Genomic DNA, 144,179 nt, shown 5'->3' with positions numbered 1-144,179 from the left:
GGTATGGGCCCTGAAGGAATGCCGCTCGGCAAGCCCTAAGTGACATGCGTCACTTGGTCAATATGACCTCCTGTAGCGGTCAAATTGGTGAGACTAGAGTTATTGGAAAGACTTAGCTCGTTTTTAAATAGAGTCGCCACCACGCTTTATTGTTTCCAAAAAGGAATGGGTGAAAGAACGAATAAAACCCACAGAAGTTTTTAAAATCAAAACTAATAAACTTATCAGAGATCTGGCTACGGAGGGTTTGTTATACAAGGGGAATTTTTTAAGCACCCCTCATATCCATGGTAATCCATGGGAACCTCTTTGTTTTGTGTTATTGTTTTTGTTTTTTTACATACCTTTTTTGAAAATCCTATGTGAAAAACTTGTTTGAAATAGAGGGTGGGAATGGGAAGAGAAGTTTTTGAAAGTGAGCTCGATAAGATATCGCATCTTAGGCCTACATACCCCTTAAGTGCAATAGGGAAGTCAGAGGTTTTGTAGTTCCTCTTTTAAAAAGAAAAAAAGGGGTCCAAAGTGTCCAAAATCTTTTTGGGGTTAAGCTTTAACAATAGTTAACAAAATATTTTGAAAAAAAGGATTAGGCTTTAAAATACTTAACAATTTTAAAAAAGGAATTAGGCTTTAAAATACCTAATAAGTTTTAAAAGGTTAAGCTTTAAAATACTTAACAAATTTTAAAACTAAAAGAAAAGACCAAGCTTTAAAATACAAAGTCAATGGGTTAAGAGAAGTTTCACCGGGAATAATTCATCTCTTAACACCAAGGTTTAAAAACAAAGGATCAAGTTTTAACAAGATCAATGGATTAAAAATAGTTTCACCGGGAATAATTCTAATCTTAGTACCAAGGTTTCAAAACAAAAGGGTTTGGTTAAGCTTTAACAATACTAAACCATAAACAAGTGAAAAGCTTTAACAATACTTAACACAAAAATAAAAGAGATTGGAGAAGAATTTAAGTACCTTGACAATTTAGTCAATATCATTCCCATCCTTTTGGACAAAACAACTAACTTAAGCAATTAACAATGAATACCTCAAGTGTGTGGGTGATATCATGTGGCACAAGAACAAACAAGTGAGTATGATAATCAATAAGTTAGAGAGATGAATGTATCTAAACCCTTGGATTCAAACTCATGTATGAATGATGAATGATTGCTATAATGAATCAATATAGGGTTAGATGAACAAAACATAAGATGAATGAAGAAGATATGATCAAAATAACAATTAAGTACAATACATGGATTAAAAGAAATCAACAAGTATGTACAAATACAAATAGACATGGATAAACAAAGATCAACATGTTGCAATTTTTTTGGTTAGGATTTTAAACCTAAGGTTCTTTTTTTTAATTAGGGTTTTAAATTAGGGCTAAACATAAACACCTAAACCTAATTGATTTTGATCGCTAAATACCAATTTCTTTAAGAGAAATGGTCTAAGGGTACATAGATAAGTGAAAGACACTCTAACCTAACCATAAACAAGTATTCACAAAGTTATATAAAACTCACTTGAAGAAAATATTAAAAGAAAAATGATTTTTCAACTTGATTTTATAACATAAAAGACATGATTTTCAATTAATTTTTAAATATAAAATAAATAATATTTTTTGGATTTTTAAATTGTGATAAAAAGCTAAATAACACATTGGAAAAAGAATCACTTAAAAATAAGCATTTTTCAACTTGTTATGATTTTCTAAAGATGTGAAGAAAAATGATAAGATTAATGGTAAAAATATAAGTTTTGTCTTCCAAGGGATTTGAACCCACGCCCTAGGAATCAGTAACCAAAACATCAACTTACACTGCCACATGCGTGTGGTGAAAGAGGAAGGAAACCAATGCATAACATGTGAAGAAGCAAGGTTAACATAAAATGCAGAAAATAAACAAAAGTCTGGGGCGAGGGGGATTCGAACCCCAGACTTGATGGGCAAGAGAACTAAGTGGCGCGCTGTAACCATGTGTGCTATAACGATGTAGTCGTTAACAACAGAACTCCAATTGATTATATTTCCAAACTGCGTGCCAAACAGAATTCAAATTTCCCAGCCATGTTCATCTTCCTCACGCGAACTCAACAACAACCATCAATGGTGAATTTCGAAAATTGCCAAAACTTGATCATTTTCAACAAAATAAACATGCATTCTGATCTATTTTCAAACACGAACACAGCCAGATATCTAACAAGAATTAACACTCAAAGATTAACACGAATTTGTGAAAAATTCGTATGAATCCTAAAAAACCAATTTTAAAATTAAATGTTTAACATAAACAATAAATCTCTAATAGCTTAGGGCTATTGATCAGCACATAATAACAAGCATTTTGGTGTCCACAAATGCATCAATGGAGTCCCAATCAAGGGACTCAAGTTCAAGCTCACATACCTTTGAAAATGGCTTCGGGTAGAGCAATTCAGTGGACCTGGGAATGCCTCAATGATCCAAACAGCTTCTTTGAACCCTCAGGAAGCTTTTGCAATGCTAAAAAAGTCTTGAAAGTGCCTGCAACTAAAAAAACGATTTCACCTTGAACCTGGAAAATTTATGGTGAGTGCACTATGAAAATGGTGTTATAGATCCACAAACAATGTTTGGTTAGCTTCAATATGATGTTTAGAAGCTAACAAACATAAAAGGCCAAAAAATGCACGAGCAAATTTGGTTTTGGCAAGTTAGGTTCAAAGGTTCACTTTAAGGAAAATTTGAATGGTGATTTTGGATTGTGTGTGTTTGGTAAATGTTTGGAGGTATTATACAGCTTCTATATGATGATTGGAAGTTGTTTGAAAGGTTAATTTGGTTTAGAAGTGTTTGGTTTGAAAAATGGCAAGTTAAAACCTTAAAAAGACCTTTAATGGAGGTTGAAAAGTGATTCTTAGTTTTGGAAGCTTTGAAAGGCTAAGGAAGGTATATACACATTCTAAATGATGTTTAGAAGTTGTCTAAACCATTGGTTGACACCCAGAACTCTTAGAACAAGAATTCACTATAAAAGTGAAAAGATCAAGAAATGGAGAATTTCAAGTGAAGGTGGACTTGGAGAATTCTGGTGTAATTGATCAAGAGAGTGATGCCCTCTATTTATAGGCAATATTTAGGGTTTGTGGAGGGAAAAAACTCAGAAGTTTGAAGCTCACATGTGATCTTGTACCATCTTGCTTGTTTGTGAAGAAATGAGAAAGTTATGGTTTCAATGGATGGTACAAACTTTAAGAATGCTTGCTATGACTTTGATATGAACTTAGAGGCTTGTTTGTGGGATTTGAATTACTTTTGGTGCAGAAGAAACAAGTTGGGAGCTCAATGCAAGAGTTGTTGGTGATTAAATTCACTTTACTAGAATGGAAGTGTAACCTTTATGCTTGAAATGGAATGATTCAATGGTTAATGGCTTAAGCACTTGGATCATAGCCCTAAAGAGTGTGTAATCTTCTATTTATGACCTCTTAAACAAGTTAGAGGGGCTTTACTTTGAAGATTCTTTCAGATTTTGGTCAAATTCAAACTTGTTCTTCATGTTCTTCATCATTTTTCAAGTGTTCATGGTGGCATGTTGACAAAATCGTATCTCCTTGTTCAAGCCATGAAATTTCATGCTACTTATCTCTTTGGAAAGCCCTTGCTACATACTTCAAATGAGTAGTTGAAAGTTTCCTCAAACTCTTTTTGGATCATTGAGAAAAATGGTCATAAAGTTAGGAAAAAAATCCAAGTAAAACATTTGAAAACTTTTCTAAGTCTTTGAAAATTATCTTCTTAATTCCATATCTCTCAAAATAATCACTTTTTGAAAAAATTTCCAATGTGATAAGTTGTTTTTATGCCAAGATCTACAACTTTCATGTTGGGAGATTTTTTAGTGTGTGGGAAAAATTTGGAGATCCATGAATTAGGTCAAAATACACTTAAAAACCCTAATTTGACTTTTTGTTGACTTTTTTATTCTTAATGAATTCTTTGAATTTTCTTTGATCAAATGTATTCAATATCCATATGATGATGATTTGGATCCTTAAAAGTCCATAGTTGACTATTTTTTGTCAAAAGTCAAAGGTTGACTTGCATAGTTGACTTTTTCCAAATGAATTGTTGTTTTGTGATTTCCCAATGAATCAAGCTCTCCTTTTCAAATGAATGATATGGATGGACTATCATGTTGATTTGGATGCCCTTGAATCATATATTGAGTCTTGGAACCATCTTCTGATTAAAAGTCAACCCTCTAGTGAAATTAGGTCAAAAACCCTAATTGGAGCTTCTAATGAACTTGAAGGTGATTGATCTTGCATTGACCCATTCATGGACCTTGGTATTGATTAGAGAATCCCTTGAATCATAGAGGAATGTTGGTTTTCTTTGTGGGTCTCAAAACCCTAATTTTCCCAATCTCTTCTTGATCAATCCCCTATTTAGGATCACAAGCAACAAACAACAATTTTTTTGTATTTTTGGGTTAATAAATGATAAATACATGATGATTATAGTGACAATGATGATACTAATATTTAAGATATGATTGGATCTCAGTGGTCAAAAATTGGGGTGCAACACCTCATGCCGTTCGTCAAGCCTTTGTGACGGTCGTCACAGGCTCTTTGTGTTAGTGGGCCACGTGCTCACTTCATTGTTGGGCTGGGCTGCTTTTGTTTGTTCTTTTCTTTTGGCCTTTTTGCTACTTTTATACCCCCATTTCTTCATTTCCTCACAAAGTATTAGATTAATTAAATATCTGCAAAATAAACAGATACCAGCGTAATACCAACATAAAATAATTCAATTAAAATAAAATAGCGAAATGATTGATGTAAATCAAGCTAAAAATTCAATACATTTAAGTGTTATCATTTCCAAGATATTGATTTCTTAAGTTGTTTTTGAAAAATCCAAAGGAATTTGAATGGTATTGACTAAAATTGTCAAGTTACTCAATCTATTTTCCAATCTCTTTTATTTTTGTACTTAGTATTGTTAAAACTCAACACCCAAAAAGATTTTGGCCGCTTTGGCCCTTTTATTTTCCTTTTAAGAGGAACTACAAAAGCTCTGACTTCCCTATTGTTAAAGGGTTATATAGGCCTAATATGCGATGTCTTATCGAGCTCACTTTTAAAAACTTCTTTTCCCATCCCCACACTCTTTTTCAACAAATTCACATATGTTTTTTTCAAAAGATGTACACAAAAACAATAACATTTTCAAAGAGGTTCCTATGGAGTACCATGGATATGAGGGGTGCTTAAAACCTTCCCCTTGTATAACAAACCCCCTTACCCAAATCTCTGATAATTTTATTAGTTTTGATTTTAAAAACTTTTGTGGGTTTTATTCGCTCTTTCTCTCATTCCTTTTGGAAACAATAAAGCACAGTGGTGACTCTGTTTGAAATAAAATGAGCTAAGTCTTTCCCATGTCTTTAGTCTCACCAATTTCACCGCTACACAAGGTAAAAACAAGACTTCCTTGGTGAACTTACAAAACTAACCTTCTAGAGTTTCAACTTACTCACAAAATGACGTTCACGGAAATCACTATGACTAAAATTTTAGTGAGAGAAAGTATACAAAAGAATTTTTTTAGTGGGAGGGAGTGAGAAGTGAGAAATAAAATTACATTTCTATATGTGAAAATATGTGGGAAGAGACCTCTATTTGTAGGCTAGAGGTTGGCACAAAAAAGGAAAAAGTTTTAGGGCCAATTATGCCTTGCCAATTGATTGACAACATGCACCAATCAATTGGTAAGCCTAAACTAATTGATTAGCAAGCTCAAAAAGGAAAGGAAATATATTTAGCAGTTTTCCATCATTAAGGCTCTGTCCTAATCGCTTAGGGAACATTTTTTTAATTGTTCCAATTGATTTGAAGAAATGCCAATTGATTAGTAAAAGCAAAAATGTGCTCATGGATTTTCCAACAGCTCCCATATCATTTTCCATGACTTTAATTTCATTTTGAAAAAAATAAAAATAAGTTTGAAAACTTGTTTATGTATATGTATGATTAGTCGTAAACTTTTACGAGAAATCCCTTATGCTTTTACAATATGTTCACTTTAATGTGTCGGGGTAAGCTTTCAAATACTTCAAGTCTTGTCAAATTTTTTGTCTTGTTGACACTTTCTTAAGTTCACTTGAGATGAGGCTTGAACTAGGTTCCACTTGGTTGCCTTCATCAGAGAGTCAAGCCTATCAAACCCTAATACTTTGGTTTGTATGTCTAACCTCTTTATGCTTGACTTTAGTTGTTGTAATTAAAGACTAGTTGTCATCATAAAATATTGTTGTCCTCATTAAAGGCATATCACCTAGAATTAACTTGCAAAACAAGGTTCCACAGGTTGAACTCTCGAGCCCCTTTATACAAGGAAAATGTAGTTTGTGGCTAACTTCCAACCAAACCGTAAACAAGGAGAGAATTAGCGAGTCTTCCTTACAAGTGATGGATCTAAACAATTAGTCCTCTTTCCGCAATAAACTTTGAGTGGTTTATCTTTAAGCTTGATATCATGATTTTACACAGACTGATCTTGAATCCTAGAGAGCTTTTAACATTGGGCTGAGCTCAAGAGCCGAATCGTGGTTTTATATCGAGATAACTAAGAACCAAGGAGATTTTATCCTAGGATTATCGCTAACCTTAATAGGCTTTTAACATCAGGCCTAGCTTGAATCGAATGAAGACTTTTACACGGGTTGAGACTTCGAACTGAATCGTTGACTTAATGACTAAATCCCCAAACCTAAGCTTTTAAGGGGTTTAGCTTAGAACCCAAATAAACAATCCCTAAATGGATGCATTATTAAAGCAAGATAAAAACAAACTCCCTTGGTGAATTTATAAAACTACTTTTCCAAAGTTACAACTGCCTCACTTGTGAAACGACTTTCTCGAAAGCTCTATAGCTAAAATTTACTGAGAGAATGTAAAAAAACAATATTTTTAGAGAGAGAGAGTGAGGACTGAGGAATGAAAACTCACTTTTTGAATGTTAAAATATGTGGGAAGGGACCTCTATTTGTAGGCTAGAGGTTGGCACTAAAAAAGGAAATATTTTGGGGCCATAATTGATAAGCCAATTGATTGGCATAATGCTCCAATCAATTCGTTGGCCTAAAAATAATCGATAGCAAGTTTAAAATGGAAATAAAATATATATAGTCATTTCCTATCATTAAGATGTTTTCCTAATCACTTAGGGTGCATTTGGGTAGGCTTTCAAATATTTCAAGACTTTGTCACATACTTCCATCTTGTAGACACTTGCTTGAACTTTATTTTAAGATGAGGCTTTAGTTATGTTACTTTTAGGTGCCATCATCAGAGAATCCAACTTATCAAGCTTTATTGACTTGGTTGTATCTTAAACCGCTTTATACTTGACTTTAGTTGGTTTTCATCATCAAAACAAGGTTCCAAAAAAATGTCTTCATAAATTTGAGAAGCCTAAATGGACAAGCCATAAGGAATATATCTATTGATGTCCTTGATAATGAAATCAACCTTAGAAGTTTTCATAAATTGAATATCCATCGGAAGTATTAGGTGTAAACCTTTAATTTGTATTCTAACTAATTGTCAGTCCATAAATCGGCGTTCTTGCCATTACCAACCCGACATCAACAATATTCCTCTAGAAAAAAAAGAATACTTAATGTCAAGTGACTCTAAAGAAGAAATATGATGTATACTTTGTTTTTTATGCATGGAGTATCTACTGTTAAGCATAGAAGACCATTGATTTGTTGGTAGTCAACAAATTCCAAGAAGAAATATGATGTATGCTTTGTTTTTTATTGTATTAATATCAATTAGACCAAGACCTCCTTTGGACAAAGGTGAACAAATAACCTTCCAGTATGTAGTAATCAACTTTCTACTATTAATGCTACCCATCCACACAAATTTTCTGATGCAAGAATCTAGCCTGTTGAGACGATTAATTGGCCATTCATAAATCGTATGACTATATAGCAGCCTGCCTTGTATGAGTGACTGAAAAACCTCAACCCTACCTATCATAGAAATAAAGCGGCTCTTCCAAGAAGCAATGGAGACATAAGAATAATAGAGACAAATGGTCTCCTTGCCTTACCACTATAGATCAAGAAAAAATATCTCATCTTACCCATTTATCATTTTTTAGAGTTTAGCTGAGTGGTGAGTGATAAAATTCAAACACAAAACTTTTGATCAAATCCAATTAGAAAAATAATTTTAATAAGATATTGAAACTCTGAAGTATCAAAGACTTGTCTAATGTATTTTTTTCAAACCATACTACCTCCAAAGGATTTCTTGTCCAACAAATATCTTAAGATATATTATTTCACAAAAAATATATATTTTTATGGGTATGAAAAATAATTAAATGGTTAATTAGAACGTTTATACTTTGGATATTATTTTTTACAAAACTTTCTAAAAAATTCTTTGAATCATTTAATTGGTAATATTATATCATTACATTAATTTTAAATCATTTGTAAACCATTAATATATTAATTTGTAAATATTATATTAAACTAGAGGTATTTAGGGTTAAATTGTGTGTACATTGATATGATTCCTTTCTTAGAGATTCATAGTAGTGATTTAAGTTTTTAAGAAACTAGGACCATCTACTTTAGACATTTTTAAAAAAAGGAAGGTTTCAGAAAATGGTTCCCAACATGATTTGACAACTTTGCTCCTCTTGACTACATCGATCTAATGTTTTTCTAAGGCATGTCGGTCTTAGGTTATGTGGTGCTAGAACTTTCTTGTGGGTAAGGTGGTTCTATGTGATGTGCAAGTAGTATTGTCAAATGTTTTTAATGATAATAACTTTCAAAAGGTTGTGTTGTTGACATCTATCAAATGGATTTATTATTATTGACAACTGTCAAAAGGTCTTGATCACGACAATTCTCCCAAAGGTTCCTAATGATGACATCTAAATAAGAAAGAGATATCTCAAGCCATATCAATCAAATGTATCAAGTTTCATTTGAAAGTGCCAAACAATGTTGAATGAAGCAGTGGAACTTGAAGTCTTGAAGTTGTGATCTTGAAGTTAAAGTTATGAACTTAAAGGTGTGAAGGATGGAAGCTCGCCTGGTGATGTGCTTATCGTTTTAGTTTTAATTAATTTATTGTAAACAACCAAGAGTAAAGCTTGAGGTATTAAAGAAATGTGCATACATACACATATTGTTATTGAGTTAAGCCTTTGTAAAAGATCTGGTTGTTGTTGTTGTTCTAACGTTTATGGGGTTGATCCTATGTAAAAGCTCAATACTTTATGAAAGTTTGATTGGGATGATCTTGTAAAAAGCTCAAGGTTGATTAGAAAAATAAAAGAATGACATAGACATAATTTTGACTTACGGAAAAGAGAAATTTGTGTCTCTTTATGTCTCATAAACTACTTATAGAAAAGTTCATAACAATTTATGAAGAGGAACAAATCTTTAGAATATTAATTATATGATGCAATATATACTTTCAGTGCTTGGTATTACAAATTTTGCAATGGATCAATGACATCTACTTATTACCAGGCACCTCTTTTATTCAAAGGTCACGAGTTCAAAAACACAAATAGCGAGGTATCTTCTAGAAACACATCACCAAAGGCAAGACTCTCCGTGTCGTTTTATGACAGGAAACTAGTTAATGGAATGTCAAATCATCACATACCTATTTTGATTATGATGGTGATGTTGAGCCTGTTAGAAGTTGTAATTCATTGTTTTGTAGAAAAGACTGTATTCGACATAGGTGTGTTCGACCTAGTCAAAGTAGTAAAAGTCATTTGTATTCAACAGAGTTGGATACATCATATAGTTGTTAAGTCGAAATGTAATTTGTATCTTTTGGGCAGGGTTGTATGTTTAGGGCTTGAGACTTGGTTGCCTATAAATAGGCGTGCTGTTGTAATTTCAATATACAATTTTCATAGTTAACAATTTTAACACAATTTCATATAATATTTTCCCTTTACAGTTTATACTCTTTTATCTCATCTTCTTCTTATTCAATCTTCTTAGAACCCTAATTGTTCTATATATTCAAACAAATTAGTATCAGTGAGCCCGAGTTGCGAATCCGAGAGATTATGAAAAGGAAAACAGAAACACAAAATCAACATAATTACCAACGGATCTATCGATTTTCAAAGGTGAGAATTACGAGAGATGGATTGTGCAAATGCATGTCATATTCAGATTTCAAGATGTGTTTGGAATCGTGAATGATGAAGTACTGGAATTGGAAGCGAATGCAAATGATGTTCTAAAAGCTGTGCACAAGGATCAAAGGAAGAAAGATAGAGAAGCTATATTCTTGATTCACCAGTGTGTGGATCCTAACGTGTTTGAGAAGATTATTGAAGAAGAAATGTCAAAAGGAAGGGAAAGTTAAATAACTTATACGGAGGAGATGAAAAGGTGAAGAGGGTGAAGTTGCATACATTGAGAAAGCAATTTGAGATGACTCAGACGAAGGAAGATGAATCAGCCTCAAAATTCTTGTCATGTGTGGTGCTGTTAACAAACGAGATAAAGGTGTGTGGTGAATTAATCAATGATTTACATAAGATTGAGAAAGTATTGAGATCTCTAACTACAATTTTTAATTACATTGTAGTGCCAATTGAAGATTCCAAGAACCTATATGAGATGTAGTTGGAAGAACTTCAAGCTTCACTGGAAGCTCATGAGATGAGGCTGAAGTAAAGGAACTCAAAAAGGGACAAGGTGGTTGAACAGGAACTGAAAGCAAGATTCATTAAGAAGTCTGAAAAAGAGAAGGCGAAACAGAGAAAGAATCTTGCTAATGATGAGAAGTCAAGTAAGAATTCAAAGAATCACTTTGATTTAACCAAGAAAGACATGGGTAACAAGTACTCCGGGAAGAAAGTTCACATTAAGAAGGTGCAGTGTTACAACTTTCAAGGATTTGGTCATTATGCTCGATACTTTTGAAGTAAGTTCGAATGGAGGTAATTGCTATTTCCTAATTTTCATAGATGAATTCACCAAATATATGTGGATTTATAGGATTGAAAATAAAAATGAGGTATTCACACTGTTGGAGAAGTTTAAATTGCATGTCAAGAAGAAAAGTGAATGCAAATTAAAGAAACTGATGGTGGAGGTGAATACACCTCTAGGGAATTTGTTAAATTTTGTAATGAGGAAGGTATAAAACATGATTTTATTGAACCTTATACACATCAACATAATGGTATAGCTGAGAGAAAGAATCGAAGTATTCTAAACAAGGAGAGGAGTATGTTGAAAGCTAAAGAAATGCCAAAGAGATTTTGGAGAGAAGCAATTTTGACAGCAGTGTACATACTTAACAGATGTCCAACCAAGAAGATAGTCGACAAGACACTTTATGAGGCTTGGATAGGACATAGGCTAAATATCAGTCATCTTGAGCAATGTGTTTTTAGATCAATATGTTTCAGACATGTACTTGAGCAATTGAGGAAGAAGCTAAATGATAAAAGTCTGGCACTGGTGCTTATAGGTTATCATTCGTCTGGTGCTTACAAGTTGTATTCGCCAAATGATCATAAACTAGTGATCAATAGAGATGTTCTGGTGGACAAAATCAAAGAGCGGAACTAGATTCAAGAGTCACTTCAACATGACATGAGCAAGAAATAGTTCTAATTGTGCTTGAAGAAGACCAACAAATGGAATCCACAACCACTCAAAATGAAGAACTACTTAAGCAGAATGTTAGAAGACTTATTTGAACTAGAGTTGCGTCGACAAAGCAAGCTCGATATGAGAGATTTCTAGATCAAGAAATTGATGTAGAAGGTGTTCTCATAGAAGAAACAATGATAATGGATAAATCAGAACCAATTATATAACTTCCTGATCAAATAAGGTTTCACAAAGTGTTTTTCTCTGGACATGGATTTATTATGAATGATGCAGACAAGGCCAGTCCAATCATTTTATGTCTGTATGTAGAAGATTTGTTTATTACAGGTGCAAATGAAGTAGAGATAATAAAAGTCTAGTTGAAGATGATGCTGAAGTTTGAAATGTCTGGCCTAGGTAAATTGTCATATTTCTTAGGGATGGAGTTCAAAGGCACATGTTAATGAGTGTTCTCACACCAAAAGAAGTATGCTGAAGATATCTTAAAAACATTCAAGATGAGCAATTGTAATGCAACTCCACGTCATTAGAGACAAGAGCAAAGTTAAGGAAGGATACACATGATGAGTTTGTAAGTGCAACACTGTACAACAAAATTATTGGATCCGTGAGGTACCAATGCAATACAAGGCCATACATTTATCAAAGTGTCAGATTGTTGAGCAGATTCAAGGAGAAATCCCAAGAATTTCATCTCATCACAGTTAAGAGGGTGTTGAGATAGATAAAAGGTGCGATTGATCATGATATGATAATGCGAAGAACGAAGAAGACCAATACATATGCAAAGGTATATGACTACACTGACTCAGATTTTAGTGGAGATCAAGACAAGAAGAATAGTACTACATAATACATATTCATGATAAGAGGCACTCCAATCTCTTAGAGCTCAAGGAAACAAAGCATTGTGGCTTTGACATCATGTGAAACTGAGTATGTTGTTGCATTGTATGCAGCATATCAAGCAACATGGATAGAGATGATGCTAGAGGATCTTAAGATCATGGAACTTAAGAAAATGAAATTGTTTGTGGATAAAAAGTCAGCTATTGGCGACGACCTAGGCAATCATCCTATGTGTCATGGTCGAAGTTAACACATAGAAAAGAGGTATCATTTTCTTAGGGATCAAGTAAATAAAGGAAAGGTTGAACTTGAGCATTGCAAGACAAAATGACAACTAGCTGATATACTCACCAAACCCCTGAAGAAAGTCAGGTTCGATGAGTTGAAGAAAATCATTGAGATGAGAAGTCTTGAAAACATGAATTAGGTGGTGTATTAGAAGTTGTAGTTCATTGTTTTGTAGAAAAGACTGTATTCAACATATGTGTGTTCGACCTAGTCGTAGTAGTAAAAGTCAATTGTATTCGACAGAGTCAAATACAACATATAGTTGTTAAGCCAAAATATAATTTGTATGTTTTGATCTTAGGTCTTGGTTGCTTATAAATAGACATGTTGTTGTAATTTCAATATATTGTTTTTATAGCTAACAATTTTAATGCAGTTTTATATAATATTTCTCCTTTACAATTTATACTCTTTTTTTTCCTCTTCTTCAATTTTTTTAAACCCTAATTGTTCCATCTGTCCCAACAGATCCACAACGTTTCTCGTGTGTTGGTGTACAAAGGGAGCTCTTGCGATATCATGTATGAAAAAAATATAGTAAGCTAAGCTTGAAATCAATATTACAACCATAAATTTCCAAAGTTTTGATGGCACAACACAAATTTGAGGGTATGTGGAACTCACAATGGCATTCTAGTTAATTAAATGCAATGTGACAATTTGAGCTTAAAAAATATAACACAAACAACTAAAATAGGTTTTCCTATTATAGATGTTCTAAGGAGAGCACCAAGGTGAAATTCCTTGTGACTGTTGCAGCCATGTGTACAGTATCTTCAATAATACATCTTAAAATAAAATTCCATGCTAGTTCCGACAAGGCCGCATACTTAGAACGGTCTTAGAAGCATCACACGTGAGTTTTCTGGCTATGTAAATCCATCAAAACCACGTTCCCACTTTGCATAAAATGTAGTACATGTACAATTTACGACAACAAAAAAAATGTGTACTTGTAGTTTTGTTGATAAAGTAGAAGTATTGAATGCATCATATAACAACACTATTTGGCACCGTTGCTAACGACACATATAACACACCATTATCCTTTTAGAGTGGATGCATGACCAACTATTTTAGGAAGTTAATAAGCATGGTAACTATTTGAGACAAAAAGTACGGTATAAATTGTTTTCAAGGGTACCAACTTGTTGCCAAGTGTGGCAACTTGTTTACTTACATTTTTTAATTATTTTGAAGTTTATGACGTTACCCACCATAAATTTTTTTCTTTCTATATTAAAACATTGTGAAATATAAGAAAATAATACGAGGGTGTCACGCCGACATAATATTCAATTTTTTACTTCGAAATAAAAATTGATTTTTAAAACATAATAATAAGGTACGATCATTCAGTTTATGATAAAGTAGAAAACATGTCAAATTAATCTCAACTCCGATATTACAATTTTATAACTATTATTCCAAACTAAACTAATAGCCGATTTAAGGTCCGAAGAAATATAGAAGCAAAGCAAGTAGTGGAAGTGGTCATATACACCATCTTCCATAAACAACAACAACAAACACTCATCAGTCACAACCCGTGAATAATCTGCATAGAGATTCACATAGATGAACATAGAAACAAAAGGAGTGAGAATACATTCTATAAAACTATGTGGTATAATAGCAGTAAGGATAGCATTTAACATACAAACATATCATTCATAATCAATCTCAATCACGAAACATATATAGAATATGCATTACAACAAATAACGCTTTTAACCTCGGACGCGAAATGCATTTTACCTCGGTTAAAGTAGCGAGGTCACGAAGGACGTCATGAAAAGTTTCCACTTAACACCTCAGTGATTAAAAAACCGAGGGGTATAATTATATGCACATGAGTTCGAACCCCAGCAGTTGTACTTTTATTATATTCACAACTAGCGTATCTTTTATCTCGGTTTATTCAAAAAAATGAGGGGTGTGATTATTATTATTATTATTAAGTTGTTACAATGTTTAAACAGAATATTAAAATTAAAATAAAAGTAAAATTCTCTAGAGTTCAAGATTAAAATCAAATTCTCTAGGGATCTAGATAAAAATCAAATTCGCTCAAGATTTAGATTTTAGATCTTCGAATGATTGAATCTTTGAAAAGATTTTCTGTTGGATCTTACATGCAATTGTTTCGGATGAAAAAAAAGGTAAGATAATAAATATAAAAAATCAAATCATTTTTTCCCTCTCTCTTTGAACTTGCCTTTGTGGAGATCATCAAACATCATTTTTGTGTTCTTTCTTCTATTTTGTATATTCTTTATAACTTTAATCAAAATACAAAAATATGCTTTGTTTCTCTCATTTGTTTTGCAAGGTAAAGGATTGGATCAAGAACATCAAGCATGGTTTCATCAACTAGGGTTTGGTTGTTCAGGTCATCATCTTTGACCACTATTTGGACAAGGTAGTTAGAGACTCAATTTTTTGCTCAAATGAGATACCACAATGTTGCTTGATGTTTAATGATGATTTCCCCTAACTTTTTTTGGTTTATCACCACCGGTTTAGTCGGGTTCGGGGGCTAATTCTGGCATCAAGTAGTTTCAGCCCCCTCCCGATCGCAGTTGCGGAGGATCGGACCGTGGTTCTCCCTACCAAGTCTAGCGCCAATCACCACTAGACCAACTAACGATTGGTGATTTCCCCTAACTTACCTTGCATTGATAATTCCTTTTCATCATTTAATTTTGTTTTTTGTTCTTGCGTTTTCATTGAGTTTTCTCCAAAATTCTCTTTGTTGAGATTAAATAAATTTATATGGAGGTATTGGTTGGATTCGCATTGATGAAAAGAGTCTAATGGCATTGGTTTCATGATTCGAAACTACCAAATGCCAAACTTCGATGAGAAACTCACCGGAGAAGATGAACAGAAGTGCTTTGAGTTGCCTGAGTTTGTTTTAGATGATTCAGTCAATCATCATGCGCCAATTGTTTTATTTTTATTAGTTGATTTAAGTTGGATCTGATGTGATGTTCTGAACTAATTTCCGTGGTGTGCTCTCATCTTAGATCCATTGGATCTGCCACGTCAATTAATGAGGTCCTTATCCAACCCACCTAGTTTTTTCTGATTTATTTTCTTTTTATTTGTTTTGTTTTTATTTTATTTTATTTTAGAAAATTGATTTAAATTCAGTTTTAACTCCGAAAATTATGAAAAAAAATCACAAAAATATTTTATCTCATTTTACACTTTGTGTAATTTTGTGATATTTTTATTTTCATTTTTTCTATTTTATTTTCATTTTATATTGTTTTCTGTGTTTCAATTAATTTTAAAATAGTTTTATGATTTAAAAAATATTCTAAAAATTTCTAAAAAAATTTGAACCATTTTTTATTTTTCTATTATTCTACTTGTCATTTATTTTATGTTTTAAATATACTTTAGCATTTTCCCTTTTATTTTCAATTTAAAAATCCTTTTCTTGCACTTTTATTACTTATTAATGCATTTTGGATGTTGGTTGCCTTGGATCATGATCTCTTTGATCATAGGTCTCTTCAATATCAATGGATTTTAGATGTTGATTTGGTTTATAACCTTAATCCACCAAGAAAGGTGATTGATCTTGATGATGATTTGATCAATATTGTGATCCAATTTGGCTTTCTCTCCTCATCTTCATCTCTTTCTTCTTCTTTTTTCTTTTTTAATCACATGGATGATTAGAAGTCCATCTTGTTCATGATGTTTGGATTGATGATTGATGAACTTTCATCATTTCAAATATACATTTCAATTGACCATTGGATCATTTTAGGTACATTGAGTTGATGATAAGTTTGTCCTAAGTTATCATGAAGAATGATTGAAATAATGGACCTATCTCCCTGCCTATGTGCTTGATCCCCATTTGATTTTTACTTGTGCTATTTTATTTTAGAAGAATGATCTCTATCATTTCTCTAACAAGTATGGTACATAAATTATTATTGACCAACCTCATAGATGCTACTTCTATATAAGTACATCTACGATTGCATAACATAGCGCTAACTTTGTCTCGAATCGAATCATTAATACTAGTACTAACATCAATAATTGTACTAATTTTACTTTAATGCCGTTTAATTTCTTTCTATTTAATTTATGCCATATACTTTTAGAATTTTATCATTCATGTCATTTTATATTTATGTCATTTATCTTTTTTCCATCTATTTTATTGTCTTTTTCCTTTGGCCCCTTGGGCATTTTCTTTTTCTTTCCATCAAGATATTAATAAAGGCAAAACCCTAAAAATTTTCTTAATTGGACTATGGTTACTATCCTTTGCTATGGAGATTTGGACTTTTAGATTTAGATTAAATTCTTTTCTTTGGACTTTCATGTGAGACCTAATATTCATCTGGACCATCCATCTGAGCCTGAGACTTTTAGTTGAGACCATGTGAAATTCATTTGATACATTGGGTTTTATCTTCCTGTTTTGTGTTTTTATCTAATGTAGTGATTGTTAACTATGACTTTGAGCTTTCATCTGATGTTTGGAATTTCAATTGTGTCCTGAGAATTATTTGATACTTTGATTTCATCTGAGACCTTGTGCTTTCATCTGATGTCTCAAATTTCATCTATGCTATGAGAATCATCTGATGCCTTGGTTTTCATCTAGAGTTCATGCTATTCATCTGCTTATTTTACTTGTGGCTAAAATCAAAAGGAAATGAATGCTCACTTTGACTTAATGACAGATGTTTGCTTCTTATTGGTTAGATGTTTTTTATTTCTTAGCTTTTACTTTATGATTTAGGGTAGTCCCTTCATCTCTTGCCCATCTTCTTCATTTTTCAAAATCTTGTCCCTTTTTCAAAACCTTCTTGATTTCAAACTTTAAACCTTTCATAATAAACATTGACTTTGTTGAGTGATCGTCAAATATTTTTCTTAATAAATGATTCAAAACACTTAAGAATATCAAAACCCCTTTCAAAAATCATTAAAAAAACGAAACCTCATTCAAATCTTTTGCCACTTGTCTTTTCATTTTAAAAGTCTTTTCTCAAAAGATTAGATATTAGTCTAGTTTTAGAAGTTCTTACAAACCATCTTACTTCTACAAACATGACAAAATGCATACATTTTCCAATGATATGTTGAGATATGCTGTGTTGATCTAGTCCAAGCTGTAAATTCTCCAAACACAAGATGATGCAAATGCCCATTTTCCCATAATTGTAGAAGAGTACGTTGTGTTTTCCACTCAAAGAAGACAACATATCTCTTCATTAAAATCAATCAACAAATTTTTGTTATTTATTTTTAAGAGGAACTACAAATGTTCTGACTTTCCTATTGCAAAGAAGGGGTATGTAGGCACAAGACGGGACGTCTTGTTGAGAACAATAAAAATTGTTCTTTTCTCATCCCATAAATCTTTTTGCTCCTTTAATTTTAAACACAAATTTTCAAAAGGTTCTCATGGAGTACCATGGATGTGAGGGGTGCTAATATCTTTCTCTTGCATAACCAAACCATGTACTCTTTTTTCTTTGTTTTATTAGTTTTATTTTAAACCTTTTGTGGGTTTTATTCGCTCTTTTCCCATTCCTTTGGAAACAATAAATTTTGGTGGCGGCTCTTGCTTTTCTGAGTTAAGTTAATCAAAAGCTTAATCATAATTTTTCCACCGTGACAAGGTGTTCAAAGTGTTCAAGATTATTCTAGCTTTGTTCAGCTGTATGGAGGTGCGGAAGGGACACATGCTAGACACAATGTCCCAGCATGTTGGTATGATATTCAAGCCTTGCGTAACTGGTCAATGCTGCTATGTTTTGTTAGAACAAGATTTGTTTCTACACCTTATCTCTAATTTTTGATGATAATAACACATATATTTCATATGTAAACAATTATGTTTCTAATGTTTTCTTGAGTGTGCAGATCGGAAAGCTCTATATGATTCAGGACTGTTGTCTAAAGAATCATCAGAAATGTTATCGCTAGAAAGACTACTCTCTTTTATCCTTGTAGGTACATCACTAATTCAATGGAATGCGAAATGTCATTTAGAAAGAGGATCTCCACAACACTTTTCAACAAGCTGCTGCTTCAGAAGTCTCAAGCGTCTCCAGAAGAAACAAAGTCTATCAAGATGTTGCTGCTCCATATCAGAATCAAAGTCTACATCATATACAAGCTGTCACGTCAAGATCAGATGTCAAATATATGTTCATCTGAAGAGTTGTTTCTCATAAATTTGAAGACATAGTCAAAGATCAGATGATAAGGATTCAATCTGAAATATAGTGTAGTCGATGACTCTTGTTCAGATATCTAGACATGTTCCTCATATATGTTGTTGCACTATTATCTGAAGACATTATTCTATTTTGAAAGGACTCAAACACTATAGCTTGTATTTCTCATGTTGTCCCACTATCAAATCAGTTATCCCTTTAGATACGGATTTGATCTAGGAAGTTCTACGTCGCTCTTCAAAAAGGTTGTTGTCATTATTTTTGAAAGACAAAGGTCTGCTCCTATTTTGTTCAGGTGTTCTTATGCTATCCCAACAAAGTAGTTTCTGAACTAGTCATCAAATATATCATCAGAAAAACAAAGAAAAGAAAGTGATATCTTCCAAGCCTCTACTTCAGAATCAAAAGTACATCAAATGAAGATAAGACCAAGAAACTTTCTCATGAAGATTCAGTACAACGGTCTGCTCAACAAATCTCAAATATCAAGATGCTCGTACTATTTAAAATTTGTCTTTCATGTCATCATATCAAAACTGCAAGCTATAAGACTAAGGAAGTAACGTGTTACTACATCCAACATATGCACTTATATCCGTTGGAAAGTAACCGTTGGCTTTGAAGAAAAGACTCTCATATCCTATCAACGTCTCTTTTCCTGAAGATTATAAATAAAGGTCAAGACTTCAGGAGAAAAGTTGTTGGAAAGTGCATAGCCAAAAATATGCTAGAAGGTGACCAAGCCAAAGTTGCGGATTGCAACTACTCAAGCCAAAGATGATGTTAGTGAAAAATCCAAAAGCTGGAGAGGATGTCCATCGAAAATGTCAAAGTTGCAATGCTACAACATGCGAAGAAGCTGAAGCTCAATCAAATAAGATCAAGAAGCTGAAGCTGAAGGAAAAAGAAATAAGATAATGTTACTACAAGGTGCAACTCAATAAATTGTCATAAACATCTCTGTAGAATCTTGTGAAAATCAAGGAGTTGTTGCTCATATCTTGCTCAACATTTTTTGTGTTGTTTGTACTTAAACTTTTCAATCTTGTAAACACAATTTCTTGTGATTGTTCCTTGAGTGACTAGTCTTAGTCTGTATACTCAAGAATATGGTGACTGGCTGTCATCATGGAAAATCTTCTTTAAGGTACTAGTTGGGTCCAAATTCTTAAAGGAGTATGTGATCATTATATCTCTTAAGGGACCAAATGGGTCGGAATTCTTAAGGGATCAGTAACAGGATGATCAACGAGCTTAGGGAAAATCTTCTTTACAGGGCAAGTTGGGTCAGAATTCTTAAAGAAGTCGTTAATTGTTATATATCTTAGGGGACTAGTTGGGTCAGAATTCTTAAGAGATCACTAACAGGGTTGATCAATATTTTGTTGTTAGTCACCGGCAGTTGGCCCGTGCTGTTGTGATCATTTCTATGATTAGTGGATTGAGTCCTTTTCTAAGGGGGAACTTGGATAACTGAATGTGTCATCTTTTTTTATTTCTTGCATGCGTTAATGTTTATCTAAACAAATATTTTTCTAAGAAGGGCAAAGTTTTGAAAACCCAATTCAACCCCTCCCCTTTCTTGTGTTTTTATCTACCTTCCCGTTTTGGAAGATTCTCTGGTCAAACCTTAGATCAAATTTTATTGCTATTGGTTTCCATATATAATTAGGTGATTTATTTCACAGTTGGAAGAAGATTAATTCAAATTTAAATGGATATTTAAATTTATATTTAAATTGAAACAAATCATATCAAATATTATGAAACAAATATTATCCAATAGATTCTGCATTATTTTTAGAAGAAATCAAATCAAATATCCATGAGGAAAAGGTCATAATCATTATGCTAAATAAGGAGCTCAAACATGCATTGAAATTCAGGCATTCATATTGAATATTTTAGAGTCTTAGATTTACAAGAGTCCTTGTTATTTTATGTACACCACACTATGTTTCACTAACTTGGCATAGTTATAGGTTTGTCTAGATTCAACATCACTCATAGTTTGATTGAAGGTGACCACTAGGTGTAGCGGGAAAAAACTAAGATCAAAGCCATTGATTGACTTGACTCATTATTTTAGTGAAAGTCACCACCGCGCTTTATTGTTTCCAAAGGAAAAGAGAAAAGATCAAAATAAACCCAAAGAAGTTTTTAAATCAAAACTAATAAAAGCATAGATATTAGGTACTGGGTTTGATTATACAAAGGGAATGTGTTAGCACCCCTCGCATCTGTAGTACTCCACATGAACCTTTTTGTAAATCTGTGTGTGTTAAAATAAAAAGAATTGTGTGCAAAAGAGAGTTTGTGTTTGGTTTTAAAAAAATTATGATTCGCAAGATGTTACATCTTGTGCCTACATACCTCCTCAGTGCAATGGATAAGTTAAAGCAAATGTAGTTCCACTAAAAAGGGAAACAAAAAATTTTGGTTTAAAATAGGATAGGCACTTGATTATCATAGGGGAGAAAACTCATCCAATCATTCTTGAACATGAGAACAGATGGACCCTTTGCATCACAAATGAAAGAAGGGCTCTAACTTGGATAAATCAACAAGTATGTCACTAGCTCTTTCAAGTGGAAAAGAATCCATCATATCAATCAATATCAAGTCATTTTGGGGGATTACATCTCCACTAAAACAATCATTCATGTCTAAACTTTGAAAAGAGGTTTTTAAAGAAAGGCAACAAAAGGGAAAAAAGATATTTTTTAAAAGAGTTTTACAAACATAAGAAGATTTTTTAAAAAGGGAGAAGATTTTGAAAATCTAAAAAGATGGTAGGATATGAGAGGGCTATCCTAAAGCATAAAGTAAAAGCTACGGATAAGAACAATCTAACTAAATAAGAATCCAATACTTGACATAAAGAATTCAATGTAGATTTCCCATTCTTTGGATTTACAAACCAAGCAAGCTCAATACCAAGTACCATATGAAATAAGCCTCAAATGAATATAACATCCCCATATTTATAACTTGTACAAGGTTTTGGTAAAATTGAGTAGAGTAACAATTGTATACATAATGCCTTGGAATTAACCCTCAAGAACTTTATACAGAATATGGAACTCAAATAACCTGCACACAAATAAAATAACATAATGTCTTGAAGTAAACTCCAATGACTTCCAGAATACAAACAGAATACAATCAAAGTGTCAAGGTCTTATTCTAACAGTTCATCCTCCAAGTTCAAGGTATAGTAACCAAAGTCCAAGTCTACATTAAGTTTTTTATGATTCAAGTTGATTATTAATGTTTTAAGCACGAAATAAGAGGTCCAAATGGACAAAGAAAAAGTGCATAAGTATAAACATGATGATGAATAAGAAATGGTAAAATAAAGCATAAAATAGTAAAAGGAGCATAAAGTAAAGTTAGAAGTTAGTAATTAGTGGTACCATGACATGCTTTGCTTTGTCTTCTTTGCTGCCAAGGATATCTGCAACAAAAATTATCTTCTCCTTAGGTACCCACAACTTCTTGGGTCCTTTCTTGTTAGTTTTCCTCAAGTTCTGATTGAACTTGGGTTTAGCATAATAAACAACAGGAGGTACAGCATGATATTTCTTAGGTTTAGCAGCATGATATTTTCTAGGTTGTGTCACATGCTTCTTAGTGTGTGTAACATGAAAGCTTTTGGCATGTGAAGTGAGCATAATATCATGTGAATGGCCATACTTGAATTGATCATACAATGGCTTGTATGTGATTTTCATATCATCTACAGGTTCAAGTTTGTGTGGAGTATCACCCTCATAGCCAATGCCAACTCTCTTGTTTCCAGAAACACCATATATCATAGAAGCAAGATGACTTCTGCCAATACTTCTAGATAAGAACTTTCTAAAGCTCAAGTCATATTCTTTCAGAATATGGTTCAGACTAGGAATGGACTTTTCTGAGTCAGAAGGAGATCCAATATCTTTGGATAATTTTAAAACTTTTTCCTTCAGTTTAGAATTTCCCACTTCCAGCTTCTTAGTTTCAGAATCAAATAGCTTTTTCAGCTTTTTGTATTTGATACTAAGATGAGCCTTGAGTTCCATAAGTTCTGTTAAATTGGAAACTAACTCTTCTCTAGATAGTTCAGAAAATACCTCTTTAGAATCTGATTCTGATGTAGATTCTGATCCATCATCAACTGTGGCCATCAGTGCAATGTTTGCCTGCTCGCCTTCAGAGTCTGATTCTGATTCTGATGAATCTGAATCATCCCATGTTGCCATAAGACCTTTCTTCTTATGAAACTTCTTCTTGGGCTTCTCCTTCTGAAGTTTTGGACACTCATTCTTGTAGTGACCAGGCTCATTGCATTCATAGCATGTGACCTTCTTCTTGTCAGATCTTCTGCTTCTAGAAGATTCTCCTTTCTCAAACTTCTTAGAACTTTTGAAGTTCTTGAACTTCCTATGCTTGCTCTTCCAGAGTTAGTTTACCCTTCTGGAGTTCATGGACAGTTCATCTTCTTCTTCTGATTCTGATTCTTCAAAATCTTCTTCTTTAGCCTGAAAAGCGTTAGTGCATTTTTTATAATTAGATTTTAATGCAATAGACTTACCTTTCTTCTGAGGTTCATTTGCATCCAGCTCTATTTCGTGGCTTCTTAAAGCGCCGATCAGCTCTTCCAAAGAGACTTCATTCAGATCCTTTGCTATCTTGAATGCAGTCACCATTGGGCCCCATCTTCTGGGCAAGCTTCTGATGATCTTCTTGACATGATCAGCCTTAGTATATCCCTTGTCAAGAACTCTTAATCCAGCAGTTAGCGTTTGAAATCTTGAGAACATCTTCTCAATGTTTTCATCATCCTCCATCTTGAAGGCTTCATATTTTTGGATCAAGGCAAGAGCTTTTGTCTCCTTGACTTGGGCATTTCCTTCATGAGTCATTTTCAATGATTCATATATGTCATAGGCAGTTTCCCTGTTAGATATCTTCTCATATTCAGCATGAGAGATAGCATTCAGCAAAACAGTCTTACACTTGTGATGATTTTTGAATTCTTTCTTTTGATCATCACTCATTTCTTGTCTTGTCAGCTTTACTCCTCTAGCTTTCACTGGATGTTTGTAACCATCCATGAGAAGATCCCATAAGTCACCATCTAAACCAAGAAAGTAACTTTCAAGTTTATCTTTCCAATATTCAAAGTTTTCACCATCGAATACTGGTGGTCTAGTATAACCATTGTTACCATTTCCATTGTGTTGCTCAGCAGAGCCAGATGTAGATGTAGGTGGTGGAGTTTCAACCATCTTGACTTAGCGTTTTTCTCTTCCTGAATCTTTTCTAAACACGGTTAGGTGCTTGCACCTTAGAACCGGCGCTCTGATGCCAATTGAAGGATAGAAAAACACTTAGAAAGGGGGGGTTTGAATAAGTGTGACTTTAAAAACTCTTAAGATAAAAACAATTGCACAATGATTTTATCCTGGTTCGTTGTTAACGAAACTACTCCAGTCCACCCCCTTAGAGTGATTTACCTCAACTGAGGATTTAATCCACTAATCAGTCTTGATTACAATGGTTTTCCATTTAGATACCTTCTAAGTCTTCTAGAGTATTCTGATCACAACTTGATCACTCTAGGAACACAATGCTTAGATACCCTCTAAGACTTCTAGAGAATCCGATCACAACTTGATCTCCTCTAGTTCTTTACAAATGAATGTAATCAAATTCTTACAAGAGTTACAATGCTTATTAATAAGCTATAATCACAACTGTGATTTTTCTCTTAAGTTTAAGCTTAATCTCACTAAGATATTACAACAGTAATGAAGTGAGGTTGAAGATGAAGTTTTGAGAGCTTTTCACTTTGGCAGCGTTTCTGTATGTTTGCGTAGAGTGTTGTATGCAGCTTCTCATCAGAACTTCTATTTATAGGCGTTTTGAGAAGATGATCGTTGGGAGCATTTAATGCGTTGCATGATCCGTACAGCATTGCATTTAATGTTTCACTCTTTTGAGAAGATGACCGTTGTAACATCCCAAAATTTCTAATTTAATTAGTTTAATTTAATTTTAAATTAATTAATTTGAGTTAGCATTTTATTGGAGTTATGTGGAAAGAAAAATAAAATGTTAAGTTGTTGGGCCTTATGGCGGAATAAGTAATATGGGGGTGTAAGTGTGAGGGAGCCCATTTCTAATTTTATGTTTTCATAAAATAAGGAAAAACCAGAGGAGAAAGAGTTAGAACGTGAAAAACAAGAAGTTGTGAGAAGAGGAGCTGAAGAACGTGAAAAAGGACCAAAGAGGAAGAAGACCCATCCAAGGATTTGGCTAAGGTAAGGGGGACTTGTCTAATTATCATCTATTATCGGGTTAGGGGTTGATAATACTGAATAGATGTAGAATTCGGGTCGATTGAGTCATATGATAGGTTTAGGGATTGAGTCCAATTGTGTGATGTTTGATCCTATAATTGAATCCATGATATCTATGTTGTTATGATCTAAATTGATGTGTAATTGATGTATTATGAGGTGTTTTTCGTGTTGTTTGTGCATTCTATTTCCCTAGGTTCGTACTGGTATGAATTGGATGAGTTTGGAATGTATAGAATGCTGTTTTCTGCAGGTTGGGGTTTCTGAAATCGCCGGTTCGCGCCGCGTGCACAGGGTTGGCGCCGCGAACAGGTGGGCAGAATGCCAGGAATTTGTGATACGCATAGGTCGCGCCGCGTACCCGTGTTGGCGCCGCGAAGGCGTAACTTTTTCTCGCCTCGCGCCGCGTGTAGATGTTTGCGCGCGAATAGCTTGGCAGAGAGCCAAGGATTTTTGGAACGCTCAGTTCGCGCCGCGAACTGAGATGGCGCCGCGTACTGTTGATGTTTGTGATATTTCAAAAGTTCAAAGATGCATAACTTTTTAACTGATGGTCCGTTTGATGTGTCGTTTCGAGCGGAACGAAACTTATAGAATAATCTATATGATGATGATTAATTGGTTTTAGAATGATGAAAATACATGTATGCTATTTCTTATTAAGGGTGATGATTGGTGTAAATACGTGTATGTTTTCTATATGATGATGATGGAATTGTGATTGAATGATGTTAATATATATGAACATACTTGATAATAATGATGATGCTAATGATGATGATGATGATGGTATAAGTATGTTGTATATGTTGCATTCATTCATGTTCATTGACGATACTGTATCCATAAGGGTGTGTTGGGTCAGTGAAGGGCATGATTCCCATTGTGTGGAATCTGTGCTGCCAGGGCCGTATTCTTGATGATGTTGGATCGGTCATGGGTTATTCCCATTTGATGATGTTGGTACCACATGCATAGTGTCAGTTCATACATATGCATAATTTATAACATGAATGGAAGTATTCCAGTGTTGTAGATGTTGATGATGTGTTGATTGCTGTTTGATTCGTTTGAATGTCTGTTTATGAAACAATTGGGTGAATGATGCAACTGTGATGTGTTATTGCCTTATAACCTTATAACATTTGTTAATTATGATGAGACTCACCCTTACATGTTGTCATTTTCAGATTGAGGATAGCGGCTGTTCGACTCGGTGAGGATTAGCTCATGAGTCAGCGTTTTAGTTAGCGTCAGGTGTCATGCTCTGATAGTTGTAACACTGGGGACGCGATGTTTAGAGTTTATGTTTTATGACTCTATTTACGTTTGATGTTGAAGGATTAGTTTGAAAGATGTTAAACTTAATCTGTTTGATTTAAATCCGTTGTGTTTACATGAATTGTTTTAATCAACGAGAGTTGCCTCAGTGAATGCATGACATGACTGAATGATGAATATTTTTCTATGAATCGTGACACTCTTATTTCATGTACTCTGAATATCTATTTAAAATTGCCGCGGGGTTAGTAAGGGGTGTTACAACCGTTGGGAGCATTTAATGCGTTGGGAGCATTTTTGATTGGATGATAGTACCTACCATTATCAAGATCCAAGCAGTAACCTGCCTCAGCAACACATCTCTTCTGGATGTTCATAGCATCAAGCTGAAAATCCCTTCTAAAAATATTCCATAAGCCCCTAATAGCAACATGATCCAACTTGGAGTCATGAGCAGCTCTCAAAGTTTCCATCCGTTTTCTGAACTTAAGATTGAACAAGGCAAAAGATGTATCAATGGAGGGTTCAGGAGGGCCAAAGGTGAAACGGTAGTCAGGGTACAGAAGGCAATAGGGATTGGATTTTCTGAAAGGTAAAGAATGGGTTAAAGAAGGTGGAGATTCTGTGGTGAAGGTAGATGAAGATGGATTATCAGAAGGTGTTGGGGGAATTGCATTTAGTGGTTTAGGGTTAATAATATGAGTAGAAGGAGGTGGTTGAAAACTGTTTGGGATGGTGAGGGAATTTTGGGGTTCAGAAGGAGGAGGCTTTTTCTGAGAGGAACGAGCAGCATTCAAGGCACGGAAAGATTCCCTGATGCGCTTCTCTTGATATTCTTTGGAATTTACTTTGAGAGGATCATAAGTAATCTTCTGCTTCTTAGCTAGCTTAGCTTCTTCTTCTGAAGCTTTTCTCTTTAAACTCTTTTCTTTCTTCTTGTGTTCTTTCTTCTTCAACTCAGCCAGAGATGGAAGAACTCTTCCTTGAATCCACGCAGGATCAACATAAGATTGAGCAATGACACAGTTCTTCAAATAACGCTTAACAGATTTGTCAAGCTCTTCTTTGAACAATTGAGCAAAACCCTCAACAGGAGTTCTTCTGGTCAGAATATCTGGGAATATTCTTGGAACAGAAGTTACCTTCTCAATCAGAAGCATCCTTTGAAGATCAAAAGCATTCAGAATGTGTCCTTGAATGGTAGTGAAGAACTTGGGCGTACCAACAGATCTCAGAACATCCATCAAGTCACTCTCTATCCGAATGTCTAAGATCATTCTGGCAAGAGGAATGGTGTTCTTCTTGAAATCTGGAAATTTCTTGCGTTCTTCATCTCGAGATTCTTCAATATTTGAGTTTAAATGTTGAAATAGAATGCTTGAGAGATTAACCTCAGTACCTTTTCCAATGCAAAACAGAACATACTTCTGATCCTAATTTACATACGTAGAGGTAAGGGATCACTTTCTATGATAAAGAGATCCTAGAATAATCTTAGCCCAAACTCTGTAGAACGGTTTCAACGAAGTAGTTTGATGAGATGCACAAGCAGAAGCAGTAGACACTTCTTTATCAACTGTTTCCCAATCAACTCTACCAGGAAGAGCACATGTGACTCCTTCAGAATCATCAAGACTGTACAACTTCCTAATCATCTTCTCAGTTACCACAACTTCATGCCCTAATACGAAGGAGATGATAGCAGTTGGAGTAACCGTTGCATGAACCCAGAAATCCTTAACCAAAAGAGGATACACTGGTCCAATCAGTCTTTCAAAGTAGTTCGACCAACCTTGTGCCATCATTGCTTCTTTTGCTTTGAAATCATGTTCCCACAGATTTTCAAAGTCAACCATTGTTTCGCATATAACTTCCAATTCATTTGATGGAATAGAACAAGTCTTCAATGGAGTATAACCAAATTTGCGTTGAACAAGATGTGCCGAAGACATTTTAGGTGGTGAACTTGAAGATGAAAGCATGAAGAGATTCTGAGATTCGGTTTAGAACTAGGGTTTATGCAATCAAAGAGAAAGAGAGAGATAAACGAAGGAGACAATGAATGAGGAGAGAGAATGTAAAGAGATAAATGGATATGAAGATGAGTTTAAATAGGAATGTTCAAATGAAATGCAATGTGTGTTTGAATGAATATGATTACAGAAAAACATAAAATCAATTGCATTTAATGAGAAATGACGTTAGGAGAGATAATGTAACATTTGAAATGATTTGCACAGTTACCTAGGGCGGCGTCTCCTCAACTGCACGCGTGCTAATCTAAATAGAGTGAACACGTGTTCAACATCTGGAAAGCTGGTGACAGCTGTTTTGCTATAAAAGAACTTCTGAATCAACTTAGATAATGAAACATTGGTAATAACAGAATCAGAACTTCTAATTGATCAAAGTCAGAACTTCTTATAAGAAGATAAAACAAAGTCATTTCAGAACTAATCCATACATAAGAACTTCTCATCTTCTCATTCTGGGCGTAAATCCATACTGATATTCTTCAGAATGAACTTAAACCTATCTTCAGCAAGGGGTTTTGTAAAGATATCAGCCCATTAATGGTCTGTATCAACAAAGTTCAAAGATAGAACACCTTTCTGAACATAGTCCCTAATGAAATGATGTTTGATCTCAATATGTTTAGCTTTGGAATGTAAGATAGGATTCTTAGATAAACATATAGCAGAAGTATTATCACAAAAGATAGGAATGTTACTCTCATAAATCTGATAATCTTCTAGCTGACTCTTCATCCAGAGCATCTGTGTACTACAACCAGCAGCAGCAACATATTCTGCTTCTGTTGTTGAGAGGGCAATGGTAGCTTGCTTCTTGCTGTACCAGGAGATCAGATGACTTCCAAGAAATTGACAACTTCCAGAAGTACTCTTTCTTTCAATTCTATCTCCAGCGTAATCAGCATCACAATATCCTACTAAGTTGCACTCTTTAGATCTTCTGTAGACTAAACCAACATTAGTAGTACCTTTCAAATACCTCAGAATTCTCTTAATAGCTGTTAAGTGAGATTCTCTAGGATCTGATTGGAATCTTGCACACAGACAAACACTAAATAAAATATCAGGTCTAGAAGCAGTGAGATATAGAAGAGATCCAATCATACCTCTGTACAACTTCTGATCAACATTCTTACTTACCTCATCCTTACCTAGAACACACGTTGGATGCATAGGAGTTTTGGCTTCTTTGCTTTCAGAAAGATTAAACTTCTTTAAAAGTTATTTCACATACTTCGTTTGATGAACATATGTTCCATCAGAAGTTCTTTCACATACTTCATTTGATGAACATATGTTCCATCAGAAGTTTGATTGATTTGAATCCCAAGGAAGTACTTGAGTTCTCCCATCATGCTCATCTCGAACTCATCCTGCATAGACTTAGCAAACTCCTTTCCAAGTGTAGCATTAGATGTTCCAAAGATAATATCATCAACATAAATTTGACAAATTAAAATATCTTTCTTAAAGGTTTTACAGAAGAGAGTAGTATCCACTTGTCCTCTGGGGAAACCATTGTTCAGAAGGAAAGAACTTAATATTTCATTCCAAGCTCTAGGAGCTTGCTTCAATCCATACAATGATTTCTTTAATTTGAAAACATGTTCTGGAGACTTAGAGTCTTCAAAACCAGGAGGTTGGTGGACATAGACTTCCTCATCAATATAGCCATTTAAGAAGGCACTCTTAACATCCATCTGATATAAAGTGATGTTATGTTGAGTGGCAAAAGAAATCAATAAGCGAATAGATTCTAACCTGGCCACTGGTGCAAAGGTTTCTGTATAGTCAATCCCTTCTTGCTGACAATAGCCCTGAGCAACCAATCTGGCTTTGTTTCTTACAACATCTCCTTTTTCGCTCAGCTTGTTTCTGAAGACCCACTTGGTTCCAATGATGTTGAATCCTTTTGGTCTAGGAACAAGATCCCACACATCATTCTTTGTAAACTGATTTAGTTCTTATTTCATGGCAATTATCCAGTCTGCATCTTTTAGAGCTTGATCAACAGAAGTTGGCTCGATCAAAGAAACAAGACCTAATTGACATTCTGCATTGTTCTTAAGGAATGCTCTTGTTCTGATAGGATCATCCTTCTTTCCAAGAATGACATCTTCTGAGTGAGCAGATGTGAGTTTGGAAGATCTTCTGACTGTTGGCTCTTCAGAAATTCTGAGATTCTCTAAAGATGCAGCAACTTGATTTTCTAATCCTTTGCTTCTGAGATCTTCAGCTTCTGAAACTTTGCTTCTTGGTTCTTCAGCTTTTGAGATTGAGATATCTATATCTGCAAAATTCTCAAACTGCTTTGGCTTTTCAAGACCAAGCTTATCATCAAATCTGATATTGATTGATTCTTCTACAACCAATGTTTCAGTATTGTATACTCTTTAGCCTTTAGAGCGTTCATAACATCCAAGAAGGAAACACTTCTGTGCCTTAGAATCAAACTTGCCAAGATGATCTTTAGTATTCAAAATGAAACAAACACATCCAAAAGGATGAAAATATGAAATGTTGGGCTCTCTGTTCTTCCACAATTCATAAGGAGTCTTATTTAGAATAGGTCTTATAGAGATTCTATTCTGAATATAACATGCAGTAAATATTGCTTCTGCCTAGAAATGCTTAGCCATATTGGTTTCATTGATCATGGTTCTGGCCATTTCTTGTAGAGTCCTATTCTTTCGCTCTACAACTCCATTTTGTTATGGAGTTCTAGGGTGAGAGAAATCATGGGCAATACCATTTTCTTTGAAGAACTCCTCAAAGAATCTGTTCTCAAATTCGCCACCATGATCACTTCTGACCTTTATGATTTTGCACACCTTCTCAGATTGAATCTGAGTGCAGAATTCAAAGGACACTGAATGAGACTCATCCTTGTGTTTTAAGAACTTTAGCCATGTCCAGCAGCTATAATCATCTACGATGACTAATCCATATTTCTTCCCTCTGACAGATGCTGTTTTGACTGGGCCAAAGAGATCAATGTGCAGAAGTTCTAGCGGCCTAGAGGAAGAAACAACATTCTTAGATCTGAATGCAGGTTTGGAGAACTTGCCTTTCTGACATGCTTCGTAAAGAGCATCTGATTTATATTTTAGATTTGGGAGCCCTCTGACCAGATTTAGTTTGTTAATTTGAGAAATCTTTCTCAAACTAGCATGGCCTAATCTTCTGTGCCAGACCCGTTGCTCTTCGCTAACAGACATAAGACAAGTCACCTTCTGCTTCTTAAGATCAGAAAGATCAATCTTATAAATGTTGTTCTTTCTCTTGCCTGTAAATAGGATTGATCCATCCTTCTGACTTACAGCCTTGCAAGACTTTTGATTGAAGATTATGTCATAACCATTGTCACTTAATTGACTTATGGACAATAAGTTATGCGCTAATCCTTCTACAAGAAGTACATTAGATATGGAAGGAGAGTTTCCAGTACTTATGGTTCCAGAGCCAATAATCTTGCCCTTTTGATCTCCTCCAAACTTTACTTCTCCAGCGGACTTAAGTACCAGGTCTTGGAACATAGACCTTCTTCCCGTAATGTGCCGCGAGCACCCAGAGTCCAGGTACCATGACATACTTTGCTTTGTCTTCTTTGCTGCCAAGGATTTCTGCAACAGAAATTATCTTCTCCTTAGGTACCCACAACTTCTTGGGTCCTTTCTTGTTAGTTTTCCTCAAGTTCTGATTGAACTTGGGTTTAGCATAATAAACAACAGGAGGTACAACATGATATTCCTTAGGTTAGCAGCATGATATTTTCTAGGTTGTGTCACATGCTTCTTAGTGTGTGTAACATGAAAGCTTTTGGCATGTGAAGTGAGCCTAATATCATGTGAATGGCCATACTTGAACTGATCATACAATGGCTTGTATGTGATTTTCATATCATCTACAGGTTCAAGTTTGTGTGGGGTATCACCCTCATAGCCAATGCCAACTCTCTTGTTTCCAGAAACACCATATATCATAGAAGCAAGATGACTTCTGCCAATACTTCTAGATAAGAACTTTCTAAAGCTCAAGTCATATTCTGTCAGAATATGGTTCAGACTAGGAATGGACTTTTCTGAGTCAGAAGGAGATCCAATATCTTTGGATAATTTTAAAACTTTTTCCTTCAGTTCAGAATTTTCCACTTCCAGCTTCTTAGTTTCAGAATCAAATAGCTTTTTCAGCTTTTTGTATTTGATACTAAGATGAGCCTTGAGTTCCAGAAGTTCTGTTAAACTGGAAACTAACTCTTCTCTAGATAGTTCAGAAAATACCTCTTCAGAAGTTGATTCTGATGTAGATTCTGATCCATCATCAACTGTGGCCATCAGTGCAATGTTTGCCTGCTCGCCTTCAGAGTCTGATTCTGATTCTGAATATGAATCATCCCACGTTGCCATAAGACCTTTCTTCTTATGAAACTTCTTCTTGGGCTTCTCCTTCTGAAGTTTTGGACACTCATTCTTGTAGTGACCAGGCTCATTGCATTCATAGCATGTGACCTTCTTCTTGTCAGATCTTCTGCTTCCAGATGATTCTCCTTTTTCAAACTTCTTAGAACTTTTGAAGTTCTTGAACTTCCTATGCTTGCTCTTCCAGAGTTGGTTTACCCTTCTGGAGTTCATGGACAGTTCATCTTCTTCTTCTGATTCTGATTCTTCAGAATCTTCTTCTTTAGCCTGAAAAGCGTTAGTGCATTTTTTATAATTAGATTTTAATGCAATAGACTTACCTTTCTTCTGAGGTTCATTTGCATCCAGCTCTATTTCGTGGCTTCTTAAAGCGCTGATCAGCTCTTCCAAAGAGACTTCATTCAGATCCTTTGCTATCTTGAATGCAGTCACCATTGGGCCCCATCTTCTGGGCAAGCTTCTGATGATCTTCTTGACATGATCAGCCTTAGTATATCCCTTGTCAAGAACTCTTAATCCAGCAGTTAGCGTTTAAAATCTTGAGAACATCTTCTCAATGTTTTCATCATCCTCCATCTTGAAGGCTTCATATTTCTGGATCAAGGCAAGAGCTTTTGTCTCCTTGACTTGGGCATTTCCTTCATGAGTCATTTTCAATGATTCATATATGTCATAGGCATTTTCCCTGTTAGATATCTTCTCATATTCAGCATGAGAGATAGCATTCAGCAAAATAGTCCTACACTTGTGATGATTTTTGAATTCTTTCTTTTGATCATCACTCATTTCTTGTCTTGTCAGCTTTACACCTCTAGCTTTCACTGGATGTTTGTAACCATCCACGAGAAGATCCCATAAGTCACCATCTAAACCAAGAAAGTAACTTTCAAGTTTATCTTTCCAATATTCAAAGTTTTCACCATCGAATAGTGGTGGTCTAGTATAACCATTGTTACCATTTCCATTGTGTTTCTCAGTTGAGCTAGATGTAGATGTAGGTGGTGGAGTTTCAACCATCTTGACTTAGCGTTTTTCTCTTCCTGAATCTTTTCTAAACACGGTTAAGTGCTTGCACCTTAGAACCGGCGCTCTGATGCCAATTGAAGAATAGAAAAACACTTAGAAAGGGGGGGTTTGAATAAGTGTTGTTAGAACAAGATTTGTTCTTATCAATTATCTTAGTTTTGATGATAACAATAATATGAATTTTGCTTAAGATAATATGGTACTCTAATCCAATGCAATTTCCCTTTCAGGAAATATATATATAAAGAGTACGCATAATTCAGCGCTCAGAAGATGTGTCTCAAATGGTTCAGCATGCAACATCAGAACATGGTCTGGCAAGACATCAGAAGATGGTCGAAGCAGAATCAGAACATGGGTCTATGGAAGCATCAGAAGAACATGAGATCAGAAGCACTGAAGATCAGAAGATGGTATCACGCTCAGAAGCACTTCAAGGTCAGAAGATCAGAAGATGCTGTGCACCAAGCTGTTTGACTCTGATGATATTCAAACGTCGTATTCACAAACATCAGATCAGAAGGAAGTACACGTGGCAGACTACGCTGACTGACAAAAGGAACGTTAAAGCTACTAAAGGCTACGTCAGTAGACACAGTGTGAACAAGGCTCGAGGTAGTTGACAAAAGCGTATAACATTAAATGCAAAGCTGTACGGAACACGCAAAGCATTAAATGCATTCAACGGTCATCTTCTCAACGCCTATAAATATGAAGTTCTGATGAGAAGCAAGGTTAACGATTTTCGCTCCAATACAATTCAAATTAACTTGCTGAAACTCTGTTCAAATCAAAACTCAGAATCTTCATCTTCATCAAAGCTCACTACATTGCTGTTGTAATATCTTAGTGAGATTAAGCTTAAATTGTAAGAGAAATATCACAGTTGTGATTATCGCTTTTAAGAAGCATTTGTAAACTCTTGAATAGATTACATTAAGTTGTAAGGAACTAGAGTGATCAGTTGATCAGTATACTCTAGGAAGTCTTAGCAGTTAGCTGAGCAGGAAGTCTTGGCAGTTGGCTGAGCAGGAAGTCTTGGCAGTTGGCTGAGCAGAAAGTCTTAGGAGTGAACTAAGCCTAGAGTGATCGTGTTGATCAGTAGACTCTAGAAAAGTCTTAGGAGTGAACTAAGCAGTTGTTCCTGGAGTGATCAGGTTGTGATCAGAAGACTCTGGAAGACTTAGTTGCGGCTAAGTGGAAAACCATTGTAATCCGTGCGATTAGTGGATTATATCCTCAGTTGAGGTAAATCATCTCTGCGGGGGTGGACTGGAGTAGCTTCGTTAACAGCGAACCAGGATAAAAATAATTGTGCATTTTATTTTTATCGCTCAAGATTTTAAGTCACACTTATTCAATCCCCCCCTTTCTAAGTGTTTTTCTATCCTTCAATTGGCATCAGAGCGCCGGTTCTAAGGTGCAAGCACTTAACCGTGTTTAGAAAAGATTCAGGAAGAGAAAAACGCTTCATTTAAAAGATGGTTGATGAAAGTGAAAGGACTATACCTACACCTGCATCTACATCTGGCTCTGCTGAGCAATACAACGGTAACAATGGTTATACTAGACCGCCGGTATTTGATGGTGAAAACTTTGAATACTGGAAAGATAAACTGGAGAGTTATTTTCTGGGTCTAGATGGTGATCTATGGGATCTTCTGATGGATGGTTACAAACATCCAGTAAATGCCAGAGGCGTGAAGCTGTCAAGGCAAGAAATGAATGATGACCAAAAGAAGCTTTTCAGGAATCATCATAAATGTAGAACTGTTTTGCTGAATGCTATCTCTCATGCTGAGTATGAGAAGATATCTAACAGGGAAACGGCCTATGACATATATGAGTCCTTGAAAATGACTCATGAAGGAAATGCTCAAGTCAAGGAGACAAAAGCTCTTGCCTTAATCCAGAAGTATGAAGCCTTCAAGATGGAGGATGATGAAGACATTGAAAAGATGTTTTCGAGATTTCAAACTCTGACTGCTGGATTGAGAGTTCTTGACAAAGGATACACCAAGGCTGATCATGTAAAAAAGATCATCAGAAGCTTACCCAGAAGATGGGGTCCGATGGTGACTGCATTCAAGATTGCGAAGAATCTGAATGAAGTTTCTCTGGAAGAGCTTATCAGTGCCTTGAGAAGCCATGAGATTGAGCTGGACGCAAATGAGCCTCAAAAGAAAGGTAAGTCTATTGCATTAAAATCTAATATCAAGAAATGCACTAACGCTTTTCAGGCTAGAGAAGAAGATCCTGAAGAATCAGAATCTGAAGAAGAAGATGAACTGTCCATGATTTCCAGAAGGCTAAATCAACTCTGGAAGACCAAGCAAAGGAAGTTCAGAGGCTTCAGAAGTTCAAGGAAATTTGAACGTGGAGAATCTTCTGATGAAAGAAGATTTGACAAGAAGAAGGTCATGTGCTATGAATGCAATGAGCCTGGACACTACAAGAATGAATGTCCAAATCTTCAGAAGGAAAGTCCCAAGAAAAAGTTTCATAAGAAGAAAGGTCTTATGGCAACCTGGGATGAGTCAGAAGATGATTCAGAAGATGAGCAGGCAAACTGTGCGCTGATGGCGACAGAAGATGACGGATCAGAATCTACATCAGAATCAGATTCTGAAGAGGTATTTTCTGAACTTACTAGAGATGAGTTAGTTTCCGGTCTAACTGAACTTCTGGAACTCAAGTCTCAAATCAGTCTCAAATACAAAAAGCTGAAAAAGCAATTTGAATTTGAAACAAAGAAGCTTGAGTTGGAGAATTCTGAATTAAAGGAAAAACTTTTAAAATTATCCAATAATGTTGGATCTCCTTCGGATTCAGAAAAATCCACTCCCAGTCTGAACCATATTCTGAAAGAATATGATTTAAGTTTCAGGAAGTTCCTATCTAGAAGTATTGGCAGAAGTCAGCTAGCTTCTATGATATATGCTGTGTCTGGAAACAAAAGAGTTGGCATTGGTTATGAGGGTGAAACCCCATACAAACTTGAACCTGTTGATGAAATGAAAATTACATACAAGCCATTGTATGATCAGTTCAAGTATGGCCACTCACATGATATTAGGCACACTTCACATGCACAAAGTTTTCACAGTGCACACACTAAGAAGCATGTGACACAACCTAGGAAATATCATGAAACTCACATTAAGAATTATCATGCTGTTCCTCCTATTGCTTACAATGTTAAACCCAAGTTCAATCAGAACTTGAGAAAATCTAACAAGAAAGGACCCAAAAAGATGTGGGTACCTAAGGATAAGATTATTCCTATTGCAGATATCCTTGGCTGCAAGAAGGACAAAGCACAACATGTCATGGTACCTGGACTCTGGATGCTCGCGACACATGACAGGAAGAAGGTCTATGTTCCAAGACCTGGTGCTTAAGTCTGGAGGAGAAGTCAAGTTCGGAGGAGATCAGAAGGGCAAGATAATTGGCTCTGGAACTATAAAATCTGGTAACTCTCCTTCCATCTCTAATGTACTTCTTGTAGAAGGATTAACACATAACCTTTTATCTATCAGTCAATTAAGTGACAATGGTTATGATATAATCTTTAATCAAGAGTCTTGCAAGGCTGTAAATCAGAAGGATGGCTCAATCCTATTTACAGGCAAGAGGAAGAACAACATTTATAAGACAGATCTGCAAGATCTTATGAGTCAGAAGGTAACTTGTCTTATGTCTGTTTCTGAAGAGCAGTGGGTCTGGCACAGGAGATTAGGTCATGCTAGTTTGAGAAAGATCTCTCAAATTAACAAACTGAATCTTGTCAGAGGACTCCCTAATCTGAAATTCCAATCAGATGCTCTTTGTGAAGCATGTCAGAAGGGCAAGTTCTCCAAACCTGCATTCAAATCTAAGAATGTTGTTTCTACCTCAAGGCCATTAGAACTCTTGCACATTGATCTGTTTGGACCAGTCAAAACAGCATCTGTCAGAGGAAAGAAATATGGATTAGTCATCGTAGATGATTATAGCCGCTGGACATGGGTAAAATTCTTAAAACACAAGGATGAGACTCATTCAGTGTTCTTTGATTTCTGCATTCAGATTCAATCTGAAAAAGAGTGTAAAATCATAAAGGTCAGAAGTGATCATGGTGGTGAATTTGAGAACAAATCCTTTGAAGAATTCTTCAAAGAAAATGGTATTGCCCATGATTTCTCTTGTCCTAGAACTCCACAGCAAAATGGGGTTGTAGAACGAAAGAATAGGACTCTTCAAGAAATGGCCAGAACCATGATCAATGAAACCAATATGGCTAAGCATTTCTGGGCAGAAGCAATAAACACTGCATGTTATATTCAGAATAGAATCTCTATCAGACCTATTCTAAATAAGACTCCCTATGAATTGTGGAAGAATAGAAAGCCCAACATTTCATATTTCCATCCTTTTGGATGTGTATGCTTTATTCTGAACACTAAAGATCATCTTGGTAAGTTTGATTCCAAAGCTCAAAAGTGTTTCCTTCTTGGATATTCTGAACGCTCAAAAGGCTACAGGGTATACAATACTGAAACATTGGTTGTAGAAGAATCAATCAATATCAGGTTTGATGATAAGCTTGGTTCTGAAAAACCAAAGCAAGTTGATAATTTTGCAGGTTGTGATATTGACATATCAGAAGTTGTTGAGCCAAGAAGCAACGCATCAGAAGCAAAGCTCCTCAGAAGCAAAGAATCTGAAGATCAAATAACAGCTTCTCTGGAGGATCTAAGTATTTCTGAAGAACCATCTGTCAGAAGATCATCCAGACTCATCTCTGGTCATTCAGAAGATGTCATTCTTGGAAAGAAGGATGATCCAATCAGAACAAGAGCATTCCTTAGGAACAATGCAGACTGTCAATTAGGTCTTGTATCTTTGATCGAGCCAACTTCTGTTGATCATGCTCTAGAAGATCCAGACTGGATAATTGCTATGCAAGAAGAACTAAATCAGTTTACAAGGAATGATGTTTGGGATCTTGTTCCTAGACCAGATGGATTCAATATAATCGGTACAAAATGGGTCTTCAGAAACAAGCTCAGAATGAGAAGATGAGAAATTCTTACGTATGATGTCTAAGTTGATTCAGAATCTCTCTTCAAAGCAAAACAGCTGTAACTGACTATCCAGATGGTAAACACGTGTTCACTATTCCTGGACAAGCGTGCGTGCAGTTGAGGGGACGTCCTCTTAGGTAACTGTGCAAATCACGTCTTTTGTCATTATTATCTCTCCTCATGTCACGTAACATTAAATGCTTTTCATCATTTACTCTCTTTTCAGTTTTCTTTTTATACTCTTCAAACGTTTCTTTTCCCTCTCATATTTCTCTCTCTCTGCATTCGGTTTCTTTTTCATCTCTCTCTTTTCATATCATAAACCCTAGCTATTTCCATTATCTGAAAGTTCATCATGAATCCATCGTCAGGCTCTGGAAATCAAGACAATGATAAGAAACAAAAGAGAAAGGCATCTGCTGAACCTGAAACCAAACCTAAAAGAGTTAGGATCTCCTATGACCCTCTCAAAATATATCAACCTCTTGACGATTCTCGTCAATCACCTCCCTCTTCAAAGACCTCCACCACCTCTTCCTCCTCATTCATCCTATCGGAACCACCTTCTTCACCATCTGATATCTCCTCTCCTTTAACCCTTCCCTCAGATATTTCTTCATCCCTCTCATACCCTTTTCCCACCAGAACACCTAATCCCTATAGTGTTGTTCTTCCCGACTCAAGGATCACTGTCAACCCTCCAACCCCTACCACTCAAACATATCTGGAGCTCTTACATGCTGATGTAAGTGGCTGGTTGGAGATTCTTGGTGCTGCTCACCTTAATCATCTGGATGAGTATGCTACAAACAACCTCTGGAATACCTTTCGTCAGGATTTTCTGGAGAAGGCTACAGACACTCAGAGAAGGATTATGTCTGAAGCTCCTGGTGTTCGTGGTCTCCGGTTGGAAGTTGGTGAGAGCAGCCATCACTGTCTCATCAGGAACAGAAGAGTTCTTGAAGAGAAGATACCTGCAGATGAGTTGGAAGAAGAAAATCTCTGCAGAGATATCGTGGTGTGGAAACCCCGGTCTTCTGTGCTCTGGTTTCCTGTGCTGACTGGAGATTTTCAGTGGCTGTTCAACTGGTTCAGAATGAACCCTTCTGAAAATGCACCTCACATGGTCTTTCCAGTAGTGGTTTATCGTGCTGAAGTTGCTGGTCCTACTCCTCCAACAAACCTTGCAGCTATTCTTCAAGCATTGGAAGATGGAACTTCTGAGCTGCCTGAACCAGAATATACTAAGGCTCTTCCTGAGTCAGACTCGGATGAGGAAATGGGAGATGCACAAGCTGAAGATCTTCCAGAAGATCACTCTGCTGAGATTGCTGTTCCTCTGGGCAGAAATACTGGTGCTTCTTCTTCGGGTGAAACCTCAGCTCTGATGGAGACCTTGGAAACTCTTCATCAGAATCAAGTTATGCTGGCTTCTCGTTTGGATGCGCAAGAAGCAGCCAATGCTGAGTTTCGTTCCTTCATGACAAGGCAAGCTGCAAGCACTGACGGGATTCATGCTGTTCTGGCGCGGATTTTGCGTAGGCTAGGATCTTAGTCCTTTAGTCTTTGTAGTCTCCTTTCCTTGTTGCATCTGTTTTTCTGCATTCCGTCCTGAAAAACTTTGATTATTCAATGAAAAAGTTTCCTTGTGTTTTACATTCCAGTAAATGTTTTCTTTTGTCGTTTTATACATCTGAATCTTTTTATATATACTTTTTGATGTTATGACAAAAAGGGGGAGAAAGATAAATGATAAATGATTTGATTAAATCTATCAGTTGCTGGGTAAAGGCTCCCACACATTCACTAACAAGAACTGCAAGTTCTATATGGTTTAAGTGTTTTGCAGGTACAAAGAAGTGAAGTGAATCTTCAAAGCAAACACTAGAAGCAAAACCATTGAAACTGAAGCAAGCTGAGTGCTGTCAAGCTTCAGAGATCAGAAGCAAGAAAGAAGAATGAATCAGAAGCACTGATAATAGAATTTGAATATCATTGTCTATCCTGTTCTGACAAAATTCTATTTGCCCTGATACACATAATGTTATGGCTCTGATACATTACTTGCTTTGATACATGTTTTTAGCCTAAAAATGCTCTGATACATTTGGCTCTGATACATATCATGTATTTGAATATACATTTTATGTTCTAACTCGTTCATGCTGACTTTTGTCGTTTAGTTTTTGTTCTGTAACATTTCAGGATGTAGAGATGCTCAGATGATGCTCTGGTACATTCAACAATGTTCTGATACAAATCTAGCATGAAGTGATGTTAGTAGAAATTCAAGTTCTGAAGCTGTCCTGAATGGAAGCAGAAGTCAGAAGCTGTGAATGTTCTGAAGATCAAAGAAATTCAAGTTCTGAAGCTGTCCAATGGAAGCAGAAGTCAGAAGCTATGGATTCTCTGAAGGCAGAAGCTCATATGATCGTCTCTACCGAAATAATCAGGGAAGTCTTTTATTAAAGTTCTTCGAGTATTTATTTCAGGGGGAGATTATTTATCTCAGGGGGAGATTGTTAATCTCAGGGGGAGACATATTCATATGCTTATGCTATAGCTGTGTAATTTGTCTTTTGCCGTCTACTCTTTCTGATCGCAAATTCATATCATTTATATATGTTTTTGTCATCATCAAAAAGGGGGAGATTGTTAGAACAAGATTTGTTCTTATCAATTATCTTAGTTTTGATGATAACAATAATATGAATTTTGCTTAAGATAATATGGTACTCTAATCCAATGCAATTTCCCTTTCAGGAAATATATATATAAAGAGTACGCATAATTCAGCGCTCAGAAGATGTGTCTCAAATGGTTCAGCATGCAACATCAGAACATGGTCTGGCAAGACATCAGAAGATGGTCGAAGCAGAATCAGAACATGGGTCTATGGAAGCATCAGAAGAACATGAGATCAGAAGCACTGAAGATCAGAAGATGGTATCACGCTCAGAAGCACTTCAAGGTCAGAAGATCAGAAGATGCTGTGCACCAAGCTGTTTGACTCTGATGATATTCAAACGTCGTATTCACAAACATCAGATCAGAAGGAAGTACACGTGGCAGACTACGCTGACTGACAAAAGGAACGTTAAAGCTACTAAAGGCTACGTCAGTAGACACAGTGTGAACAAGGCTCGAGGTAGTTGACAAAAGCGTATAACATTAAATGCAAAGCTGTACGGAACACGCAAAGCATTAAATGCATTCAACGGTCATCTTCTCAACGCCTATAAATATGAAGTTCTGATGAGAAGCAAGGTTAACGATTTTCGCTCCAATACAATTCAAATTAACTTGCTGAAACTCTGTTCAAATCAAAACTCAGAATCTTCATCTTCATCAAAGCTCACTACATTGCTGTTGTAATATCTTAGTGAGATTAAGCTTAAATTGTAAGAGAAATATCACAGTTGTGATTATCGCTTTTAAGAAGCATTTGTAAACTCTTGAATAGATTACATTAAGTTGTAAGGAACTAGAGTGATCAGTTGATCAGTATACTCTAGGAAGTCTTAGCAGTTAGCTGAGCAGGAAGTCTTGGCAGTTGGCTGAGCAGGAAGTCTTGGCAGTTGGCTGAGCAGAAAGTCTTAGGAGTGAACTAAGCCTAGAGTGATCGTGTTGATCAGTAGACTCTAGAAAAGTCTTAGGAGTGAACTAAGCAGTTGTTCCTGGAGTGATCAGGTTGTGATCAGAAGACTCTGGAAGACTTAGTTGCGGCTAAGTGGAAAACCATTGTAATCCGTGCGATTAGTGGATTAAATCCTCAGTTGAGGTAAATCATCTCTGCGGGGGTGGACTGGAGTAGCTTCGTTAACAGCGAACCAGGATAAAAATAATTGTGCATTTTATTTTTATCGCTCAAGATTTTAAGTCACACTTATTCAATCCCCCCCTTTCTAAGTGTTTTTCTATCCTTCAAGTGTGACTTTAAAAACTCTTAAGATAAAAACAATTGCACAATGATTTTATCCTGGTTTGTTGTTAACGAAACTACTCCAGTCCACCCCCTTAGAGTGATTTACCTCAACTGAGGATTTAATCCACTAATCAGTCTTGATTACAATGATTTTCCACTTAGATACCTTCTAAGTCTTCTAGAGTATTCTAATCACAACTTGATCACTATAGGAACACAATGCTTAGATACGCTCTAAGACTTCTAGAGAATCCGATCACAACTTGATCTCCTCTAGTTCTTTACAAATGAATGTAAACAAATTCTTACAAGAGTTACAATGCTTCTTAATAAGCTATAATCACAACTGTGATTTTTCTCTTAAGTTTAAGCTTAATCTCACTAAGATATTACAACAGTAATGAAGTGAGGTTGAAGATGAAGTTTTGAGCGCTTTTCACTTTGACAGCGTTTCTGTATGTTTGCGTAGAATGTTGTATGCAGCTTCTCATTAGAACTTCTCTTTATAGGCGTTTTGAGAAGATGACCCTTGGGAGCATTTAATACGTTGCGTGGTCCGTACAGCATTGCATTTAATGTTTCACTCTTTTGTCAACTACCTCGAGCCTTGCTTTTCCTACTTTAACAGACTATGCCTTTAATAGCTTCTAACGTTCCTTTTGTTAGTCAGCGTAGCCTGCCATCTTGTACTTGCTTCTAATCTGATCTTTGTAGATACAACGTTTGAATATATCAAAGTCAAACAGCTTGGTGCAGAGCATCTTCTTGTCTTCTGACCTTGAAGTGCTTCTTAGTGTGATACCATAAGAACTTCGGTGCTTCTGCTTCTGATCTCAAGTTCTTCTGATGCTTCAATAGACCATGTTCTGATTCTGCTTGACCATCTTCTGATGTCTTGCGAGAGCATGTTCTGATGTTGCATGCTGAACCTTCTGAGTTGGTGCTTCTTGCGCTGATTTTGTGCATACTCCTTATATATTTCCTGAAATGGAAATTGCATAGGATTAGAGTACCACATTGTCTTAAGCAAAATTCATATACATTGCTATCATCAAAACTAAGAATATTGATCAGAACAATTCTTGTTCTAACACTGAACACCATGAACCGTCACTAAAACAACACACCAAGTACAAAATAGATCATCAATTAAGAACATAACAATTGGCACACTATCACTGGTTGGATGATGACACCTCATCATCTTCAACCTCAAGCTCCTCAGTTTGAAAGTATTTTGAAGAAAAACGTGGGTCATTCAAAACGTAAAATCAAGTGCTTGTAGTGGTATCATTTGATTTGTCTCATCAAGACGATCTCAACCATATCCTCGCGAAATATTTATTCAAACTACATCTTACTCGATTTAAAAAACCAGAGAAATTGAAAAAGTTAAAATCAACATGAAATGCTTAAAACTCAACCAAAATCAAAACCATAAGAAGCTACGGCTTTAGGGAGAAGTAGAGAACAAGATAGGAATAAGTTTGAGAAAAAATGATCATGAATTACTACCTATTGAAACTCAAATTTGAAGCTCTAAAAGTGAAGTTAGGTAGCTCGATTCTGGGCATGATTTGGCTTGTAAATGGTATGGTTAGCTTTAATAGAGTTCAGGGATGAAGATGGAATCAAAAATTTAGAAATGGGAAGCTTGAAAAGGTGAATTCAATTTTTGATTTGGGTGAGCTTTGGGAAAAATGTAGCAGAGTGATTTTGGCTATCTAAAGCTTGGAAAATGATGAGGATAGCTCCCTTATTTATAGATGAAGATGATGGAATCATTAGGTGAAGGAAATAATCAAGTATGGATGGAATTCATGTGCACTTGCATCATGAACAAAGTGTGACCTGTAACTTATCAAAACCCCACCAAATTATGCATTTTAGCACTCTAATTGGCTCAAACAAACTTGGTAATTACTTTTAGAGGGACAACGTGGATCAATTTGGTGATTAGAGGTCACATAATCCAAAATCAAGTTGGTGAAAAATTTTCTTCAATACTTAGAAAAATTTATAAGTTTTTGACATCTATGAGTGCACAACTTTGAATCAAGGCCTCTTGCAATTGGCTCGTGCGTTTTCTATTTTTCTTTGAGCCAAATAACCATCTCATTAAGATGAACACAATGAAAAAAGATGAAAACATGGGTAAAAACATGATGTATGTCTCAAAGATGAAAACATGGGTAAAAACATGGCATTCTTGCAAGGTCATTTCATCAAACACCTTGATGTATGTCTCAAAAGTGTGCCTTAGAGCTTGAATTGATCAAAAGTCCCAACATGAAAGTTGTAGAGAATGGAAAAATAAGCTTAGGGACAAAATTTATGCAAAAGAACATGAAAATTGAATCATTTGGCTTTGGGGCCAGTCTTGCACACAAGGCATGCCTTAAACCCTAGGCATCCTACCATGACCTATAATGTTCCTTCTTCATACATGGTCGTCCACTCACATTTTTCTCTTGGTCTTCAAAGATGACTTGAATTAGACTCACTCAAGATTACTATAAAAAATGAATGGGCTCGAGATGATAAAAATTTACCAAGTTATGATCATTTGAAGTGAACACTCAATTCCTTGAAATTTCAATGGAGACCTATAATGTCTTCTCACTTTTGATGGATTTCTTCACAAAATTTCCTCTTAACTTGTGAAGAGAGGTTGTTGACGATGTCAAGGAGAATAAATTGCAAAAAGAATTACTCAAACATGTTGAAAATTGAAGGAGTTATGCCCTGGTGATCATGGGATCAAAAACTTGTCAAATTAGGCCAAACTTCTTGAATCTCTTAAACTTTTCTTTCATGATTAATCATGAGGAGACATATGAGAATTTGATATGATGTCTTCTTGAAGCACACTTGATTATGAGGCTCATGGCTTGAGGAAAATTGTTGAAGAAGACATGGAAATAAACACAAGAACCTATAAAGTTTCTTGATGAATCAAGCCACATAACCTTGAGATGAACTTGGTTAAATGAAGTTGAGAGATGCTCAAGATATGAAATTTGATGATGAGAATATCCTTCTTGAGGTTTTGACCATTTCACTTACATGAATGCTCAATTGATTGTGAGTCTATCCTCAAAACCCTAGCTTTATGAGAGATGTGGATGTACTTGATTCAATCACCTATAATGCACAAATTTTTTAAGGAAAAAAGATATCTTTTTGTATTTTGGTTAGCATAACAAGTAAATATTCACATATTTAAACAAACATGGGTACTTGGTGATCCCCCCAAATGTGAGATGGGCACAAAGCTAAAGTTTATCCTTAAGATTGAGAGCTTGATTAGTGATTGAAATACAAATGAGTAAGGAATCTTAGGGTCAAAATTTGGGGTATGACATTAGGGTTTAGTGATTGTAGTCCAAACAATCGGGGTTAGTGTTTGAGAGAAAAAGAAAGTGAGTTGGGTAGTGTTAGGAAAAGGCATTGAACAACATAGGGTTTATTATTGCTTGTAAGACTAATTTTACTAAGCTACTAATAGTGAATTTCTTTTCTTGGATTGGAAGCCAACTGTAACACCCCAATTCTACCCCACAATTATAAGCGAAAATCAGAGTGCATTTAAAAATCTTCAACAAACAATGGAATGTCACATTTCAACTTAAACCAACAAACATACTTATATTGCATTTAACAATGATACATAGCATTCGGAACATAACTTCATCCACAAATTCCAACTTAAACTTATAAATATCTTTTAATTCAACTTAAAATAAATGTCAACATAGAATACAACAATTAAACAATAACGACTAATCCCCCCGAGTGCTACGTATCAGAGCAATGGACACCAACTCGACTTGCCATAAGGCAACATAAAGACTTCACATAAACGACCTCGAACATCCACAACTAATCTTGAGTACCTGCCCATTTCCCATGGTAGGGGAAATATCAGCAAAGGGGTAAGATATCTTACAATATAAAGGAATGCATGATAACTAATATAAGAGATATAGTGAAGGATAGAAAAACACTTAGAAAGGGGGGGGGGGGGGGTTTGAATAAGTGTACTTTAAATACTCTTAAGATAAAAACAATTGCACAATGATTTTTATCCTGGTTCGTTGTTAATGAAACTACTCCAGTCCACCCCCTTAGAGTGATTTACCTCACCTGAGGATTTAATCCACTAATCACACAAGATTACAATGGTTTTCCACTTAGATACCCTTTAAGTCTTCTAGAGTATTCTGATCACAACCTGATCACTCTAGGAACACAATGCTTAGATACCCTCTAAGACTTTCTAGAGAATCCGATCACAACTTGATCTCCTCTAGTTCTTTACAAATAAATGTAAACAAATTCTTACAAGAGTTATACAATGCTTCTTAAAAAGCTATAATCACAACTGTGATATTTCTCTTAAAGTTTAAGCTTAATCTCACTAAGATATTACAACAGTAATGAAGTGAGGTTGAAGATGAAGTTTGAGAGCTTTTGAATTTGACAGCGTTTCTGTATGTTTGCGCAAAGTGTTGTATTCAGCTTCTCATCAGAACTTCTATTTATAGGCGTTTGAGAAGATGACCGTTGGGAGCATTTAATGCGTTGCGTGATCCGTACAGCATTGCATTTAATGTTTCACTCTTTTGTTAACTACCTCGAGCCTTGCTTTTCCTGCTTTAACTGACTTTGCCTTTAATAGCTTCTAACGTTCCTTTTGTCAATCAGCGTAGCCTGCCATCTTGTACTTGCTTCTGATCTGATCTTTGTAGATACAACATTTGAATATATCAGAGTCATAACAGCTTGGTGCAGAGAATCTTCTTGTCTTTTGACCTTGAAGTGCTTCTAGCGTGATACCATGAGAACTTCAGTGCTTCTGCTTCTGATCTCAAGTTCTTCTGATGCTTCAATAGACCATATTCTGATTCTGCTTGACCATCTTCTGATGTCTTGTGAGAGCATGTTCTGATGTTGTATACTTGAACCTTCTGAGTCAGTGCTTCTTGCACTGATTTTGTGCATACTCTTTATATATTTCCTGAAATGGAAATTGCATAGGATTAGAGTACCACATTGTCTCAAGCAAAATTCATATACATTGTTATCATCAAAACTAAGAATATTGATCAGAACAATTCTTGTTCTAACAATCTCCCCCTTTTTGATGATGACAAAAACATATATAAATGATATGAATTTGCAATCAGAATATCAGACGGCTAAAGAGAATTACACAGTTATAGCATAAGCATATAAACATAGTGTGTGAATATGTCTCCCCCTGAGATTAACAATCCCCCCCTGAGATGAATAATCTCCCCTTGAAATAAATACTAGAAGAAATTTATAAATAAAGGACTTCCCTGAGTATTTTCCATTTCAGTTGAGACGTTCACAAATGCCTAGAACTTCAGAACATTCAGAGCTTCTGCTTCATGCTTCCATAGGACAGCTTCAGTGCTTTGAATTTCTTCTTGAATCATTGCATGCTAGATTGTATCAGAACATTGTTGAATGTACCAGAGCATCATCAGAGCATCTCTATATCCTGAAATGTTTCAGAACAAACTAAACGACAAAAGTCAGAGCATGAATGAGTCAGAACAAAAGATGTGTATCAGAGCATATAGTATGTATCAGAACACATAAGATGCATCAAAACATATAAGGGATAAGAATGTGTTAGAACATATTCTTCCACGAGAATATCAGAACATTCTTCCTTCTTGCTTCTGATCTTGAAGCTTCACAGCGCTAAGCTTGCTTCAAATTCCATGAGCATGTTTCTATATAGAATTGCTTTTCCCCATGTCTTTGCTTCTCATGTTGAGCTTTTTCATAATGTCTTCAATCCTGCAAAAATCTCAAAGACATAGAACTTTTCAAATTCTGTTAGAAATGTGAAGACTTACTCCCAGCAACTGATATAATTAATCATATCATTTATCACATTTTCTCCCCCTTTTTGTCATAACATCAAAAAGCATAAAAGATTCAGATGAAAAACAAAACAAAATGAGAGAAGATAAAGATTCATTGATTGATCAAAACGTATCAGAAGATACAGAAGATGCAAGAAAAAACAGATGCAAAAACAAAAGAAACAACTAAGACCAAGGACTACGACTAGCCTATCTTAGAAACTAATCTGGCCAGAAGGTCGTGAATCTCAGAGGTACTTTCAGACTGCTTCTTCATGAAGGTTCTGAACTCTTCATGTGCTTCATCATGCTTATCCAAGCGAGAAGCTAGAACATCTTGATTCTGTTGAAGGGCCTTGATAGCATTCACCAGAACGAAGGATTCAGCAGAAGAAGATGCATAGCTATCATTCAGAAGGATAACATTACCAGCAGCAGCATCCAATGTGAGAACATCATCTTGATTTTCCTGAACAAGAACTTCCTCAGCAGGATGATTCTCAGCATCTTCCATCTCAACATCAGCTTCTGACACAGAAGCATCTTCAGCATATTCTGGATCAGGGATCTCAGAATCTTCATTCTCCAGAGCTTGAAGAATCTCAGCCAGATTCTTTGAAGGAATGGGAGTAGCAACTTCTGAAGGGTAGACAACTTCAGGAATGACCATGTTAGGTGCCTTCTTAGAAGGATTCTCCCTAAGCCATTTGAATAGCCACTTGAAATCTCCACTCAGAACCGGATATTTTGGCTTCCAAACGACTATAGTCAGACATGGTTCATCTTCCAACTCATCCACAAACTTCTTCTCTTCAAGAGATCTCCAATTTTTGATTGGATGATAGTACTTACCATCATCAAGATCTAAGCAGTAACCAGAAGATCCAGATGCTTCAACAACACATCTCTTCTGGACGTTCAGTGCATCATTCTGAAAATCCTTTCTGAAGCGATTCCATAAGCCTCGAGTAGCAACATGATCCAGCTTGGAGTCATGAGCAGCTCTCAAAATTTCCATCCTATTTCTGAACTTTATATTGAACAAAGCAAAGTCAATAGGAATGGTGGGTTCAGGAGGGTTAAAAGTGAAGCGATAGTCAGGGTACAAAAGAGAGTAAGGGTTGGATTTTCTGGATGGTAAAGAATGGGTTAAAGAAGGTGGAGGTTCTGTGGTGAGGGTAGATGAAGATGGAATATCAGAAGGTGTTGGAGGAAAGGCATTTAGTGGTTGAGGATTTATAATAAGGGTAAAAGGAGGTGGTTGGAAAGTGTTTGGGATAGTGAAAGAGTTATGGGGTTCAGAAGGAGGAGGCTTTTTCTGAGAGGAACTAGCAGCTTTTAAAGCACAAAAATATTCCCTGATGCGCTTCTCTTGAAATTCTTTGGAATTTACCTTGTAAGGATCATAAGTGATCTTCTTCTTCTTAGCTTGCTTAGCTTCTTCTTCTGAAGCTTTTCTCTTTAATCTTGCTTCTTTCTTCTTCTGTTCTTTCTTCTGCAACTCAGCCAGAGAAGGAAGAACTCTTCCTCGAATCCATGCAGGATCAACAGAAGATTGAGATTTGACAGAAGCCTTCAAATAACACTTAACATCCTTGTCAAGCTCTTCTTTGAACAAAGGAGCAAAGCCTTCAACAGGAACTCTTCTCATCAGAATATCTGGAAATATTCTGGGAACAGAAGTTACCTTCTCAATCAGACACATCCTTTGTAGGTCAAAAGCATTCAGAATGTGTCCTTGACTGACACAAAAGAACTTTGGCGTACCAACAGTCCTCAGAAGTTCCAACATGTCACTTTCTATCAGAATGTCTGAAATCATTCTAGCAAGAGGAATGGCATTCTTCTTGAAATCTGGATACTTCTTGCGTTCTTCATCTCGTGATTCTTCAATGTTTGTTTTCAAATGTTGAAAAAGAATGCTTGAGATATTTACTTCATTTCCTTTTCCAATGCAGAAAAGAGCAAACTTCTTATCTTGATTTATATATGTAGAGGTAAAGGATCGCTTTCTATGATAGAGAAATCCTAGAATAATCTCAGCCCAAACTCTGTAGAACGGCTTCAACGAACCAGTTTGATGAGATGCAACACCAGAAGCAGTAGATATTTCTGTATCAACTGTTTCCCAATCAACTCTTCCAAGAAGAGCACCTATGATTCCTTCTTCATCCTCTAGATTGTACAGCTTTATGATTAACTTCTCAGTTATCACAACCTCATGCCCTAACACGAAAGAGATGATAGTTGTTGGAGTAACTGTTGCATGAACCCATAAATCCTTTACTAAATAAGGATATACTGGTCCAACCAGTCTTTCAAAGTAGTTTGACCAACCCTGTTCCATCATTTCAGCATTTGTATTGAAACCATGTATCCTTAGGTTTTCAAAATCTACCGATGATTCACAAAGAACTTCCAGTTCCGTTGACAGGATATAACATGTCTTCAAAGGAGAGTAACCGTACTTGCGATGAACAAGATGAGCAGATGACATTTTTCTTCTTTGAGTACTCGATGAAGAAAGCATGAAGATTCTCTGAGGCTCGGTTAAGAACTAGGGTTTATGCAAACAATGAAGGAGAGAGAAATGAATGAAGAGAGAGAATGTAAAGAGTTGAAATGAATGTGAAGAGGAGTATATAAAGGGACGGATTTGAAATGAAATGCAACACGTGTTTGAATGAATATGATTACAAAAAACATGGAATCAAATGCATTTAATGAGAGATGACGTTAGGAGAGATAATGTGAAATTTGAAATGACTTGCACAGTTACCTAGGGCGGCGTCTCCTCAGTTGCACGCATGTCTGTCCAAAAAGAGTGAAAACATGTTCATCTTCTGGAACAACTGGTGACAGCTGTTTTACTTTAAAAGAGATTCTGAATCAACTTAGATAATGAAACGTTAGTAATAACAGAATCAGAACTTCTAAATGATCACAATCAGAACTTCTTATAAGAAGATAATCCAAACACATTTCAGAACTTATCCATACGTCAGAACTTCTCATCTTCTCATTCTGGGCATAAATCCATACTGATATTCTTCAGAATGAACTTAAACCTATCTTCAGCAAGGGGTTTTGTAAAGATATCTGCCCATTGATGGTCTGTATCCACAAAGTTTAAAGAAAGAACACCCTTCTGAACATAGTCCCTAACGAAATGATGTTTAATCTCAATATGTTTAGCTTTGGAATGTAAGATTGGATTCTTAGATAAATATATAGCAGAAGTATTATCACAGAAGATAGGAATGTTACTCTCATAAATCTGATAATCTTCTAACTGACTCTTCATCCAGAGCATCTGTGTTCTACAACCAGCAGCAGCAACATATTCTGCTTCTGTTGTTGAGAGGGCAATGGTAGCTTGCTTCTTGCTGTACCAGGAGATTAGGTGACTTCCAAGAAATTGACAACTTCCAGAAGTGCTTTTCCTTTCAACTCTATCTCCAGCATAGTCAGCATCACAATATCCTACTAAGTTGTAATCTTCAGATCTTCTGTAGACTAAACCAACATTAGTAGTACCTTTCAGATACCTCAAAATTCTCTTAACAGCTGTTAAGTGAGATTCTCTAGGATCTGATTGGAATCTTGCACACAAACAGACACTGAATAAAATGTCAGGTCTAGAAGCAGTCAGATATAAAAGAGATCCAATCATACCTCTGTACAATTTCTGATCTACCTTCTTACTTACCTCATCCTTACCTAGGACACACGTTGGATGCATAGGAGTTTTGGCTTCTTTGCTTTCAGAAAGATTAAACTTCTTCGTAAGTTCTTTCACATACTTTGTTTGATGAACATATGTTCCATCAGAAGTTTGATTGATTTGAATCCCAAAAAAGTACTTGAGTTCTCCCATCATACTCATCTCGAACTCAGTCTGCATAGACTTAGCTAATTTATTTCCAAGTGTAGCATTAGATGTTCCAAAGATAATATCATCAACATAAATTTGACAAATTAAAATATTTTTCTTAAATGTTTTACAGAAGAGAGTAGTATCCACTTGTCCTCTTGTGAAACCATTGTTCAGAAGGAAAGAACTTAATCTTTCATACCAAGCTCTAGGAGCTTGCTTCAATCCATACAATGATTTCTTTAATTTGAAAACATGCTCTGGAGACTTAGAGTCTTCAAAACCAGGAGGTTGGTGAACATAAACTTCTTCTTCTATATAACCATTTAAGAAGGCACTCTTAACATCCATCTGATATAGAGTGATGTTATGTTGAATGGTAAAAGAAATCAATAAGAGAATAGATTCTAACCTGGCCACTGGTGCAAAGGTTTCTGTATAGTCAATCCCTTCTTGCTGACTATAGCCCTGAGCAACCAGTCTGGCTTTGTTTCTTACAACTTCTCCTTTCTCGCTCAGCTTGTTTCTGAAGACCCATTTGGTTCCAATGATTTTGAATCCTTTTGGTCTAGGAACAAGATCCCATACATCATTCCTTGTAAACTGATTTAGTTCTTCTTGTATGGCAATTATCCAATCTGCATCTTCTAGAGCTTGATCAACAGAAGTTGGCTCAATCAAAGAAACAAGACCTAATTGACATTATGCATTGTTCTTGAAGAATGCTCTTGTTCTGATAGGATCATCCTTCTTTCCAAGAATGACATCTTCTGAGTGAGCAGATGTGAGTCTAGATGATCTTCTGACTGTTGGCTCTTCAGAAATTCTGAGATTCTCTAAAGATGCAGCAACTTGATCTTCTGATCCTTTGCTTCTGAGGTTTTCAGCTTCTGATACTTTGCTTCTTGGTTCTTCAGCTTCTGAGATTGAGATATCTATATCTGCAAAATTCTCAAACTGCTTTGGCTTTTCAAGACCAAGCTTATCATCAAATCTGATATTGATTGATTCTTCTACAATCAATGTTTCAATATTGTATACTCTGTAGCCTTTAGAGCGTTCAAAATATCCAAGAAGGAAACACTTATGTGCGTTAGAATCAAACTTACCAAGATGATCTTTAGTATTCAGAATGAAATAAACACATCCAAAAGGATGAAAATATGAAATGTTGGGCTTTCTGTTCTTCCATAATTCATAAGGAGTCTTATTTAGAATAGGTCTTATAGAGATTCTATTCTGAATATAACATGCAGTATTTATTGCTTCTACCCAGAAATGCTTAGCCATATTGGTTTCATTGATCATGGTTCTGGCCATTTCTTGTAGAGTCCTATTCTTTTGCTCTACAACTCCAGTTTGCTGTGGAGTTCTAGGGCAAGAGAAACCATGGGCAATACCATTTTCTTTGAAGAACTCCTCAAAGAATCTGTTCTCAAATTCGCCACCATGATCACTTCTGACCTTTATGATTTTGCACTCCTTCTCAGATTGAATCTGAGTGCAGAATTCAAAGAACACTGAATGAGACTCATCCTTGTGTTTTAAGAACTTTACCCATGTCCAGCGGCTATAATCATCTACGATGACTAATCCATATTTCTTCCCTCTGACAGATGCTGTTTTGAATGGTCCAAACAGATCAATGTGCAGAAGTTCTAGCGGCCTAGAGGAAGAAACAACATTCTTAGATCTGAATGCAAGTTTGGAGAACTTTCCCTTCTGACATGCTTCGCAAAGAGCATCTGATTTGTATTTCAGATTTGGGAGCCCTCTGACCAGATTTAGTTTGTCAATCTGAGAAATCTTTCTCAAACTAGCATGGCCTAATCTTCTGTGCCAGACCCATTGCTCTTCACTAATAGACATAAGGCAAGTCACCTTCTGCTTCTCAAGATCAGAAAGATCAATCTTATAAATGTTGTTCTTTCTCTTGCCTGTAAATAGGATTGAGCCATCCTTCTGACTTATAGCCTAGCAAGACTTTTGATTGAAGATTATGTCATAACCATTGTCACTTAATTGACGTATGGACAATAAGTTATGCGCTAATCCTTCTACAAGAAGTACATTAGATATGGAAGGAGAGTTACCAGTACTTATGGTTCCAGAGCCAATAATCTTGCCCTTCTGATCTCCTCCAAACTTGACTTCTCCAACGGACTTAAGCACCAGATCTTGGAACATAGACCTTTTTCCCGTCATGTGTCGCGAGCACCCAGAGTCCAGGTACCATGACATGCTGTGCTTTGTCTTCTTTGCTGCCAAGGATATCTGCAACAGAAATTATCTTCTCCTTAGGTACCCACAACTTCTTGGGTCCTTTCTTGTTAGTTTTTCTCAAGTTATGATTGAACTTGGGTTTAGCATAATAAACAACAGGAGGTACAGCATGATATTCCTTAGGTTTAGCAGCATGATATTTTCTAGGTTGTGTCACATGCTTCTTAGTGTGTGTAACATGAAAGCTTTTGGCATGTGAAGTGAGCCTAATATCATGTGAGTGGCCATACTTGAACTGATCATACAATGGCTTGTGTGTGATTTTCATATCATCTACAGGTTCAAATTTGTGTGGGGTATCACCCTCATAGCCAATGCCAACTCTTTTGTTTCCAGAAACACCATATATCATAGAAGCAAGATGACTTCTGCCAATACTTCTAGATAAGAACTTTCTAAAGCTCGAGTCATATTCTTTTAGAATATGACTGAGACTAGGAATGGACTTTTTTGATTCAGAAGGAGATCCAGTATCTTTGGATAATTTTAAAACTTTTTCCTTCAGTTCAGAATGTTCCACTTCCAGCTTCTTAGTTTCAGAATCAAATAGCTTTTTCAGCTTTTTGTATTTGATACTAAGATGAGCCTTGAGTTCCAGAAGTTCTATTAAACTGGAAACTAACTCTTCTCTAGATAGTTCAGAAAATACCTCTTCAGAATTTGATTCTGATGTAGATTATGATCCATCATCAACTGTGGCCATCAGTGCAATGTTTGCCTGCTCGCCTTCAGAGTCTGCTTCTGGTTCTGAATATGAATCATCCCACGTTGCCATAAGACCTTTCTTCTTATGAAACTTCTTCTTGGGATTCTCCTTCTGAAGTTTTGGACACTCATTCTTGTAGTGACCAGGCTCATTGCATTCATAGCATGTGATCTTCTTCTTGTCAGATCTTCAGCTTCCAGAAGATTCTCCTTGTTCAAGCTTCTTAGAACTTTTGAAGTTCTTGAACTTCCTGTGCTTGCTCTTCTAGAGTTGGTTTACCCTTCAGGAGATCATGGATAGTTCATCTTCTTCTTCTGATTCTGATTCTTCAGAATCTTCTTCTTCAGCCTGAAAAGCGTTAGTACATTTTTTATAATTAGATTTTAATGCAATAGACTTACCTTTCTTACGAGGTTCATTAGCATCCAGCTCTAATTCATGACTCCTCAGGGCACTGATCAATTCTTCAAGAGTGACTTCATTCAGATACTTGGCAATTTTGAAAGCAGTCACCATAGGACCCCATCTTCTTGGCAAGCTTCTGATGATCTTCTTGACAGGATCAACCTTGGTGTATCCCTTGTCAAGAACTCTTAATCCAGCAGTTAGCATTTGAAATCTTGAGAACATTTTCTCAATGTTTTCATCATCCTCCATCTTGAAGGCTTCATATTTCTGGATCAAGGCAAGAGCTTTGGTCTCCTTGACTTGGGCATTTCCTTCATGAGTCATTTTCAGTGACTCATATATATCATAGGCAGTTTCCCTGTTAGATATCTTCTCATATTCAGCATGAGAGATAGCATTAAGCAAAACAGTCCTACATTTGTGATGATTTTTGAATTGCTTCTTTTGATCATCACTCATCTCTTGTCTTGAGAGCTTTACACCACTAGCTTTCACTGGATGTTTGTAACCATCCACCAGAAGATCCCATAAGTCATCATCTAAACCAAGAAAGTAACTTTCGAGTTTATCTTTCCAATATTCAAAGTTTTCACCATTGAATACTCGTGGTCTAGTGTAGCCATTGTTACCATTTCCATTGTATTGCTCTGCAGAGCCAGATGTAGATGTTGGTGGAGTTTCAACCATCTTTACTTAGCGTTTTTCTCTTCCTGAATCTTTTCTAAACACGGTTAAGTGCTTGCACCTTAGAACCGGCGCTCTGATGCCAATTGAAGGATAGAAAAACACTTAGAAAGGGGGGGTTTGAATAAGTGTACTTTAAAAACTCTTAAGATAAAAACAATTGCACAATGATTTTTATCCTGGTTCGTTGTTAACGAAACTACTCCAGTCCACCCCCTTAGAGTGATTTACCTCACCTGATGATTTAATCCACTAATCACACAAGATTACAATGGTTTTCCACTTAGATACCCTCTAAGTCTTCTAGAGTATTCTGATCACAACCTGATCACTCTAGGAACACAATGCTTAGATACCCTATAAGACTTTCTAGAGAATCCGATCACAACTTGATCTCCTCTAATTCTTTACAAATAAATGTAAACAAATTCTTACAAGAGTTATACAATGCTTCTTAAAAAGCTATAATCACAACTGTGATATTTCTCTTAAAGTTTAATCTTAATCTCACTAAGATATTACAATAGTAATGAAGTGAGGTTGAAGATGAAGTTTGAGAGCTTTTGAATTTGACAGCGTTTCTGTATGTTTGCGCAAAGTGCTGTATTCAGCTTCTCATCAGAACTTCTATTTATAGGCGTTTGAGAAGATGATCGTTGGGAGCATTTAATGCGTTGCGTGATCCGTACAGCATTGCATTTAATGTTTCACTCTTTTGTCAACTACCTCGAGCCTTGCTTTTCCTGCTTTAACTGACTTTTCCTTTAATAGCTTCTAATGTTCCTTTTGTCAGTCAGCGTAGCCTGCCATCTTATACTTGCTTTTGATCTTATCTTTGTAGATACAACGTTTGAATATATCAGAGTCATAACAGCTTGGTGCAGAGCATCTTCTTGTCTTCTGACCTTGAAGTGCTTCTAGCGTGATACCATGAGAACTTCAGTGCTTCTGCTTCTGATCTCAAGTTCTTCTGATGCTTCAATAGACCATGTTCTGATTCTGCTTGACCATCTTCTGATGTCTTGTGAGAGCATGTTCTGATGTTGCATACTTGAACCTTCTGAGTCAGTGCTTCTTGCGCTGATTTTGTGCATACTCTTTATATATTTCCTGAAATAGAAATTGCATAGGATTAGAGTACCACATTGTCTCAAGCAAAATTCATATACATTGTTATCATCAAAACTAAGAATATTGATCAGAACAATTCTTGTTCTAACATATAGATCATACATAATTTCACCACTTCGCATCACACAATATCTTATAACAAACTTTCATCACAAAACAACTTATCAATATAATACAACTTTCAAAATGGTAACAATGTCATTAACCAATTAAGACAACATATTCAAATTCACAATTATAATATGATTACGTCACAACAAACCTCTCATCATCACGTCACAACCAACATCTCATCATCTCAACAATTCAAGCACAATTCAAATGCAATTCAAATGCGACTATAATGTGACTCAAACTTATGCACATGCATGTGGTACCATTGGATTAAAACTCGCGTCTCAAACATTTGCCATTGGGCCGTCTCAAACATTTGCCACTAGGACCGTCTCAAACATTTTCTATTAAGGCCGTCTCAAACATTTGCCACAAGGTCCGTCTCAAACAATGCAATGGGTGCGACATAAATGATGCACATCCACAAACACAACTTAAACCACTTAATCAACTTAAACGACATAATCAACTTGAACGACATAATTAACTTAAACAACATAAGCAACACAAACAACTTAAGCAACACGTCATGTATCGTCTCAAACAAACCAATTCAGTGCCAATGTTCTATGCAATAACCGTATCATTACTATCATAGTAATTTATCACGTCTCAATCACGTCGCTATGTCATGTCATCATCATACAACAATACTTCACTCCACAACAACATTCACAACATAAATCAATTCAATTCAAGGAAAGGGGTCATAAATATTTCCAAGAAAATTCAAAGCATATACAATGGATAGACATCAATTAGAGTTTCATGGAAGTTCAAACGGCATTTAAAAACAAGTTACGGTTTAAAAGATACATCATGTCAAAGTTTGAACAAGTTTTTCACAGCAAGGTCCGCTTAGCGATCTTCAAGCGCGCTTATGCAATTACAATTTCAACAACCTCGCTTCAAGCGGCGGGCAACAGAAGCGAACCAAAACTGAGCTCCGCTTAGCGGACTAGCTCCTCTTAGCGAGCTCTCTTTAATTTTCAAAAACAAACAGCATACAATCATTCACATTCATCATGAATATCATATCACATATCATGCCAACCATATTGTTATCAATCAACACCAATTCATATTTACATAAATACGATTCAAGTAATATGCTATCACTCACATATAAATCATACTCATAGTATTCACCAATTCAACATCTCATTATACATGTAGTAAACAATTGCCAATACATTTGTGCACATCCTCATCAATTCATCACGGAATACAATATGAATAATTTACAGCATATAATATCAACACATATTATTCACATTTCATCAAGTCATAACACATATTCACATACATACATGTTATTAAAACAACCACATCATAATTAAGTCATCAAGTAATCATTCTCCACAGGAACATTCAAATAACACATATTCATTCACACACATCATAAATATTACACCACATAACATGCCATCACAATGTTATTCACAAATTATCAAGTTATAACGCACATATACATAATTACATGTTAAACACATTATAATTTATTCACCATGTGCTAACCATTCCACTTCTATCATATAGATAATTTCATTAGCTTCTCAAAGCTTCGAACGGCGCATAAAACAGAGTTACGGATCAAAAGTTATGACATTTTGAAGTTTCAAAATTATTTTTGACAGCAGGGTCCGCTCAGCGGGCTGGGGTCCGCTTAGCGACCGCGCGATTATGCAGAAAAATACAGCAGCGAACAGACCTACGAAAATGCTATATCTCCACCCAAAATCACTTCCAATCAACAATTTAAAGCATATCTGATTAGTATACATCATTTATCATCATCAAATCATACCAAAACATGTTTAGACCACCAATTTCATGAAATCTAACATAAACCCTAACAATACAAAACTATGAAATTGAAGGATTAAAGATGATACACCAATCACAACCTTACTTAGTCACATAAACCTCTAACAACTCATCAAAAGCTAAGCAAATCATTCATTAATTTCAACATTCATCATCATCATCATCATCAATATTGGAAGTCTTCACACATTCATGGATTTCAACTATGAAACCTAATCTCTACCACACCCATCATCATGTCAACCCTTAGAGAGTAAGAACTCCACCCTTACCTTAGCAAAAGATTCACTTTCTTCAATGGAGTCCTTCCTCTTCATGCCATAGCTTTCCTCTTTCTTCTCTTCTTTCTCTTCTTTCTCCAAATGAGAGTTATGTCTCTAAAACCCTAACTCCCTTACTATCCTTCTTTTCTTAATTGGACTTAACCCATAATCCAATCTCATGTGTTATATTTCTTCCACTTAGACCCAATTCATAATATTCCTCTAATTACTCAATTAAGCCAAATAACACACATAAATAAATAATCACATAACATAACAAATATTATTCTCAATAATATTCTATGACTACAATTGATCCATAACGCAAATAATACCATATCGCAATTGTATTTCTCCGACTAATCTGACCACAACTTAACTGCTTAAACTGACGCATTAATCCATTACGCTTTTAGAATAATACCGATAAACCTTGACTTCAACTAATTCCAACGAATAAATCCTTGATCAATTTAATTAAATAATTAATTAAATTTGGGGTGTTACACCAACCCTCAAAACGTAGGTGAAGGTTGCATCGAATTGGGTTACCAAATAATTGTGTTATTTATTGCTTTTCTGCTCTATCATCTTGTACAAGTTAATTATGGTGATTCTGATTTCTGTGATAACCAGTTGTCAAGATATCACGTGCGACATCTGTCCCCTGAGGAATAAAACTTCACTAATAAATGGTTGTGATATAAGATACAAGATCTGCATATGGTGCTTTCTGTATATTTGAAGTACTTAAAAACTACATTTCTGAGCACCATTATGCCCAAGAATAAGTGGAACTTTTATAGTAGTTTTAAAGAATACACTCCTCATATCTCAAAAGACATCTTGGAAATAGAACTACCTTTGACTCAGATGGATGAAGATAAGTCAATATGGTCAGAGTTCACAGATTCATCATCTTATGTTGGCTCTTATAGTCCTCATTAATTGAAAATTTTGGTATCTTAAAAATAGAATAAGATTCAACAAAGGAAAATTTGAGATTGATAGATAAATTAATCATATCAAGCACTTGATACTTCTATACTCGACATCGATTAAAGAACATATGGATTTCTCAACTAATGGTAGGGTTTACAATTCTTAATAATTGACATTAATTGCAAGCACCCTTTTGCTCCAAAGATTCTACAAATAAATAGGATTAGTCCTATACAACGTTAGGTTAAGTCCAACATAGATGAATATTCTAGATATAACATGGGGGCTCAAGATAGAACTTTTATAGATGCTTTAGGATCCTTTCTAAGAGTTTTTTCAACTAAAGTTGATATTTCCACCTCTTTTATAGCGAAACTACATGGTCATCATGTAAATTTAAGTGTTTGGAAGCATCTTTGGTTAAAAAGCAAAATTACCCTTGCTATACAAGCTTTTAAAATGAGAAGATTGTTCCTTTAAAATAGTTGACTAAGTTGAGAAATAGTTTGCACGTAATTTACTTTATAGATTCAAAATCTCTCATATTTTTCGCTAGAGGAACATTTGTGTCGATAGATAGATTGACTTATACAAGACATTTTGCTGATGATGACATGTGATAGGCTATTCTACCTCAATGTACTTATGAGAATTTTTTTTAATATCTTTTTGATTTAACTAATTATCATTTTTACTAACTTAGATGGGTAAGGTTTATGTCTCCGTCTTTTCGATCACTAAATTCGTCGTAAAAATTTAGCGACTAGTATTTTTTCAACCGAAATATGAGAGTAATTAAATCAATCGCAAAAGATTATATTGACTGATTTTTAAGTTTTTTTATCTCTAATTTAGTCGTTAAAGTGAATTTTCTAGTAGCGTGTATACCGAGGTAAAATTATGACCATTATTGACCAAAGAATGTTAGAAATGTGTGTGAATATTGACACTTTTGATAGAGAAGTTTTTGATAATGAGATTATTTCCTTATCATGAACAAGAACTCACGTAATATACAATATGAAATAGTTATTCTGCCTCAACGTCATCCAACTAAAATACTTATTGGCCCCCACAAATCATGTTAGGTTACCCCCCAAATCACAAGAAAAAAAATAGTTAATCACTATTAGAAAATGCACGAGTCACAACATGTTTCTTCCAAACAAAATGTGACAACTTGAGATAGACAATTATCAACAATATTTTATAAACAAAAAAATATATGCAAACCACATATTAATTAAAACAAGTCAATTCAAACCATGCATGATATATTAATAATAGAGACTCAATCAAATAAAGTGTAACATATTATATATTTTTATATACCAAATTATATACTTTACTATTAACTAGACCTTGCACATGATGTATAGATTAGAATGTTTATTTGGACCCCACTTGATTTAATGTTGAGATAGAACACCGAACATTATTTGTAAGTTTCTCTATGTTTCTTTACATTTGTTCTCATTAATTTCATGTAAGTTCTTTATATTATATAAACTATCACAATTTCATTCATTAACCTTATCTTTTAAAGTTGGGCAATCAAAGCTCAAGTTTTTTTCTTCTTCAATATCAAAAGATGAAGGTAAGAACAATTTTAAGAAATTCATTATTTTCTTTTGAGATGGTTTATGCATTAATTAGTTTTTTTTTTATGTAGTTACTTGGTTGGATGCATAGGAAATTTCGACAGAATAGTAGTGCAGAACCATTCAAAGATTTGGTCATTGGTAAGTCACATGCTAGTAACCTATATGCATTGAATACTTGAGACATGTCTAGATAAACAACTTTATTTAAGTGCTTATTTTATAAGTGATTATAAATAAGATATTTTTATGTTATAACAAACAATTTTTCTATAAACAATATAAAGTTGTTTTAGAAACTGTCCCGTTAAATCAAATTAATTAGTAGTTATGCAGAAATATTCAACTGCAACGATACGATACGAGTTTGAACATGCGACATTTTATATTTAATTATGAGATGAAAAGTTTGGAAGCATAGCATGTAAGCAAGGATAAACTAAAATATGGTCATGCATGCAAATCAACATAATGTAGCTCAAAATAGTGTAGTTAGTTACCTATCAACAATCAATGGATAAAGTTGTTAACTAAATTTCAAGTATATTGATAAAAATAAATTAACATAAAAATACACCTTTTGAAATATCTTTTGTATATCAATCAAAAAGAGATGCAATACAAAACTTTCATATTTTTAAAGGCTACAACTTTTAACTTCAATAAAATCCCTTTGGTTTCTCTTAAATAGTTATGAGTGGTTTTATAGACTTTAAAAAAATATTATGTTTGAGTGTTCCATATCATAATTGATTTTATCTTTAAATATTTAATTTAAAACTAAAATTTTTAATTTATATTTTTAAGAGTCATGCTAACAAGTGCCTCCGAAACACTGGTTAAGCATTATACATAAAGAAAATATTATAAATTCATTGAATTAATAATACACACAATATTCTTTAGAAAAGTTAATATATTTTAGATAAAAACATATTTTTTTACTTTATTAAACAAAATTCAACTTACCTTTTTAATCTCTTAACCAGTGTCTCGGGAGCACTAGTTAGTATTACCCTATTTTTAAATATAATTTTTATATTTAAATTTACCATTTAATTTCCCTTAACATAAATGATTCATAATATAATTCTATCTTAAATTCATCTTTAACCTACAAAATATTGACACTGACTACCGACGATCTTCTTTAAGTTTTTAGAAGTTTCGCATAAATTAGATACGATTTAATCGTAATAAAACATGTAGATGTTTCATGTTTTATTCATGTATGATTTAACCATGATGATTTTATTATGAAATTTTATTTAACCATAGTTTAATCGTGAAAATTTTGAAATTTTTTTTGTAATCCATGTTAAACAGCCTCAAACTCGACTTTTCGTAATCTACTTTGCACATTTCAAAGATGGTTATTTCTTTGGCATCGGTGTTTAACTTTTTAAACTAAAATCAAATTTTATTACACCATAACCAAGTTCTCTTTTACCTTAACCTCATGCAACATTTGTTTATGTTAGGAAATTCATGCAACTGCCTCTCAAGTCAACAATCCCTAGATGAAGAACACAACTATCATCAAAAACCGAATTTCGGAATCAAATTCACCAAAAAACCACAAACCAACACCTTCAGAAAATCATTCGCGGGTCTAGAATCAACCCGGGAAGAAGAATTCGGAAGAGAATCCCAAGACGACACAATGTTCGATCTCTTCCCCGGCTTCCTCGCCATCGGAACCCTAGGATCCGACACACCAACATTTCCAAACACCTCGGTCCAAACCATAACCGAAAACGAAGATGAAGTAACAGAAAACGATCTCAAACTCATCAACGACGAGCTCGAGAAAGTCCTTGTCGCTGAAACAAAAGATGATGTTATAAGTTACGATTCATCGAGCCGAAACAGCCACGTCAGCACCGGGAGAAGTAGCCATGTAAGCATAATAACAATAAGTGGAAAACCAATAGAAGGAACCGCAACCGCAACCGCAACAGCAACAACGTTAACGGAATCATATTCAAATGCTGTTTGTCCTTTACAAGGCTATTTGTTTGGAACAACGGTTGAGTATTCTGAAACAGCTGCTGCTAGTGTTGGTGGTGGGAAGAAAGAACATAGGACTTCGCTTGGTGAGTTGTTTCAGAGAAGTAAATTGGCTGAAGAGAATGGTTTTGGGAAAGATGAGAAGAGAGATGCTGAGAAATATTCTGCAATGAATTTGATGAAAGAGAAAGTGAAGAAAAGAATGTTTCATTCTTGTTCTAAGAATTCTTCTTCTGTCAATGGTGGAAACGTTGATTCTTCTTCAGCTGAAACAAAACTCAATAAGGTAAATTTGCATTAAAATTACGGTCACGTTACTTGAAGAAACATGACCGAAATTATTTGATGTAATTTCTAATATAGTCGTAATTTTAAATCACACTGCAATTGCAGTTCAATATGGTATATGGATACAGAGACTAATATTAGGATTGCAGAGTCTAATGTGGTTATAGAGACTAGTGCATCAGTAATATTAGGGTTGCGGAGTGTGATTTAAAATTATGAGTATAATATAAAGACTAAAGATTTGGTTTTTGTTATGTAGATACTCCATATGTTCAGGAAGAAAGTTCATCCAGAAAATTCAACAACTGGACACAAATCTGGTAAGCATAAAAAGAATGAGAACAAGAAGAAAATGATGAATGATGGAGGTTACAACAAAGGTTATCTTGTTCATCCAGATGAAGATTCATCTTCTTACAGGGAGCATTGGATCAAAACAGATGCAGATTGTAAGTGTATACATAATATCTTTTAAAATATTACTCAAAAAAAAACATAATGTGCACAAAATATTAAAATATAACAATTAAATTAAATATTTCAACTTATAATAAGAATACAATGAACAGAAATGAATAAATAAACGACTTTATGCAATGTTAGGAAGATAAAAAATTATAGAAAAAATCTCTTATGAAATAAATGACAAAAAAATTGTAATAAAAAATTAAAAAAACCAAAAATATATTTCATTCTTTTAAAGTAGTCTATTAAATTTTATTTTGGTCTTAATTTCAACTTATAATAAAAACACAATCAGCAGAAATGGATAAATAAATGAGGTTATGCAATGTCAGGAAGATAAAAAAAATATTAAAAAAAATCTCTTATAAAATAAATGATTAAAACAATTTATAGTAAAAGTTAAAAAAAATTAAAAATATATTCCAGTCTTTTAAAATATCTATTTTTTTATTATGAATAATACTGAAGAAATGGGTTCCTAGCAATTATTATATTTCATACTTTTACCTCAAAATCAATATGTAATAAAAACTATATCAAACTATCTCGATAATTCAGTTCAGTTGATAATTGTATACAAACATTTTAGAAGTATAAACTAAAATATATAACATTACTTAATCACAACCGTCTATACCAATTTAATATCTAAATGATGTTGATTCTATAAAAGAAAAATTTTATTGATGTATTTTCTATCAAAATACACTACCAAAATACATTTCTAACAAACTCCAAATTTTATGATAGATTGAAAAAAAATCTTGAAGAATATCTCATCTTTTAAGAGGTAGCCAATAGATATGTTTGGTCAATAAATAGTTAGTTACATAGCAAAGTAATATTTCTTCTTTAAAACCCTACTATGAGGCTGGAGCCCATATAGGTTCCATCTAGACTACTACTTTTAGCAAACCTATCATATAATTATTTGTTTCTTATCACTTGGTTTTTTCTATGCATGCAGATTTAGTTCTAGAGCTTTGAAAAGAAATGAAGATATTGAACTGTTTCAAGCTGTTATCTTCTATTAGTAATGTGTAATGTGGTGTTTGTATTTATATATTGTTATCTTATAATTCATCACTACTGTTTGTGACAAATACCAAACTTTTATGTTATAATGTGAAGCAGTTTGGGTTGATAAATGAAATAATAATTGAGGTAGTCATTTCCTATGTCTTACCTCATTGTGTGTATCTATGAAATGGATGGTTTATCTATAATTAATTATAGTAATGGATTAGATATTGAGTTGACAGTGTAAATTATACTCCCTCCGTTCTTTTTTAAGTGTCGTTTTAGAAGAATTTTTTTGTTCCTATTTAAGTGTCGTTTTATAATATAATGTTATAATTTGTCATTTATACCCTTGCTTTCTCAATAACTCCACCTCAAATTTTTCAATTAGTTATTGGAAAAAGAGAGTGAATGATTGAATTTATTTGGAAAGAGAAAAATGAATAAGGGTATAATAGAAAAAGTAACTCTAATAATCCACTATCTTGGTTGGAGAGCTTTTTGCTAAAACGACACTTAAAAAGGAACGGAGGGAGTATAATATATTGATTTTGAGGAGTTCATGTAGCCATGTAGTTTATCTATAATTAATTATAGTAATGGATTAGATATTGTGTTGACAATGTAAATTATATAAGGAAAAAATTAAGATGTATTTTAAGGGCACAAGTTAATAAGGGTGTGTTTAGATTGACGGTTGACATAATTGATTCTGAAATGATTGAATTTGGTATAATTGATTTTAACATAATTGAATTTAGAAGAATTGATTTATGTTTGGATACAATGATATAGAATTGATTGTTATCCATTAATATTTTTTGAATAGTTTTAATAAAATTGATTTTGAATTGTATAATTATCAAAATAATAATAAATTCTAATATAAATTATAAAAAGAAAAGTAATTAATGAAAATTAAAGAGGGTAAAGAAGTAAAATTTAAAAGAGTTGTAATAAATAATATATGATAAATGTAGAATTGATTCTACTAAACTCAAAAGTTAGGAATTGTAACTTCTCCTAAAATTGCTTTTGGAAGAGGAGAATTGATATTGAAAATGTATAAAAAAAAACAATTTTTAAGTTGGGGTGGACTAGAAGTGCTTTTGGGGTTTGTAGAAGTCACTAAATTATTTATAGAAATTTTTTCTTGGAGTACATGCATTCAATGTGTCAGAACTTTAAATATGATTTTACTTCAGGAAACTTTTTCTAATTATACATATGCCCTCATGTCCAGTGTTTTAAAAATCGGACCGGTTGAACCGGGAACCGGCCAGGTAATCGGTCTGGTTCGATTGTTGGATCGAATATGTCATTGAACCGGTGTGAACCGGTCGAAACCGGTGTAAACCGACAAAACCGAAAAAACCAGCGGTTTTCCAGAACCGGTGGTTTAAATGCATTTTTAATTTTTTTTATTTTAAAAACTTAAAACAACATTATTTTAATCATTTTAATAAAAAAATAAAATAAAAAAATAAAAAAAATAAAAATAAAAATAAAAAATGTTTCGGATGCGGTTAATTTTGTTGTAGATGATTTTGATATTGAAGAAGGAGATACCAACATTGAAATAATTTTTTCTTTGAAATTAAATTTAGTAAACAATGAACTTACTTTATTATAATTTATTTAATTAGATTATTTTGCGATTAAATTTTGTTTACAAATATATACTTTGTAATTTTGTACTGTTTTATTATGTGTGATACCTATGTTTAAAATTTGAATTTAAATTATGAACTTGTAAATTTATTTTGGATATGATATTTTTAAAAAATTTAAGTGTCAGTTGTGTATTATAGAGACTGAATCATCATGTTCGACATGTTTTATACTTATATAGTTTTGTTATAACGACCGGTCTATTCAACCGAATTATCTAGTTTAATCTGGTTTAGTCATGCGGTTCGACCAGTGACCCAGTGGTTCGACCAATAAACCAGTGATCCAGTACCCTCACCGGTTTGATGTTCGGTCCGGTTTTTAAAACATTGCTCATGTCACCTGTTAACATGGCCCATTATATACTATAATTGATTTTGAGGAGTATATATATCATGAGGGGTATTTTTATCCACGTTTTAGTATTAAGCAAGTATGTGTTTAAGGGAAATTAAGGTAGAAAAATGATTAAAGTAGTTAACTAAAGGTGTGTTTCAATAATCAACTCAACTATAGGTGGTTTTAGTTGTTTGGTTTTAGTTGTTTGATTTGATATCGATGACTGAAATAATGTATAGTTGATTTTGTAAGTGTGTAAACAAAACTATGTGCTTTTTAATTATTATCAATGTGCTAACCAAGTGATTTTGACAAACAATTATTTAGTTTTGAATAATTATTTACAAGATTAAATTAAGAAAATTTAAAGTATTTTGTGCATACTTTTTAAAGAAAAAGTGTTCGAATATTGTTATAAATTTAAAATCTACTATTAAGAAAGTGACAAGAAAATGATTGAAAATCAAAGAAAATCAAAAACTTCGACTATGTCGAAGTCTATTATAAAATAAATTGAAAATTAAACAATAAAAGCCAGAACAAAGTAGATAAAAGTAAATGAAATGCTTTGATTAAATGTAAAAAAAAGTTGGTGTGCAGAATAATACATATTCCTCACAAACTCGTTTCTCGTTTTGACTCGGGTATTTTGAATTATATAGAGATTTTACAATGATATTGTCACCCGATTCCTATTGCTAGAACCACTATATATACTAGTATATAAAAATAACGTCCTACAACGGCATGTCTTCAGAATTCAACACTTAGCCCTTTGCATGGTCTCCAATCTTCTAACTTGCTTTCACATGTCTTCGACATCTGGATAAGATTTAAAAACAGTTTCTCAATGTGATCCTTTTATCTTGTCTCAAATGTCACGATGGTGTCTCGGCGCGAAAAATACCAGAGAGTATCGCACGCTCGAAATACAACAGAGTCGCCACCGAACTTTATTTATTCCAAGAGAAAAGAGAAAATATCGATAAAACTCGCGAAAGAAAAGAAAAATGGTCGTCGCAACCAAAGTTAAAAGAATCAATTATTTAAACATATGAATAATAAATAAAATCACAACTTCTGCATATCATATGCATACCTCTCCTTTCCATAATATGAATGTCACATGATCGGCATATCAAGTGAGAACATAACAGTCACTGAGCCCTCTAGGAAACCTTTCATTTGTGTGTATAGGAGACTCTGTCGAAGCCAGAGTAGTGACCTCTATCTCAACTATAGGAGTAACTTCCATATCATCCGTAGCAGGCACCTTAGTAGTCGTATGCGGAGTAACCTCTATAGTAGTCGGAACCTCTGTCTTAGAAGGATATGGCACCTTTGCCATGTCAGAAGGATGTGACACCTCTATCTACGCCACCATCTGCATGTCATCCTCAACTGCTACATGGACATCCTCAACATCAGGCTCATCATCATAATCGTTGGTCCATCCAAAAGCATGTCTAGATCCTGTATATTTGGTACTACGGAATGAACGAAACGGTTATGCCATCTGCCTCCTGTGAGAATCGATCGACATTACTTTCCCCGCCCGGATTTGCGAGTCTTCTATGTCATCCCCCCTCGCACGAGCCCTCGTTGTAGCAGTTTCAGCTTTATCACGATGTCGAGAAGTAATCCTGTCATCTAATCCTCAGGTCGTCACTGAAAAAATAAAAAAAAATATTTAACTTGCCGAATTTTTTGAACAATCTAGTAAAAACCTTGCTATTTTTAGATTTTTTTGAAAAAATATGACAAAAATACATACATTTTCCGAATTTTTTGAAAAATCCGATAGAAACATATATTGGAAAAATCCTTTAAATTGCATGTATTTCTACCGGTTATTTCAAAATATCTCGTATAATATATGCATTTTTATCGGTTTTTTTAAAATATTTGAAAAATATATATGCCTTTTTACCGACTTTTTCAAAAATCTCGATAAAAATACATATAAAAGATGTGTTTTTATTGGAGATTTTCAAAAAAAATCGGTAAAACTACATGATTTTTAATTAAAAATTCGATACAAACTAAAAAAATTGATAAAAACTAATACTTACTAATCATAAATCCGTTAGCCTGTTTGAAAATTCTGGAATCACAAGAAATTTTAAAAATTTCAAAATGTTTCAACGATTTTATGAAATAAATTTTAATATATTTTATAAGATTAATATGATAAATACATAATGTCTGTGGGAGTGTCACATTTTGATGTGAGGGTGGCATAATAAATTCTCTTCAATATACTACTTTAATACGGACCTATTAGGGTGGGTAATGCTTGCCCAGCCCTAAATTATTGACGTTGCTAATTTAGGAAGACCTTACAAACAAAACTATATGAATCTTATTGAGACTTTTATAAGCAAAGATATCAGCCATAGGTAAAAAAGCGTTTATCCTTTATTTTTCAAGATGATAAGAGAAAAGGTTTCACGCGGGGGAGCCATATGAAGCACATGTGGATAATTAGATTTGTTCTCGCTTTTTGTAATCGGTTCGAGTACCCCTAGTACTCGGTTTTTAGTGAATCTTACTTATAAAAAAAAGTTGCTAACATATTTTATTGAGTTTAATGGATAAAATAATTTTACACTATCATGCAAAATAGACGGTCGTCTTGATAATATAAAACTATTTTAAATTATCCATGCATATTCCTTTTTTCTTATTTTATCATGCAAGAAAAATATTTTGACAAAACATTTTTAATTCATTTTAACTAACAATTATTTTATTCGTTGCTTCTTCGAATTTTTGACACATATCATAATAGTTAATAAATCGTGTTATTTTTAATATAACACTAGATTTTTTATTTATAATAATATTTTTTTATTATTACTATTATTATTATTATATTTTATTTATTTATTATAATTTATAATTAAAACAATATTGATAAAACAATTTATTAATATCATATAAAACTTTTAAAAAAAATTATGTAATCATAAAAAATCTTTAATGTAATTAAATGAAAATAATATTTTTAATAAATACAACAATTAAAATATAACAGACTGATTAGAATTAAAAATACTAATGTTACAATACACTACACCATAATAAATAGGTTTCATTGTATTTAAAAATATCTCTAATTACCCTTTTTTTTCAAAATATCTTCAATTACTATAAAAATTTAAATTGATAATGAAAAATTCCATATTATAACCTATTTTATTTTTATTTTTTTGACTTTTTTATTACTGGTTCAGTTCGCGGGTCAATTTTAACAACAAATAATTTCAAAATGTTTTCAATCATAGCTGTTCTAGTATTATTCAATAAAAATGAATTAAAATCCCAAAAACAAGGAAATGAAAACGACAATATAGATTTGAGAGTCGTGATTGACTAGAGATATGGGATGAGTTGTCGGAATCTACTGGAATCTAGAAATTGCACATGAACAAAGAATAATTAATGGCAAGCACTTTCCTAATAAAATAAGCATACTTAGGTTGTCAACTTTGCTGTTTTTGGACCACCATTAAAGCATATGCCCTTAGTATATTTTCTATTCTCATTCAACAACCACCTAGTTAGTGGCCAATATCATTTTTTTATTTTGTTTGATACTAATATCAAAATCAATATATAAATTGTTTATTGTTTTTAATTTATCAAAGTATAAGAAATTGTTTTTCTATTGTCATTTAACAACCACCTAGTTAGTGGTCAATATCAATTTCTCTTCACCAACAACTTATACTCATTTAATTCAACTAACACATGTTAATTGAATTATCCCACTCACTCAAATTAATATCTTAATTTAAAATATAAACATAGTTAGGCTATGTTCGGATAGAGTGGAATGAACGGAGTGGAATGAAGTGGAGCGGAATGAAGCGGAGCGGAATAGAATAAATATGTTGTTCCATTGTTTGAGTATTTTATGACCAAATAGAGAGATTTTGTCATTTCGCCTAAATCAGAGAGTATTAAAAATGATGGAAAGCGATGGAATGGAATGAAATGCATTCCACCAGGTTCCGCTCCATTTCATCCATTTTTAATCAATCCAAACAATGGAACATAAATTTATATCATTCTGCTCCATTCCATTCCACTCCATTCCATTAATCCAAACACACATTTAGTCTTCTTTTATAAATGACATCTCACCTATTAAACGTATTTGGTCCCCACTAAAAGTAATTGGTCGTTATATATTAATTCTTGTGAAACCTAAAATATCATCAATTTTAACTTTGATGGTGATATGTTAATCAATTAGAAGAGGGTCAATCGATTGCAAAATTAATAAAGACAACACATTAATAACTTGTAACTACTCTATATTCAAACTGTTCTATTTGGGCTTGCAAATCGACTATATTTGAGTTGTCTAATCGATTAGAGTATTTTGTCAATCGATTAGATCATCAATTCGGCCCATGTATTATTTCATTTCTTGGTTTTTCCTACTATTATATAAGGATAACACTCTCGCTTCAAACCACACCACTTTGCAACGTTTTCATATTTCTTTGGAATTTATCTCTCTCCCTCTCTAGAAAATATTTTCTTTCACTTCATATTGTCTTAGTGCTAGTTTTACTTGCGAGGAAGTAATTTTGTAAATGGTCGTACTGGTCGTTTATATTCTTAAGCGTGCGATACTCTTAAGAGATAAAGTTTAGTTTTTGAAATAAACCTATTATAAAATCTATGTTCTTAGTTTATTGAGCTTTGTCGGAAAAAGCTTTGTTTTAGTTATTGAGATCAACCATAGATCTCTAAACGGTTCGTAAGCTTAGACTAGGTTAAAAGATCTCATTGGTTGGGGATAAGCTTATTAAAATCTCAAGATTAGATTGCATTAAGGTTTATGGGCATAACCTCCAAAAGCTCAAAGTTTATAGTCAAACTCTCAAGAAGATATCTTGAGGACAAGACTAGACTAACGCTCGACCAAACTAGTATAAATCTCTGGTGTGATCTTTCTGATCCTATTCTTTTATTTTTTCAATTTACTTTCAGTATTTTATTTCCGATGTGATTACTCACCTGAAAAATACTAATATGATCTTAATCGGGAAAGGTTTAAAATTAATCATGAATTTTGAATATCACAATCCAACCCCCTTCTCTTGTGCTTGAAGTCACTTGTCCAACAATATATACCCCTGTCTAACTATTATCATCTACTCTGCATTGTGATACTGAAAATTCATCGATATTTAATATGAATAATTGGGTTAAATTATCAACATTTTTGCTTTTTAATATCTTTTTAAAATTTATGTAAAATAATCAAATATGATAAAATTTTACTTAATTAGAGTTTTAATATTTTAATTTACTTATACAAGACACTAGTATATGTGTTTCATATTCAAATAATTTTGAGTTCTCTCAGTTTTTTTTCTTTTAAAATTGTCACATTTCACAACTGTTTTTATATGATCACACGCGTCAAAATCAAAACTTTTAAGATCTCTGCGCATAAACTCAAAGCTCTCTATAAACTCTTCGAGCTTTCCCATGTCTATTAAAAATTCTTGTGAAAATGAAAAATGGGGACCTGATATGCTCTCCAATCAAAATTACTGACTATAATAAAACTCATTATAACTCGATAATATTCGATAGAAAAAATTTAATCATTCAAAAATGCAAGTCGAATGAAGGGTCATAACGTATACCTTAAAGAAGGCGAATATGGAAATACAAAACAAACAGAAGTGTGCCTTCAAGGGATATTCACGAAAAAATTGAAGCATACCCTAAAAATAAGTCGAGCTATAGAAAGACTTCGACGAAATCAGAAGAATTTACTCTAAAACTACAAAGTCAACTTAGGTTAGAGAGCTAATTTGATCATCAGCTAAGAAATTGGCTCATCCCAAGCTCATCACACAAGACAAATTAAACTAAGAATTTAACCTCGTATAATCCACGCCTCGGGTGAATTTCTCCTTAGACGTCTCACCCATTCAGTCCTCATGCTTGGGGAACTGTGTAAATCTTAGAAATTAGTGGGATATGGTTAAGGAGTTTGTTCAACTACATATGAAAGAATTCACCCAACAATGGTATCCTTAAGTACTTCGTCCCTTCAGGCCTTATGTATGGGGAACTATGTACATCTTGGTGTATCTTATCCCGATTATTAGCTAAGTGTTTCGCCCCTTTAGGCCTCACATTTTGGGGACTATAAACATCCCAGAATTTGGGCAAACTGAGTTGTAACCAAGTGAGATGTTACTCATATTTGAGATACGGCGTGACGTATATGGCCCATGGGCGGGAAAATCATATACATGCATTTATGAGCAGCTATCAATATGTCTAGACATGTCTCCCCAGCATGATAATTGCCTAATTTATATCTATTAATGTCCATTAAACTGATTAATATCATTTATGGCCCTTGTCTTGGATTAGAGGTAGGGGTGAAATATAAGAGACAAAGACACCAAGTCAGAAAAGGTAAACTATAATGATCCGACAAATAAGTCACTTACGGGGACTCTCTTGTGACTCTAACTTACCAGCATCGGTAGAGTTATCATATTATGTTGCATGAACATACATTGATTTTGTTTCTTTGAGGTTACATGCAAACTATAACAAAAAACCTCGGGATAATTTTCATAAGCCACCTCTATCCAAAAAATTGTTATAAGTTAGTTGAATCAACACAAGTTCCAATTTCTCAAGTAAAAGATTTCCAAAAAAGCAAGTTCAAATTGAATTCAAAAATGAATAAAAAAACTTTTGCCAAAGGTTCATTTGATGAAGTTGTTTTCCAAGAATAATAGATACAATACCATAAGGAGAGAGTACACTTGGAAATAAAAAAAATTGAGATCATGGACAATGATTACATATTTTACATTAAGTTTGACCAAGCTCTTGATAAAGAAAAAGACATCTTAGATGGATCTTGGATGATTTTTGATGACTATCCCGCAATCTCTATTAAACCCCTGAGTTTTCTTCACCAAATGAGAATATGGATGGAACTATCATTTGGATCCACTGTATTTTCATTGACTATACATCAGTTATATTAATTGTCAACTTTGCTAGTCTTACTAGTACGCACGTCAACAACAATCACTCATCAGTCACTATTAGCATTTATGATAATACTGCGAACGACCATATGTAATAAGTAATAAATTGCAATGATTATGTCGCAGCTAATGGCATTGATGGTAATGATCAACCTAATGATTTGCACAAGGATTAGATTATTGTCACTAGAAGACAAAATCCTAGAAACTAGAAGCCCGCCTTAAATAGCTACAAAAAAAAAAGCTCCATTAATAAAAAAAGGAATTCAAATATATAAAAAAAAAGTCAATTTTGGTCAACTTCCTCCCATAAACTAAATTAGACCAAAATGTTTCTCCCTTTCTAAAGGTCAAACTCATACCCCATTGTATAATTAACCACAAAATCCACTATAATTTCGTTGATTAAACCTCTTCAAAAGGCCAAATACAAAGGCATAATTATGAAGAATTTTATCATAATTTATATTTTTCTACACCTCAATTAGATAACAAAAATATAGAAAATATTACCTCTCTCTCTCTCTCTCTACACCCTATCAGAATTCTACACCTCTCCTTCGAGTGCAATCTCTCTAGCCGATGACATAAATGATGTGTTAAATAACAACCAACTTAAAGAGCTCTCTATCAATGAATTTCAAGACGACGATAAAGATAACACCAAAGAAGTGGCGAATGAGAGCCACATGCAAGTTATATAAGATTAGTAAAATATATTCATTTTTTATTTTTTTATTTTATTGTTTTAATGCTTATTTTGTCTGGAACTTGTAGGGGTTCTCAAGAAAGAAATTTTGGTAGAGTACTACAAAACTATTGTAGGAGGTTTTAAATGGATATGGTTGCTTTATAAGAGACTAAATATAGTGTTGTTAAAGCTAATAATGCTATTAAGAGACTCATGTTTTACAAGAATTTGAGGATTGGGGCATATGGTTTTTCATGAGGTATTTGGTTGATATGGAATAAAGACGACTTAAATATTACTCATGTTAATCAAAATCAACATTTTCTCAATGTAAATGTTAGTGATGGAAATAATCAAAAATGGTTCTTAATAGTGGCTTATGCTAGCCCTAGGGATATGGAGATAAGGGAGACTTGGCAGGCGATAAAGAGGTTAGCAGCAAAAATATTTACACCTTGGATGATGATAGATGATTTTAATGAGATAATAGGAAGTGATTAGCAAAAACGGGTACGTGTGTCAAACTGTCTAGATTGTCACATGGTGGAAGTGACCGTATTGAGTTCTACGTGATCTCGATGAGAAAGAAGATATAAGATTTTCATAAAAGCTTGACGGGTACTCTACAATGTAGATTGAAGACTCAACTTTCCAAAAGAGTTTGCTATAGTTTATCTTGAATCCAATTTGACCAACATCTAATGATTGTTATGATGCAGGGGGCTTATGGTCCTCTTAAGCATCCCTTGAGAGTTGAAGCAACTTGTCTTATTAATGAGAAATTTGGTCCTTGGATGCATGAGAAGTGGAATTATGAGGGACAGGATAGGAACTATCGTATGACTACTCTTATTAAGGAGCAAAACAAATAAATTTTTGGTAACATCTTTAAGTGTAATGAGGAAATCATAGCTAGACTGATTGAAATTCAAAATCGTTTGCATTATGTTTGTAGTAGATACCTGGTGGCTTTGGAGTGTGATCTTTAGGACAATTAGCTCAAACTCTTTATCTAGAAGAATGTCTTTGGTTTCAAAAGTCCAAAGTTAAATTAATTACGAATGGAGATAGAAACACTAAATATTACCAATTAAAAACTATTATGTGTAGAAGGAAGAACAAAATCATGAATCTTAGAGACAAAGATAACGAGTGGGAATTTGAGCCTGGAAAGAAGAAAGAGATAACAAGGAATCATGTTTTTTAGCCTTTTCACGAAGATAAGAAGTTAGGGAGCCCATAGTTTCCTTCTTATCTTATTATAGTTATTTAGAGAAATATCAGGTAACTCTAAGAAATACGCATTCTATGGAGAAAGTCAAAAAAGCTCTGTTTGATACAAGCTCCCACAAATCCCCAAGAAAAGATGGTTATCCATCATTATTGAGAGATTATTGCTTCTTCTTTACACAATTTTGCTAGTAGGGTATGTAGTGACCCTTTTTTAATTGGATATGCAAATAACAAGCTATTTACGTTATAATTTAATTATTTATTTACATAATCCATTTGCTAAAAAAAATTGGTCCAAATTTTTATTGCATATCTACGCGAACATAAATATAATAGTGTCTTATAATGTATTATTATACTCTTTTGCCATTTATGTCTTATTGTTATGATAAAAAATTAAAAACAACAATTAAAAAAAAGAGCATCATTAAGATGGGACATCAACAAAAAAAAAACATGAATTATTTATAAGAATAAAATAAAAGATTATATTAAGTTCTTTTTAAATAATAAATTTAATTTATTAAGATTAAACATCTTGCGACTTTTATTTTTAACTCTTCTTATTCTCACCTCTCGAATGTTATAAAGTCAGAAAAAATAAAGAGATGTATTTTTTGGTTTGTGAGATTTTTTTAATAATAATTATATCAATATTGTGATGACCCGATTTTATTAGTTATTTTATTAATTAGCTTATTTGGTGTTTTTATTAATTATTTATTTTATTTAATTAATTGGTGTGATATTCGTTTAATTGGAGTTTTGTGCTAATTAGATTAATTGGACTATTAGTAATAATATGAGGTAATATGTTAATGGGCCTAGTTAGTGGAAATAGAAGGTGGGTAATATTTGAGTTTATGGGATCTGTGCTATTAATCATGATTAATGATGTTTGTATGTGAACCCATGATTAGGAACCTTTTATGTGTGTTAAATTGTGATTTGAGTGAGTTTTGGTTGACAAAAATCGGATCTGGGTTGGTGTTGAAAGTGCTGAAAACGCACAAAATTTTGCTGTTCTGGTGTCTTCCGCCGGGCGAGCACCGGACGAACGAGCGCTGGGCGAGTCAGCGGATGAGCGAGGTTTTTTGTGACCAAGCTACTGACTTGGAGCGTCGGGCGAGCCATTTTCTTCCGCCGGGAAAGTGGCATGTTTTGTCAAACTTCTAAACTTCATAACTTTTGATCCGTAACTCCGTTTTATGTGTCGTTCGAAGCATTAGAAAGCTAATGTGATTACCTACATGATATGATAGAGTTGGTTAGCATTTTATGGTTTAATTATGATGTTGTTGTGTAAATAACATGTAATTATGTATGTGTATGTTATGGATTGATGAATCGTGGCTAATATTAGTGGATGTGTTATCCTATTCAAATGTGTTTTGTTGAGAATGATTATTTGAAATATGTATGTATTGATATGGGGATTGAATAATGATAATGCAGTGCATGTTATACTAGGCTTGAATACATGTGATTGATTGATATGTGTTAAGTGATGCATTGTTTGGTATTGAAGTCATGTGGTGTAAAGTTGTGCAATGTTGGAAAAGATGTGATTATGTAGTTTAATAGGTTGAGAATCGTCTTATTTGCATAAGTCTTGTTTGTGGCACACTTACACTAGCATGAGTCTTTGAAAGAGGCAATGTCGAGTAATTTTGTGGAGATTATTTGCTTGTCCCAAACCTAACGAGTATGGGGTTTGAAAGCTTAACGAGTATGGGGCTTTGAGGTGGTTATCTAGTTCGAGAGATGGACAATCGGCTTGCCGGAAATGATAACGGAAGGAACCACATGCATATCGCATAAAGTCACACTTGAGTTGCACATGTCGGTGTAAATTGTTGTTGTGTGTGATTATGTGATATGATGGTGTGGATATGATTTTGGTTGAGATGCATATATGTGGGTGTTTTGATATGGTATACTTGATTGTATTTCATCATTGGATTATAATTTTTGATTTTGGTAATTGGATATAATTACCTAAATTGTGGAACCTTGTCGAATGAGCTAAACATGTGAATCCTGATATATTGTATATGAGTGCATGTTTTTTGGAAGAGTGATGAATTCGTGAAATGTATTCTTGTTGTGTTTTACATTTCCCATTATTATGTTTATTTATAATGATTTGAATTCTCACCCTTCTGTTTGAATGATGTTCATTGTGACATCGTGCAGGTTCCGATGACTAGTGAGCTTGTCCAAGGATTTAGCCGAGGAGCTTTTGATCTATCGTTTTAATTAGGTAGTGAGTCAAATGCTCTGATCATGTAACACTTGGGGGTTTATTTGAACTCATGTTTTGGTTATTTGGATATTGTTATATTTCCGTATATTGATATGATAATTTGAATATTTGAAGTTGTATGGCTATGTTTCCTAGTTGTTGGATTCATATGACATGTATAAGTTGACTATGTTATATGATTTGGTAGATGGATATAGTATGAGATATATTCATTGAAAATGTTTGAGATTTATTCTTCCGCGTGCGATATGCATAATTAATGAAACATGAAGTTTTCAAATTGTGTTACGAAATGATCGGATGCATGTTATATGTTTGTTTTGGATTTTCATTGCGGTGAAAACAACATGTGACACCCTTTTTATTTTATGCATGTTAATACTCTGTGTATATCTATATTATATATTAGGGGATAGACAAGGGGTGTTACAAATATCATTTGAGAAGTTTTGTAAGAATTCCACATCAACATGAAGCTAGGGTTTTATCTAGGGTTGCCATCATGATAACCTTAGGTTTTAAACTAAGTAGATACTCTTTTGGTGTTTATTCCTTGGATTGACCAACTAAAAGTTCTCACATAGTTCTATCATATTACTCTATGCAATGTGATATGTAAACTTGTTACTAAAGTAATGGTGAATTGCGTGAAGCCTTTGCTGAATAATATCATTTCTCCACATCAAACTAACTTTATCCCAATTAGGAGTATCCATCATAATCTTATTATAACTTAGCAGATAATCCATGCAATGAAAATTATGAAAAGTCAAAAGGTGTTTATGTTGATAATGATTTATTTAGAGAAATATTACAACATATTGAATTAGATGTTTATCACACAATGTCTTCAGGAATATACTTTTCTCAAAGAATTAATTAATCTGATTTATCAATGTATTTCTTCATTGTCTTTCAAAATTTTGTGGAATGGGGATAAGCTAGATAACTTTGCTCCATCTAGAGGTATTCGTCAAAGTCATTCACTCTATCTTCATCTTTTTATTACATGTATGTATTTGTTGTCACATATTATTTTTGTTCAGATTGATGCAGGTTATTTGAAGCCTATGCATGCAGGGAGGGGATGAGCTCAGGTCTCACATCTTCTCTTTGCAGATAACATGCACATTTTAAAAAGAACACTATATAACAAACTAATTACATCAAGCACTATCTTGATCAATTTGGTCAAGCCACATTCGATAAGATTAATTTTGTGGAGACTCAAATTTATTTCTCAGCTAGTGCAAATGTCCAACTTCGACAGAAGAGCGTGGAACATATAGGTTTTAGAGAAGCTTCCAACTTAGGAAAGTATCTTGGGGGAAATATTACCCATGGTAAAGGCTCTATAAAAATACTTTAGCATATTATTAAGTAGGTGCAAATGGGACTGAGTGGTTGGAAGCATAAATGCTTGAGCTTGGTTGATAGAATTACCTTGTGTAAAATAGTGTTTATGTACTACCCCTTAATTTCATATGCAGTAAACCAAAATCTCCATAATTATTTATAAAGAATTAGAAAAACTTAAAAAAGGGTTTATCTTGGGAGACATATAGATGATCCAGAAGATTCATATGAGAAGTTGAGATGTTTATTGTATGCCTAAGGACCTTGGTGTCTTAAGCATATAATAAACTTAGTTAACGAATGCCGCTTTTCTATTTAAATTTATTTGAAATTTATTGGCTCCTAGTGATTTATTGTGTTAGGTGCTCATTAATAAGTATGGTAAAAGTTAAAACCTGGTAGATAATAAATATTATTTACAAGTCTAATGATTCCCCATTGTGGAAATCATTAGCAAAGATATGTGATAAGTTCTAAAAGAATATTAAATGTTAGCTTGGGGTCGGGGACAACACGAGGGTTAATTTTTTGCTTAACCACTGGATTCTAACAAAATAACCATTTTTCTTCCATTTGGCCTTAGAGAATATGATTTTGAACACTACCCCGACTATTAGGATATTGTTAATAGAGAATGGAATTGAAACCTAAAATTAATACTTCAAAGTTAGTTTATTAAAGATCTAATTAATCACATTATGGCTACTCCTCACCCGTCTTCTTGAAGACGGGGATGACAAGTTAGAGTATGGTGATAATAAAAATCATAATTTTTTAAAAAGATTTGAATATCAAGTTCATGCATTCTTAGGATGAAAAAAATCAATATGTAAATTAATTAGTCAACTATAATATTTTTTATTTATTTATCACCACCGGTTTAATCCGGTTCGGGGGTCAGTCTTTCCTATCAAATTCAACGTCAATCACCACTAAATCAACTAACAATTGATTTAGTCAACTATAAATTTACATCGATCACAACAATGAGATCTTCATTCCTTCAAATATCACTACAAATGAATTCAAAATTATGTTAGGTGATGATATATCCTATACCTATTTTTTAAACTTGTTACAATTTCTCCATAGTCTTTTTTTTCTCCAAGTCTTCTAGACCTTTTACCAAAAAAATAATAATATTATGTCAACTTCTAGATATTCAACTACTACAATTCATTAATAATTTATTTACCAAAATACTAACATGGAAATATAAATTCTTACACTATATAGAGAATATATAAAAATAATAATATTAAGACAAAATTACAATCAAAATTGGTCAATAATATTCAAACACTTTCTTTCAATGGTTTATCCACGTGGAAAATTCTTGAATATTGTATGAATTGAATAGTGTGTATGTACGAACTGAACGTCGCAAATTATACCGTTAACGTTCGGATTTATCCACGTGTCTTATTCTCCCTCTCCGTCCATCTATCCGTTAACACTCTCTCTCTCTCTCTCTCTCTCTCTCTCCTGCAATTCTTCTCCATTGAACAAACCGAAATTCTTTCTTCGTTTCAAGAAAATCTAAAAAAGGAGAAAAAAATATTCGATACATACACATTCTTTATTGTGACAATGGGAAAGATACTATGCGATTCCACCACCGCCGCTGAACCGTTTCAAGGTTCGCCGGCGGCGGCGCTTCCATGGATCGATTCCAAATCTCCGTCACCAATGGAAGCCATCGGAGCCGTAGATCTCGTCGTTCCGATGAATCTTGCCAACGAGGCCTTCACCGGCGGCGGCTGGGAGGATGTTGTTGGTTTGGAAGAGGCGCAGCGACGGCACCTCCAGCGGCTTCACGCTAAGGGCGTTCTATGGAAGCCGCCGGAGATTAACGATTCGTCGTTGTCTTCGTCGGATCTCAGATCTGTTGTTTTCCGTTTATCTTACGGCGGCGAGGTTTCCTCCGACGGGAACTGTCTTTTCACGGCGTCGCAGAAGGCGATGACGGTTGAGGATATTGATTCACGGGAACTGAGACGGCGGACGGTAGCCAGATTCTTGCAAGATTTTGGATCTGTGAGTTTTGAGGAGGGAGAAGCGATTGACGATGCGATTCGGCATATGTATTCGCCGGATCTGAGATTTGGTTGGGGTATTCATGTTGTTCAGGAGGTGAAGTTGTTGGCTAAGAAGGAGGATCGGTTTTCTCTTGATTCTGCCATCAACGAACTCGTCCATCTCGGCATGCAAAGGTATTGCGTGATTCTTTGCTGTGAATCTTGTATTTTCTTTTGAATCAAATCGATTAGCTCATAGATTCAATTTCTAGGGTTTTGAAATTGTTGAAAATTAGGTCTAGAAGTTTACATTGTATGTTAGATCTGAAATTTCACATCTACGATTTATTCTTATTCAGATTTTTTTTTCTTCAGATTCTGTGTTTCATTTCAAAGAAAAATGAGATTCTAGATAAATTCTTGACCATGTTTTGGTTTGAGAAGTATGAAAATTCTTATTGATATTTATTGTGTATTGTTTTGGCTGTTTTTTTTTAAGAGAAATGGCGGCAGAGTCTATTTACAAGGAGAGATGCATTCCAGTGAATGACGGTCCAACATGGGCCAAATACATGTTGATATCTGGTTCTCCTGAGGATGAATATGATATCATCACTTTGCAATATACTGAGGAGGGTTTATTATCTGTTGATGAGAATAGAGAGGGTCGTGCTGCAGCTTTTGGGGATGATATTGCAATTGAATGTCTTGCGACAGAGTTCAAGCGGGAGATATATGTGGTAAGAAATTAATGAACCTTCAATGGAGACTTGGAAGTTGCATTTTCATGTCTGTCCTGTATTTTTTCCATTAACATGTTGCACCAGTTGTTGTCTAATTTCAATGGAATGATTAGTTCTTTGAAATAAATATCATTTTTGCCAACTATCCTTTTATACTCCAACTTATATTTTAGCTGTTATGTGCATGAGAATAAAGGTATTTTAATCATATTCTGTGAATTACTTTGGAAAGTTGATGGGAGACCTTGGGAGCCAGCCACTAAATGAATCAGTCCATGATACTCTCTGAGTATTATTAACTGGATTGAAGCTCTGAGTCCTGACCTTCTGTTGCAAATGGCAATTCAGATATACTTGTGTAATACATTCAGTTATTTGTTTGTAGAACACTAATCAAGTATAGTACTGTGTGTTGGAATGACGACCATTTGTGGCTGGCTTGTTGAATCTCATACTTCTCCAATGGGTTTATCATAACATGAAATAGTTGTTTTTGACATTTTGTAATGGGGAATTCTTTTGAGATGATTGAAGTTTCTTGTATTCCCCATTCTGGATATATGGGCATTTGCTGTGAGTTATCCTCTTATAGTTATTTATTGCTTGATGGTGAAGATTTGATGATATGATCCAGATTATTATTAAAATTCAAATTTTATCTCTTTGTGCTGTTTGACTTGGGTACATATTTGTTAGCTATTGTCTCTCAGTCTGCTTCCATCTGAAGTTATTTTATCATTTTAAGGTGCCATTTGTATTCATATTTGTCAGTAATTTGTCTCTCTGCCTGCTTCCATCTGAAATTATATTATCATTTTAAGGTGCAAGCGCATGGTTCAGATGCTATGGTTGATGAAGAAAATTGTGTGTTTTTCCTTCCGCATCGTCCAAGGAGCGAAATTGCAGAACTTCCCTTTTTCCTTTTCATGAAAGGAACAGGTAACAAAGAAAATAGATTTTTCTGGTCTCATACCTATTTTGCATCCTCTTTTTAAGTTTGTAATGCTTGAGTGAACTATCTAAGCAATTTTCTGCATTCAGGTTGGTGTGGTGCTGGAGCTGACCATTATGAGCCCTTGATCGCTCAGCCGTCCGCCTATGTTTCCCAAGAAAAGGTTGCTGTGGTACTGTGAGTGTGAGGCTTTTTAGCCTGCAATTTTGTGGAGTAGAGACTGAGTAGAATTAGAGTTTCTCCAACCTATTTATGGCCATTTTAGAAACATTCGGCCGCAACAATCTGGTTCTCCCAAAGACTAGATTTGGTCCTGGAGTATCTCATTTTGTTGCACTTATTTTGTTACTGACATTTAGATTCAATCATCTTTGACTCTCTTGCATTTGACAAGCAGGTATTGTCTGCAATTGCGCTAGCCGCAGAATTGTAATAGTTTTCCGGCTTCTGTTTTGTTGTTCATTGAGTTGATTAGAGAGGGTTTTGTACTGTTTAGGTATTGTGTCTTCAAATTGAAGAGTTGTTCTTGTATCTCCATGGATTTCGTCACTATAATGAAGTGGCTTATTTTCTGGTCATTTAACATTGCATTTCAAAACCTGATTTTGTTCAATTTCCACCGGTAAATACTTCTTTTTAGTACTCCTTCCGGTCTAAATATAAGCAAAATAATCGTATGCGTTTTGTCTTAAATTACATGACGCGCATACACTTTTGGTTATATTTAGAGCGTAAGCTTTGTAAATGTGGTAAATGCAAGCTGATGAACATTTCTGTAATCAAGTTTCCAGAAGGTTTTTACACTGTTTCAGGAAGGAAGCTCTGAATGGCATATAGAAAGCACCAATTTCACCGGGAGACAAATTCATAGCTTGGTTGAGATCTTGTTTTGTTAAAAAGTTTTCAACATCAAGTGCAAGTTTCGTTGAGATGATTTTCAATATAGCTTCTGAATTCACTTGATCCAGTTTCATTCGATAAATTGTTTTTTGAAGCAAAATAATCACGTGGTTCTACTTCCGCGCGAATAAAAGAAGAGGGTTGTGTTAGACTGTAGTCAACCAGCCTAAAATTTTGTCGAATTTCAATGAAATGAATCAGCTAGGAACGAATTACAACCATCTGATTAACACAATAACACTCACAAAACAATTATACTAGGCGACTTCTAAATAATTATAGTTTTATAAAAATATCATTATCAATATCATACACAAATCAATAAACTCATATTGTTTTTCAAAACTAATTCATGTAACTTTTTTAGTTTGAATTAGATCTATAAAACTCCAAAACATGTGCATATCCTTGATTTTCTAACTAGGTATACATATAAAAAAAAGTCAGACTTTGTAATTATTGAACATAAGGAAGATGATAAATATAAATTACGTAAATTGTTATATGTACAATACTATACTATTCTAGATAAATTTCGTTTAAAAAAAAGAACAGAAAGGAAGAATTGACAAGAACAATAAAACATTCTCACCATGAGGAACTAATCGATGAGTTGAATGAAACTCCAGAAGCATAAACAGCTACGTTCATTAGTAACTTTACCATAATAATGGCATACATGCACCTCCCAATTACACTTTAATTCACTCAATTGATACATAATTGAGACGCAACGTAACCTTTTATAGTTACACACTTACACAATACTTAACGTGTAAGTAAAGACCGGAAAATAAGGAAGATTAGGTTTATTTATACAAAATAAGTAAATTATGTAATAGAAAATAAAACAAGTTAACTAGTAAAAGAAAAACGACTATAAACACCTGAAATTTTAAAAAAGAATTTACAACGTACAAATAGAGTCCATTTGTTACAACGTATAAAAATGTGATTTTTATATTAAATGGTAGAATTTCTAAAAAGTTTAAATTAAAAGTTATGTAATTTTTATTATTTTAAATGTATTTAAGAAAATCTCTATGTTATTGAAAATCGAAATTAATTTTAGTTTATCTTAAATAATCAAAAATAATTTCTATTAACTTCTAAAAAGCATGAAAGAGTCTCTCAAGACTGACCTTCTTCATTCTTAAAAAAAAATTTAAAAGAAGAATTGTCCGTCCTCAAGGATGAATTGGTGGATAATTCTAACTAGTATTTTGAACGGGCAAAGGAGCAAGTAGCATTCATCTGCCCTGAATTGAACTTAAGTCAGATGGACTTATTCAAAGTGGCTCGGGACAACCAACTAGCAGATGAAGAAAAGGTGTCACTCCCCAAGGCGTCAAATCCATCTTATGACGGGCTCATTTTTTGTATTTTCGTATTTTAATTGGAAACACAAAATGAGCGATAGATGAAAATACGAAAAATAGTAAATGTCTCAATTGACCAAAAATCAATTTACACGAGATGTATAAAGCAAGTCTTTTCAATTAAGAAATAAATCTAACATTACAATTTTTAGTGTTAGTCAAAAGTAATGCCGTTTTAGGATCTCAATCTAACAAAACCTAAAAATTATTCAAAATATTGCTACAAATGCGATAAACCCTAATATCATGTGATTCTAAGAAAATAAATTAAATATAAACAAGCAATCCTAAACAAAATATAAAAAAGAGAGAGAAAGAGAGATAATATATCAAATTTATAGTGGTTTGGCAATTTGTCATGGCTTATGCCAACTCCATTCTCCAATGGTTGCCCATTGAAAATTTGTTATTCTTCCACTATGATTTCAACAATACTACATCGATTATTTTAGTACAATCACAATTTGAGATAATGCCAAAAATAAATATCTTGATTTTGATTCCTCTTTGACTGTACACAACTTTTGACTCTTAATTATGCAAAACCTTTACTTGACTTTGACTTCAATCTTCCAGCTTTAAGAAACATGGGGCACCTCATTAAAAACCCATTCTCCCGCAGGGGAAAAGAGTGCCCCTACATTAAATAAACGATGTCTTTGAAAAAATTATACAATCGGCAAAAGTGATACTTTACCTTAACCAATCTAATTAATAACCTAACTAAATAAACATGACGTTACACCTAACAAAGCTAATGAACTCACAATGACCTCTTTCTATGATACTTTCATGCTCCTCAAGAACAACACGACCAACTCTTCATCGTCTAGAAGTTCCCTATCCCCTCTCGGGGCTTTACTTATGGCATAAGGTCCACAACATTCACTTCTTACCCATCTGGCTACAGGGAACAGGTCATGAACATAATCGCCCTCTTTAGCTTCAAATTATCCAAATAACATCTCCCAGTGGTCACCTAATCACCCTGAATAACTTCGACATGCCCATTGGGAAACGATACTTTATGCACATGTATAATATAATCAAGTTTACTCCCAAAAGGTTGAAAGCAAGCTGCCTCATGATCATGTTATATGTGGAAGACGCGTCTATAACGAGATATCTTACCTTGATCATCCTCACACTTTCCTCCGTTCTAAGTATGGTCTTTAGGGTGATGTAACCCTTTACCTGTACTTTTTCGCTTGAGAATCCTACCAGTGAGCCTTGGAAAGCTTTAAAATCGTCTATATCTATGCGAAGTTTCTCGAAAGTGTCCATATAGAGAATGTATGCATAACCCCTTAATCAATTAACACACTCTTAATTTCCTAATCATCATACCTCATAGTTATGACCATGTGGTCGTAATCATGGGGATGTATACCAACAACATCCTTTTCAGAGAAGGTGATTTCAGACTCTAGGGCTTCCTTTTTCGCCAAGACCAAGGTTGGTAGGCGAGCTTTTTGCAGCCAAGACTTGACGTGCATATCTTCTATGAGTAGAGCTAGTCTAGATGCCCCTGACAAGCCCTCAGGCTATGGTGTTAAGGGTGTGTCACACATGTCTATCATCACCTCCTCTACTTGGTTCCTTGCCCTTCTAAGATCCGAGGCTTCCATAGGCATCTCTCCCTTAAGATTTGTAGCCTCCTGTGACTAGGTGGAACCGCCCCTTGACATATTTTTTCAAGTGCCCCTGCTGGATGAGACGCTCTATCTCCTTCTTGAGCTGGTATTAGTGTTATGTGTGGTGGCCCTTGACTTTGTGAAATTTGTTTCTGGACCCTTTATTTCACTCTGTTATGTTAAGACACATCATCTTTCAGGTTCACTAGACAATGGATATTGCGAGTGAGTTTAGGTGTACTAAAACCAACTGGTGGACGACTACTAAAATTCAGACAACCTCTTGAAATATTTCGGGTGGCCCATGACTTTGTAAGACAACTCACCCCCTTATCAACGTGTTTTGCCTTCCTTACGTAGAATGTTCCTTCTTAAAGCCCAATATAATTATTACGGTACAAATTCTTATAAAAAAAATCATTTTTAAAATATAAAGATAAAATATTTTAAATTTTTTTATAGAAAATAGACATATGTTTTGAGTAATTTTTAAATTATTATATATTTAAAATTATAAAATTGAATATATATATATATATATATATATATATATATATATATATATATATATATATATATATATATATATATATAAATAAAAAAACAGCTTTCATAATAGAGATAAAATGGTGATCAACGGCTGTGAATGTGATTAGTGTAGAACAGGCAGCAGGTGAGATTGAGCAAGAGAGGATCCGATCCTTTTTGTTGGGACCCAGTTTTACTTCTCTTGGGCCGATTTGGACCGGTTGGGTTCAACAAACCCGACCAATTTCGACCCATCTTCTCTTACACTCCTGTTCTGTTCTTGCGTCTAAATTCACTTTTTTTTCTTCCCTCTTTCACCAATACAATACAACTTCGATTCATCTTCACGCTTCAACAAGCACCATCTCAAAAAAATTGCTTCAACGTGTAAGAAAGATCTTTCCTTAAAACTATATGAATTCAGCAGAATAATTTTTTTTTGTTATTAGTATTTTTTCACTATGAATTTGAATTGATCGATATAATGTTGATGTTATACATATTGTTGTTGTGTGCATTTTCAATTTCACTTTTTTTTACTCTTCTGAGGTTGGGGAATAAGTAGGAGAGTTTAGATGTTGTTATATTCACAGTTCAATTGTGCAGACTATGTGTTTGTGAAAATGCCACAGTGGGTGTTTATTCAAAATGTGCATCGAATTTTATACTAGTTCACTGAAAAATCGTCTACGTGCTTAGTTTGTTAGTATTATTAGTTCTTTTGATAATGTATTTTTAGTTTTTTTTTTGAAATCTTGCTGTCTAGCCTTGCGACTGACTAATCCAAGTGGATCAATCCTACTGTCCACTTACGGGAGACGTTTAAAGCCAGAGCCCAGTTTTGTATGGACTTAGCCCTGTAGAAGAATTGTTAGCACCTAGCGGTGAGACTTTGAGAGGAGCACACTCTCTGAACCCAAGCCTTCACCACTAGGCTAACCCCTAAACCCCTGGGGTTGGTAACGTAAAGTTAAGAGACATATCAATGCCATTCTTAGTTTTGTATCATATTCATTAGTTAATTAATTAATTAGTTCACGGGTCTTTTGAATTTTAGGTAACTAGTGTATAGTTCTTTCTTTCTTAGTTTCAACTTTCAAGATTCTTGCCAATAACCACATCTGCGAAATAGTTCAGCCCATACAAAAATGGGCACCTAAGTAAAATAGCACATACGCAGATAATGAGGAACAATAAGACTGAATTACCGGGCTGCCTGTGAATGGAGGAGGGTTCTCTCTACCTTGACATGTTCTTAGAAAATGTTGTCACATCCGTTGTTGGCTATTTTATGCATTAGTATTACTAATGTAAATGATGTGGTTTTTACAAAATAATTAATTAGTGAACTAAGAGTGATATGCATGAGTAGATTTAATAACTGTGGTGTTGCATTCATGTCCAAGTGTATGCAGCACCGTGATTTTTTCTGTGTTTGTTTGATTTTCTTTAAAATGCTTCTTGCAGCTTTATTTCGATCATATATTTTCAATTCAGATATTGTTTTAATCTGTAACTAACTGGTTTGATTGGTTCAGAGGTTTGAATCAGGAACAATGGCTGGGAAGGTCGCGAAGGCAGCTTATGATGCGAAGATGGGAAAGCTTCTTCGAGAATACACACAAGTTTTGGTGGTTTCAGCCGACAATGTTGGATCAAACCAGCTTCAGGGTATAAGAAGGACACTGCACGAAGATTCTGTGGTAGTGATGGGAAAGAACTCATTGATGAAGCGCTCTATTATCCAAGAAGCAGAGAAAACTGGCAACAACAACGCTTTTCTCAATCTCGTTCCACTCCTTGTGGGGAATGTTGCTTTGATCTTTACCAAAGGTGACTTGAGGGATGTTAGTGAACGGATTGCCAAGCTCAAGGTTGTTAATCCTATTCTCATGTGCCCGAAGTATATGTCATATGACTCGTACAAAACGTGTACGTATATGCAAACCGGACAATTGCCGTTGGGTCTCACGTGTTGTAACCAGCAACCTTCTCAAGCTTCCGAGCCGTTTCTTGTAAGCTCAAAATTCTCGCCACCTCAACACTGTTACTTGTCGAGATCGAGACAGCTCTTGGCGACAAGTATATGGTCTCCTTTTCTTCTTTTGGCTGGTAATTTGTGATGAAGTCCTATCAGGAGATTGATCTTCTCTGCTGGTTCTCTTTCCTTTCAAACTTTTTATTAGTTAAATTCTTCTATTTTAGGGATTGATGGAGAATGGAAATGACATTGTTTTGGAATTCTATTATAAGGAGTTCTAATTTACTCATAAATTTTATCCTATGTTTAAACAATGATAAGGATATGTATGTCAGTGGGAATAGATTCCCTCATGTTTATTGTTTCTCCAAAATATGTTGTTTTAATCTAGTCTTTGGCTTTAGCTTTTTGATCTGTATGCTACTTTAGTTTCTCAACACTATCATTTACAATCTTAAAAACTTGTTCCAATTGGTGTTCAACATGGTTACAATTGAACATGTTGAATCTCCTTACAACTTCTTCAACATATTTCTTTTGATACTTTCTTTGTGACATCAGATTTCATTCTTGAGTAGTATGACAACACTCCAAAATTGAATATCTCAAATTTCCTCATCATATATAATCTATAAACTTCAGTCTCATTACTTCCAATTACAACATGTCATTAACATATAAACATAATCAAATGCTACTACTAATATGCTGAGTTTCTATCATTGATTCCATGCTTAATTTTTTACATGTCACAAACTTCTATTGTAGCAAAAAACATCAATTATTTTGTTACATTCCTGCTCTAGGACCTTCTGCAATGATATAAATCCATTCTCATATTACAAATATAGTCCTCCTCAATTTTGCTTGAATTAATAAATCAAACAAAACAAAAATATAAAAAGTTTTCAAAGTTATAAGTGATAAAGTAGGTCCTTAGAAAACCAGTCTTAAGATATCACAACATTGCAGTTGCATGACCATGTAAACTCCAAAAATGATAAAATCGAATTAATAAGCCTCAAGTATGAGACAAAACTCATGTTTGTATTTCACACTATTATACAGCTAAATCCATATTGCTTCCTCTATCATTCCTTCACTAGTTCCTCTTTAAGAGATTCCCCACACTATTATACTGCAAAAAAACAGCACCATCCAGAACAAACTAGTGATGACTAGAGTCACAACACTGCACCACTCAAGATATAATTTTGAAAGTGAACTAAACAAAGTAACGGTTAAAATGGCAGAAATTACAAATTTATCAACCTTAAAAATATTATACTTGGAAAGATCAAACATATATGTGACCAAATCATTTTGTATTTTGAGCTATGCAGATATTATTCTTAAAAGAGAAGCATTAAGCAATGTGGAAACCATTTCACCAAACTCATCACTCATAAAGCATGAAATCTGTTTTCTACTAAATATCACTATGAAATGGGCCAAAAACGATGGGCCAAAAGATTTACATTTTTTATTAATTAATTAAAAAATTTAATTAAAAATATAATAAAGAAACGATTTATTAATTAAAATAATATTAATTCATTAATTATCCTAGTCAATACTATTATCAACTGATCAAAAATATATATTTTTATCCTAATCATCAATGACACGTATCAATGACACGTATGCAAAATTGGAGGTGGACCAACGAAATCGCAGGTAAAGTTTAGGGAAAAAAAACTTATTTTTAAAATGAAATGACTAAACGTTAAAAAAAAAACATTAAAGTAAGAGGACCAAAAGTACATTTAAGTCTTTTTTTATTTATTAAAACAAATTTCACCACAGTCCAAACTAACAACCATGGTCATAGGTTTTGTGGATTACACACTTCAAATCTCAACCCTTCGTTACAAAAATGGCGCGTCTCCTTAATTTGTATTTTTATATTAAAATTAAAATACTTTTTATCACAATCATTTTTTTCAACCATGGTGAAATGTGATGTTCATTTTTACAATTCCAAGAATTTTAATTTTCACCATCTCCTAGAGAGTTTATTTTTACAATTTCGCAGAGTTTAGTTTTTACAGAAAATCACAGTTTTTAAAATCTCAGGGATGCTTTGTGTACAATATCTTCATTCACTTTTACTACCTTGAAAATTTTGACATTAAAGATCCAAGTTAAGGTTCAAGCATATCGTTTACTTGACAAATTTAAACTTAATATTTATCTTTAAACCAAATTTTTTAATATATTGTATTAACTTTTGAAGAATGGAATATGATGTTTGAAGACGAAATGAGGTCGGTTTGATAAAATGGTGAATGATGCGCTTGTTGTGCTTTTATAGACAAATCCCTATTAAGAATGACAACGGGTCTGGTCGGGCGCGGGTCACTATCCAAACCCGCACCCGAACCCAAACCCAAACCCAAATGTTGTTCGGGTGACAAAATAACACCCACGCCCACACCCGTTGGGTTTGGGTTTTTTCACCCAAACCCAAACCCGCAACAAAATACATAAAATACATTTTTGCTACAATTTTTTTACAATATTATATATATTTATAATATATATTAATATATATGAAATGGTTTTTCCATTTTTGATATATATATATATATATATATATATATATATATATATATATATATATATAAGCGGGTGCGATTTCGAGTTTCGGGTGCGGGTTTTACACTACCCAAACCCAGTCAACTCGGATTTTCACCCGTTGACTCGAGTTCAGGTGCGGGTCTGCTTGCCATCCCTAATCCCTATATCATTTCACCACAGTTGGAAAAAGAAACCATGGTAACATGTGTAAGATATCACTACGGTTGATTTTGTCAATGGTGACGAAAAGTGTTTCTCTTAAATTAAAACACAACACGTTTTAGTTTATTTCCTTCATAACACAGCAGTGCCCTAGCGAAAGTCCTTTAGAACAAAGGAAGGCGACAACAAAGACCAATTTTCATAAAGACATCAATCAAACTCCATCATTTCAGGTTTGAATCAAGGACAGGAAAAACGAAACTTCAAAAAGGGTACAAGAAAATCATTTATTGGCCTCTTCCTCTTCTTCATAGTTAATGTAATGTAAGATATTTCATTATTATTCATGTTAGAAGACGAGTTAAGTTTTAATGTTACTGTTTGTTATTTTAATTTTGATTGAATGTTATATTTTGTTGAGATAGTAATAGGTTTTTTTGTTTGTTTAATGTTATATGTTGTTGTGATTGAGTGAGATTGAAATTGTTTTTGTATTGTTGAGAATGTTATATATTGTTCTTGTAGTTGTTTCATTGCTATTAAGTTGTTGTATTAAGATTGTTATTGTATTATTGAGAATGTTGTTGTATTGTTGAATTATTGATATATATTATTTTTCCATATTGTAGAAAAGTGATTTAGTAAGTTGTTGTATTGAGAATGATTTTGTTGTGTTGTTGTATTGTTAAATAATTTTATAAGCTTTTCATATAAATTTCAGAATGTATTATGGATCGTAGTTAGATGAAAGCTGATAGATTAGGTTCGATGTATGATAAATGAGTTCTTGAATTCCTTGAATGCGCCGAACAAAATCTTTTTGACAATAAAGAAATCTTTTACTGCCCTTGTGTTATATGCAAGAATATCAAAAAATTTGAAATGAAAGAAATATTCCATCACCTAAGTTGTGATGTAATTTGTCAAAATTATATAATATGAACGTGACATGGAGAAATAGATAAAAAACAAACTACGACGTCATAAAGACATGAAGTTGATGTAGACATGGATGATTGATTACAAGATATGATTCATGATATTGGAGAAGATTATTTTAGGAAAACTCATATTTATAGTATTTTATGTAGTGATAATGATTCATCGTTATATAAGGGGTGCCCAACGTTTAAACGATTATTTGTGGGTGACAGATAAAAGTTTCACATAATTGCTTGAATTGCTGAAACAAATGTTTTCAGAAGAGAACAATTTGTCGGACCGTAGTTATGAGGCTAAGAAGATATTTTGTCCAATGAGTTTGGGGTATATCAAAATACATGTATGTCGTAATGGTTGTATATTATACATGAAAAAGTGTGAAAAATTTAATGGCGAGTCGCGCTACAAGATGAAGGACAACAATGGTGATGACGATGACTATGTTAACAAGAAGTGTCCTCATGCCAAAGTGTTATGGCACCTGCTAATAATTTTAAGGTTCAAGAGACTGTTTGTTAATGTGAGTTATGCAAAGAATATTAGATGGAATGCAGATGATAGAAAATGTGATGGAAAAAGTCACCATGTAGTCGATTCTTTGTAATGGAAGAAAATTAATTTTTTGTTTTTCAGATTTTGGTCACGAGTCAAGAAAACTTAGGCTTGGACTTGACACTGATGGAATGAACCCCTTTGGTAATCCGGGTACTAACCATATTTTGTGGCATGTTCTTCTCACGATTTATAACCTGTCTCCTTGGTCGTGCATGAATCACACATATATATTGTTATCTATGGTGATTTCAGGGCCAAAACAACATAAGTTGTATATGTCGACTCATAGAGACAAAATTCCTTCTATGTGTCGATTCATACAAATAAAAGTTACATTATGTGTCCACTCATGCAAACAGAGCCTACATGCTTTAATATTGATCCACATGTGTCGACTCATTTCTCGTATGTGTCGACTCATTGAAGAAAAATTTCTTCTATATGTCGACCTAAAGGTAGCATGTGTTGACACACGCATTAAAGTGGCCACAGACTTTAAATATCACTTACATGTGTCGACTTATAGAATGTATGTGTCGACACATGAACCTGTTTTTCACTTGCAGACTGATTTTTTTACTGCATAATTTTTCTTCTTAATGCCCAAAGCCTTTTCTAAATGCATTCTAAGATGTTTTTATGTTTTCACTACAACGCGCAAGGCTTTTAAAAGCGCTTTTTTTGGCCTTTAACAGGGCTTTAAAGCGCTGCCAAAGCTAGCGCTGGCATAGGCTACGAAAGCGCTTTTAAAAGCGCTCTGGTAGGCCCCCCTATAAGAGCGCTTTTCTGGAAAAAACGCTCTTGTAGGCCCCCCTTTAAGAGCGCTTTTCAGGAAAAAGCGCTCTGGTAGGCCCCCCTTTAAGTGCGCTTTTTCCAGAAAAGCGCTGTGATAGGCCCCCCTGTGAGAGTAAAAAATAAAAATAAAAACGCAACATACTAAAGCGCTTTTGTAAAAGCGCTCTTATAGGGTGGGCTTTAAGAGCGCTTTTTCCAGAAAAAGCGCTCTGATAGCCCCCCCTATAAGAGCGCTTTTACAAAAGCGCTTTAGTATGTTGCTTTTTTTTTTTTGCTTTTTTATTAATCTTTGGCAGCGCTTTTAAAAAGAAGCGCTTTAGTATGTGGGCCTTTAAGAGCGCTTTTTAAAAAGCGCTTTAGTAGCTAAATGAGGTATTTTAATGTGCAGCCTGTAATTTAATCCTCCCAGTCGACCTGTAATATTTTCGACCTGTAATATGTTTTCAGCCTGTAATATTTTCGACCTGTAATTTATTTTCGACGATATTATTTCAGCCATCAGTAAGACAATATATATATATATACTAATATAATACCATTATAATATCCAAAATTATATATATACATCATTACAACATCAATAATATTATAGTACTTCAATTCGACACAAATCCTACATGAAAAAGCGCTTAATATAAAAATGACACAAATCCTCTTTTATTTCTTCCAACTTAAGTTTCGGGTATCCAGCGGTACGGAATTCGTCAAGGTACTACAAAACAAAAACAAAATATGAATGATACATTTAGTTAAATGTAATAAATTATATGAAATTATCTTAAGTTATAAATTCATACCGTGAGCGGAATCTCTAATTGATTTGCCTGAAGGATTTCTTTCATAAACCTCAATACAAAGTATCCGCAATCGTAACTGTTTTTCTGTTGCGGACACTACATAGAAAAACAAATAAGATTCTATAGTTGTGCATTGTTTTATCAAGTAGCATAAATATATTATAAGCAACATTGTGAAAAATAATGTACCTGCACTTGGATCCAAGTAATGTTGCTAGATTTAGTTCGGGATACCTGTGCGTCCCGTTGACTTCGGAACACTTGTATTGATCTAATTAGCAAATATATAAAAGCATATGTTTAGATCAATCCCACAAATAAGTAAATATATATATAAATATACACGAATATATATTTAGAACGATCCCACTTACAAATCAACGATGTCCTTCATGGCCGGATAATTGGTCCATTCACCATTTACCGAATTCAGATAATACACGACTTCCCTTATAGGGTTGATAGCAAGCAGCAACCAGTGTGCTCTATAAATAAAAACAATAGGTTATATGAAAATTTTGCTATACACAAAAGAAACAGAGATTAGATGAACAAAGAATGAGAAACTAACCCTACTGGTCGGGTATTATACGCCCAAAGATGCAGACATTCTGTATTGCCGGTGGACATGAATCTATCGAATAATCGCTGTCTAACTGATTCCCGTTCCGAAGCAATTGCCATTCCGCTGCAGTGGGCGGAAGACACGAAACGGAATCTGTTAGACAACGGAGTCCCGCGCAACACTCTGTCATACAACAACCTTAAATAAAAACATAATAAACATTAGATTATTTTCATTGAAATGTGTAAATAAATTATATTGTGGGACTAATTAAATAATATATCGGATGAGGGAATATTACCGGATGTATGAGTGCATGTTATTGACGCCTAGTTGATCATGCTTAAAAATCTCCTCCAAGTCATCAAGTGTAATAAGTGACTTGAATTCAATACCGAAGACACTCTCATCCATAACGATTTCACGTAAAGCACCATCCTTCAAATCGGACATATCAACCATTGTTGCGAGCGTCGACCGGTACCGAGGCACAAAAGCACCGCCTTTTTTTCCCGCTGGCTTCGGAGGACCAGTGGGTGGTACGGTACGAACTTGCTGCGTCACTTGTTGTGACTCTCGAGCGGATGCCTAAAAATCATATAAGTTAGGTAAAATATAAAATCATGCAGATTTAGATTCAGATTAATTATTAACACTTTAAATGTACCTCTTTTAGTGATGCAACGGACTCCTCCTCGTGTAAAATCCCTTTACCCTTAACTGTGGGTTTTATAGGAGCAGTCTAAAATTAAAATGTAAAAAATAATTAATAAACGGTTTAGAATTGACATTCGAAAACTAAATGATTCATAATCGTTTTCAATATACCTCATCACTAATGGTAATGAGCTCCGAGGGCCATGCAACAAATGATCCTATTGCATCTCGCAGCAATGTCGTCTCTGAGACCATGTCAGGTACCGGTAGCATCGCATCATGATCTACTACAACATCCACCGATACTTTCAGGTGTCCATCCGGGAGCGGTCTATGGTGAAGTAAATCTCCCAAAGTGTTGTGCACTTTTCCCTTGCCAACTAGTCGATAACTCGGTTCCGATAAGTATAGTTGGCAAGATGAAATGCCCTAAACCAATAGTAAATATAAAGTCATTATCATTAATAAAATAGAACAATTTAAAAGGAAAAAAAATTATAATTACCTCGGGAAATTTCCTTTGATAGTTGATACTAGCCTTATCACTAGTTTCTTTCACCGATGAAGTGTTGCACTTTTCTCTCATATACGCCTCTTTATCTCTTTGCAATTCAGAGACTTGTGCTTGCAATTCCGCCAACTTTTGCAACACTTCTTCATTTGAAGGATTTCTTCTCCTAGGACTCTTGTAAAAAGAGGTTGGAGTCACACCATGACCCTTACCCCTCACCCGACCGGGATACTCAGGAGCATCTAGTGCTCTACTAAGTACGCTCCCCTCACCGGTGGATGCCGATTGCGACAAGGTCTCCTGTAATTCATTTACATTAAAAAATCATTTATATATTAAAAAACATTTGATTTAATTAAAGACACAGTATTATACTTACACATTCAGTAAAAACTCTCTAAACTTCGGGATCGACAGCATGATCCTTGCCCACACGAGCTTCCCTCCACAACACATGTTCAGGAAGTGAGGTTTCCTCACTTTTAGTCTCCTCTAACTATGCATTGACACAAATGATAAAATCGTCAAATAAAACACATTTAGACAATTAATTAAAACGCATTTCTATTTACTTACAATTTTATCCTCCAAGCGTGCATATCCCAAACGCCCTTTTTTGTATGGATATGCGGGTTTGGATGCTCTCGCACTATTCTTGGCACTCCTTTTCCGAAAATCTTCATCTCTTTGCTCTACAAACTTAGCCCAATCTTCTTCACCAATGAAGATCTCATACTTTTTTGGCCGTCCCGGTGCCTCTTCAAGAAAGTTTCCATCTTTATCCTTAAGATAAGTGTTTGTCAAAAAAGCTTTCCACCCTCTATATCTTTTGCCGGCCAAACCAAGTATGTAGCGTCTACGATCATCTGGTATCTCAAAAGTCCTCTGCAAAAAAACATACTCATAGTGTGTTAGTATAAGTAATTTAAACAATTTATCGTCAAGATAATAACAACAATTAACCATATATGATATATACCTGAAGCTCGTCCCAAATCGCTTTTTTTTTCGCATCCAAGTCTTCGCTTTTCAGATTCCATTTAGCTACGGAGACCGGAATATGCATACGAACAAGTGTACCAATATAACTTGTCAACTTTGCAGAATTAGGACCAATTGCTTGTTTATCAGAATTCCATTCCAATCGGTATACTAATCCTTGGTCTCTATGACGAACGATTCCCTTCATGATAGTGATGCCTCGTGCAACTTCTTTTGCTTCAGTATCAGGTGGAGCATTTGTATCCGTGGCATCTCTTTCTTGAGCATCTCTTTCTTGTGAGTTTTCAGGTGGAGCATCTCTATCCGGAGCCATTTAACCTGTATCAAACAAACTAAAGCACATTAGTACACTATTAATAAGCTAACAATCTATACAAGTAAAATGGAAGTCAAACCATGCATGTACAAGTAAACCGGAAACGAAATCGGTACAAATCAAAATAAGCGTAAAAAAATAAAGTTGTCGGAATTGAACGAAATTTACATGGCTATGGTAAAACGTCCCCACGGACTCAAAAATAAAGTCGGTTTTCCGAAATTCAGACCCTAAGCCCGACTTTTGATTACGGGCAGAAGCAAAACCGATAAAAAACAGTCCCGAAATGAACATATAAGTGCATGAGCAGCTCCGGAATCGTCAAAATAGTATAGTTACATGTAAAGAAGTCGACAAACGGATACATGGTTCAAAAGTTATGTACAAAACGAGAATATGCACCAAAATTGAATAAGTACTATACTATTGATTAAAACAATCGGTACAAATTGAATAAAACAAATTAGTCGGAATATGTATACTATTACCTTTATCACTAACGTCTCTTTCTTTTCTTGGTAGGATTGTGTTCTACGCGTCTCTTAACAACGCGGACGGTTGGATTGATCCAAATACCCTCATTATGATCATTTCTAGTACAAGATTCATTCCCATTTTGATCGTTTCTTGTACAAGATTCAATGCCAACACCAATATCACCTTGATCTTCAATGTTTTCATCTACTATTTTGTTAGATAAAAGCACTATAGACCATTTCGTACTTGTCGGATCATTGACATAGAACACTTGTTTAGCTTGAGAGGCTAAAATGAAAGGCTCATCTTTGTACCCTACCCTATTGAGATCCACTTGCAAAAATCCTGACTTATCCATTCGTATGCCACTATTATTTTCAACCCACTTGCAACCAAATACAGGAATCTGAAACTTCGCGTAATCAAACACCAAAATGCGCTCGATAACCCCAAAATATGACAAATTTGCAAATTTCGGATTTAAGTCATTCGCACTTGATATGTGCATTGCTTCAGCTACCAAGGTAACACCACTATTTTGCATAGTACTTTTATCATCCTGTTCTTTGGTATAAAATGTGTATCCATTAATAGCGTATGCGCTATAAGAAAGCACAATTACAGTTGGACCATAGGCTAAACATCTCAACCTTTCTGTTACTGAAGCAGGATCTGAACGATACTTTGAATAAATATGATCCCTAAACCACGGTATGAAACTTCGATTGTGCTCTCGTACTATCCAGTTCTCATTTCTATTTGGATTTAAATCTCGGAGAACAACCTTGTGCATTTCAACATACGGCTCAACCTCAATCTCATTGTGCAGAACATACAAGTGCGCTTGATCCCGTTCGACCATTGATACTGTCACAACTTTATTTCCAATTAGCCTTTTTCCTTCTTTTTTTCGACAATATGAGATTTGGGGAGTCCAATTGATTGAACATTTGACAGATATTCAGTACAAAACTCAACCGCTTCTTCAACAACATATCGTTCGGCAATACAACCCTCCGGTCGACTTCTGTTTTTCACGTACCCTTTTAATATTTTCATATAACGTTCAGCAGGGTACATCCATCTCATATAAGCTGGTCCGCACAATTGTGTCTCTTTCACAAGATGAACGACTAGATGAATCATTATGTCAAAAAACGAGGGAGGAAAATACATTTCAAGATCACATAAAGTAACAACTATCTCTTTTTGCAATGTTGGTAAGATCGCGGGATCGACCACCTTACTGCAAATTGACCTGAAGAAGAAACACAGCTTAGTTATTGCGCTTCTTACTTTTTCTGGCAGAATAGAACGTATACCTATTGGTAAAAAATGTTCCATTATAACATGACAATCATGCGTCTTCAAACTCTTTAACTTGAGGTCTTTCATGGACACAAGTCTTCTAATATCTGAAGAGTAGCCTTCTGGAACTTTAACTTCACTGAGGAACTTACACAATGTTTTCTTCTCCTTTCTAGATAGAGTGTAAACAGCAGGTGGCAGATATGTTCGTCTTCCTTTCGTCACGGGTCTCAATTCAGTTCTCATCCCCATGTTTACCATGTCATTCCTTATGTTAACGCCATCCTTAGACTTTCCTGGTATATTGAGTAACGTACCTATAACGCTGTCAAATACATTTTTTTCAATATGCATAACATCCAGGAAATGTCTTACGTACAACGACTTCCAATATGGAAGTTCAAAAAAAATGGACTTCTTCTTCCACCCACCCTTGACAAGTGAATGTGCAAAAGGCTTGCCAAACTGAGTGCTCACATCTTTCACCTTTTCAAAAATTTGATCACCTGACAAAAAAGGCGGGGCTGTACCATGTTCGGCCTTTCCGTTGAATGCTTTTCTCCACCCACGGTAGTGATGATTAGAATTTAAGAATCTACGATGACCGAGAAAGACATTCTTCTGACAAAGATCCAATCGTGTCGTATCGGTTTCATCTTCACAAACGGGACACGCCTTTTGACCTTTATTGCTGTACCCGGATAGATTTCCGTATGCTGGAAAATCATTAATTGTTCCAAACAACATCGCCCTCAAGTTGAAACTTTCCTTCCTATACCCATCGTAAACCTCCACACCGTTGTCCCACAAAAACTTTAAATCTTCGATTAACGGTGCCAAGTATACGTCTATGTCATTCCCTGGTTGTTTAGGCCCAGAAATTAGCATTGATAACATCATGTACTTACGCTTCATACATAGCCACTGAGGTAGGTTATAGATCATAAGAATCACAGGCCATGTGCTATGCGAGATACTTTGAATACCATGCGGGTTCATTCCATCAGTAGACAATGACAACCGAAGGTTTCTTGCTTCTTTTCCAAATTCAGGATAATCAGTATCAACTTTCATCCATTGTGGTGAGTCTGCCGGATGTCGCAACTTTCCATCAATAATTCTTTCATCTGCATGCCAAGTCAAGTGTCTTGAATCGGTCTCACTACGATACATGCGTCTAAATCTCGGAATTATAGGAAAATACCATAAGACTTTAGCAGGAGACAACTTTTTCTTATATCGAGGGGCACCACATTTAGGACACTCATTCAACGCTGCATACTCGTTTCGAAACAAAACGCAATCGTTTGGACATGCATGTATCTTATCATAGCTCATGCCAATAGAGGACAACATCTTTTTGGCTTCATACGTTCGATTGGGAAGAACATTATCCTCTGGTAGCATATCTTTCATAAGGGCTAATAACTCTGTGAAACTTTTATCCGACCATCCATTGTCCGCCTTTAAGTTGTACAACTTTAACACCGCAGACAATCTTGTGAATTTTGAACAACCATCATACAACGGTTTCTCTGCATCGCTTACCAACCTCTCAAACATTTTGGGACAATCCGCAAGATCTTCTTCAAGCGCTTCTGCAATCTCTTCGACTCGATCGCAATCGTATGTGTCTGTGCAATCGTCGTTTGAAGCATACTTCCTATTACAACTCGACCCAGCATTCCCGTTACTTTTCTCACCATGCATTGTCCAACATGTATAACTTCTATCAATTCCAAACCGTAGTAAATGGGATCCCAACTGTTTCCCGTCAACCTTATCCCCATAACAGCAACCCAAGCAAGGACACGGCATTCGAAGCGGGTCTTCGGAGTGCTTAACCGCAAACTCAACGAATTCCCATACCCCTTTCTCGTACTCTTTCGACAATCGGTTTGATCTCATCCATGTCTTATCCATGACTTAATTAAGCTAAACAAATGCTTCTTGGTTTCTCTATCAGGTACTAAGGAATTCTGTCAAGATAATAAATAGCTATCATCATAATAGAATACCTAATCAGAATACCTGATTTCTTAAAGAAGACATTACCTTATTTCAAGGTAATATAAGTCCACAAACCAAAAAATTGGTTGAGAGACACTAAATTGATATTAAAATTTAAAAAGAAGAAAATAACAAACTATAACAAACTATAAATTTAAAAAGTGAAATTTCTTTTTATATTAAAATTCAAACATTTTTTATGAAAGCAAATTTGAACTAAAAAATAGAGAAACACATGTTCCTTATATTATAAATAAAAATAGAGAAACACATGTAACCAAAAAAAAAAAAATAGAGAAACACATGTATACATATTTTTTATTAAAATGAACTAAAGTGCATGCAATAAAATTATTCATTTTTAAAGAAAACAAAAAGTGTCAAGTTTTAACATTTTAAAAGGATGAATTCAAGTATTTTTGGAAAATAAGAGGGTGTTATTTCTCTTAAGAAGCAAAAAGTTTAAAATGCAACTCTTAATTTCTATTACTATAGCAACCGTTTGTTATAGCTTTTGTTTTTTTTATAAATTTCTTTGTATCATTAAAAGTGGTTTTTTTAATGATACAACAACCATATTTCCATCTTCTAATTTTACTCCAATTCAACAAACCACAACAACCAACAAACAAAAAGCTACGCCAATATTATGGCATAAGAATGACCCCTAATTATTTCCTAATTTTGATCTATCACCATTCATGGAACAAGTTATACACATGTTTTAACTATCAAAACACCATATTTCCATCTTCTAATTTTACTCCAATTCATCATTGAATCTTAGTTTTATGTCACAACTCAAACCACCTAAACTCTCATAAAACTAATAAGGAAGATTCAAAACTCATAATCATACATGTAAGATTTACTAAATCATAATTCTACCATGATTATCCAAACAACAACACAAAACATGATCATCCAATTTCATCAATTCACCATAACTATGAAACTCCCCAGAATTTCAGAATTTCCTCAATCTTTCCACCAAAACTCAGTGTTGTTCCAAATGTCAGTGTTGTTCTAAATGTCAGTTCTAAAGATTCTAAATGTTCCATATAAAATTCCAAACAAATTCTCATAAGCATATTCAAAAACATATAGCAGTATGAATAAGAACATATAGCAACCCACATACAGCATATTCAAAAACTTAGAAATTACCTAAAGGGATGCAGGGAGAACGGAGAACGGAGGGAGAACGGAGAACGGACGGAGGCGGAAACGGCGAACGGAGGCGGAGACGGAGGCGGAAACGGCGGCGGAGACGGAGGACGGAGGAACTGAAATTGATTTAGGGAAGAATCTGAGATTTAGGGATTCTGGGTGTTTGTTCGCGAGGAGAAGAAGAGAAAGATACTGAGAAGCGCTTCTGAAATTAATTGGGGCAAGTTTAATTTGTTTTATTTTAAAACACCTACGAGGGCGCTTCTGAAAAGCGCTTTAGAAGGGCCACCTATGCCAGCGCTTTCTCTTAAAAAGCGCTTTTGTAACCCCCCCTTTAAGAGCGCTTTCAAAAGCGCTTTCATATCCCCCACTATAAGACCCCTATAAGAGCGCTTTTGAAAAGCGCTGTCATACCCCCCCCTTTAAGAGCGCTTTTAGAAAGCGCTTTCATAGCCCCCCCTATAAGAGCGCTTTTGAAAAGCGCTTTCATTACCCCCCCTTTAAGAGCGCTTTTTTAGCGTGTTTTTTTATTTTGTTTTTAGTGCAACCTATAACAGCGCTTTTTACTAGAAGCGCTTTAGTAGGTGTGCTGCTAAAACTTAAATTTGGCGTAGTGTTTCTAATGCTAAAATGCACATCACGACTCAGATGATACCGTCAAATGTACAAAAACGCTTAAAATTCCAATTTTGACATCATGCAAAACATCTAATTATGAAAGTGCACTCACAGGTAAAAGATCCATAAATATAATTTGTGATTTAACCACATCAAAATTTTCATTCAAAACGATGAGAAATATGATAACATATAGTACATTGTGATTGTTTCATACATTTCTTGTAGATGCACAAGAACATCTAATTTGACACACACAGTTTAGAACACGCATTATATTTCTAATTTTCCCCAAAGGATCTCCAACTAAGAAAAGAAATCTATAACAAATTTGGAATCTTGTTTCAAAGCATAAATTTCTTGTTGGAGTTCAGAGATGCGAACAAGATCACCTTGAGATAATATTTTGTTCAAATTATTCCATACATCGATGGCATTTTCCATGAAGACAATTGATTGAGAAATAGATTTAGAAACTTAATTGATTATCCACAAAGGGATAATAAGTTGCATCTGTTCCAAGTACGTATGGCAGGATCAAATTGATCATCAGAAACTGGAATTGAACCATCAATGAGTTCTAACTTTATCTTCGAACCAAGTGGACGCCTCATAGATCGTACCCAAGAGTGATAGTTAAATTTGTTGAAAGGAGGTGTAACGTTGAGTGAACCATGTCCATCACTAGGATGAACAAAATATGGATTGGTTTGACCAAGTTGTAGATAAATGGGTGGAGCATTTTGTGGTGGTTCCATTGATGAAGAAAATTGAGTTGAAAATCAGAGAAAGAAGATGAAATGATGAAAGGTTGGATCGAAATGGCGAATGATACCATGTTAGACTATTGAAGAATGTATGAAGAATATTGAAGAATACATAGAGAAGATGAAACAGAAAAATGAAGGAGAAGCTGCAATTGTATCGATTCAACTCAAAGTATCAAAGAGACTACAACCAACTATATATACAAGCTATATAACCAACTAACAAAATGATTACTAAAAATAGAAAACTCTAACTAACTGTAACAATGTTTTAAAACTAAAGTTTCTCAAATTGGCAAGTTTGTTGATTGCTTGATTCATGCTTTCTAAGACCCTTCCCCAAACTCAAGCTTCATGCTTTCTAATAGTGTGAACTTAAAACTTTAGTCTGCCTCACAAAAAGTACGGACAAAACGAACACGCTCGACGAGTTTGTCCTATTTTGTCATTCTTACTCATAAACGTCAAATGTTTTGAGATGTTTGATTTTTATTTTAACCATCTATAAAATAATACAAAAGACTAATTGTGACAAATTGAGAATATAAAACAATTAATTTATTTTTAAGTTTATCTTTTTCATATATAATTCGATAATAGTCACATTTCCTAAGGTACTCTTATTTATATTATTTGGAATGGAATGAGGATATATACATTGTAACCAAAAAGAGAAAAGAAAGGGGATAGATAGATGACAAAACTCAATTGAAAAACCTAACCTAATTTAGAGGAATCAAATAGCTTAATTGTCTTCTAACCCCCGGCAAGAGAAAGAGAAAGAGACAAACACCTCTTCGGAGATCTCAAAGGTTTTTTCTCTTCCTCCTTTTCATCTTCAACCAACCCTCGTTTTCTCCGAACACCAAACTCTCTCTCTTATTTACCCCCCTTTCACTTTCTTCACACCCCCCAATCAAGCTCCAATTTTTATGGCTACCCTTTACTCAACTCACTGTCGTTCATTCCCTTCCTCTTCCTCCACCTCTTTCCCTCCTTCCAACCGCTTTCCCGCCGCCACTGTTTCTCTCAAACCTCATCCCCATTTGGTTCAACACCTCTCAGTTCATACCCAACAACATGACGGTTACTCTCTTTACCTTTTTCACTAGTGTTTTCTATTACCCTTTTGTTTATTTTATCTAAATTTTCAATTTTTACTTCTTTTGTAGCATAGTAGTATATTGACATGAAATTCAGTAGTACAGTGTGGAAGTTTTTGGTTTGTGTGAAAGAATTGATTGGTGATGTATGTTTGTATTTTAGTACTTTAGGTTCATTGGTATTGGTTGGTTGAATAATCAATGTATCTGGTCTATATATGGTCAATATACGTTGGTCTTATACATATATCTGAGGGAGTATTTTGTTGAAATTTTTTGGTTTGAGTATGGTGATGGTGTATGAATGTAGGTGCAGCGACTGTAACTCCGGTTGAAAGCAACCATAGTGGCAAGCGACTGAGACCGGAAGTATTGCCGGTTATATCCTTGAAGGAGTCTGCAGTTGAGGTTGATTTTGAAAAGGATGAAAGTGAGGTTACTGTTAGTATAACTGTTGTTGGAGCTTCTGGAGACCTTGCCAAGAAGAAGATATTTCCGGCGCTCTTTGCACTTTACTATGAGGGGTTTCTCCCTAAGGTTGGATATTGATAGATAGTTGTTTTTTTATTTGTATATTTTGAAATTTTTTGGTTATGTGGTTGGGTTGGGGTTGAACTATTGTTTTGCTTTATGGCAGCACTTCACTGTTTGTGGTTATGCTCGAAGTAAGATGACTGATGCAGAATTGAGAACTATGGTTAGCAAGACTCTTACATGTAGAATTGATCAAAGGTAAACATATCTTCTACATATTCTCTTTGGTTTCAGTCTTACATAGTATAGTGGTGAAAGCTTGAGTCCTGAGAGTGTACTCCTCTCAAGTTCTTAGGTTCGAATCCCTCTAGGTGCTAACAATCCTTGTGTTAGGCCAGTCCGTACAGAGATTTGCTTCTGCTTTAAATGGGTCCCTGCTAGTGGACGGTGGGATCGGTCCCCTTGAATTAGTCGGCCACTCGGCCTCCAGGCCGAATACCAAATTTAAAAAAAAAAGCAAAGTGGAATTTGTATGCATCACTATTGTTCCACAATACGCAATTTAGTACAAAATACTTCGGCTATAGCATTGCTACATAGTGAAATTTAAATAAACCACTATTTTCTCCAATCCGCGATTGATAATACTAGCGTATGCTCGTATATTTTTTGAACAATAGTGCTTTCCTTATCATTATAAGGGTGAAGTTGATGTCCTTGAAGATTCTATGGTTATTTAAGTTTCTTATGTGTTATGCTTTGGAGACGTTTTTGATGTTAGTTTATGATGTGGAATTTCAGAGAGAACTGCAATGAAAAGATGGAACAATTTCTTAAAAGATGTTTCTATCATTCGGGTCAATATGATTCTCAGGAAAATTTTGCAGCACTAGACAAGAAGCTGAAGGAACACGAGGTAATTGGTCAAAAGAATATCTTCAACGATTTAATCTATAATAACTCAATGTGGTTCCGACGTCGTTGGAACTTTTTTTTGAACTTGATGAGAATATGTTTGAATTCAAAAACTACTTTTGTAGGGTGGGAGAGCTTCTAATCGCCTGTTTTATCTTTCAATTCCTCCTAATATATTCGTAGATGCTGTAAAATGCGCAAGCTTGTCAGCTTCTTCTGGTAATGGTGGTTGGACCAGAGTCATTGTTGAAAAGCCTTTTGGCCGTGATTCAGAATCCTCGGCCGCTTTAACAAAATCGCTCAAGCAGTATCTAACTGAGGATCAAATTTTCAGGTTTTCTAACATAACTATGACCCTGTTTCTATTTCTATAAGTGATTATGTATAAGCTATTTCTATAAGTAATTATGTATAAGCTATTTCCAAGCTGTTTTCATAAGTTATCCTGGAGAACTATAAAAGTAAATTGAAAACAACTTATGGACTTATCATAAGTTGTTTCCGTATACTCTTTCAAATAGTCTCACAAGTGCTTTTGTCGGTAGATAAATTCAAATAAGTCAATCCAACCAGACTCTAATATGCAAATGTTAATGATTGTAAAGTGTTTAATTTGAAACGGAAAAATCTTATACAGGATTGATCACTATCTTGGGAAAGAGCTTGTGGAAAATCTTTCTGTTCTCCGATTCTCAAATCTAATTTTCGAACCATTATGGTCAAGGCAATACATAAGAAATGTACAATTGATATTCTCAGAAGATTTTGGTACCGAAGGACGTGGCGGGTAACCTTTCCTCCTTTGCAATATTCACACTTTTTCTGATCTTAATATGGTGATTCTCATATATTTTCTTATTTGTACCATGTGTAGGTACTTCGACAATTACGGTATAATTAGAGATATTATGCAGAATCATCTACTTCAAATACTAGCGCTCTTTGCAATGGAAACCCCTGTTAGTTTGGATGCAGAGGACATTAGAAATGAAAAGGTCTCGTATTGTTATCCACTTGAGCTATGCATCGGGGACTCATGGTCTTTGTAGCACCGGCACGACACTGACAATTGTGATTATGTTCAATTTATTCATTTTTGAAATTACTATCGGAGTCAACGTGTCAGTGTCAGTATCGTGTTTGGTGTCTGTGTTTCATAGCTCATGGTTATATGCCTTATATTCAAACTAAGCAAATAATTGTAATTTCTCATCACTTTGAATTGCTTAATGGATTTCAGGTCAAGGTTCTTCGTTCGATGAGACCGATTAAACTTGAGGATGTAGTTTTAGGCCAATATAAGAACCACACAAGAGGAGGTGTTGCATATCCAGCCTATGTTGACGACAAAACTGTACCAAAGGGAAGTTTAACACCAACTTTTGCCGCGGCTGCCCTCTTCATAGATAATGCAAGATGGGACGGGGTTCCTTTTTTGATGAAGGCCGGGAAAGCGTTGCATAGCAAGAGGTAAGTGAAGGAATAAGTTTGGCACAATATCATCAATTCTAGATCGCAGAAAATAGCAGTTTGCTAATTCTGCTACACTACATTGCTAAAGCGCCGATACTCACTATTTGACAATACTTTGTACTAAATAGCGTATCGTGGAATAAAAGCGATTTCTCAAATAATGCTACACCATAGTGTTATAGTGTTGCTATCGCCGCCATTTGACAAGATTGGTTTTGTATTTCTGTGTTGTTTAATGCTTCCTTTTTATTAAACTTCTATGTTATTTTGGATTCAGAGCTGAGATAAGAGTACAGTTCAGGCGCGTCCCGGGCAATCTGTACAATCGAAATTTCGGGGCAGATCTTGATCGGGCCACAAATGAACTTGTTATAAGAGTTCAGCCTGATGAAGCTATCTATTTGAAAATCAACAACAAAGTACCAGGACTAGGAATGAAGTTGGACCGCAGTCATTTGAATCTTCACTATGCAGCAAGGTATAAATCTCTTGACCCCAAAAAATCAACTTTATTATCGGTGTCTACGTGTCCATGTCTGTGTCCGTGCTTCATAGAATTTGACACTTTCTATGAAATTTTAGGCTAATATTATTTTGATGGTTATTTCAGATACTCGAAGGAAATACCAGATGCTTACGAGAGGCTACTTCTCGACGCAATTGAAGGAGAAAGAAGACTCTTTATACGCAGCGATGAACTCGACGCAGCTTGGTCACTCTTTACGCCTGTGCTGAACGAGATAGAAGATAAAAAGATAACTCCAGAATACTATCCTTATGGTAGTCGTGGTCCTGTTTGCGCTCACTATCTTGCAGCCAGATACAACGTACGGTGGGGCGATCTCGGTTTAGATGAAGAACAATAATACGTAACAGTTTGTCGCGATTGTTATCGGCCTCCGATGTTAGCTAACACGCCTGTTGATTTGCGGTTTCTTGCCGGGTGCGGTTTTATTTTTTATTTTGAATAATACACTTGTATGGTAGGAAGGAATGCATGAAAAGATGTAAAGTAATAAGGCATTAAAGTGAAGAATAGGGTAATGGAGCATTGAGATTTTTCATTTGTTTATTTTTGGTTAGGTGGAAGGGATTGGGATATGGTAAATGCTTCATGTAATTTTTCATTTGAATGTATTTTGATTGAAGGGAATGATAAGTTTAGGCATTGAATTTGCAAGGTTTGGGCAATTTGGTCTTTAAAATTAATGAAATTTCAGATTGGTTATTGTAATTGAAAATCTTTGATCATGTTATAGTATGTAAAATTGTCTCAAAGAGACTATTGTGATAGAAGATTTCCAATTTTAAGGATCATGCTTTTTATAAAAAACTAGTAACAAACCCGTGCGTTCGCACGGGTTCTGGTATGAGACGCGCATTTATTTTAGATGTATATTTTTAATAGAATATATATATATATATATATATATATATATATATATATATATATATATATATATATATATATATATATATATATATATATATATATAAAAGTACTTAACATTTTGTGGAAAAAAATAAGAATAATTAACATTAAATTGTGTCTAAACAACTTTTTATAACTTCATGTTCCCGTTAATAATCAATATTTTGATCAGTAACTTCATGTTCCCGTTAATAATCAATATTTTGATCAGTAACTTCATGTTCCCATTAATAATCAATATTTTGATCAGTAACTTCATGTTCCCGTCGTTAATTTCAAAATATTTAGATCAGTAACTTCGTGTTCCCGTTAATATTCAATATTTAGATCAATAACTACATGTTCATGTTAATATTAAATATTTTAATCAATAACTTCATGTTCCCGTTAATATGCAATATTTTAATCAGTAACTTCAGGTTTCCGTAAATATTCAATATTGTGATCAGTAAGTTCATGTTCCCGTTAATATTCAATATTTGGATCACTAATTTTAAGTTCCCATTAATATTCAATATTTTAATCAGTAACTTCAGATTCCCGTTAATATTCAATATTGTGATCAGTAACTTTATGTTCCCGTTAATATTCACTATTTTGATCAGTAACTTCATGTTCACATTAATATTAATATTTTAATTAATCAGTAACTTCATGTTTCCGTTAATATTCAATATTGTAATCAGTAACTTCATGTTCCCTTTAATATTTACTATTTTAATCACTAACTTTAGGTTCCCGTTAATTTTCAATATTGTGATCAGTAACTTCATGTTCTCATAATATTCAATATTGTGATCAGTAACTTTATATTCCCGTTAATAATCACTATTTTAAATAGTAACTTTACGTTCCCGTTAATATTCAATATTGTGATCAGTAACTTCATGTTCCCGTTAATATTCAATATTTTGATCAGTAATTTCATGTTACTGTTAATATTCAATATTTCAATAATTGATTAATTTTCATATTTAAATATTTGAATTAATAGTTTCATTGTTCTATTTTATATAATTTTCATATTAGAAGAAAACGAGTTTATTAAAATTTTATTGCATTTATTTTTCCTTTGCCAAATAATAATTATCATCCATAAAATTATTAACAAAATGATTGCATTCAATAGGATTTGATACTAATAGAATTTGACTATAAATAATAGTAGTATGTTACAATTGAATAAGTAGTACACTATTTTCCGTATATATATATATATATATATATATATATATATATATATATATATATTGATAACATATATTTGTGAAATGACATCAATAACAAATGATAATTTTTCTAATATTTATTTGTGCAAACATTATTTTAATTATTTTAATTGTATAAACTTCATTAATGAACTATATTAATATAAGAGTTGTATTATTTTAATAATAAAATCAAGAACTTTATGGTACAAAGACCAAAAAATCACAATTTTAATGTGGTGACAAAAAATCAAATAAGGGTATTTTGGACTTTTCCACAACCATTAATTTTCTTATATTATAGATTGATAGTTTTTTTGGAAGAAAGAAGTGAGAAAGTGATGAAAGAGAAAAAATAGAGAATAGAGAGAGATTTGATAAGTTTGATAAAATATAAGAGTTGTATTATTTTAATAATAAAATTAAGAACTTTATGGTACAAAGACCAAAAAACCACAATTTTAATGTGGTGGCAAAAAATCAAGTAAGGGTATTTTGGACTTTTCCACAACCATTAATTTTCTTATATTATAGATACTAATGTTCATTTTTTATCATATTCTTTATTATTTGCTATTATTATTTTTTAATTTATACAAAAGTTTAAAATTTGTGATAACATTTATTTATATTTATGTATTGTTGTAAATAAGTTGTAGATATTTTTAAATAAACTATATTAGTAAAAAAAAATATAAAAAATTATTATGACTTTTCGATTTTTTATATCATTAATAAAAGGTAAACTAGAATAGTACAAGAGTCGGTTTAAGATGATTAAATTAACTCGTAGTCCAAACAGATTTTAACTTGCCACCTCCTCATTTATATCTAGCACTCCTACACATATTTTTTTAATAACAAAAATGCATTTGTTATTCTTTACTAAAAAAAAAAAATTACATTTATGAAAAATCCGGTCTTGAAAAAATATCGCCCTTTTATTGGAATAACAAAATTTCCGGTGAAGAAATACCAGTAAGTTTGGAAATTTCAGTATTTATCTGAGAAAAGCCAAAATCATATTGGAAATTTTCAAAATTTCTGGTGAACTGGTATATCGGAATTTTGCCTATTTTCCAAATTTCTGGTAGTGCTGTAGAATAATGCTTTATTTGTGTGATCCTGAACCGTCAATGTCTTCTCCAGATTTGTACAGATTTTACGCAATTTTTCACCACTGACGCTATATATTTTCTATGTTACAATTTCAAATTTTTAGAGTTTTCCGTCACTGTAATATTGATAATTTACTCTTTATATGTTGTAAATGACAAATATTTCAGTCCCGATCTGAAGTATTAACATGGTTGGAAGGTGAATGTCATGGGTCTATGGAACAACATGTATTCAAATAGAGAATCCGAGTTTGTCGAACACTTGAAGCACTTTGGGGCTGTTTGTGCTGATATTCTTTTATTTAGTGAAACATGGTTGACACCTTATAAAGAAAGGTTTGTTGCTGTTTGGACTAACTGAGTCACTCATTTAGGGAACACAACAACGAACAAGTACATATACGTCAGTTTAATGTTATTGCATTTGATTCGAACACAGTTAGATACTCAAGTTCATCAACACCCTCAATTGTTTTCCAATTTATTCTATGACACGATCTCTACAATTAGAAATGTATTATGAGTTGAGCACTTGGGTGTGCAAAGTATGGATAAATGAATGACAATTTCTGTTATAGGTGACCCTATTGCTTGTAGATACAATGTCGTATTTGTCTCTCGTTGGAGACAAAATTGTACTGAAGAAGTAAAAAACTCGAGAATCAACATACGCCGGACACATTAGGCACGTGGAAGACAAAGTTAGAAAGTCATCCTAATATGCTTTGTATTCTTACATGTAGCATAATTTTTATTATATGTATATATTTTATTAAATAGTTTTTTATCGAGTCAATAATTCGATAAAAATTAATGTAGAAAAAAAAAATTTACTTCACTGACTATCGAAAAATCTATATTTCTGAAATCTTTTGGTGCATAATTTCAGATATATCTTTTTTAAATTTCAATATTTAATGAAGGGTATAACGATAAAACTAAAAGACTTTAAAATGTGGGGTCATATAGAAGTGGTGGTGGGAGGTTAAAACTAATGTCTAAACTTGCTTTAGGTTTGATAGGTAGTTGATGTTGGGCTCTGGTTGGCTAATTCACTTGTTTTACAAAAAGAAGAAAACACCAACCTTTAAATTTTTTTCAAAAGTAATTCAAAATGTAATATTAGTAATAAATTCTCTAAATCTCATCCTTATAATTCAAAAAGTACATCAATTTAATATCATAAAACACTTTTAAAAATTAGCAAAATTTACATTCAATTTAATATCATCAATTCAACTAAAAAGTCTACGTGTGTGTGGTCTAGTGGTAAAAGTTTGGGTCTTGAGGGTGTGTTCTCTAATATTTACACGGTTGGTTTATGATTCAATTATTAATGACAATGTTTATTTATATTTAAACATTAATATAATCGAATTATTGATATTTAGAAATCAATAACTTTTTTAAAAAGATAATCTAAAATTTGATTTTCATGTTGGGTTGAAAGGATAGGAAGTAAACAACAAGAGATAATTATAGACAAATTGAGTTCAATTTTGTTTGTTATTTTTTATGCTTGAAATAAATGAGTTATATTGGATCTTACTTGAATAAGGTCACCAGCTTTATTATTTAAAAAACCATCACTATCTATTCACCCAATCCAAACTAATTTTCATTAATCAATTTGAATTAGGAACTGTGATCATTCTTACTAAATTCAGCGCCAATCGCCAATTCATTCTAGAAGAACTAAATTCGATATCATATATATTAAAAAAGAAACACAACAAAATTGGAACTAATATGTCATTCTATTTGTTTGAAATCTATATTCTGATGCAAAAAGATATTGTACACAAATCTCTTTTTGTTTTCTCTAGAGTACACTTCTAAATAATGTGTTACATTAGGAGTATGAAGGACAATAAAAGAACACAATCATTGAAATGTGTGTTGTATTCATATTACGATTGATATGATTCATGTCACAAATGGGACACACTAATACTAGTACAATGTTAAACATATGTGACTCAACTATAGTGTGGGGCTTCTCTGTTCTATGTAAGGTTTCTAAATTTGGAAGAGAGATGAAAAAGAAGAAAAACAGAGTGATGAAAAAGGAAAGAAATGATGTGGTAAATCTTTTTAGGTACCGTACGTGTCAGTACTATGTCTGTTGCATTATTGGATGATATGTACAGTGTAGAACAGGTAGTAGGATGGGCCCATATTTATATAGTTTTATTTTGTTATAGAGTGGACTTTAAAATTTTTAGAGCACAATTTCGAAGCTATCACATACATGTCACATTTTCCAAAATTTATTTCCCTAAATGTCATACAAGATGAATTTAAAAAAAATGCAAACCGGTCTTTAATACTTCCGTCTCATAATAGGTATTTTTTTTTAAAAGATTTTCACACTTTTTAAGAAAATAATTAATTATGTTGATTTCAATGATAAAATGAGTCTCATTTATTAAAATAATATTATTAATAATAGATAGTGGAGTATTTAAATAAATTAAAATACAATAAATAAGAGTAAGTTAGTGGAAGGAAATAATAAATATTACATTAATATTCTAAATGGACAAATAATTTGAGACAAATAAAAATTGAAAAGAGGACACCTATTGTGAGATGGAGGAAATAATTTTTAAATTATACAAATTAGTCGCTTTAGAAATTTTTGAAATTGCAACTTGGTTTTCAAATTTTAAATTTGGTCCCAAAATTTTAAAATTTATAAAAATGACTAAATAAATTGAATGATGAAAAGACTTTAAAAATGAATGAATCTCAATTGAATATTTTTATTGCTTAGAAATTTAAATTTCTTAAATTTTTTTAACTACCTCATCCTAACACACTCTAATAGTCTTATAATTCTTAAAACAATGAATCTTAAGAATGTCTCTCTTTATCTCTCTACGTTTCTCTCTCTAAAAAATTCTTCAATACAACAAAAGCGATAGAAAACCGCATTTTGATCGACCCAAAAAATAACTCACTATGATGTTTCATAAATTTGTGTATTAGAATATGCACATTTTTATTGACCTAATTCTTGCACTTTCTCTAACTCACTATGATATTTGATATTCATGAGTAAATTAGAAGATGCTCAATTTGTGTATTATAAAAATGATCTCAAGCCATACTTTTCACAAATTTAGAAAATCATGAGTGTTCTTTTTATGTGCCTTCTTTCACAAGCCAAACTCATAGAAACATTTCATAGTGTGTTGATTGAGTAAGACCTGTTTAGGAGTTGTGTGGGTTTCTTCAAGATACCTAATCATTTTCAATCTTGAAACAAGAAACCCCATTTTTGTGGTGCTCAACTCTCAAGATTGAGTGTGAGTGGTAAAAAAAGGTACATTAGAAAATTTAATATTTTTGTGTGTGAAGTTTTTTGTGTATTTATCAGATTGAAGATTCAATGTTGTGATGATAGTCGTTGGAGAATAACTTCTAGAAAAGAAGAGATTATTTTGTACTCCAATAAAAACTACAATAGTATCAAAAGAAGATAGTTGCAGAACATAGTTGAGAATTTTAAAAATATTTGGGTAGAACAAGGGCTCATACAAGGAACCGATAAGATCAAGTAAAGATTATCGCAGAACAAAAGCTTGGAGTGGATATTTGTGTCTATCAATATTCTTGAGTCACGATAAAAAAAGACCTTGTGATTTCAGCAATTTAGAGTGTTCTACTACAACAAAAGGGATCTCAAATTTATACTTGTGTTTGATTAACCATTAATTTAATTTGAAGTGTTCAATCTTGTCTGATTATTTATTGTAACCAAAACTTTGTACATTTATTTTTAAATAGCGGAAGACCTGTAGCGGTACAAAATTGAGACAAAAGTCATTAATAGACTTTACTCATTATTTTAGTGAAATCCGCCACCACGCTTTATTGTTTCCAAAATAAAAGGGAAAAGAGCGAAATAAAATTCAAAGAAGTTTTTAAATCAAAAATAATAAAAAGCAGAGATCTTAGGTACGATGGTTGATTATGCAAGGAAAATGTATTAGCACCCCTTACATAAGTGGTACTCCTTAGGAACCTTTTTAAAAATCAGTGTAAAAAGAAAAGAATTTTGTGCAAAAGAGAGTTTGTGTTTGGTCTTAAAAATTATGCTCGGCAAGACGTAACATCTTGTGTCTACATACCGCCTGAGCACAATGGAGAATTCAGAGCAACTGTAGTTCCACTTAAAAGGGAAACAAATGTTTTGTTTTAAAATAGGATAGACACTTTATCATCATAAGAGAGAAAACTCAACCAATCATACTTGAACATGAGAAAAGATGGATCCTTTGCATCACAAATGAAAGAAGGGCTCTAACTTGGATAAATCAACAAGCATGCCATTAGCTCTTTCAATTGGAAAAGAGTCAATCATATCAATCAATATCAAGGGGTTAGGGGATTACATCTCCACCATGATGATTAATCATGCCTAAACTTTAGAAATAGAATTTTAAGAAAATAAACCATAAAAGGCAAAGGATTTTGGAAGAAATTTTTATCAAAAGAGTTTTAAAAGTTTGCAAACCTAAGAAAATTTTGAAATAGAGGGGAAAGTTTTTAAAATTTAAGAAGATGGGAGGAGAAGAAGGGACTATCCTAATGCATGAAGTAAAATCTAAGGACAAGAACAATCTAACTAATCAAGAAGCCAACACTTGACATAAAGTCAACATAAGTATTCCCTACCCTTGAATTTAACTCATAAATATAGAAAACAAGGAACATGAACTAAAATAAACCAAAGCTCCAAGGTAATGATCTCATTTAAGCATAACTTCACAAATATTAGTTTTCTTCCAGATGAACTTGCATAAACATAGCATATCAAGATTTTTTCAAACATAGTACCTGCACACAGACAAAATTCCCAATATCTTGGAGTAAAATTCAAGGACTTCAGACAAACATAACATATAAGATAGCACAAGGTCCAGGGGTCTCAAGGTAACAAGACTCCTAATACTAAATTCAAGAGGTCTAAAACTCCAGAATGCCTAGGGATAGTAACCATAGTTTAAGAGAGCCTTAAGTCTTTTTATTGTTCAAGTTGATTATTAATGTTTTAAGAACAAAATAAAAGTCCAAATGGACAAAGAGAAAAATGCATAAGCATAAACATATGTTCAAGTGGACAAAGGGAAAATGAACATAAACATAAACATGATGATGAATGAGGAATAATAAAATTAAGGCATAAAATAGTAAAAGAAACATAAAATAAAGTTAGAAGTTAGTGGTTAGAAGTCGATTGTTAAAGTTAATGATCAATAATGGTTGAATAATGAGCTTAGGTTAAAGTTGATGAAAACTCATTGGAGGAATGATAAGACCAAAACCTCCTAACAATAAGTTTTCAAACGTATTGAGCCAATTGTCAAATAATCAATCATCATTGGGCTTATAAACATATGTTTAGGCCACGAATGATCATTTTTCGATACGGGACAAATTTAGCGGTATGTTAAGTAATCACCAAGTAACTTATATAGAAGTCACCCTACAACGAGGCCGATCAATAACAATTTATGTATTTGAAAGCAAATTAGAGAAATGATATGTAAATCATTCTCCTAAAATTTGCAACACATGTAAAATAACAAACAAAAACAAGAATGAGATTGAGATGAAGAGGGAGGGGAATGGATTGAAATCAAAACCAAGTGTCCAGATGAATTCTTTTGATAATCATGGGATTTCATCTTAATGATCCATTAGAAGAGTGATAAAATCATAACCTCTATATAATGCATTTATCAAGACTTACACCCACAAATCAAAAGAAATTAGATGGAGGGAGAAATTAAATCACAAAATATAATAAAAGTCAGAACCAATTATCAAAAGAAATAAAATCCAATTTAAAGGAATAAAAGGGATTTTAAATGGTCAAATAATGAGAAATTATTGGTGAAATACTTAACGAGTATCTAAACACCAATTAAATTTCACGTGAGACTATAATAAAATCAGAAAAACTATATAATATTTTTAGAAAAAGTTTTGGTAATTTTTGGAAACTCAAACCTATTTTTAAATAAATTAAAATTGAGTAAACAAAGCAAAAATCAAGAAAATAGTATAATAAAAAATTAAAATATGGAAAATATAAAGAAAGAGAAAAATAAAAGAAAATTTTATAAAAAAACTTTGGTATTTTTGGGAATTAAAATGGAAGAGTTATTAATTTTTGAAGATAAAACAAATTTGAAAAATAAAATAAAGCCAAAAAAAAGTGGACCATCTGATCAATGTTAAAACGCGTTAGTAATCAGATCCCATGGATCTGGCGTGATGTGCATATCATGGTCATCTATGAATAAAACACTGAATCACATTTAAATCAAATTTTGAAAATAAGCGTGGCATTATTTCATTGGTTGAAGACGAACACGTCATCGTCTTCAACCTCCAGCCTCTCTGAAATCACGCTCCATGGATTGTAAAATTAGGAGCTCAGATTAGTGCCATTAGATTTGTCTCTTCAAAACGATCATAACCATGCTCTCGCGCCAAATTTATTTTTGTCATATCGTACTCGATTTGGAAAAAACCAGAGAAAAAAAATTTATAAAAATTGAAAATAGATGAAGCAAACATATCCACAGTTGAAAACGAATGATGCTATGAGTATTAGAGAGTCAAGAACTACATTACAGCAAAAGAATTGAGGTGAGTTGGTGGAGACAACTACATGTAGAAGTTCAACTTTGAAGCTCTGAAAGTGGAGTTCGTAAGCTTGATTCAAGGAGAGTTGAGGCTTAATTCTTGTTCGGTTAGCTTTGTAACACCCCCGATTCTATACTAAACAAATAAGGCATACATTTGCATAAATCAGAATAAAGAAGCATGCATCTCACGAGGTCCGTTACACATATTTCAAAATAAAACAACATGCAATGGTCATTTCCGAATAACACGGGATTTAAAGCAACATGCGGAAACACAGCAGAATAATCATCTCATCAAATAAATGGTAAAATCGGATAGTTCCCATACACCATCTACCATGTATCAATATTTCGGCTCAAGGCCATTCATCAACAAAATAACGTGTTCAAATACGAAATACAATATGAGTAAACAAATATCTCATAACAACGAGTTATAAAAATATAAACCCAAATTCCAAGTGTTACATATGACGAGAGCACAAGTGACTACCTAGTCAAGACACCTTACAAGAGATCTAAATCTCTGAGCTAAGCCTCCTTCGAAGCATCTCTATCCACGAAACCTGCGCGTTACCAACAAAGGATAACATTCAAATAGAAGGGTGAGAATTCAACTTCTTATAGAAAACATAATAATGGGAAATGTAAAATACAATAAGAATACATTTCAAGAATTCATCACTCTTCCCATAAACATGTATCATATGCAATTAATCAAGATTCGCATGTTCATGTCATACAACATAGCTCATTCAATTCTAAGCAATCAAACATGATTCACATATCCACATATATACATATATCATTAATACATATAAACTCACATCTACGTCACATATGTTCCAAATCACATATATCACATTCATAACACAACAACCATTCATATCAAACGAATCACCAAATCTACATATATGCATATCCATCAAAATCATTCCACACAATTCATATCACATAAATCACACCAACAATAACATTTCACACCGACACGTGCGACTCAAGTGTGACTCAATGCGATATGCATGTGGGTCCCATCCGTTATCATTTTCGATCATGCCGATTGTCTTTCCCCTATAGACTAGATAACCACCTCAAAAGCCTCTGTCGAATTCGAAGTCAGTTGTGACTCCAACAAACCCTCAATTCAAGCTGAGTATTGATCAGTGTCCCAGTACTGATGTCGAAAGAGCCTATATGAATAGCATCCCATATGCTAATATAGTCGGTTCTTTGATGTATGCTATGGTCTGTACTAGACCCGACATAGCATACGCAGTAAGTCTTGTAAGCAGGTACATGGCGAATCCTGGAAAGGCTCACTGGCAAGCATTGAAGTGGATTTTAAGGTACATAAATGGGTCTCTGAATAGAGTCCTAATTTATGGTGGAGCCTTGGGTGAAGATAGTAAAGCAGTAATAGAAGGATATGTCGACTCTGATTATGCAGGTTGTATGGATTCCAGAAAATCTATTTCTGGATATGTTTTCACTATGTTTGGCACTGCAATTAGTTGGAAAGCAACACTTCAGAAGGTTGTTGCTCTATCAACCACTGAAGCGGAGTATATTGCCTTAACTGAAGCTGTGAAAGAAGCATTGTGGCTTGAAGGTTTTGCGAATGAGCTGAAACTTCAAGGTCGAGGTATCACTGTTAAAAGTGATAGTCAAAGTGCAATACACCTGTCGAAAAATTCAGCCTATCATGAGCGAACTAAGCACATTGATGTGAGGCTGCATTTCGTCAGAGGAGTAATCGAGCGTGGAGAAGTCCAAGTGCTGAAGGTTTCGACTGAAGACAATGCTGCTGATATGATCACCAAGACATTGCCGAGTTGCAAGTTTTTCCACTGTATGCAGTTGATAAAGCTGCATGAAGAAAGCTAGTTTCTTCCTTGACGTTGTAGAGTTAGGTCCAAGGTGGAGATTTGTGAGATATTGGATCGAACTCTAGTATTGTCGAAGGGTAGCTTCTTGGTTCGACAGTTCGACAGAGTTAAGCATGAAGTCGAAGGATTGTTCACATGCTGGTGTCGAAGTGTGCATGCTGTAGTCGAAGATGGGTCTAGCACGCAGATGTCAAAGATGCTAGAGTTGTTAGCATGTTAAATTAGGTTTTAGTGTTTAAACCCTAATTTGTTAAGTTAGCTTGTTTATTAAGTTGGCTTGTGTAATGGGCCTTGCTGAAAAAGCCCATTAGTTAGTATGTTAGGTTTTATTATAAATAGCATACTAGTCTCTCATCATTGCTAAGCTGCAAATCCTAATTTAGGGTGAGAGAGGTTATTTGTTATTCTTGTAAACTTGTAATCTTGTTTTAAGAGAAAGTGAAAGAATAGCAGTTATAACCAATTCTTGTGTTCCTCTTCTTCCTTGTCCTTTATTCTTCCTTGTTTTATACTTTGTTCTTGGCATTGAATTCACAACAAATTGGTGCTATGTCGGGTCTAGTTCAGACCATAGCATACATCAAAGAACCGACTATATTAGCATATGGGATGCTATTCATATAGGCTCTTTCGACATCAGTACTGGGACACTGATCAATACTCAGCTTGAATTGAGGGTTTGTTGGAGTCACAACTGGCTTCGAATTCGACATACCAAACTTTTCAAGAATCTTCCGTAGATATGCCTCTTGAGATAGGCATAACTTCGACTTCTTTCTATCTCTTCGAATGTCAATTCCAAGAATCCTGGAAGCAGCTCCCAGATCCTTCATATCGAACTCCTTATTGAGTTCAGCCTTCACCCTCATCACATCTTCGACACTGTTGCTTGCTATGAGAATATCATCCACATAAAGCAACAAAATAACAAATGAATTACCAGGTCGAAATCTGAAGTAAACGCAGTGGTCGAACTGACTTCTAATGAAACTTATGTGTGCCATGAACTTGTCGAATCTCCTATTCCACTGTCGAGGAGATTGTTTCAAACCATACAAAGATCTCTTTAACTTGCACACATAATCTTCCTTCCCCTTTTCGACATACCCTTCAGGTTGCCTCATCAGGATCGTTTCATCTAGATCACCATACAAGAACGCAGTCTTCACATCCATCTGTTCCAGTTCAAGATCGAACTGTGCCACCATGGCAAGCAACATTCGAATGGACCTATGCTTCACAACAGGAGAAAACACATCATTGAAGTCGACACCTTCTTTCTGAGTGAAACCCCTTGCAACTAACCTTGCCTTGTATCTTTTCGACGTCACTCCTTCAATTCCTTCCTTAACTTTGAAAATCCATTTACAGCTGACTAACCTTGCCCCAACAGGTTTCTTGATCAGTTCCCAAGTATGATTATCATGAAGAGATTTCATCTCATCATCCATGGCCTTCAGCCATTCAGTCTTATTTCGACTCCTCATAACTTCCTTATAGTCTCTAGGTTCTTCGTCTAGAACCTCACTTGCAGAGATTAAGGCATAAGCTATAAGATCTGCATATCCAAGTCTCTGAGGTGGCTTGATGACTCTTCTCGACCTATCTCTCGACAATAGGTAGTCATCGTCAGTTTCCTCAACTTCAGCATCTTCTGCTTCTTCTTCGACTTCATCTGGGATATGCAATTCAGCATCAACATGCTCCACCTCAACAGGAATCTCTACCTGTTCCAGCTCTTCGTCAGATGTTTCTGTACTTCGACCAACATCATCAGTTTTCTTAAAAGCCATTTCAACTTCATTGAAAACTACATCTCGACTGGTGATACACCTCCTGTGACCTGGCTCTAGGCACCATAGCCTATAAGCTTTGACTCCTTCAGGGTATCCCATGAACATGCATTTCAGAGCTCTAGGTTCGACCTTGTCTTGCCTAATGTGAGCATAGGCTACGCAGCCAAATACTCTCAGTTTGTCGAGATCTGGTGGATGTCCCGACCAAACTTCTTCAGGTGTCTTCATATCTATCGCTGTCGAAGGACATCTGTTTATCAGATATGTTGCTGTCGAAACAGCCTCAGCCCAGAACACCTTTGTTAACCCCGCACTAGTCAACATGCATCTGACTCTCTCCAAAATAGTTCGATTAAACCTTTCAGCCAAACCATTTTGCTGTGGAGTACCTGCAGTAGTTCTATGCCTTGCAATACCAGAGGCAGCACAAAAACCGTCGAATGCCTCATTGCAAAATTCAAGGCCATTGTCGGTTCTCAACCTCTTGACCTTTCTGCCAGTCTGATTTTCAACCAGAGTCTTCCAACTTTTGAAATTCTCAAAAGTTTCATCCTTAGTCTTCTGGATGAATACCCATAATTTTCTGGAATAATCATCTACTATGGATAGAAAATACCTTGCTCCTGAATGTGATGGACACCTTGCAGGCCCCCAAAGATCAGCATGGATGTAATCAAGGGATCCATGTGTTCTTTGTTTGCCTTTGTTGAACTTCACTCTGCAAGATTTTCCAAGTACACAGGGTTCACAAAACTTCAGCTTTTCGACTTTGTCTCCACCAAGCAGATTTTGTTTCCCTAATTCGACCAGACCCCTTTCACTGACATGGCCCAATCTCATGTGCCAGATTTCTGTTTTCGACAAAGGTTTCGTGGATGCAACATTTGTCGAACCACTTACAACTTCAGCCTCAAGGGTATACAAGCCTTGTTTCTTCACGCCTCTCAAGACTTCCTTCGAACCCTTCATGACTCTTAGGATACTTTTCTCTCCTTGGAAAACATATCCTTTCTTGTCGAATTCACCAAGAGAAAGCAGATTTCTCTTCAAATCAGGAACATACCTGACTTCAGTCAACAACCTTATTGACTCATCATGGAGCTTGAATCTCACAGATCCAACACCTGCAATCTTGCAAGCCTTGTTGTTTCCCAGCAATACTGATCCACCATCTTGATCACATAATTCCTCGAACAAGTCTTTGTTTGGAGTCATGTGCCAAGTGCAACCTGAATCCATAATCCACTCCTTCTTAGAGTCACTGCTTGAAACCACAAGAACATCAGATGATTCGAAATCATCTTGAACAATGGCAGCGTTGCCATTATCCTTACCTCCATGATATTTCAAGCGTTCAGGGCACACCTTTCTTGTGTGACCCTCCTTCTTACAATGGTAGCATCCAATGCCAGATGCTTCGCCACTATAAGTCTTCGACTGGCTTTTGCCTTTCTTCTTGTCGAACTTACCATCCTTTCGTAAGAGTTTTCCTTTAACGGCCAAACCTTCGCCAACAGTCGAAGGTTTATGCTCCTTTCGTTCATTCAAGTCCTTAGAGTACAAGGCTGATTGAACTTCTTCAAACGTCAGGGACTCCCTTCCATACAAGAGAGTTTCTTTGAAGTGAGCATGTGATCGAGGCAAAGAACACAATAGTAACAGCGCTTGATCTTCATCATCGATCTTCACATCAATATTTTCAAGATCAAGAATCAGCTTGTTGAACATATCCAACTGCTCAGCCAATACTTTGTCTTCAATCATCTTGAATGAATACAAAGCTTGCTTCAGGTAGAGTCGATTTACCAGCGATTTGGTCATATACAAACTTTCAAGTTTCACCCATAACCCTGATGCCGTCGTCTCCTTTGATACCTGCCGGAGAACCTTATCACCAAGGCTCAACAGAATTGCGCTGTGTGCTTTCTCGATCATAGTTGTCTTCTCCGCTGCCGTTAATGCAGCATTCATGGCTGCCTCTCCCTTCAACGCTTCCAAACAACCCTGCTGAACCAGTAGGGCTTTCATCTTCAAGCGCCACAGACCGAAATCATTCACTCCGGTGAACTTTTCAATCTCATACTTTGTTGAAGGCATCTTCTCCACGCTCACCGCACCAATTTGTTGTGAATTCAATGCCAAGAACAAAGTATAAAACAAGGAAGAATAAAGGACAAGGAAGAAGAGGAACACAAGAATTGGTTATAACTGCTATTCTTTCACTTTCTCTTAAAACAAGATTACAAGTTTACAAGAATAACAAATAACCTCTCTCACCCTAAATTAGGATTTGCAGCTTAGCAATGATGAGAGACTAGTATGCTATTTATAATAAAACCTAACATACTAACTAATGGGCTTTTTCAGCAAGGCCCATTACACAAGCCAACTTAATAAACAAGCTAACTTAACAAATTAGGGTTTAAACACTAAAACCTAATTTAACATGCTAACAACTCTAGCATCTTTGACATCTGCATGCTAGACCCATCTTCGACTACAGCATGCACACTTCGACACCAGCATGTGAACAATCCTTCGACTTCATGCTTAACTCTGTCGAACTGTCGAACCAAGAAGCTACCCTTCGACAATACTAGAGTTCGATCCAATATCTCACAGCCTCATTCCGCGTTAAGCTTTCAAACCCCATACTGCGCTAGGTTTGGGACAAACAAATAATCTTCACAAGATTACCCAACATTGTCTCTTTCAAAGACTCATGCTTGTGTACGTGTGCAACAAAACAAGACTCGTGCATTTAAGATGATCTCTTTATCTCTTAAACTACACAATCACATCTTTACAACTTTGTATAACATTACATAACATGACTTCACTTCCAAACAATGCATCACCTAACATACATCAATCAATCACATGTATTCAAGTCTAACATTATCATTTATTCAATCCACATCTCGATACATACACATTTAAATGATCATTATCAATAAGATACATTCAAATAGTACATATATATATATATATATATTCATTCCAACATATCATGGATATCACATTCACTTAACACATCTATGAATATTAACCACAAGTCATTAATTCATAATGCACACATAAGTAATCACATGTTATCCATATATTAACATCAAATTTAAACCATTCCACATCAACTAGCCTTTAGCAACCAATCACATAATTCACGGTTATCATATCACATCATACATCCATGAACATTGATCATGCACAATTCATCCATAACATACACATATAGTTACATGTTATTCCCAATTAACATCATAATTAAATTAAACAATTGCCAACTAATCCTACCCTATCATATATACAATTATTTAAGCTTCGATATGCTTCAAACGACACCTAAAAAGGAGTTACGGATCAATAGTTATGACATTTCAAAGTTTGGAAAAAGTTTTGTAAAACAGGGTCCGCTCAGCGGACCACCAGCGGGACTAGGCAGTAGCTATTCATTTTCGCAGCTCCGCTTAGCGGGCCCTGCGATTTTCAGAAAAAAAACAGCAAAACACAGAACTGCGAAAACTACATCCAACTACTCCAAATCACTTCCAAACATCAATAAACATCAAATACAACCAGTATTAATCATTATTGAACCACATGTATCATTAAAATCATGCTTAATCACAAAAATCCAAGAAATTAGCACAAATCCTACATTTCTAGGTTTGTATGAAATTGCAAAGATGAAGAGATAATCACAACAAAATACATTACCCAATCATATAGTCTATAAGAACTTGGATTCTAACCCTTACCTTGAATTAATCTCCTCCTATCTTCAAGAATCTACTTCCTTCTTCTCTTCCTCTGGCCTCTTTTCTCTTCTTTCTATCTTTCTATCTTTCTCTCTAATTCTAGGGTTTTCTAACATAACCCCTTACTAACTCTATTCTTGTTATATTGGGCTTAACCCACCCAATTCTCATTCTAATTAATTAGGCCCAATTAGTTATATCATTCTAATAACTCAATTAACCTAAATAACACTATTACATACATAATCAAATATTCAAATAATTATTATATCACATAATAACTAAATAAATAAATAATTATTAAAAACACCAAATAATATAATCACTAATATAATTAATAAAAATACTAATAAGAATCGGGCTGTTACAACTCTCTCCCACTTAAAAGATTTTCGTCCTCGAAAATTCTCCTCAAGCAACTAACCCCAGGTACAAATCTTTCATTCAACCTTCAAGTACCTTCTCTTCTAATCCCAAATAACTCTGCAATCCTCCTCAAAATCTAGAAGAAAACTTCGGATCTCGATCCAAAATAATACTCGACATAATACCATACAAACTCACAATCCTCTCGATGTACAACTTAGCAAGTCTTTCCATCGAATAATCCATCCTCATCGGAATAAAATGAGCACATTTTGTCAATCTATCCACAATGACCCAAATTTCTTCCCAATTACTCGATGTCCTCGGCAAACCCGAAATAAAATCCATAGAGATACCATCCCACTTCCACTCGGGAATAGATAACGGTTGCATCAAACCAGACGGTTTTTGATGTCCAATCTTTGACTTTTGATAAGTCAAACATGAATAAACAAACTCCGCTATATCTTTCTTCATACCTTGCCACCAAAATAATTTCCCCAAATCTTGATACATTTTAGTAGCACCGAGATGAATACTCAAACCACTTCTATGCCCTTCCTCAAGAATTCTCTTTCTCAAATCCGCAACATCCGAAATACAGACGCAAACACCACAAACGATACTAACGGATCCGACAAAATCAAAATAGGAGCCGTAGTCAACCTTCTCTTAAGCTCTTGAAAATTCGCTTCACATTGCGAAGTCCAAATAGAAGCTTAGCTTTTCCTAGTCAACAACGTCAACGGTAAAGATAACTTAGAAAATCCTTCAATGAACTTCCTATAATAACCAGCCAAACAAAGAAAACTTCTAATCTCAGAAACAGACTTAGGAGCTTCCCATTGAGATATAGCTTCAATCTTCGACGGGTCAACAAAAATACCTCCACTAGAGATCACATGGCCAAGAAAACTCACTTCCTTCAACCAAAATTTGCACTTAGAAAGCTTAGCAAACAACCTCTTCTCTTTCAACACCGATAACACAATTCTCAAATGCTCAGCATGATCATCTTCACTCTTGGAATAGATCAAAATATCATCAATGAACACAACCACAAACTTATCAAGATAATCATGAAAAATCCTATTCATATACTCCATGAATACACCAGGTGCATTAGTCACACCAAACGACATAACAGAATACTCACAATGACCATACTTTGTTCTAAAAGCAGTATTTTGAATATCCTGCGCCTTCACACGAATCTGATGATACCCAGACCTCAAATCAATCTTGCTAAACACACAAGCTCCAACCAACTGATCCATCAAATCATCAATCCTCGGAAGTGGATACTTGTTCTTAATCATCACTTTGTTCAATTGCCTATAATCAACACAAAGCCTCATAGAACCTTCCTTCTTAATAACTAACAAAACAGGTGCACCCCACGTCGATACACACTCAGACGAATGATTCTCTTCTCAAATAATCCCTCAAATTGACTCTTCAATTCCTCTCTAGTCACTTTATACACTACCAAGTTAGTAAGACAAATCTATCTCGTCCTATACGATCCCGTCTCCTATCAACAATAGATTAAGGGTGACCAGTTCCTTAATTTGTTAATAGTATCCGACAACCATGATGGAACATAAACCTCTATTACTAAACTATAATAGTGTTCCTTCAGAACTTGTACTCAAAATCACCTAAAGCACTAAGGCCCAAAATCTCCCTTACGATTGCAATTACTCGCCTTACCTCTAGACAGTTCATACTAAGATTCTCAACAAATTGGTCTAGCGGAAAGCAGATTAAATCAATTTCAAAATTCCTACCAAGCTAATCCACGTTCAAATCAAACATACAAAAGAAGTAAACACATAACTCATAGCAAATGTATCAATAACCAGACTTCTATGCGTATCAGATAAGACAAGATCCAATCTCTTAGCACAATCCAAAGAAATGAAAGAATGTGTTGCACTATTATCATAATAGCAATCAAAGGTGTACCATTAATAAAGCACATACCTCAGATTATCCTATCTTTAGCAGTGGCCTCATCACCAGACAACACAAACACTTTCGCCTTCGCTTGCTCCTTCTTTGACGTGTCGCACCTGGCACTGATGTGTCCTTGCTCACCACAACTGTAGCAAATCCTACCCGAACCAATTTCACAATCAAAAACTTTGTGACCCAGCTTGCCACACTTGTAGCACTTAATCAAAGTAGAAGCTCTTCCTCCACTTGGCTTACCGCCAAAACCAGATTTTTGCTTCTTCTTATTATCATACGGTTTCCCACGGTATTGTCCTCTTTCTCGTTTCAACTTCAGAAATACCACTTCTTTCTTTTCACGTACATCTTCTGGAAAATAGTTTTCCAAGAATGCACCACAGAAAAGAGTCCATGTAACTTCAACGCCTTCCTCATCGAATATCTGCACGGTATTAGTCCACCAATCCTCAGCTCCTTTCGTCAGCATGTGAGTACTAAACCGTACCTTCTGTACATCAGTACAATTCATGACTTGAAAGATCTTCTCAATTTCTTTCATCCATGCTTGTGCTTTGTCCGGTCCATACTCTCCTTCAAAGGTCGGCGGATTGTACCTTCGAAACTCTCTAAAAGCACAGAACTCATCCTTTCCTCCATTACCAGCATTCTCTTGCGGCACTTGTCCAATCGCACCATCCCACCTCGTCAATGCCTCGACATTAACGTCACCATTCCTTCCCGCAAACATTTTCCTAAGACATCCAACGATCGACAGACAAACAGTATTGATCGTGTCAGATACACAAATCCAATATAAAAGGGATAGGAAAACATAAACGACTTGGCCAACTGACCGACCGTGCTCTGATACCACTATGTAACACCCTCAATTCTATACTAAACAAATAAGGCATACATTTGCATAAATTAGAGTAAAGAAACATGCATCTCACGAGGGCGTTACACATATTTCAAAATAAAACAACATGCAATGGTCATTTCTGAATAATACAGGATTTAAAGCAACATGCGAAAACACAGCGAAATAATCATCTCATCAAATAAATGGTAAAATCGGATGATTCCCATACACCATCTACCATGTCTCACTATTTCGGCTCAAGGCCATTCATCAACAAAATAACGTATTCAAATACGAAATACAATATGAGTAAACAAATATCTCATAACAACGAGTTATAAAAATATAAACCCAAATTCCATGTGTTACATATGACCAGAGCACAAGTGACTACTTAGTCACATCACCTTACAAGAGATCTAAATCTCTAAGCTAAGCCTCCTTCGAAGCATCTCTATCCACGAAACCTGCGCGTTACCAACAAAAGATAACATTCAAACAGAAGGGTGAGAATTCAACTTCTTATAGAAAACATAATAATGGGAAATGTAAAATACAATAAGAATACATTTCAAGAATTCATCAATCTTCCCATAAACATGCATCATATGCAATTAATCAAGATTCGCATGTTCATGTTATACAACATAGCTCATTCAATTCTAAGCGATTAAACATGATTCACATATCCACATATATACATATATCATTAATACATATAAACTCACATCTACGTCACATATGTTCCAAATTACATATATCACATTCATAACACAACAACCATTCATATCAAACGAATCACCAAATCTACATATATGCATATCCATCAAAATCATTCCACACAATTCATATCACATAAATCACACCAACAATAACATTTCACACCGACACGTGTGACTCAAGTGTGACTCAATGCGATATGCATGTGGATCCCATTCGTTATCATTTCCGGTCATGCCGATTGTCTTTCCTCTATAGACTAGATAACCACCTCAAAAGCCTCATTCCATATTAAGCTTTCAAACCCCATACCGCGCTAGGTTTGGGACAAACAAATAATCTTCAGAAGATTACCCAACATTGTCTCTTTCAAAGACTCATGCTTGTGTACGTGTGCAAAAAAACAAGACTCATGCATTTAAGATGATCTCTTTATCTCTTAAACTACACAATCACATCCTTACAACTTTGCATAAGATTACACAACATGACTTCACTTCCAAACAATGCATCACCTAACATACATCAATCAATCACATGTATTCAAGTCTAACATTATCATTTATTCAATCCACATCTCGATACATACACATTTAAATGATCATTATCAACAAGATACATTCACATAGTACATATAAATATATATATATATATATATATATATATATATATATATATATATATATATATATATATATATATATATTCCAACATATCATGGATATCAAATTCACTTTCACTCAGTTCCTCAAGGAACAATCAAACAACCTTTGATCAGGGTTTATTTACAATTAAGTGCTTCTACACAAGTTGAATGTAAAATTTCTATTTCAAATCTAAGATTAAAAGAATATGAAGCTTATTGATAGTCTATACAGAATGAATGTGATCGTGAATTGGCAGCTTCTTCTTTGAGTCTTTAAGCCTTTATATAACTAATACAATAGTATATCTGTTGGAGGACAGTTCTGAAACTTTCAGAAGTTTGGAGGCTTGAACGTAGTGAGGGACAAGATATTATGCAACGCCCTTCCTTTCTTGGTAGTGGAACGAAACATTCATTTGTACCTTGTACTACATAGTACATTATCTTCTTCTTTATTGAACTTCAGAGGCTCACAACATGAGTTGGAAGAAAAGAGAAAAGCTTTGAATTCTTTAGAACTTCAAGTCTTCAGAGTCACATCTTTAGAGTATTCAGCACTTGGTCTTCAGAATCCTCTGTCTTCAGAAACTTAAGTCTTCAGAGCTTCAAGTCTTCAGAACTACGTCTTCAGAGTCTTACAACACGTGGTCTTCAGAACTGGTTTATTCAGACTTCGTAACAGAGTGATGACTTCAGATGCTTCTGCTTCTGAAGTGGTTTCTACTGTTCATTAGAACGTATGTAGCGCGGACACATAACCTGGTGGCTTCTGATGTTTTGGCCACGCCTTTTCATCAAAATCATAACCTGTTTGTTAAGTACTCAACAAAACAAACGTTAGTATAACAAAATTGTTCATACCCACATACACATTGTTATCATCAAAACTCAGAGACGTATTGCAGAACCAATCTTGTTCTAACAAAAACCCTGTTCATCTCAACCAAGCAAGAAGACAAATTAGATTTCTTTTGGAACTCTATTTTGATTTAGGATAACAATAATGTTAAGTTAGATGCCTTTTGGAACTCTGTTTTGTTTTAGGATGACTATAATGTCAATTTAAATGTCTTTTGAAACTTTGTATGACGTATTGAGTTATTTTTTGATGTATTGGGTTAAGTTAGATGTCTTTTGGTACTCTGTTTTGGTATTATGTCCTTGACGAGATTGGTAATTAATGAATGCGATTTAATATTTTGTCATTCTATGTTTAATGATTATTTTTTACTGATACAAGAATGTTTATTGACTATTGTTTATTAATTCAATGAAGATGCATCTAATAAAGGAATGATGCATTCAACTCTACTAAAATAATGTCAAATTGATTTTCAAAATAAACCAAATATATACCATAAACATATTTGATCTGTCAAATTGAGGTTTAAATCAAATCAAAAATATTTTTGGTATGTCAAATTAAGGTGAAAATGATGCCATAAAAAAGAGTATACCACAAACATGTATTAAAGGGTAAAGATTAAAACTTGATTTTCATTCCATTCATCTAAAATTACATTACAAAATCAAGTCAAACCTAAATTAACAGGGAGAAAATTACATAATTAAAATATCAAATTGTACATTAAAACACTTATATATAATTACAAAATATGATTTTTTTATATAAATTCTTCCACTTCATTGTGTTCTTGAGAGCCACTTCAAGTTGTTCTAACTCTTACTTTTATTTTGCGTTTTCGTCTTTCAATTCTTCCTTCACATTGAACTAATTTATGATGTTGATCTTCATTTTCTTTTGGTAAAATTACAAATCTTTTTTTTTTTTTGCATATACGTCTTTATCATCTTTCACTTTATCATAATACCAAAGAAAATAGTCACATCAATTCTGAGTAGTCCCATGCGTGAATTTTCAAAAACATTAGACAAAGTGCCAAATTAAATTGAAATATTAAAAGAGAACTCATACCTTATAGTGTGGACATTCCTAAATTTACTTTCTAAAACTCTTAATTCGTGTTTCCCTTCAAAGCACAATCAAGTTTTCTCACCAACAACTAGGACTCCATTGCTTCTTTGAAGAAGATGAATAAACCCTAAATTTAGTAATATCACTGTCTTCTCCATCATTACCAAAAAAGTTTGGAAACAAAGACGAGTTTGTAGACAACATTTTTTTTTTGTTCTTGGAATGCACAAGAAGTGTAACGAACCCTTATTCGTACTAGGGATCTCAATTTTCAATATGATTATATGTACCTAATTCGCAAGGTTGTAGATGAAGTCCTTGATGGGATTGAAGAAGAACTACTATAAATAAAGATAAACTTCAAACAAATAGAAAAATGGAGAGGCCAAACAAACTATTTTTAAAACTAAGGAATCAATATGAACCCCCGACCATTAAATACGAGATGAAAAATAATACCCTAACGTCATCAATCTTATGGCCATAGAGGTGATAAATGAATGTATGCGTTTGGAATATAGGGGAACAAAGAAGCGTTATCCACACTCTCTTCCATATCTAGTTGATAGTTGATACTACTAGCTAAGGCTAGCAACACGCGTATTAGTGGCTACACTACACATGACCACTTGCAATATAAATTCAGTACTATGGTACCAACACATTACCAACCACAATATAAAATGGCATGACATTATATATATATATATATATATATATATATATATATATATATATATATATATATATATATATATATATATATATATATATATATATATATATATATATATATATATATATATATATATATATATATATATATATATATATTTGCTTTATAGAAATTATTTATAAATATTTAAAATAAAAGAATATTTTTAAAATTAATTGGATTTAGTAGTTTTTTAAAAAAATCAATTTTTATAATGTTTATTTTAAAATTACTTAATAATGAAAAAATAAATTAATAAATAATAACACCTTTAATTATTTTAAAAATAAATAAAAGAATCTTTAAATAATTGAATATCAAATTTAATTTTTTATAATTCATGCCAAGCAAACTCATATTCTCTTTTAAGGCGTGTTAGATTGATAGAAAATGATAGGGAATATAATATTTTAAATTAAAATTGTTTGATTAAATTATTAAGAGAGAAAGGAAAGAGCCGAAAAATTTTCTATCTAAAAGTCAATTTCAACTACCCTTCAAAATGAAATGATTAGGATGAGATAACATTTGTTAAAGTTTTGGACTTATATACTATTTAGTTCTGTGTGATCTGAAATGTTAGAATAATAATATTGGCACAATCATTCATAAGATGTTCAAGAAAAAAAAGATTGAAGAAAGGAAATATATTGAACAATGGTATGAATAATGGAGAAAAATCATAATTATAAAATGTTAGGAATAATTTGATTTTATTGATGATTGAAAAATCAATACCCATATAAACTAAGCTTTCTCCACAACTTACTACTTGGACGATGATATTCTTTTCGCTAGATATGAAAATTAGGTGGTTTCCTTCTTTAAGGGTAGGTCTTCCTCTTTTCAACCTAGTGGAAAGCATCGGTAGTGGAATATATATCTTCTCAGGTATGATCCATTGACATTTTTAGATTGGTTTCTGGATGTTCTAGAAAAAATAAAGTGAAAACTAGGCTTCTCACCTACTCTTGGAATGATTCTTGAGAGGGGAAATGTCTAAGTCAAATTTTAACATAATTGAGTCTAACATAGTTGATTTATGTTTGAATACATTTATGTAAAAGTGAGTTGAACAATATATTTCAGTGTAAAAATCACCCATAATAAATTTTGAAGGCATAAACTACAAATTCTAACTTCAAGTGAATCAATTTTGAATGCATAATCAGTTAAACTTTTGAAAAATCAAACACCTTAAAATCACTCAGAATCAATTCTACATCTCTAGAATTGATTTTGGGTCTTTCAAAAGTGGAACCATACATACACTCAATTTTATTTCTAGCCAACAGGATAAGAAAGTGGGAGAGATTAGTTTTTGGGAAGATAAGACTTTGTTTTGGGATCTTTAGTGGAGGGGAGAATTTTTTGTCTGAGAGCATGTGTTGGCGGATGATTTCCTTCTAGCTCTTTAGAGAATTATATTTTCCTTGGACAGAGAATTTCAGTGGTGGTGTCACGGGAAAGATGTTGCTTATTCGGTTGCCTTGACTTATAGTTTCTTTTTTGATGATAAACTTGGTGTTGCCACCTCCAAAATAGAGGGGGACTGATTATCCCCTTAGTTTAGGATAGTCGGACCCCTTTTAAAGTTGTTGTTTTCTCACGGCACCTTCGAGAGAGAGAGAGAGAGATAGAGAGAGAGAGAACCTTTTATGCGTAGAGTCATTCTCGATCTCGATTTTATTTTTTGTGGTTCGTGTAGTGGCCTTTTGGAGTCTCTTTATCTTTTTGTGACTTGTGAGGTTGTTGCAACACCATAGAATAGATTTTTAGGCGGTAGGTGTGATCTTTCGTCCTTCTTAGGGATCTGCCTACATTTTTTGAGATTTTAATATCACTGGGGGTTTGTTAAGAATTAAAGGGTGGTCTTACTAAAATTTATAATTGCATGGTTTGGTCTATTTAAAAATCCTGGAATGATTTTATTTTCATGCGTGTTGTCATACCCCAAAATTTGCCCATCATATTTCAAAATATTTTGGCTTAAGCACTGAGAAATAAGCTTGACTATCTCTCTCCTAAGCAATCAACCCACAATTAGGGTTTAGCTTCTCTCAAAGATCAAATCAAGTTCTAAGACCTCAAATGGATCCCATGGCCTCTCATATGCTTCAAAGGGTCCTCATGCCAAGTTTCAAGCTCTGATTCATAAGATTGCTCAATCAACTGATCAAATGGTCAACAGTCGACCAATTGGACCTAAAAGTCAACTATGGTCAAATTACAGTCAAAACTCCTGATTTTTGGTCAACATCAATATTTTGAAGTTGCATTCATCATTTGATCAAGGGTTGATCATGACTCATCAAGGAAAGATCAGAAATCCACAAATGTCCAGGTTACTAAATTAGGGTTTATAGGAGAAAGTCAACCCAACTTTGACTGATCATATCTCTTTCATACTTTATCAAAAATTCCCCAACCAAAGCCTATTCTCAAGGAAATTTCATTCTATACAATTTTGATGTTGGGCTCAAAGTCAAGAAATGCTTCCGCATAAGAGATATGAGCCAATACATTACATGTCCTTCTAAAAGCTCGCAAAAAGCTGTTTTTTTCAGAAGCCATATCTTCAAGATAAAATCCTCAAATGGAAAAAAGGATACAAAGTGGCTTGTAGAGGATATATTGGGCTTTCCAAAAAGTCCTAGAATAAGGTCATATGATAAAAATTGAAGGAGATACGAGGCTCAGAAGTTGGTCGATTTTCAAGAAAAATACAAAACCCTAATTGCATAATTTTCTGTTTTTGGACTAATGGGCCTAAAACATGGGTCCCAAACGTGTCCATAGGATTTATGAACATCCTTAAACTAATTACTTTATTTTTATAATATTATTTTGTTTATTTGAATTTTAATTCATTTAAATGCAAATAAATCATTATAAAATATGGGAAAGTTAGTTTTAATGAAAGATTTGATTTTTAATCAATTCTAAGCAATCAAGAGGGCCAAATATGATGCAAATTTCGTGACAAGAGGGTTGGAAAAGATTGGATTAAAATTGATACAAAAATAGTAAGATTTCAATCAAATATTCTCCAAAAATATTTCTCACCAATTACATGATATTATGCCTCAAAATTCAACCCTAAAACACTCCTATAAATACATACAATATGCTGCAAGCAAAGGGACGAAAAATTAGAACCTCATAACCCTACTCAAACTTCAAACTTTTTCAAGAAGAGGTGCAATTCCATATCCCAAGTTCCAACCATTATCAATACCAAATAATTGCTCCAACCTATTCTTGAGGTAAAAGAGGGTAAGTACTGATCATTACATGCGTCCCATGCTGCCTAGAACTCGTTCCTTATGTTATTCATGTTCCTTCATGTTTAATTTTTGTTTTACGCATATTATTGTGTCTTGATTCAATCTAACCGTTTGTTTTAGTTTCTGGGATGTTTTAGAGGAGATTTGATCAATTATTTCGAAGTTTGCACGCAGGGATCGTGATGTGCCATGATTAGGACACCAAGCTCGTGTCTGTTCGTGCTGGCATTTGCAGGCCGTTTCAGGAAAAAATAAGCATTCCATTGAACTCGTAGGGTCTTATTTAATTGATCTGGGTCATCTTTATGTTGTGATTGATCACGTTTTGCAGGTTTTGAAATCGTGAGCTATTAGCTACGAAAACTAACGCAGAAAATTGTAGCAATTTCATGGCTGTTTCGTAGCAAATATTTCAGGCCTAAGGAAGAAGACAAAGTTGACTGTTGACCACGCGTGGCGTATCCCCAATGGCCGGTCAACCTGCACAATTCCTCTCTCCACTCCTGATTGGCTCGTCAGAGTATCGAGGACCCACGCTTTGACTGCCACGTCTACTTTTTAGTTTTTATATTTATTGTTTCTTAACCATTATATTAATGAATCAAATGCGCAGCATAGTTGCCAGAAAGTAGGATTGGTGACCCAAGTGACTTGGGTTCGATCCCAGTTTTTCACCGTTTATTTTGACAAATATTTTGGTTTCCTCTTGTTCCCTGATCCAATGTGTGTTTTCAGTATGCACCCACGATGCGCCTTCACCTATCAGCTGTTGGATCTTCTTTTATCTTAATTCAAAGGCCACAATGACGCACGTCCACCATGGACATTCAGGGATGCATCACTTTGGATCAAACGCCCAGGTTTTTTTTAATCCTTTTATTATTTTTTGTTTTATAACTATTTCTTTATATTTTCTTTTTAACTAAACTTTATTTTTTATTAATCTTTTTGAAAAACCTTAACCCTTTTTAATAATAGCAAATTTATTTATTTTTTAATTAATAGAGTTTGCCTTTTAATTTAATAATTAAATTAGTTAACAAATTAACTTTAGTTTTAATTAAGTTAGTTTAAGTTAGGTTTGTTAATTTAGTTTAGGTTAAATAATTAATTAATAAAATTAGGTTTTTTATTTTAATTTAGGTTTAATAATTTTAACTAATTTTAGGTTAAATAATTAATTAATTAAATTAGGTTTTTTATTTTAATTTAGGTTTAATAATTTTAACTAATTTTAGATTTAATAATTAATCTTAGGTTAATGATTTTAATTTTAGTTTTTTTGTCAAGTTTTCCCTCAACTCCAAAAACCATGGTAAACCCTAGAAATTATCAACAATGTAAGAGTTGTCTATTAACTGTAGGCGTAGGTTTTTAGCCATAAGGTTTTTCTTAATCATTAGGTTTTTCCCTTAGGTGGATGTCGTTCATGAATTAGGGTTGATGTTCTCTCCATTCTTTTTAGGCTAGCATTTTATTTTTAGGCTCATACTTTTACCTCTAATTTTCTTAACTGTAATTTCATCGCGATCTTCTCTTCTCATCTTAAAAATCTGTGATTGTCGCGTGCCTGTTAATTTTTATTTATCTAATTGTCGTTATTTATTTAAATTTTTATTTATCTAATTTTCTTTATTTATTTAAAATTCTAGAAATTATGTATAGGTCGCAATAAGTTTTCTTGTAATAGTTGTAGGTTTTATTTCTTGCCTTTGAATTCCTGCCTTTATTTTTCTGCCCACAGGTGTTTATTGTAATAGCATAGGAATTTATATTTTCTGCCTTTAATTTCTGTATGAAATTAATTGCTGTGGTTAGTAATCCTAGGGAGTGCAAGCCTCGTAAAAAATGAATTAGACCACTAATTATAAGATAAATATTCGAATTGAACCACATGATTGTGCCACACACACACCTTTAGGGTAACCCTTCTTATGCTGTCTGTTGCCTTTTAATTACGATTCTAAAATAGTCAAGTCCCTCGATTTCGAGGATACCTAAAGCAAATGCTGCCTTAATTCATTGAAATCATCATAAGATTTTGTCCCTCGATGCTGCCTCGGAAATAAGATGATTATCCCATTGCTAAGGTATCCTCGCCTATTGCCTAAATGACTATTCTATCCTTCCCTAAAGACTACCTACCTCTACATGGTAGGGACAGTTTTATGGCGAACGATATTTCCTCGATGACCCTTTAACATCCAATGAAAGGACTTCCTACCCTCTTATGGTATGGATAGCCCCTTCAAACTGAAAAGCTGAAAGAATAGATTTCTTAAACTTAAGGGTAGCTGCTCCTGGTTGCTTACTCTTTTCAAATCCAAATTCAAATCTTTTTCCCACTCTTTTCAAATACTTTCAAAAAAGGCTATGCTTATTTACAAGCTAAAGTCCTTGTCTTTTTCCTATTCACACACTGCACTTCAAACATTTTGAAAACAAAAAAGTGAGCTAAGCAATTAAGAGCCCATGGATAACCATGGGTACAAAGGGTGCTTACACCTTCCCTTTGTATAACCTACCCCCGAAACTCAAAATCTTTTAAAGGTCTTTTCTTGTTCTTTTAGCCTTTCTATATATTGGATAAAATAAAAGTCGGTGGCGACTCTTGCTATCCGCACATATCGAAAAGTCAGTTCTCCCACCGTATTACACGTGTCTCTAAATATGGAGAATTTGGAAGACAAAAACATTTTTTCTTTTTTAAAATGGTATTATCGTAGGTCTTCGACTTAACAAAGATAGAGTTAGAGAGATCACAAAAAAGATTATACTGGTTCTACCTTAAATCACATGACCTACTATAGCTCCCAAAAGTTTCCTCTTTAGATTTCAACTATCAACAACATGAGTTTTCACACGGTTCATCCCAACAACCTTCCTTACATCAAGTTTTTTATGGGTTTAACTTGAAACCTCTAAGTCAATTAAAAATGCAAAAGAGAAATAAGTTCTTAAATAAATAAACTAAGCACAACAACAAAAATACACAACTCTCAAAGTAAACTTTTAACTCTCTCTTCACTAAGATAATGTGTAGTGAATACAACTATTTTTAGATGAAGAATAAGTGAGATATGAAAGTAGATAGTTCAAAAAAATTGTGCTTTAGAAGTGAGCACATCATTTCTTTAAATAGGAAATATTTTAGCTAAAAAAGGTAATAATTCATTGGTCAGACCTATCTCTAATTGATTAAAAATGACAAGTTAATCGATTAGACAAAGTCAGAAAAAGAAACCATAATTTAGGTTTGCTCCTTAGTCGATTGAAAATAAGCTCTAATCAATTATATAGCAAGGTTGGCTTTCCTAATTGGTCACAAGTGCTTCTTAAACAAATAAGTATTGGCCATGATTGGTTTTCAGATCAAATTTGTAAGTTTCTATTTGATTACCTAGAATGAGATTTAAGTTATCTTTTTCTTTGGTGAACTTATCAAGTGAATTATGTAGGTTGTACATTTTATTTTCTAAAAGGTTTTATTTTTCACACTTGATAGGCTCAATTAAATTTTCAAAAGAAGAAAAAGATGAGTTTTAAAATAAAACACTTTGTTTTTTTCTAAGACGACCTATTTCTTCTAACAAATTTTTATTTTATTTTTCAATAAAAGAGATAGTAGAATTAGATACATAAATAATGATTTTTAATTTTCTTGACTCGTTATCTAACTTTTAAAAAATGAAAAATAATTCATGATAAGTAAAGTAAGAAGTTGGGCTATTTACCTTATTGTCTTCATTTTTTGCCATCAGACATATGTTTTTTCTTCCTCTTTTTCTAGTTCATCCGAATAAGTCATATCATTGTCATCTCAAGATATGTATGCCTTCTTTATTTCTTCTTAAGGTCTTCTAAAATTTTCAGATCTTATCTAGTTCTGAGGGAAATCCAGAGTTAATGACTTTTCTTTCCATATTGGTAGCAAGTTTGAATAAACGAAGATATTCCTTCATTTTATGTTGAAATTCTTGTTGTTTGTCATTCTTTATGAACTTTTTAAAGTTTTACACAATTACATCTTCATCTGTTTATGAATATTTGTCTTATTCGACCTTGAAAGAGGGACTTTTCTTCTTTTTGTTGCCTTCTTCTTCCTAAACTATCCTTTTTATTTTCATTTCATGTTCTTACGATTTACCAGACAACGTAGCCAAATCCATAAAAGACAAGTCTTTAGATTATAATATCACAATGACTTTAGGTTTCCAGCTGCGGGTTGCATATCTAAGGACTTCGTTTATCAAATCTCCTTTAGAAATTATATTCCCAAAGTTCTCATATAATTCACAATATGAATAAAATATGTTTCCTTATCATGAATACTTTCCTCAAGTTTCATTTTGAATAATTTTTACTCATGAGTCAATGTGTTCATTCTATCCCTTTTAACCCCGATTGTACCTCCATGGATAAGTTGAAGAGTGTCACGCATTTATTTAGCAAATTCACAATGAGAAACTAAAAAAATCTAATTACTATGAGAGCTGTAGTGATAATAGTTTTTGCTTTCAAACTGTGCTGCACAATTTCTTTATCCTTTTTGGTCCATATTTCTTTTGATTTTTTTCCATAACACCATTTACAAGACGTGTGGCAAAAAAGGATACTTTTCTATATACCTCCAAATATCATAATGCACCCCCTCTATAAGTATTCTCATACTTTCTTTCAAATAAGAATATCCCATTGATACCAATTGTTGAACAAGCGAATCCAAACACAAGAAGGAGTGAGTTATCATATTTTGTTTTTACATTTTTTTTATAAGAGGTTGATTTTAAGTTAATTGATTTTAAGAAAAAGGTAGAAACAAATATTTAGGCAACAAAAAAAATAAAAAACAAATATAAAATAGATTAACTTAAAGAGATCACGCTAGAGATTATAATGTTTTGGCCTAAAACTACCCGGGATACCCCGGTCTTCAACAATTTCCTCTTGATATTTTCACAATCAACTACTTGAGTTTTTATATAGGTTGAGCCCAACAAACTTCCTTACACCAATTTTTTTGCTGGTTAAGATTTCATCCTCCAATTCAATTGAAAATTCACAAAAGAACAAAGCTCTTGAAAAATAAATTAGGCATGGCAACATAAATACACAACTCTCAAAGTAAGCCTTTCACTGTTTCAACACGAGGATAATGTGTAGTGAATAAAACTATTTTAGAATAAGAACGAGTAAGATAGGAGAGTAAATTGTTT

At 34.2% G+C, this 144,179-nt stretch overlaps 5 protein-coding genes and 2 long non-coding RNA genes across 7 annotated transcripts; 4 read left to right on the top strand and 3 right to left on the bottom strand.

Annotated features, from left to right (window-relative positions):
* Positions 1-62,807: 62,807 nt before the first annotated feature.
* Positions 62,808-66,881, top strand: LOC131611332 (protein LAZY 1-like). The gene is made up of 5 exons (XM_058883377.1): positions 62,808-62,888; positions 62,964-63,033; positions 64,374-65,188; positions 65,450-65,639; positions 66,623-66,881. The coding sequence occupies exons 1-5, from the start codon at positions 62,883-62,885 to the stop codon at positions 66,640-66,642; spliced, it is 1,101 nt and encodes a 366-aa protein (XP_058739360.1). The 5' UTR covers positions 62,808-62,882; the 3' UTR covers positions 66,643-66,881.
* A 15,796-nt stretch (positions 66,882-82,677) lies between these two features.
* Positions 82,678-85,571, top strand: LOC131608992 (uncharacterized). The gene is made up of 4 exons (XM_058880607.1): positions 82,678-83,493; positions 83,798-84,038; positions 84,863-84,980; positions 85,083-85,571. Exons 1-4 carry the CDS (start codon positions 82,871-82,873, stop codon positions 85,172-85,174), a joined length of 1,074 nt encoding a protein of 357 aa, XP_058736590.1. The 5' UTR covers positions 82,678-82,870; the 3' UTR covers positions 85,175-85,571.
* On the bottom strand, positions 85,443-86,597 carry LOC131608993 (uncharacterized). The gene is made up of 2 exons (XR_009285915.1): positions 86,486-86,597; positions 85,443-86,059 (listed from the first exon to the last, which is right to left on the bottom strand). It is a non-coding gene; the product is annotated as an uncharacterized LOC131608993 (long non-coding RNA).
* A 2,990-nt stretch (positions 86,598-89,587) lies between these two features.
* LOC131611331 (large ribosomal subunit protein uL10-like) lies at positions 89,588-91,805 on the top strand. The gene is made up of 2 exons (XM_058883376.1): positions 89,588-89,821; positions 90,973-91,805. The coding sequence occupies exon 2, from the start codon at positions 90,991-90,993 to the stop codon at positions 91,555-91,557; it is 567 nt and encodes a 188-aa protein (XP_058739359.1). The 5' UTR covers positions 89,588-89,821; positions 90,973-90,990; the 3' UTR covers positions 91,558-91,805.
* Positions 91,806-107,324: 15,519 nt separating this feature from the next.
* LOC131608991 (glucose-6-phosphate 1-dehydrogenase, chloroplastic-like) lies at positions 107,325-111,890 on the top strand. Its single transcript, XM_058880606.1, has 10 exons — positions 107,325-107,733; positions 108,061-108,287; positions 108,388-108,482; positions 109,026-109,140; positions 109,265-109,473; positions 109,777-109,926; positions 110,014-110,134; positions 110,380-110,609; positions 110,890-111,090; positions 111,223-111,890. Exons 1-10 carry the CDS (start codon positions 107,580-107,582, stop codon positions 111,476-111,478), a joined length of 1,758 nt encoding a protein of 585 aa, XP_058736589.1. The 5' UTR covers positions 107,325-107,579; the 3' UTR covers positions 111,479-111,890.
* Positions 111,891-130,828: 18,938 nt separating this feature from the next.
* Positions 130,829-131,545, bottom strand: LOC131613363 (uncharacterized). Its single transcript, XM_058885037.1, has 2 exons — positions 131,412-131,545; positions 130,829-131,291 (listed from the first exon to the last, which is right to left on the bottom strand). The coding sequence occupies exons 1-2, from the start codon at positions 131,543-131,545 to the stop codon at positions 130,829-130,831; spliced, it is 597 nt and encodes a 198-aa protein (XP_058741020.1).
* A 1,720-nt stretch (positions 131,546-133,265) lies between these two features.
* On the bottom strand, positions 133,266-135,618 carry LOC131611330 (uncharacterized). Its single transcript, XR_009286861.1, has 2 exons — positions 134,962-135,618; positions 133,266-133,832 (listed from the first exon to the last, which is right to left on the bottom strand). It is a non-coding gene; the product is annotated as an uncharacterized LOC131611330 (long non-coding RNA).
* Between the last annotated feature and the right edge of the window lie 8,561 nt (positions 135,619-144,179).

Source organism: Vicia villosa, linkage group LG6 (genome assembly GCF_029867415.1).
Source record: "Vicia villosa cultivar HV-30 ecotype Madison, WI linkage group LG6, Vvil1.0, whole genome shotgun sequence".
Lineage (NCBI taxonomy): Eukaryota > Viridiplantae > Streptophyta > Magnoliopsida > Fabales > Fabaceae > Vicia > Vicia villosa.
This window is presented reverse-complemented; position numbering and strand designations above follow the sequence as displayed.

Bases quoted from the DNA above. Each gene is read 5' to 3' on its own strand.
- LOC131611332 (XM_058883377.1), top strand. The intron at 65,189-65,449 runs GTAAATTTGCAT...TTTGTTATGTAG, and splicing joins CTGAAACAAAACTCAATAAG to ATACTCCATATGTTCAGGAA. The intron at 65,640-66,622 runs GTAAGTGTATAC...CTATGCATGCAG, and splicing joins GATCAAAACAGATGCAGATT to ATTTAGTTCTAGAGCTTTGA.
- LOC131608992 (XM_058880607.1), top strand. From the start codon at position 82,871: ATGGGAAAGATACTATGCGATTCCACCACCGCCGCTGAACCGTTTCAA. The intron at 83,494-83,797 runs GTATTGCGTGAT...TTTTTTTTTAAG, and splicing joins GTCCATCTCGGCATGCAAAG to AGAAATGGCGGCAGAGTCTA. The intron at 84,981-85,082 runs GTAACAAAGAAA...TTCTGCATTCAG, and splicing joins CCTTTTCATGAAAGGAACAG to GTTGGTGTGGTGCTGGAGCT.
- LOC131611331 (XM_058883376.1), top strand. From the start codon at position 90,991: ATGGCTGGGAAGGTCGCGAAGGCAGCTTATGATGCGAAGATGGGAAAG.
- LOC131608991 (XM_058880606.1), top strand. From the start codon at position 107,580: ATGGCTACCCTTTACTCAACTCACTGTCGTTCATTCCCTTCCTCTTCC. The intron at 108,483-109,025 runs GTAAACATATCT...GTGGAATTTCAG, and splicing joins ACATGTAGAATTGATCAAAG to AGAGAACTGCAATGAAAAGA. The intron at 110,610-110,889 runs GTAAGTGAAGGA...TTTTGGATTCAG, and splicing joins AAAGCGTTGCATAGCAAGAG to AGCTGAGATAAGAGTACAGT.
- LOC131613363 (XM_058885037.1), bottom strand. From the start codon at position 131,545: ATGTTTGCGGGAAGGAATGGTGACGTTAATGTCGAGGCATTGACGAGG. The intron at 131,292-131,411 runs GTACAATCCGCC...GGTACGGTTTAG, and splicing joins GCTTTTAGAGAGTTTCGAAG to TACTCACATGCTGACGAAAG.